The sequence below is a fragment of the Apus apus genome, chromosome 5 (genome assembly GCF_020740795.1).
Source record: "Apus apus isolate bApuApu2 chromosome 5, bApuApu2.pri.cur, whole genome shotgun sequence".
Classification (NCBI taxonomy): Eukaryota; Metazoa; Chordata; class Aves; order Apodiformes; family Apodidae; genus Apus; species Apus apus.
This window is the reverse complement of record NC_067286.1, coordinates 12,786,109-12,930,287: the sequence shown is the minus strand read 5'-3', so window position 1 is coordinate 12,930,287 and position 144,179 is coordinate 12,786,109. Positions and strand designations below refer to the sequence as shown.

Sequence of the window (144,179 nt, the reverse complement as noted above, 5' to 3'; positions counted from 1 at the left end):
CAATAGCACTTAGTCCCTATGGGGTAGGTCTTCAGCTATCATAAATGTTATCACTCCACTGAAATCAGCAGAGGAATAGCAATTGGCATCAACTGAGCATTTGTCCCACTGACTTGAAAGGTGCACAATTTTAAAGCAAATGTATAAACCTTTGCAACACTGGGGACTTTAATGGAAGCACACCAAATCCTGAAGTCCTTACTTAATATTTTGCATTACTCTTATTCAGAAATCTCTCATTGGAATCAATCAGGATAAGTAACAAACAGAATACTAAAAGGAGTTCCCTGACCAAGATGTTACATATGACAGTCTTCCATGTTGGGAAATGCTCTTTAGCAAAACAAAGTGTTGAGTTTCATGTAGATTTGTATCCTGGAACGGAAATATTTTTTATTTCTTGGGATTAGTAAAGAAGGGGCTCCTTTTTTTATTTTTATTTTTTTAGAACTTTCCCAATGTAGATAAAGCAGAAGAGAGTGAAAGAGGAGGAAAGTTGGAAATAAGGATGTATAGATATTATGGACTTTAAATGTTCAATACCAAAAGGGAAAAAAAGGAGAGAGAAGGAAAAACCTTGATTTCTAAAATAGTGAATGTGTCTTGCAAAAATTGCTTGTGTTTCAACTCCATAGAACAGAAAATATGTCAAATATTTTCAAGTATGTCAGAAACTGTTTTTCCATTTTTCAGCCAGTTCTTATACATATAACCTCTTACATCTTATATATATTTTTTACTAAAGTCTTAGGAAAACATAAGATAATGTTAAATGTGTTTCATATGGGCCCATCTTTCCTGAGCACTCATGAACCCGAATAAGGGGAATAGGAGTTTTAAATGTAAAAGCATATTCCCTTCAATTTCTTCCTCATTTGGTTTCATCTACACTTCTGTTTTATATATTTGTACAAATTTTGCAGTTACTGGAAAATTCCAATAATGGGCACACAGCAAAACAGATTAACTGTCATTTGCCAGCTAGAAGGGAGGAAAAGGTGCAACTTTGTCATATGCTGACAGGGCTAAAGATGCCTCTCGTATATGTAAAGGACCCTTTTCAAAATGGTCACTATAGCAAAGGCATCTTTAAGAGATACTTGATCATAGCTGCCTTGTGGGGTTTAAGAGGTAGCCTGATGATTGCCACTTGTTTCTTTTGTTTCATTTTACCTTGCACTGCAATTAATTTTTTGGGTCACTTCTTCTTCTCCCTCTGTAATGTCTCTAGTTTTGTTTACTTCTTAGTGCTGCTTGACAAGTGGCTTCCTTCGTGCCATTGGCTCTTTCCTACTTTGTCCTCCTTAGCTTCCTAACCTCCTTTTTTAACACTTGCTCACATGTGATCTTTGTCTATCAAACATAATGTGCCTCCTCAGCTAACCCAGTGTCCAACAGCACCCTCACCCAAAAGGTAACAGAACACATCCTCAGTATTTAGCCAGGAAACCAGCAGGCCCCCTGGCAATCCTCCTTAACTGGCATCAAGCCACTGACTCAGCATACATGGCATGGGCTTTTCTTACCCATGGAATACAGGATACATTTGGAGTATAAATGGCCTGACTGGACAATCTCAGTGTACTATTAGCTCCTGGATCAACTTTGCAGGCAGTCAACAAGCCATGAGTTAGCAGAGTCCTGACATTAACCTAAATTATATTGGCCACCAGGAAATGGCTATGGGATTTGGAATGGGTAAGCATGCATAAAGCTGCTGCTGCTTCAGCAATTTAAGTTTCAAAAAGCATTTCCTTCTGCCTCCCTACATACAGCCATCACCAATGTGTTCTTTGGTCAGATACATTGCTCCACTCACTAGAAAAATTCTATTCCTCTTTCCATGGCACAAACTGCCATGTCTTTCTGTTATCAAGCACAATTTCCATGAAATCACCTATTAGGTTTCTTTCAAGGTCTCCTGACCCTGCTGAGTGCCAGCTAGCTTGTCTAGACAAAAGAGGTTAACACTACAATATCCCTGGCAGGGCAGAGAAGCACATGTTGATAGGCAGAAGTAAACAAAGTCAGAGTGAGCTGGACAAGGTCTAATACTCAGCCACAAAACAAGCTCCCCTGTACACAGATTAGGCCTACTGTAGTGCCAAATCTGTATGTAATGAGTCCTGAAGTGACAAATGCCTTTGTGAGGGAGAGCAACAACACATTTCTGAAACTTCTATTTATACTTTTCTACAGCACTCACTAATCCCACCTGGGACTATGCTGAATCGAATCAGCTTGCTATATTGCTTCAGTCTCAGTTACTTTTCCTCCTTTTTTTGATCTCTCAGGCATAAATATGGAGCATCCCTAATGCTACTGGTAAAAAAAAAAAAAAACAAAAACAAAAAAACACCATCAACAAACATAAATCAAAACAAAACAAAAAAACCCAGAAACACAAGTTCACACTGAGATAATTATATTCCAGCTGAAGAAACAGGACTCTTAATCATGTGGTGTACACCTGTAGCTCTCTCTCCTTCCTGACTTTCCCAGGTATTAGTCTTCAGTAGTAAACACTCCCCACAATTTCTCGGAGTGGTACAGTGGGTGAGAAGGTATGTGGGTATTGAAAGCAGCCAGGCAAGGGTTATGCATGTCAGCACCAGCTGTTCTCTGCAAAGAATGCATGCTATCACGCTAAACAGGATGCATCTTCTCTGCATGAGGCTGGAAAAGCTTTGCAACTTTGTCAACCTTTTTAGCATTCAATAAATTCTTTTAAACATACGACTTTTAGTAAGTTAATCCATTCATTGTCTGGAACTGTGCAAAGTGACATAAAAGCACAATGAAGCCTAATTAAACTTGTTCTGTGAAAGCTAATTTGTCAAACCCAGAAGCATAGTTCATAGATAAATGCTAATATTTGAAAGTCAAATTAAAGTTGAAAAGGTTTGTAATAACAGTTAATTAACTCTTGTTTTGTTTTCCTCTCACAAACTTGAACCAGCTGAAATATTGCTCAGTTCATCTTTAACATTTTGGACCACAAAGATAAAATTCAAAGCTTTGAGATAAGCCTTTGATGTTGGTATTCTCTACAGATTATATATTATTTTAAGATCTCTTTGTTTAAAAATTCATTTTTATTATCCCTGCATGAAATGCATGGCAATTCCCCAAATAACTAACCATCAGGGCAATTAACATCTTCGATCGACACCATATTCCTGATAATTAATACAGACTTTGTACCTCCCCTGTGATAGCTGCAAGGGTTTGATTTTTCAGAGCAACTGTTCATTTACAGAATCAGTTTCATCCTAATGAAAATGGATTGTGAAACTTTAATGAACAAGACTTTGCTGTCATAATAATAAAGACTTTGAAACAACACGAAGACCTACATAACAAGCATCTCACTACATTCGTGCTGCTACGCTGTATCAAACCAATTAAGCCACACAATGAATATGAGCACCTCTGTCTTTCCAAACTACATGACATCAGGTAAACTCACAAAAGTAAGCATAATTTTGCTTCCACAACTTCTGGCATTACAGCTTAATAAACTAGCATCTGCAGAGCAAGATGGCTCAATCTGCCTTCCTCCCTTTGGTTTAACAAAGGTAAGCAAAGGTCTGAAAATGTAATTTACAGATAGTGCTAGTGTGTTTGCTAGAAAAGGCAACAGATCACCTTTCCCCTGTGCTTCCACCACATTAGAAAGTATATATAAAAGCAAGCAAGTACAAAAGAGAGCTACCAAACAGTGCTTTCTCTGGCATGCATGTACCTTGCAGGATGACCTATAAACATGGATGCTATCCTGAGGAAGGATTTTCTGTTTCAACATTAATCTTGGGAGGCCTGGCCAAGAATTCTCTGTCAGCAAAAGGTTAAGGGTAACTACCGTCGAGGAGGCCCCTGCGGGCACAGCCTGATGCGGGAGATGCCTTTGCCTGGGCTGCGCGGGGCCCTCGCTGAAGCGTCTGCACTTCCCGCCAGCCTCATCCGCACGGCCCGGCCTGGCCCGGGGGGTCAGTGCTGGGCTTGGTTGGCACCGTGCGCCCTGAGTGGCCTCCTGGCCTGGGCTGCGGGGCTGCCCGTGTCGGTGAGGAGCTCCCGGGGTCCCCGCTCGCCCCTGGGCTGTGGCAGCAGCCGGGGAGAAGTGCTGCCTCCCCTTCGGGCCTGTCACGGAGGGGACCTGTCAGGCTGTCGTCCAGCTCAAAACCCAACCCGCCAGCTGTTCAGCCAACCGACAGCCTGATGAAACAAGAAAATATTGAGGCAGAGGGGGGTAAAAATTTTCATCTGCTATACCAAGATGTCAGTGGTTTTGTACAGCCCAACTCAACCCTATGCAGGGCTCCCTGGAAAGCTCAGAAAGGAATTTTGCTCTACCCCTAATACTCTGATGAGAAGTCTTTCAAAGTTGTAATCTAAACTAATCTAAATATGCTCTTAGTTGTCGTTTGGCTAAATCCCCTCAAACATGGAAATTGGCTGATCGTTCCCATTTTTAAAAACGGTATACGGGAGAGAGGGAATTTAATTACTAGTAAATAAATGAATGGGATGATTCTAAAAAAGAATAATTTGCTCAATCAAGAATAATTTGAACAGCATCTAAGTAGTCATGGAAAATCATAAACTATTACCCTATATAGTGCTCTGTTGACTATTAAATGTCTCCTTTTTCACACCACTGGCCTGAATGAACAACTTGGCAGCACAAAATTAGCCAGGTGGCAAAATGTGCTTGTGTCAGCTATTGGCCAAACAAAACAGCAAATAGCAAAGCTCATTTTGCAATGTCACATTAACTCCTTCAACACTAAGGGCACGCATTTTTAAATATGCTGTGCAGAAGTAGCCGGGAGCAGGCCGAGAGAGACCCGCTCGCTCTCTGCAGCACAGGTGGCCCTGCTCTACCTCCGCTTGTCGCAGTCGCAGGTTAAGGTGATGTTTGTGGTTGCTGCCATCTGTGGGCATCTGATATAGCACTGAAGGGGCTGCTCTGTAACCTCTGTGTCAGCTTAATATCCCAGTTTAGAAAAACTCTATTCTCAGATGCTCTTTACCAGAGGAGATTTTATGCACAACTTCTTTTACCTTTATTACAGCTGTCTCTTCACTTTATCAGAATACTTACCAATTTTTCTGTTTTCATACTGTCATTACATTTATCTTCATTTTCCAAAGACGTTCTGAAAACAGATATAAAGAGCATGAAGCAGTAAGCCAAGTGTTAGAGGACTAACTTAAATTTATTATGTTCCTAGTAGCTTCAATGGAATTACCTCAGTGATAAATATGGAGTTTTACTTACATGGTATTACTAAAATACTATATATGACAAAAGGACACTTAGCTCGTTGATGTCAGTGGAATTCTTTTGATGGATTTCACAGAACTTAAGAGCAAACAATGACCTTTTTCATTCTAGAGGTTAATACAGGGGAACAAAATACAGGCTTTTATATTTAGCAGCCTTTCCCAGCTACAGAAACCCACCTTCCCATTGCACAGCTAACAGTAGATCGCTAAAGTTAAGACCTGGCCTGTTTTTTGTTAACGGAGAATTTATTTAACCTTGTATGTAATATTTCCCTGAAGTACTATGGAATTTCATTAAGAAAATAAAGGCAGTATTTAATAATTAACTTACCAGTTTAATATTTTTTTTTATATGAGACATGCTTTACTGATAAAACTGACTGTGTCATTCACTGTAAACCCAAAGCAGAAAAGGCTAGGATATTGACAGCTGTATTTTATACAAAGAACATTTGTAGTTTCTTGGTCCACAATACATATATCTTGTATGTCAGATGCACTCACTTCTGAAAATGAGAAATGCACAGTACCTAGCCAAGGATCGTGTCTTGTACTTGTCCAGGCAGTCTCTTTTCCACTGAGTTGTTTCACATGCCCTAGGCAAAAGACCTGGGTGAATATTTTCCATTAAAAACAGCAGTGGTGGGAGGAGGGAATCACCAGTACTGTAAGTTAATGAGATGGGGGCCTTTAAATACACTTAATAAACAGTCACTTAGACTGAGCATAATAAGTCATGGAAATTTATAAACTATTACCCACTATAGTACTTCATTGACTATTAAACATCTATTTTTCACACCACAAGCCTCTGTGAATAGCTTGGCAGGGAAAAAAATTGGCCAGGTGGCAAAACGTGCTCAGTACAACCCGTGTCATATATTGGCCAAACAAAATAGTCCAATAGAAGCTAATTTTGAAATGCCTTTTTAACCCTTGATAGCCTATGGTGACTCTTTCTAGGACCAAACACACATTCCTGGAAAGAATAATATGCATTAGCACTATACATGCATTTTTTCTTAAGCACAGTGCTTTTGTCTATCCTGGATACCTGTCCTCCCTATATTGCACACCTGTGATCTACACTTCTGCTGATGGTCAAGCCCTAGGGACAGAGGCAGTGTCTGTCATCTGAGGTGTGAGAGTGCAATTGACAGTGTTTACATTTGCAGACTTTTAAGCCTGGATTTTGGACCATGCTCTGATTTGGAAGCCTTTCTTACTCTCATTTCAAAGTAAATTCCAAGGAGCACTGGGGAAATTTCCAGTCTAGTTAAACATATGGTGATCCCTAATCACTCTTCCATGAGTGAAAGGACTTTTTTATCCTTTTTCTGTTGTAGAGGTAAGGGTTTACCTGTGGATTTACTCCCATGTGGAGTTACACAGGACAAGGAATATCTGAGGGGAAAGCTCTGAGCTGGGCTGCTTGGGCCCCTATTAGCTCTGCCTATCTCTGTGGAGAGACAAAAAAATATAGGTTTCTAGTAGTTCATCAAACCTCAGGCATCCCCAGGCTGTTTAAACGTCCTCGGGTGTCTCATGCCTGGCTGAGGAGCACATTGGAAACTACTGAAAAGTCTAGATGAAAAATGAGAGGTTTCAAGTGCTTATCTGACATTTCATCATCCTCTGTGACTTCAGTTAGGCACAGCAGCAGAAAGACAGCAACCTTGTTTTCCATTACATCCTCATATCTGTCAGAGCAAAGTATGTATTATTTTGATTCAGTTTCTTGTCCAAGTCTCATGTGTTTCTTCCTTTCTCCCATCTAATATTTTACTTCAGTGTACTCATCCTCTCTCTGACAAATTTTAGAAGCGTTTCATCAAGTTACACAGAGAGACAGAATTATCTTTATCTCTGACCAATACAATCCATCACTACAAATCCAGCTGTGGAGCACACAGGGGGTTACACCTCCTGCCACAAGCTGACTTGTCAGTGTTGCTGTGTACCACTACAGGGCTCAAAGTCATCATGTTAGAATTACTCAGTCTCCAACGTACAGTCTCTAGCTAACAGCTGATCCATTCACCTTTTGGGTCCCTAATGAATACTACCATCTAGTAATGCCCCCCTGCCATCCGCTGCTGGAGAGATGGTAGAGATATACCACTGCAAACACATCTTGTGAAGCTGTATCAAGCATTATATTCTTGGGACAAAGGGCTGTATGGGAGGGAAAGGAGAACAAACAGTTGTCTTCACGTCTGTTTGCATCAGCTTAGCTGACAGAAGGGGGCCTATGGGGCAATGCTGAATTGAGCCCAACATACATAGCCAAATGAAACTCCTGAAGGAATGTAAGTAAAAAAAAAAAATAAAATAATAAAAAAATCCAATTACTGGAGCTGGAATTAGGCCAGAACACCTTCACTAACACCTCTATTCATGAAAAAAGGGGGAAAAAAAGTGATCCTTAATGACCACAAATGATCACAGACTCTGTTTTACATCTCTTACAAAAGCCAGCATATTCAGCAGTGTTACATTCCCCAGAGCTAGATGGATAAAGGGGGAAATATGTCATTGATTTTTTTCCCCCCAAGAAATTAATTATAATGTTTGCACTAATTTTAACAGTACAGAGATTTTCAAAAAGAGAATCAGTCCTGTTAAACCTGGAAGCTAACAGTATTATAAAAACCTGAGTTGTCTCACTCACTGCTTTCTTTTGCAGAGGTAATCAGAATCTGCTTCTTTTCAACTAGTACATGTAAAAAGCCTCAACCATTAGACTATAATGCTGTTACCTTCAGCAGAATGGAAACAATCAGCCTCTCTGAAGGTACCTTGTAATGTCATTCTAGTGGGGCAATTACTGGTCTGTCCCAAAGCTCACTGAAGTCGAAGGAACAGCTTCTGTGGGTCTTGCTATGTTTTATAGCCAGCTATGGACACAAATAGAAAAGACTTTGTGATTTTAATTCCCACTAATGAAGAACTATTGATTTATATGAACACTAGCTGCTTTTAAGGGTCATGCCTTCATATGCATTTTCTGATAGATAGCATTCCATCTCAAAAGTGTCCTGTTTTATACTCAAACCATGTAACATATTCATTCTTTGGTTATTCTGTACCAAAACTTTGCTCTCTGTTACCAGTTTGTACCTCTCAGTATTTTGTCCTGTATTCAACTTCCTCCTTTGCTGTGCAAGAGAAACACTCAGTCAAGCTAAATTCAGATTAATTGGACTTGAACAAAAACTCAGTGGTTACAAAATTAGCCATGTCTCATATGTACAATGGTATATCTTGATGTTGGATACTTTGTGTTATCCCATATACATGTATAAGCCACCAGAAGTATTCCAAGTTCTCTTCATTATCCATGGGTGCATTTTACTTACTGTATGGCACCATTCACCACAGTACCTTTAATCTTTTGAGCCACCAAACTGTGTAAACAGAATGGCATGATTAATGGCAGCAGGTGGCAAAATTAAATAAGCTTTTTTAAAAAAAATGTGATATTTAGTGATCCTTGGGCATGACTGAGGCGGAGTTCACCAAGAATGAGCTTATCAAGCTCTTATATTAAATATTTTCTGAGAGAGGAAAAAAAAGGATGTCTTTTTCCAGTGAGCAACAAAATCTACATGGAGTTCTGTAAAGTAGATGCCTACATCACATTTTAAATATCACCCTCAAGATACAGCTCATTATTTCAATTAACAGGATCATGGAGATCTGTCCCTTGAAGTCAGATTTTCTATTCATAGGTTAGGAAAACAGACAGACTTTCCTCTCTTTGCAAGAAAAAAATATTTTTTGTGAGGAAGAGGAAACATCAGATTTACTAGCAGGTAGCATGTGCTGCACTTCCATTAATCTATTTTCAACTTTAAGATTTATTTTTTAAGCAGCATAAACCTGAAGCTTAAAATACATATACATGTATCTAGAGTCAGAATGTGGCTTGGCTTTGATAAGTCTGTACCTTGTCTTATTCACATCCAGACACAGAGACATACCCTCCCCTTCTCAATATTCCTATTTATTCAGTTCCTTGCCCCCTCAAGTTTGGATACACAGGAGTAAGAAGGACTAACTTGCCTTTACTTACCCATCCTCCCCTCATCTGGAAAAGAAAGAGGAATGAAGAATTAGGAGATCATCTTTTCCCCTCACATACTTGCTTGTCATCAGTTCCCACTGGGATTCAATGTCTTGTGGGACAATTCCTGGCATGGTGGATTCTTTTTCCCAATAGTTTTCTCACGCTATTGCCTACTAAAATCTCACCTTTACCTCTCATGAAAATTACTGAATCAAAACTTAAGAGAACAGCTCACATGGATCTACATATATTCCTCAGATTATTTGTTCAAAGAGACTGATGTATTTCTGCTGTCAAACTTACAGTTGGCTTAACACAACTTGGAGCCTGTAGTGTTGCTTCAACATGTGCTACTGGTAAAGTTTGCTCTTTCCAAAATGTTATTTTTCACTGCCAAAGCACACATCAATCCTGTGTTCAGCTCTGGAAACTTAATGAATGAAAAGGGGCAGTTTCTGAACTCTGAAGAATTTATTTTTATTTCATTTTTTTCTTTTTTTTTCTTTTTCTCTTTTTTTTTTTTTTTTTGTGCTGGCAAAGGAAGAGTGTTGTCATACCATCATCATAAGCTTTGGCGTTAGGGTTATTTCTCATTTCTAGACTTTGCATTGTTGGGAAAAAATCCTACATTTAACACCCTGGGATGACAGAAGTAAGAAGCATGAGGGCTTGTTGTTAAACGGCTGATGGAGTGGCATCTTGCTGCTTGTCTACCAGGGCCCCTGTGATGGATCTGAACAGAATACTGGTGAATTTTTTAAGTGAAGCCCCACTCAGTCCCTTTTAGGCAAGAAAGGGTGCTCTCAAATAGAGGTTTTGCTTCATCTTTATCTACTTTTCTTTCATTTTTTGTTAAAGGAAATAACTATTAGCACACACCAGATATTCTTGGCTCTGGTAACATCATCTCTTCCTTACCCATTATATACTGTCATCTCACAACCCTCTGAATTCTGAATTTCATCTAGCAATAATTCAGAGGATTTATGCTTCTCTAAGATGCTTGTGGTGTCGCTTCCCGCCCCCCCCCCCCCCTTATTATATGCCATTTGTGGCATCTATGCAAACTTGCTGTTTCAGCTGTGGAACAAATCCATAAGACACTACTGTAGATGCAAACCATGTACCCAAATGAGTTGATTTTGGCACCCAGACTGCTGATGAAATTTATGCTTCATTAACAGATGCCTAATGTATATAATACACGTATTTTAGAATTGACCTCAAACTGGCCAGGGAGGCTGGCTGACCCCATGAATGTACAATTACTAAATTAGAGATTAGAGAGTTTTGCTTATTGTATTACTATTTCTAGGAAATTACTTTGTGTTTCTGTAGCTGCGTCAGACTTCTTGCCTAAAGTATGTTTTAATGTTATTAGAGCTTGCAAGCTAAACTAGTGGAAAGACAGGGAAAGGCAGCACAATTTCCTTTTAGATCAGAGCCAATGTTTCTTCAAAACCGTAGCAGGCTGGGTTTGCCATAAGATCAATGCAGCTGAACACTCCACCTGCAGAATGAGCTCACTGTCTGTGCATTACGCTAGCCCTTTGCCAGTCCAAGTAGTAAGACTCCTGGGGTTGGTCTTGAACCTGCTACTCCCCACACTGCAGTGCTAAGCTTTGCTGCCAAGACACCAGGCCAGGTATTAAATGCATTATTGTTTCTCTTACTTTCCAGCACTCAGAGGACCATATTAGAAAGGCCAGAAAACTTAATTGGAAAGCAAGGAGAATGCAGAATGCTTACAGACCTTTTACAAATAGGAATACATTCTCAAAAAAAATCCCAATCAAACAAACCCCAAAACAAAACAGAAAAACAAAACCCACAGATTTAAATATTCAGCTCACCTTTTCCTTACAGAGGCATCAAAATGATCAATTGGAACAATCAAACAAACAAATCAGGACCAAGTAAACTCACCTTCATTGCTGTGTTAAATTTTATGTGTCCTGCTCATTTCGGCACTGTAAGGCTTCCATCTCTTGGAGAAGGGGATTTTATAGATGCGGTATCTCAAATCCCCAAGTGTAGGAGCCTTGGATTATGAACCCATCAAGGACCTCCATTTCAGTCTCACTCAGGACTTTAGACGGGGCTTGTGCACGTTCCATTAATACCTCAGAAACCACAGTGAAGGGCAGGAGTGTTGCTGCTAACTAATAGGAGTAAAACTAGTGAACAGGAAAGTGAGGTTCCCAAAAAAGTGATTTGGCAGGAGGGAAACCTCCTTTACCTTAGGGAAAAATGAAAAGTCCATTTGCGGTTTTCTAGTTGTGATTATTTGAGGTAAAATCTCAAGAAACTCAGATTTATCATTGTATGCATGGGCAATAATGCACAGTAGAATTTAACCACTATGCTAAGTCTAGCTTCTCACTTACAGGTTTTCCTAAGATCAAGATAGCAACAAGAAGCAATTCTGAGATGCAGAGAGGCACTCAAAAGCACACAGGCACTAGGATACATTTTTCCAATATAGCTGATTTTTTAAAAACATGAGTAATTTACTACTTTCTGAGTCAGAGGTAAATTTCAGGTTTTCATTGTTTCACAAGACTGCTACTTTTAACTGTTTATTTATTCCACTACAAGGAGCTTCCCTATTAACTGTGCTTCTTACTGCATACATTTAGCTAACCTAACTCTGACAAAAAAGAAAAGTCTTCCATTTTTAGTTAGATGTCTTAAGGGAAATATTTCAATGCTATTTTAAACTACTCTAAACATGACACTACCTTCAAGCTAATCATGTAAGTCAGGGGGAGAAAAGAGGAAGCAGTCGTATAAATTTGTACAGCTCCCTATTTACAATGGAACTGGATTGTTTTATCTCTTCTGAGATTTTTAATAACTGTGTCGTTGAGTATGGAGAAAGAAACCTCCAGTAAAAAATATTTCATGTAAATAATAAACATTTGAGAAATCCATAAACCCTCATCAAAAGACACATATACTGCTGTAAACAGCAGTTCCAAGTTTTCTGTGCCTTAATTGGAAGGGATCTCCATCTTGAACAAGAAATTATTAATGAACAGCAATTAATCTGATGGCTTAACAGCTGCTATTTGAGTTGAACTTTGATACACAGCCCAGTCACAGCTTTTTTGGTGGCTTCACAATAAGGCAATTGATCTCCATGCAGACTGAAAGGCAACTACATCTTGTTACAGTCCTACATATCAGTTCTCAGTGCGAAGGGGAGTAGTAACTTAAAGAGGCTGTAAATATTTTCAAAAAACTTACTTGAAAAGAAAAGGCATGTCAATACAGTGTTGCTATATCCCTAACATATTCATCAGTTTTCGTCTGTACAAGAGTAACAAATCTGCTCTCTCTCCAGTTTGGCTAGGAGCAATGCCAAAGCTAGGAGTGTTTGCACATTAGTGCAAGTAGGAGTTACAGGGTAGTAATGGAGTCACTATACACATTTGAAGAAACTATATAATGTAAAGGAATAGCTCTCAACAGGACTGATGACCCTGACTCCCTGTGCAAGTGGGGAAATAACAAGCAAAAGCACTAAGGTGGTTTTGTCTACGTACATGCCATTAGTGAGGTCTTTAGGTCTAAAAAAGAGAACATCAAAAAACAAAAATGGTCAGAAAGTTATAAAAACGTGAGATCAAAAGCAACAGCCATACAATGACAAGAATCTGAAGCTTTTTCTGTGTAATTAAAATGTCTTAATTACATCCCAGTCATACTTTGGTAGAGGGAGGAAAGTTCTCCCTTAGTGCAAGGTTCTTTGACGAAGCCTGACAAGATCCCATAGCTGGAGATTACCTTCAGCTGAAAGAAACTCACATTAGAAATAGACTGGTTTCCTTTTATTTTTTAAGGATAGCTCATCATTAATCACTGGAGTAATTTAAGAAGGTACTCAATTTACTGTTAACTCCATACTAGTTCTGTCAAACCAGATGAATCTCTCGCTTAGCTATAGGATAGATTCAAGGTCACTTATTGCCTTCAAGTAGCAAGCCAGACCAGATAAACCAAAAATATCCTTCCAAAATTCATGACACAAACCAAGAGAAATTTAGTTTAAATCAGTGGAGCTATGTAGATGCTGCTCCTTAATAAATGAGGAGAATTGAAAAAAAAACTCCACAATAATCAGAGTCAATGGTTTTGTGTATTTGTGAAAAAAGACACGGATAAATATTCGTAAGGCTATATGCTAAGCAAGGGACCTCCCATCTCATTCTGACTATTACAGTGTTTGGATGCTGGCAAATAAATTACATTAATTGCATTAATTCTAACAACCGCTTAAACACCATTAGGGCTTATGCATACAATAACTGTGCCATTAGTCAAATCTGGATACCTCGTTACGGTAATCAACATTCTGGCTTATTCTAGTGTAACTATCTTCATTTCTGTCTGCAAGCTTCCTTCAGCACCATTCAGCTTTTGAACATGAAATTAAGGACATTATACTTTTGACTAATAACAGTACATGGTGTTCTCTCAGAGTTATAGTCTTCTGGGCTACTTGCAATTGCTTGCTGAGAAAAGCTGAAACAGTTTGGTACTATTTTTTGCCATACTGCAACCACCTGCTGCAATACCATCCTCATGTTACTGTTGTAATTGTTGCTTTGCTTCTTTCTTGGTCTGGGGGGAAATAAAACTTATTTTCCTTCCTATCCCTCTCCCAAGAGACAGATGACCTTGGCTAGGAGAGACATGGAACATGAGACACAGGACTAAAAGTTGGGAAAGTTGCCTGCCCCTTTTTACCACTTTGAATTAAGAGAAAGTGGAGGGTGTTGTGAGTGGCTTCTCAAACTCTGTTTACCTTCCTTGCCCTCCAGCTGGCTGTAGGGACTGCCATCAAACCAACAGAGTCCTGGGGTTAGGAAGCTGATTGTTTACCAGAGCTGCCTTTGCATGCTCTCCTGACAATTGATTGATCCAGCTGTAGTGGCATGTGCACTCAGCAGCCCCAGAGTACTATCTCTTGCAGTCTCCAGCTTTGTCATCACTGTAGCTGTTTCTGCACGTGAGGAGCAGGGGACTATGAGCCTTCTTTAGAAAGTAGTTTAAAAACACTCTTGGAATTTCACCAGTCCTGTGTCAGTCCACATACACAACAGTGAGATTATTTAGTTTTCATATTGACACCAAAAACTCATGTATGGACCAGGGAGAAATTCCTCGATGATTTGAATTAGAGAACTCCTTTATATAATTTGGGGAAAAAAACCTGAAAGGCAGGGTAGGAGGCTTTAAAACTGATTATTCAGATCACAGTGATCACTGGTTTTATCATTTCATCAGCATTTGATTCCATTTGATCAAGGCAATAAAGAAAGGGAAGAGTACATCCAGCATAGTATTGTACAATTTTAGAAGTGTGGTTTGTCTGCAGCATTAAATGAAGCTCAGTAATAAATCAGCAGACCTGAAAAGATTAGTATTAGGAACAGCATATCACCATTAGTTCAAACTCTTCATTCCACAGACAACACCTGGCCAAGATTCTTAAATTCAGCGTTGGTATGACATTGTCCTAAATGTAACAGTTGTTCATTAAAATCAAGTCCTTTCATTTATGTTCATTCTCCCCCCTCTTGTGGCTCATTATAAAATCACAATTGTTGCTTTCAGAAATGTTCCATAGTTGGGCTTTCATGCAGAAAGGATAGAAAAGAATCAACAAATTCTAACCAGGCAGTGCTACCAGTAAGCTCAACAAAATGCAAATATAATAAATAATGAGCTTGTTATTCAGGGTAACTCTCATTGCTAATTTAAATGTTCTCTGTAATCTCTGACTGAAAGCAAATCTTACCACAAATTATATGGAATACATTTCAGACAGATTTACCCTAACTATTAATTGGATATCACGTGCTATTGTCTGGGGAAGATTTTAGTACTTGCACCCTCAATCATTTATTGTCTTACTAGCTTAACATAGAGTATTGTATCTATAATGTTTTCAGCCAGATCTTCAGCTAAAGTTGTGACAGAGTTTTTGCCAGCTCACTTGGACAGGCCACTGTTTGCATTTCTCATGTGCAGGTATGTTTCTCCACATGAGTGAGCACCCTGACCTGATTCAGCAAAGCATAATTATGAAAAATACTAAGTGAAAATATACAAAGACTTTGTGTGCAGATCTTGGATATTCAAAGGTCTGCAGTAAGAGTAGGTTTTAGCCATAAAAATGGTCAAAAATTGGTATGTGTATGCATACAGGCTCAGGGAATCTCTGTTCAATTAAAAACGTGTTATTTCTGTCATGATAAGAGACATAAGTTTCTAGAGAAACTTGTGAACAGCAGGCCAGCTAAACAAGATTGATGGATTGATAGAAACTTGTCAGTCTAGATAGGCAGAGACACAATGCAGGAAAGTCAACATTTACTAACCAAATTTGTTTGGAGGATTACATCTTATTAATAAAGTCAGAAATCTGTCATGTTGGAGTTTCTCAGCATAATGCTAAATGACAGCCAAACACTCCAGTTCTGTAGTAGCTACATTAGACTGACACACTTAAAATCTCTTTAGCCAAGCAGTCTTATAACCAGAGCACACTGCTGAAGTGAAGTAACTGCCATTACAAGAAAAGCTGCTGTGACTGGGGATCTACTTTGAGTCACAGGACTCAAGTAAAAGCTGCAGGAATAGGATATTAAGACAGGTTGTATGCTCACAGGTGCAAAAATCTACATAAACTCTCCACACATCTGGAACTTTCTGAATTAGAGGCAAGACTATTGGTAGACTTGCATTTTGATGAATGGCAACAGATGGTCTCTTTTTGTCATACCATAATAATAAATCTCCTTAACAGTAGAAATTCCTTAAGGACAGCTTGGTGAAAGCCTTACAGAAAGTTTCTCACAGATTAGACAATTTTTTACTAAAAAGATGTAATGGGAAGAAAAAAAATAAAATAGGCACAATATGCTGGCACAACCAGCCACATGTAATATATGAAACAGTTCTTTGTAAGAATGAAAAAAGGTGATGGTCCCTCAAGGAGCATCATTCTTCATTTTCTCCTGGCTGGTTTTGTTTGCCTGTTACTCTGCATATTGCAGAAAAATCTAAGTGCTGCTGGGTCTACAAATGGTTAGCTTTTCTACTAGGAAGATGAGTTTGACTCTACTTGATAATTTTGAATCAAACGCTGAACAGTCATTTAACATTACTCACCCACAATTTAATCCAGTGTATGCAAAGGCTGAAAAAGCAAAGTGCCAGGTATAAGAGCTGCTGAGACCCTACTCAGGGTCTACTACTGCAGACATTGGTAAACTTGGCTTCTAGTTTAAGGTGAGCAGGAAAACTCCTACTCCTCACTTTCCACTGTTTTTAATTGTGTGCCATAACTACATCATAAAATCAGGTAATTAAGTTTGTAAAGTCATAAACTCTTTGGATTTAAAGGATTAAAGTTTAGACAGACTGAAGGGGATGGGATAGGTAAGTTGCAATAGCACACAAATAATGTTGGAAAATACATCTCAAGGGTACATTTCAAAGGCCAGTTTATTGTCTACATCTTCATGTCCCAGAGGGAAATATTTATCACTGGTTCATAGTAGTAAAATTTTGGGAAACCTTGACCCTCAGCCAATTCCAGAAACCCAGTCAGAGGGGGTTTTGTGCCAAGAGGGATTGCTTCATATTCTGCAGTCCCATCCTGCTTTCTCCCCTCCTCACACTCCCTATGAGGGGAGAGAGGAAGCAGATATGTAACCCTCCTGCTCCTGCAGGCCCAGTCCCAAGGTCCAAGTAACTTATATTAAGATGCAAAAAAAGTCTTCACACTCTTATCGGTCATGCAGTGCACATCACAGTCTACCCCCAATCAGGAGATTAAAGTTGGAACATGGTTTAAATGGATCAGAGTGAATACTTTTTAATTAAGGTATTTAATGAGGGAAGTTTCCTTCTTTTCATGAAATGTGGGGAATGCATCACAATTTCCTTCACATATTCCTACCTCATTGAATTTTTAAAAAATTTCTTTTAAAATTGAAATAAGGAGTTGATACTCCAAGCACAAACTCACTGTTTTGTTTCAGTTTGTCCCATAAATCACTTAGTATTTTTCCCATCCTCCAGTCTAATGAAGATAACTCATTGGATCAGCTTTGTGGTGCACAGGCTCACAGAAAGCACATTAGAAATTCACTTTTCATAGTATTCCTGTGTGAGCGTAACATTTATTTTCTGCCAACAGTTATACAATTAAAGTTTAATAACTCTATGAGTATGTTCAGGAAATGACACCAAAAGCAACCCCAGGATGGCTAAGATTTGCTTCAAAATTTGCACAAATGTAAGTAGAAAATGTTTCTGCATTATTCATCCAACTTTAGACCTAAAGCAAATATGTCTTGCTAGCAGCCTTGGAAACATGATGAAGTGTTTTAAAATTCCAGTAGATGTCACCACTTCTCCCCCAGCAAGACCTTAAGTACATCTAAAAGAAGCTTTTGAAAACTGAGTTTGCACTACATCATGAGTTGAGAAAGCAGAGACACTCATTTTGCTTTAGGTTACATCTATGTGTTTTGACAGAAAAAGAATACAACTATTTTTCTAGTCTATGTCAATGAATTAATGATTTTATAGAACTCGTCCCACTAACTGTAAACTTAACCAGATGCAGATTAGCTGTTAACTGTGAAGTCACGTTATTGCTAATACAAAATGGTATCTAGTGTTGTATTCATTTTTCCCATCTCATTTGATGCTTCATAAATATCAAAGTCTTCAATGACAATTCAAGTATAATTATAGCCTGATTGTTAGTACAGTTGGCTTTCCAGCTATGGTATTCATATACAGTCCCTGCACCATCTCTTGGCTTTAGTTTCCTAAGTTTAAACAAACCTCAGTAGTGTCTCCTTCCTAAACACTTGGGTTCAGTTCTTTTCAACATCCACTTGCCCTTAGCCACCCTCTCATGAAAAATGAGACCTCATGCTTCAGTTCACCTGGTTTTCGTTGCTACATTTTTCTCCACTCCCACTGGGAAAAAAAAAGACCCACAAAGCCTGGAGTTCCCACACTATGGAAGAGGGCTTATACCTCTTCTGGCCAGCTTCATCCAGACAGAGATTCCTGGTACTTTCCCTTTCCATTTGCACACTGAGTCTCCATGGGAGCATAAATTTTAAATATCTGACTGAACTCAAGGCCAGCTAAAATCTGGATCTTAGATTAAGGAGACAAAACATCACTGGATATTCATTTGCTTTTACTGACCTTGGCTCCTTGCATCTGACAGCTGTAGCATCTTTCATTGTTCTCTATAACATTAATAATTTTAATCACTTTATATTTATCTACATCATGGAATAAAACCAAAAATTACTTACTCTGCTCTTTTAAAAGAAACTCAAATCAAAAGAACATGATAATATGTTAAAAATAAATAAGAAAAACTTACTCTGCTACAGAAATATTCTGTAGTCTAAACTTCATTTTCTGAAGAATGTAATATTCATTTTCATTAGAGACAAATTTTGTATTTTTTGTAAGAATATTGTACGATAAAATTAATCCTCAAAAAATCCTGGGGCAAGAAAATGTTTTACATTTTTTTTTTCTTTCTTTTTTTTTTTTTTTAATGTGACCAGGTGGCCCCAAGAATAGCTGGCTTTCTGGCTATATTAATCCATTAAGACTTGCAAGAGAACTGGATTCATAGCAGTGCATAATGATCATATGTTTCTAATGAGTTCAAGAGTGTTTGAAAGACTTCAGAAATGTTTATTTGCAGGTCTGTAAATGACTTAATCTTATTCAAATTTCCCCCACATTGAAACAACCAAACTGAATAGAGACATGACACATGGAAGTAAAATTAGCTTTTAAATATTTTAGGAAGTGAGATAAGATTAAAATGCATCACTAACACTTTAAAAAGTGTCCTTATTCGTGTGACTGGGTCATTTGAACAAGTTACAAAATTATCAAGCACTTCTTAAGAATATTTAAAATATTGTTTCCATTCCTTTCCCACCCAGCTGTAAAGGGGCCTCTAGATTACTGTATTGTCAGTGGGATTTGTAGAACAGCAGCCAGAACTAACATGAAACTGAACAATAGCAGCATTGTACTCCTGAAGAAAAAAATAGGAATGCAGCCTATGGTAAAAACTTGGGCTGCTACATGAGGATTGACTCCTTTTACAAGATTCTTCTGATTGCTTGCTATTTTTTAAAACTCAGACCTTTCTGTTAAGCTTTTAAAAATGCTCCCTTGTTTAAAAATAAGTTAAATTGAAAAATGTTTTTTACTCAAACTGTTAAAAGCATTTTATTGACTTGAGAGAAGTATGTGACTGAAGGAGAATAAAATGAGCAATCATCCCTGACAAAATTGGCTAATTATTAAGTATTCCAGAAAATGCTTCCAGAAAATAATATAGTCTGTACCAGAAGAAATATATTAGCTACATGGTGAGTTTGATTGGAGTTTTCCAGATTTCAGAAAAGCCTGTCGTGAGCAAACAAATAGTAAGGAAGATGGTCCTTCAGCAGGCAAGAGTTACAAATAAAGTGGGGGAAAAAGAGGCATGCAGAGAAAATCAGAATTATCCACAGGGCTGCAGCTCAGCTGTCCTCATGTGAACAGAAGTTACTGCTCAAGAGGTTTTTTACAAAGTAAACAAGTCCACAGTATTCTGAATGAAGGTAGTAGACATCTGAACTCATTACAAGCCATGTAGGGTTCTCCAAATCAAGGAGATTTGCTTGAATTTCAACAGGAGAAAACCTGTTCAGCAAGACCTTCACTCTTGCTTGTACTTCATACATTTCCTGGCATTCACCTTCCGTTTGCAGGGTGGGACTACAAAAGTGCCAGAAGTAGTTTGTTCAATTGCCTGTAACTGGAAAAGTAGCCTCAGGGTGAAACCAGATTTTCTTTTGCCTGTTGACACTGGAGTGTCTGGACTCAAGGTAAAAAGGGACATAAAACCTCTGTGAAATGTTCTGAAAGAAAACAAAAATAGAGAACTTGTTTGTTAAAATTTTATGCAAAGGCAGAGTGAGTAGAACTGCTGAGAGTCACTAGACAGTGAAGAGTTGTTCCAGGATCATAGAGCAGCAAGTGAGATGCTTATTCCAATAGTGCAGTCACTGGGCCTTAGAAGAACTGCTAAACTGAAATTTATCAAAAGGAATACTTCTAAAATTTTTACATACCAGCAGCCATTCTCTTGATTACAACTAAGACCTGGAAACAGTTTTATATTAGAAAAGGTAGCCTCAGAATCTTAACAAAGATATAGTTTTTCTATTGACACTCATCAGAGAATGGCCTGATGCATTTACTCATATGCAGCAAGACCGTAGAAAACAAAGCCATGGTCAAAGAATTTTTAACTTATTTGTATTGTGGCTCATCTCTAAACTAAATAGTTTTTACTTTCTAGTTAGCTTTTTAAAGTAGCAGTGAGGGTCCAGTTGTGTTTATTTTAATAAAAACATTTTTGATTGAAATTCTAACCTATTCAGGAAATTTTTTTAAGAAAAAAAATCTGTACTTCATTAACAAAAGATGCTCTACCTCAAAAGTATCTGAGAACTAATTCAAAATACTTAAAGTCTGAGATCCTGATGTCAGCAACACCTCTGTACTAAACCATGTTTTAATGATTTAATTTTCAGCAGCCTATTCAATTCCTACCCCCACTCCTACCAACTTACAACTTTTAAATCAGAATCAATCAGAATTAAAACAGCTACAGCATTTTACCACACACACACTCTTTTTTTTTTTCTTTTTTTTTTTGTGAAACTAGGTACAGGGAAATTTAATTAATAGGTGCCATTCTCCAAATAAAATTAGAGGTTTTATTGATTTAGGCAATTCCACACACAGTATTTCATTTAAGTAAATTTCTTCTTACTTCTCTGCCTTACCTCAAGATCCCAATAAAGAAACTTACTCTTGTTCCACCAGAAATATTTTGCCTGCCTAAGTAACTCTCCTCTCTGCTATTAATAAATTCATGGTGCATTAATGTGTTTTCTTCTGCTTACCATTACTACCTGTATTCTGGTTTCATAGCTAATGTATCATTAACATACAGTCCATTTAATGCTTCACAGGTCATTCACAATAAAGCATTGAAAACTGCAAGAAAAAAGAGGTGAGCTGAAGTTCTAAACTAACAAAGGGTTAAATAAGAGTTCAATGTGTTTTTTACCCTGTTCTACTAAAACCAGATTAATTCATCTATGGTAGGTAGCAGTGTGATGAAGTAAAACAGAACTAATCCATTTAGAAAGACATTAGACATCTAAAGAACACTACAGAAAAAAACCCTACATTTCTCATTCACAAGGCAACAACAACAGCAGTGGCATGTGAGCTTTCTTCTGAAGGCTTTAGTGGCACTTGCGTTGAAGCTGGGCTTGAAATTGGTAGGTGGAGTTCAGCATAGAAAAAAAGATCTTTTACATGATTAGCAACAAATAGATCCTGGAACATATCCTTTTCCATGAATAAAAATCAAAACTGTGTCATCAGAAAAATATCTCTGATCCTGGACATTTGACAAGCATAATGAGAAAAGTGAACAAATTATAAAGGTGATCAGTTGATTATGAGAAGCAGCGAAAGTTGCCACATGAAAAGGGCACTCAGATGAGCTTACAAACAATGGATGTACCAATGGAATAACTGTTTGGATTCAGCTATTCTTTTTGAATTAATGCTGCAGATGAAAATGTGCTCATACACAAAAGGTGACTGTCTTAGTAAAAGCCATGTTGGATTATTAACTGCAAAACAAGCTACAAAGACATTTCCACACAAGGAATATCATAGGGTCGCAAATGCCAAGAACACATTTGTATCACCAAAGGAGCTGGTCTTTGTCTTAATATTTATTTTTAATATATTATCTTTAAGTGGCCTCAATTAAATTAATATAATACAAATAATATAATACAAAAAGATGGAAAGGAACACTCCACCCTAGTAGTTTTTAGACCACATAGCAAAGAGAGACAGAAAATGAGAGTAGAAACTACTCATGCACATTAATATGATCTTTGCAGCAAAATTCAGAAACTCCATCTGATTGCAGTGCCCAGCGTTTTGGTAACTATTCTAAGTAAAATGCTTTCCAAAGGAAAAAATAAGTAAAATTTTAGTATTTGAGGAAATGTTATCAGATGGTGATAACTGTGCAAATCAGAAAACAAACAAACTTTTAGCTACTGTGGCAGATGAAGAGATTGCCTTGATGCAGGTGTAACAGAGCAATGAGAAAGCACCAAAACCACCAGCAAACACGTTGTAAAACATGTCACTGTCTTGGGCTTCACAGGTGTTGGGTTTGATCTTTCGGTTGCTTTCCTTTATATTGGGCCATGCAAATCCTTCAACTGTGATTCGCTCTAGAGGCAAGTATTAATCAGTTGACATCAAGTGGAAAAGCACAGACAATATCAGGAAGAAACACAGTTGTGAACCACTGCAGTTATATCAACATCTGCAGCATTGATGGAAAGCATATTCTTGATTCAAGAAAGGGATGCTAAGGTTTGCCAGCTCACTGCTTAGGCCAGAGTAAGCAGAACAGCCAAGGCTTCCATGCAAGGATTTAGCAAGAGCCTTGATAGTAAGTAATATGCTTATAACATGCCAGCTTGCTTTCCAATTGGATGGCCTGAACCACCTGGAAATAGTCCTCATTAATCAGTGTGCTACCCAGGATGCTGCTAGGACCCAGATTCTGCCTTGTAACAGAGTGTCCTTGTTTATTGTTATCCTGTGGTCCAAGCCTAGTAGCTGTCTGGCTGAGTGCAAAAATTCAGAATACAAATGTTGACAAAGTCCTCCATAGCTGTTGAAATGCTGTTGCCTCTGTTCCTTCCCCTAATCATGGGGGGAAAAAGGGGTTAACAAATTTCATGCAGTCTGGCAAAGGTATATCCAAGAGCTTCTGTATCTCTGGCCTACTGTAAAGTGATGGTGTCTGTGAAATGGCATATTAATGGATACTGGTTTTAAGATGCAGTTATATTTATCTTGTGGTATTAATTTATAAAAGCCTCACCTCATCATCTCAAACAGCTAAGTGAAAAACTCCCAAACACTCAATTTCTCTGAAGTCTTTAAGAGCTGGAAATACCAGATTTGTCTATAACCGTAACACAATTCTTCATGATTTCAAAGAGGAACATATCCACACTGTCTTTCAGTTTTCTGCTTCATTAAGAGTCTGTTTAATCAAACCCATAATTTGTTTTCATACAGGAATGCATTTCTAAAGAGCAATCTCCAAGTTTTTAAAGTTTTGGCTTTGTATCTCTTTAGTATCCATTTTCCATTTTTTCATCTCTTCTTTATCTAATCCTACATTTAGAGCTAAATATTTTGAGTTCAAGGAAGTAAATTTATTCATGGAACACTAATTATCATGAGATCTTTAACACAAGTGAAGCCAAATAAGACAACTTGACAGGTAAAGACAAGATAATAACTGTACAAGACCATTCTAAAGCAAATTTGGAAATGTAAGAGGAATTTTTTCTCCTTAGAGGCCAGCTTATTACTTTTGAGAAATAAGGAATGCTGAATTTGAGAGGGGTTTTGTTTGTTTTCTGCCAGGAAGCAGGTTTCCTGATATGTGTAATGCTATTTATGAGCTCAATGGTATTTTACATATTGTCCAGGATCATGAACTTTAGAGACCATTTTGAGTTAGTGTCCTGTGACCTGTTTTCTTTTTCCCATGCTTAAATGCAAGAGATTTTTCTCTAATAAGAAATGTATAATCTGATATAATATACTGAGCTTGGTGAGCTGGCCCAGCTATTACTTCTTTTGCAATTCTGGCAAACAGGAGTCAGTATCTAGTGCAAGCCAAACAGGAAAATAGTGTCTCAGTATTTTCAAATGCAGAGTCTGATGTTGCAAAAATGTTCTGGTTTGACGGGAATACTGTTTGATATGTAAAAAGTGCATGAAACACCAGGTGAAAAAGTGCCTTCCTTTTGTCTCCAGACTGGGTCTGGAACTCATCTCTCATGATCTGAACTAGTAGTTAGATGTTGAGGTGTTTAGACATCTACTCCAAACAAATCTTCAGCACATTTTTCCATCACCATCAGAAAAAGAAAAAAAAGAAAAAAAAAGAAAAAAAAGAAAGAAATAATAAAAAAAAGGCAGCTCTGTGGCACTATGTACAGTCTGTCTTGGGCAGTCATGCTTACAGAGAAAGAATTGGCCACTTCTTTCTGTGATCTACAGAAAGAACCTAAATTAGTGGTCTAGACTACACTTACAGAATTGAACTTCAAAACAGATGAGAATTCCCCTTGGGGTACAGCAAATGACAGATTTCTTCTACTCTGTATATTCTAAACCAGTAACTAGTCTATCTCATTCCACAAACATTGTGTCCTTTTAAGGGTGAGGCACAAAATGATTGGCTGTGCTTCACAGCACTTAGCCACTTCCCTGTTTATCCATACCTAAAGATGGGCTAAACTTTTAAAGTCACTAATTTGTCATAACTGCTGCTCTGAAAAAATTTTAATAATTAAGCAGTACAAAAGTAAAGAGCTATGTCAAAGGGCATTTTATCTCACTTTGGCCGTGGAAGCAAGTGTGTGCAAACAAGTCTGTTGCCTAACGTGCAAAGTGTGCTCATTAAATCATTCATCACAACATTTTACAGGTCGCTTGTCCTTAAGCTTCATCTTGTGAGATTTTATTTATGGTTATTTTATTTTCTGTTTTAGATCTCTCCAGCTCTAATTCTAACATGAGTCTTGAAACCTGGGGTTTAGCTCTGACTCTTCTTTTTTCACTGTAGTGCAGGCACAGACTTACCATAGATTCCAAGAAAGCTTCCTAGATGATCCAGGCTCATTCCATGGCTGTTTCAGGAATCTTTTTTAGAAGTATCTTCTTGATTTATCATAAACTTTGCCTTACCTGATGTGTATACACAGTGGACACATCTTGCTAGGTATATAGTCCCAGAACTACTCAAAAAGAAGTTGTTTACATTAGGCGGTATATTAAAAAAACAAAACAGACTAAATGTTTATATACAGAAAAATTCATGTTACCTTGAAGACATGTGCATTGTTAGGTCACATTCTAAAGGTTGTGGAGGACTTGGACAAAAGCTAGTTAAAAGACAGTGGTAATATCCAGAAAACTTGAAGAAAAGGGTAAAAGCAGTGTACCTTTCAGCTCGACATTCGTGACACAGGTGATCAAAACAGTGACAGAAAAGGCACCATGTTAAACACACCACCTTCTTCATGCCATTTAAGCCTTTTGATCCCTTTTAATGGCTCTCTAAAGCAACTTAACAGTATTATCTAACACACTTTTTATGCACTGGTTTTCCATAGGTTCCATTGGGTTCTAGGCACACTTGAATTAATTTTAAAAAAGTTACTGATTTGCTGTTGAAAAGGAAAGAGAAAAATCTTCAATTTCCTCATGTTTTGTCTGTCAGTCTAGTGGTTTTCCTTTATTACTTTGATTCAGTGATTATTTGGCAAAGGACTGATCCCTTCACTAACTCTTATTTAGCAACTCTGCTCATGAAGGTACCAATACCCGGAAGGAGATTATAATATCGAAGTTTTTTCTCAAGTATCTTGAGAACATGCTGACTCTTCCCCCTGTTGTGGAACAATAAACATTTATGTTTGTTCTAGGTGAAGTACAGTACATTTCTTTAAAAAATATTTTTGTTAGTTAATTTCTCAGCAAAAACTTTATCATTATAACAATTAGCAGGACCAGACCTTGGAATTTACTTTTCTTTTCAGGTAACTAGCAATTATACAAATAACTCTCCCAAGAGGCAGAAATTTGTCACAGCTAGAGAAAGAGAAACTCAGACCCAAGAGCAAACTAGAAAGTGGAGATAAGGATTTCTGCACAGTATTTATGTATCTAAAATAGATGACTCTGTGTTTTCTGAATTCCTGTTTCTTTAGCTTGTCCAGGGCTGAAACAATTCACCAACTTCCCCACAAGCTAAGCACATCCAATTCAAATGAACAAATTCACTCTAGACCTATCTTTCTCCCTCTCCTTAAAAATGAGAATGCTCATGAACAATTTACAGTGTCACTTAAAAGACATTAAATTTAATATAAATTTAAACTGAAAATCAAAGCAGATTTCTCACAATTCAAAAGCCAATGTTATTTTGACTGTCAATTGCTGTTATTTAGAAGGCAGTCAACACAGATATTTGGAACAAGCCATACGAGATACCAGGATTAGTCTTGTACTAATGCAACATGAAACCTTATAGACCAAGTCCCATCTTTTGGATATTAACAGGCAATCAGTTTCCCAAGACTTTGTCTTGTCCCTTGTAGATACAAATATTATTTTAAACAGACCGGGTCAGACAAGTAACTTCCTGCATAAATGATTCATGTACCAAACACACAATAAACCAGAAAAAAAAATTTCTATGCATGAAACATCAGGGCCCCAAGTATCTGTAAACTGTTGAAAGTAAAACTGAAATCTGATAATGTTGTTCAAAGTCACTAGAATGTAAATCAAAGTTATAAAGAATCCTGCAGTGCACTGCATGTTTGCATAAAATTTCTAATCTCATACAAAATCTAAAATGTTGAGAAAAATTTAAATGAAACTACATTTCTGACAAGCATAACATTCAGTTTGCAGAATAATGAAGCTAATATCTAACCTACATGCAGTCGCTATAGGATGAGTCCACATATATGAATTGGTAACAGTTGATACTCTCTACCTCACTCTACTAACTCTATGTGTATATATACAGGGACTCCAAAGATAGATCCACCAAAAGACATGTTTTAGGGAAAATATTTTGATATTATTTATTTTGTTTCATACTACATTGAAACTAAACATTTTATTCTGGCTTAAACTGTTGCACTTTTGTTTGTTTGTTTGGGGTTTTGTTTTGTTTTAAACTGATAAGTCACTTTCAAATCAAACATTTTTAACCCAGAATTCATTCAGAATTAATGAAAAAAGAATATTACAGTATTTTAATGACTTTATTTCTAAGCTAATTAAGAGGAAAGGAATAAGTATGATTATTTTCTCATAATCTTTAGCATAAACAAAAATAAAGTGCACCACTTTAGGTGAAAAATTCAGACCTAGCAAAAATGGTTTTGATGACACTTAGGTGATAACAGGTCTGAATTGGCTCTTTCAAGATACATTTTTCTACTACAAATATGTGATCCACCTAAATGCATTTTGCTTCTGCAATATAAACAGCCACATTCATAATATTAACACATTCAAATGGAAAATACGGACCTAGAATTATAGCCACATATTTACAGATCAAGAGGATCTTTAGTAAAATCAGTTGATGTGGATTCACATTATTGTATGAGAGCAAATTAAGACTCATTCATTGGTACTGGCCTGCTCACTGAATATTTGATTGACCTGTTAGAAATGGCTTGAAAACATTATGGTCATAATGGCATTTTCTTAAAAACTACTTTACATGTGTGGACATTTTTTTTAAATGAGATTTTAACTTTACCTTTTATGGGATAAACCCTATCCCATCTACATATCTAATACCTCTGGTGTTAGTTGCAGCTGAAAGAATGAGGTTCAGCACAGCACATTCCTGGTTTATACCAAGAATGTACATTTGACCACTTGAAGCATCCACGGTTCATACACGTCTTTCTGCTTAGTGAATATAGTGTTAAAGCCCATCACTTGTACAATATTTTTAAAGCTGTACAGTACATGCATTTTATCAATCTCAGCTTAAGGAGCTGTCTCAAAGTAAGCAAACGAAGCAGAATTCATCTCTGTTCTTAGTAGAAAATTACATCTGTGAAACATCTGATTCAATGCTTATCTTTGAGTAGTTGCTTATGAGAGAGGTCATTGTATGTTTTTTAATGTTCTAGAACTACAGTCAAGATTGAGTTCATAGTTAAATGAAGAGATCACAAGGAGGAAATGTTAAAGCAGTCTTCTTAACCCATACACTCAAGGGGAGAAAAAAGTAGCCACCGTTTATCACTGCTTGAAGCAGGACAGATTTTGCAGACACAGAAAATGCAGAAGGCAATCACAGCTTAGCAATTTCCTGGTGCCTTTCATCTAAACACCACCTAAAACTAAATAAACATTAAGGAATTAAGCCACTTAACATATCTACAAAGTAAGTACAGTAAAGAAGAAATGTTCTTGCTTTTTGGCAGATGTCCTGGTACCCTAAGGTTGATGGTAAAATGATCCATAGCAATAAAAAGATCAAGAGCAATAGTTTCAAAGACATCAAGAAAAAAATGAATATGCTTTCATAATCTACAGAGTGCTTTTTGAGAGGTTGTGGGAAAAACACACTAAATATATTGCTGATCAAGTAATTTTAAATTTATATGGTTTCTCGAGGAAAAGAAAAAGGCAATTTTTAAGAAAACTCAGGGAAAAGTTCAGGAAAATTTTCAGGGGAAAAAAAAATCTATTTTAAAATCAACTCTATTCTTTTTCTTGTTGTCCACTGGTAAAAATCTCTTTTTGTTAGCTCCAAGAGCTTCTGAAAGTCCTATTTCACAGTTGTAGAAATACAGGACTAGTTAGGAAAACAGAAAAATTAAAATGCAAGTTACAATTAATTTATCTGTTCTATGTGTATGCAGGCAAAACTTTTCACAAAAGTAGTTGCTTGAATGTTAAAGACATGTCTGGACATGCTTACTTCCAGTTCTTGTAAGGCTTGGAAAGGAGGGAAAATTATCAGAGTGTAATAATTTGAAGTCTCATGTGGATACCTTCACACTGATATGAGTTTGCTTTAATATTTTCCCAAAATTCTCTCCATTATTTTTTTTTTTTTTTGTAGATTTCAGCACATGTAAATAACAGTTGTCTCCAAGTGTGTATCCTCTCGCAGAGCACACCTTTATACAGTGTAAATATGTCCTCTAACAAGCCAGTATCTGGAAATGTTCATAAAAGTTTTCTTAGCTAATCACAGTTCTGTATTTTCATAATTCTATTTAAAAATAAACACAGTTAAGAATTTAACTCAGACTTCCCTTTCATTTCAAAGTTTATACTTGCAGCTTTAAGGATTAATTTTCTTCTAATGCAGCAAATGAGACTAAAGCATTTCTTAAAAAGCATGCAGAATGTTCTAAATGTAGAAAAATATCAGTGATAAAACATTATTAGAAGCAGTTGACATCAGAGCACCAAATTCTTGGCTTCATTAACTTGATTCAACTATATTGAACAAGACAACATTGTGTTAGATCGCAGTGATAATGTCTGTTGAAGTCTCTTGGCAGGAAAATAAAATTTAAAAACTAGCCATGCAGACCACTGAAACAAGTTTGCTCTTTCTGTTTCTGTATACAACTGTTTATAAATAAGTCATAAATAACAATAAAATTATATCTGTATTATCATCTTATTGTATACCTATCATCTTGATCATTTTTCAAAGGTTTTTGGCTGACATTTATACAAAGCTCTCTTCCATATTTGTGCATAGCAGAAAAGAATCCACAAGTCTGGGCTTTACTAGCTGCTGAAAATCTGAATCTTCAAGTCCATCAGGATTCATAACCGCTAGTCTCCTTAAGGCTGCCTAGGAAGACAAAACAACACAATTGTAATACTCTTAAGTTTTGACAAAGTCCTCATTACAAGAATCCATTATAACTTCCTCCAATAACAGCCAAGACTCAAAACTGAACTGTGGAGGTCTATGGACTCTTCTACCTGGCTAATTCCTCATCACTGTCTTCATCTGTCAGATGAATCTCCCCTCCAAGTAGATATTAAATGACAATTCTTTCGAGGCACATTACTCTAAAACCTAAGCAGCAGGGATAGTGTATTGTTAAAGAACACAGAGGTGAGAGTATACCCTGACTGTAGACCTCTCTCTGATCTGCTGCTTGTATCACACTGCCTCTTTGCATCTCAACTCTCCTGTCAGCTTTTGTCTAATGTAAGAGATGAGTTCTCTATATAAGTTCTCTATATAAAGAACTATAAGCCATCTGATTCATGAAACGTCTGCTACTGAAGTTGTACGTAATGCCCATAACAGAAATCTATTAGATACTAGTGTAGTAGAAAGAAGCTGTCCATTTCAAACCATGTAGGACCAAATAAAACTGCCAAAATTCTGAGGCTGAGCAATAATCTGTTCCATTTATGAGGCTGAACAATGGAAATTGCATTGAGATTACTATTATCTTCATAAATTGTTCTTTTCTAAGAAGTTACATGTTTTTCTCACTGAAGAAAAATACACAACAATTACATACCTTCTAGCAACCTGACACAACAGATGCAACTGGAAAGCAAGCTGGCTTTCCTCAAGAGCAGAAAATGTCTTCTATCAATAAGGTCTGAGAGTTTTAATCTGCTTTTATCTGTGCTGTTTGTCAATGCAGCACTAACACAAGAGTTAATCACCTGCTTCAAAATATACAAAAAAGCAAGCAACCAAGCTAAAATGCCAAATGGTACAAGCCCTAAGACTTTAGGGAAAATACCTATCAGAGCCTGAAGCAGCTTATGTCTTTTTGCCACTTGTTTAACAGAAAGTGTTGTCAGGCAGTTACTAAAATATCAGGAGGAGCAGAACTGCTTGGGCAGACAGGCAGGTAATGTCTCAAGCAGTACCCATGAATTCAAAGAATGTGCAACAATAACTTCAGCGAGACAGAAAAATCACTGTCCGATTTGCTGCCATCACTCTGGCCTCTGCTCTAGCCATACAAGATTAACAAGCCTTCTTGGCACGCATGAAAAATAACCACAGCATTTCTTATGCTCACATTCATGCTTTCCTCATCCTGAATAAATGAACATCCTGCTTAAATGAACAAAACTCGTGCAGGTACAAAGCTAGCTGTTGATGCAGTAACAAAGTTCTACTTTCACATGAAAATAATATTAATCCTAAAAAGCACTGACAAAAAATATTCTTCAGTTTTCGTTCATCAAAACCTATAACTTAACCCTAGCTCACCCATGTTCCCAGAGCAGTTTTCTCTCACAGAATGCTAGGTGAAATTCCTCAACTCCAACAGTCAGGTGGGGCTCAGTCCACGAAAGGCAGGGCCAGCAGCTGGGATCTTTCTCCTAAGCACAGAAAGTGTTAACCTTCTGTTGGCCACTCCTTGGCTGGACATTATATTGTCTTGGAGACTTAAATAAAAAGAGTGGATTGTAGTGAAAGCAAGAAATGTCCATACTTCTCTTTAGCCACTTTACATAAATATTTCCACACACACCTGTGAAGATAAAGGGCTGCTACCTTGTGATTCAAGGCTCATTTCAGCAAACATAGCATCATCAGAGAACGGAATTTAAGAATTACTGAAGCCTTAAATTCTGAAGTGTTCCAGTTAAATTTTTCAGTGCTCAATAATGATTTCCTTATGTGTCAAAATCTTCAGAGGATAAATAATTGACACTGTACAGTGTTATGCTTAAGGGGAAAAGCAGGAGACCCTGGCATGAATTTAAAATATTCCTGCAATACTTAGGCATTTTGAAATCTAAAGGGCTGTTTTTTCTCTGTTTTTTCAGGGTAAGCATGAAAGAAAGATTAATATTTACCTACCAGACATGCTACTAAAACAGAATCACTGTTATTTCTTTCAGTTGGTGATCTGCAGAGTTTAATTAGACGAGGAATACCTGAGTGCACAAAAGAGTACCAGGAAAAATAATTAGGAAAAAACACACTCCTTATTTTGTTATGAGGTCTTTTTTTTAGATGCTTCCTATTTATCTTCCTTTAGTAGATATGATCTCAAATGCAAAGATTGCAAGCAAATACTTAAGGGACTGTCCATGGACCTATGCTGTTCAGAGTAATCATAATTAATAGTTGTAAAGCATAAACAAATACATACAACGTTTTTTACCCACTACTGCTATTTCTGAGTGGAAATCGTGAGCTCCATTTCTTCCCTACCAAGCCTCCCACATGGTCTTGAAAAAATCAAGCCAAAAGAACGTTTTGCTTCCCGTTAGATACATTGCATCTGAACCTGTAGAGGGCCAAGTTTTCTGTCCACTGACAAATCCTGCACAAGGATTTAAGTAAGGGGATAGAGCAGGCAGCACTGTCAGTTGGCACAGTCTACCACAGATATCACAGAATCACAGAATATTAGGGGCTGGAAGGGACCTCCGAAGATCATCAAGTCCAACCCCCCTGCCAGGGCAGGACCAAAAAAAAAACCAGGGCAGATCACTCAGAAAGGCATCCAGACAGGTCTTGAGAGTCTCCAGAGCAGGAGACTCCACAGCCTCTCCTGGGAGCCTGTTTCAGTGCTCTGTAACCCTCACAGTAAAGAATGTGTCAAGTGGATACTGCACCTCAGGTTCCTCTGGGAAATAACCTAGAGGTTGATTTAGCTCAACCTCCTCAGTCACCCTCTGGACTCACTGTATGTGTAGGGAGCCTATTCCATAAAGTGTATCAAGTGAGGCTAAAAATTAAAAAGAGCTTCTCCATGACTGGCAGTTCCTCCCTCTTCTTCAGCCTGCCATTAAGCTAGTGATACATCCTTACAGCTGAGTTTCACGGCTGCATCTGCCACTTGAGGATCTCGGCTGAGTCGTGCCAGCGTAACAGCAGATTTCTGTTGGACTCGCTCACAAGCAGCAACTTCTGCTGAATTTCCTGAAGATGATCTTTCAAACAGCATTTCCATTAAAAGTTGAACACCTACAAGGATGTAAGAGCCATTATTATCCTCCCTCCAACAAAAAACTCAGTTCAAAAAAGGAAAGGGAAAACGCAAGCTAGGTAAATACAGACAAATCCCTGCCCAAATAGGGTATGAAGGATGCATAAATGTGGAATGTGATTTGGCAGCAGCATCCAGGCACTTCTGAGCTGTGCAAAAGTTTGTCCTCACTAGGAAGCTACAGAACGTCTTGAACTAGAAAATGCACTAACCCTTCCCTCCTCCAGCTTCTTGACTCTGCACAAATTGATACTTTATATTTCACAAATTTATTTCAGTTAAACTGAATACAATTTTTATTTGCTTCTAAACTAACCTGAAGGTAATCACTAACCAGAAAACCTCTAAGTACGTATTTCAGGTCTCTACATGAAGGGGTTTTTTTTCAAATTAAAGGCAAGTAAAGCAGTTTATGTCTTTTTAAGCAAGTCATTAGAAGTTCCTATCTCAAACTGTTTAAGGCTATTTTAAAATGGGGAATCCTTCAATGGGAGAAATTATTACTTTCTGCCTCTTGAAGTTTACTGTGTGACTACATGGTTTCATTAATTGATTGTTGCCTGTAGAATACTCTTATTGTAGGAGCACAAAACTAGCTAAGACTGTACTCATTTCTATGTTCTAGATTATTTTAAATATAAGGACAATTATGTGCTGTTAGACTCCATATGCTATTAGGCATTCAGATTACTTCAGGTGGAATGAGAGGATTTTAACTTTAGAACATTTGTATAAATAATTAAGAGAATTAGCATCAGGGTCATGCAGCCAGATAAAAATCAACATACAAAAAAGTCAAAGTTGACAAAAAAACATATCTATATTCTCCAGGATTCACAGACTCTTCTCAGTTTGTGAATCTGGCTTCTGACCAGCAAGCATCTAATCATATAATAGGTGGAGAAAACGACCTTTACACACAAGATGAGTGTCAACCCTTCTCAAAAGTCTGGGGGAAAATGCTTCTTTGTGAACTTCCATTATGAAATGCTTACATGAACTTCATCACATTGTGTTGGACAATCCATGTACCTCTCCACCTACTGGTATCTAGCATGCCTAGATACTCATGCAAGTTAGGCCTCGTTGGCATAGTTGTTAGTACAATTTCATTAACTTAATCAAGTTTCTGCTATAGTAGAAGCAGGTGAAATACGATCAAACACCTGTCCCAAACAACAAAACTCATTTTGGTGTGCTCAAGGAAATAGACAGCCAAACTATATAACCAATCTGTTAATCACAGAGTGCAAGAGCGTCAAGGGTATATCTGGACGCTTAGTGCTAGCAACAGCAAATCAGAAAACATCAGCGCAAGTCAAACGACAAATCACCAACAGGGTATTCTCTAACCAATCCTTATAATTACAGGCACCTAGGATCCTGGGAGATGTGAGGATCATACCAAGTATTTCTAGAAGAAGACTCTGGGTAGATAAGCCCCATGTGCCTGCACCAAGAGGTCCAGGACCACCTTTCCAATCTCCAGGAACCTTGCTCGTCCCCCTTACCTGCACTGTCTTCATACAGTCAGGTAATTTGTAAAATTGCATTTATCTATGATTAAATTGCTTCAGTATCCAGATTCATACAACCTCCACATCATCATTTTGTCTCAAAGTGCAACACCTATCCATCTTAGTAAGGACCTCAAGTGCACACTACACACACACAGATCACATCAAGCAAATTAGTTATGCCTGATACATGTCAGTCATATTTGTGTGCACAGAGCTCAAATTTTCCACTGAAATGCAATAAACTTTGACATCAAATATTGCTAATCAACTATCAAACTTATAAAAAAATTACTAAATAAAAAAGGAATAGGCCAATTGAATTTCAAGATCCACTTCTGTGTAGATGCTTTCTGAAACCCCTTCTCCCAACTACAATCAGCCATGTCTGTGTTTCAAATGGAGTCAAACTCAAACCATTCCTATCCAAACCTTAATTTTAAAAGTGTGTAAAGGATATTCTTAGGAGAGAAAAAGCAATCTATGTGAAGCTCTACTGCAATTTAATATTCCTTGCCCCCTCAAAAAATAAATTTAAAAAAAAGAGAGAGAGAAAAGCCATTTGACTATATTGTTTTACTATATTTGCTGGTAGGTGTGTTAATAAGGCTGTTAAATCTTCCTGTATCCTTATCCACAGAATTATTCACCTAATTTCTCAGACTTCTGGTGGACCTGTAATACCTAGGGTTTTTTCAACTTAATGTGTTTCTTATAATATGGTATTTAAAGAAGTGTGGAAAGTGTGGAAAAAAATGTGGTGACTGCTGTATAGTAACAAAAACATAATGCTTACAAATTTGTAGTACTTCTGAATACCTGTGAAAAAAGTGGGACAAAATGCAGGTATGCATGGCTCAGTGTGAGATGATGTCTTTCATTGTGTAAGAATTGCCACCTTATACAATGTACTTACCAGAATAAAGGTTGTTGAAACCCTTTGTGCTACTTTACTTTGTATCTCTGAAGAAGTCACTTACACACAAAACATCAGCAATATTGTCATACATGCAAAGTGTTCTAAAGCAGTGTTAATTTCTTTCAGTTACACAGAACCATCCTAAGGACTTATTTTGCACCCTGCAGCAATGTGCAATATCCAGCAGAAGCAGGATATGAAGTATTATTAGTGGAGCCTTTCTCCCTTACCTTGTAAACACTCCTTTCCTATCTACCCCCATTCTCCACAAATACAGAATATCATTCCAATAAAATACATACCATTTTCTTGTATGATTTCTGAGGCACACTGGTCCAAGACAGACATGTTTGCCAATATTGTTACCACCTGTTATTAAAAAGAGAATGAAATACTAAGTATAGCCCTACAACTCAGTAATATTAAATAGTGGTTTATAATATTAAATTACAATATTACATTACAGCAATAGTAAAGTAATTTATATTACTATATTAATGTTACTTAATAATTAAGCAATATTAAGTTGTGGTTTAGAAAATTATAATGGCAGAAATATGGCAAACCAAATAAAATTAAAAAGCATATATTCTTGCAGTTGAACAGTCTATTCCCACCTTTGTGATTTCTCAGGGGCCTTTATCTCACACATGGTTTGTAACTGAAATCCAGACAACAAGAAAAGCAAAACCTCTTTTTCCTCACACTCACATTCATGCATAAAACTGTCATATAGGGCTCTATGCAGCAGATTTGTTCAGTGGTCAAATCAGTAGAAAGAGGAAAATAAAAATTTATAAAAATTCACCAAGTAGAAAATGCCTGGAGTCCTACAAAGAATTCAGGCAGGAGCTGCCCACCCTGGGAAATGGAGCCAGTAGTTACGTTCCAGCTCAGGCAGAGCTCACAGCAAAGGATAAGTTATTTCTACCTTTCTGCTTCAGGGTTCAGCTGAACTGTTGAGAAAACCTCACAAGAGATTACGAGTTTTGAGCCTTTATTCAACGGAGTATTTAAGGAATACTTGTCAGTTTTATTGAAGCCATACATTGTGTGCATGTCAAAGTACTTTCCCTAAAATAAGCTGGACTTAAAAATCTGTTCATACCTTTCCTGAGCTAAGGCCAAGATTAGGTTTCGTACCAAGAGAAGCACATTTTCAGATCCTGATTTTAGCACTGTTTTCAAGATCAGGTGTAACTCAACTTGTTGAAATGATGCATCAAGCCATTGACAGAGACAGGATCATGTGTAGAGACTGTATTTCAATCATCCAATCCCATCATTGATACCATATATTTCCTCTCATACATCCTGCAAGATATTCTTTTTTATTTTAGCCCTCAAATAACTTGCTTTCTGCATGCCAACACATCTTAATATTAACAACTTATGTGAGTGACATGTAATAAATTTATAATAAATGGTACAGATAATTAAAATACATATATTATATAATAAATAGAATAAAAACCAGAAATTATATTTTTCTTAAGAAGTTTTTATTTTCTCTATTATAGTTGAGAAAAACTGATCAGCCTCAAAAATGATCAGTTTTAGAAATGGTTATCAGCTCTTTAACACTACAGTGTCAGTTTACAAACAAGCAAACTTTTTAGATGTAAGCAGGCATGAGATCAAATCACCATTCTGATCTCACTTTGTCATTTTGATAACAAGGATGACTCATTTTTGATGCTGTGACATAAAGGTCTTCCACTTTTGAAGGCAGTGTTATAGTGTCATCTCTCTGAATAAATATACTTACTTAGGATGCAAATGAGTTGCTGAAGCTCTAAAGAGTGGCAGGTAGAAATATGGTAACTCAGTATACGTCTATGTATTTATTCCATATTAATTATTAACTGTGTTTCAGGCAGAGTGTGTATGTTTTCTCATTCTAAATTATATCCTGTTAATGAAAATTGCTTCCTCTGTGCAGAATCTGCACCTCATGTGGCTCCCAAAGCCACAGATGAACAATGCAATTAACCATAATTTGAATATGTGCCATTTATTCCCGTGCTTCAAGTTATTTTGTCTAATAAGTATTTTCATACATAAAAATATTTTGTGGGCATCTTTTGACACCAAAAATCATTTGAGGTTATATCTATATTTCCTTTGTGTTGCTTATGAGGCCCCTATATTTCGCAATGTATTTATGAACTAGCCTAATGGGTTTTTATGTAACCTTCTCCAGAGGGGCTTATAAAAGACCCTTATCATCAACAGCCATCAAGTTCTACCTGAATTATCTTTTTAAATCTTAGTAGCACTTGAAAGGCAGTTAAAATATAGATTAGCTCACTCCATATGGATAGATTTTTCTCTCCCAAAAAAAAAACATATTTTCCTGTGATGTAAAGAATGTAACATGAAATAGCATAATGTAAACACACTATAGGCAAGCTGAATAAAGAGCTGACTTTAAATGCTGTATTTCCCCTTTACTTGCCAATTTTAAAATGTAGTATATATGCAGCTGACACAAAAATTTCCTCTGTAATACATAGCAAAGTTCAAGGAAGTTTCATACTAAAGATGAACTCTCTAGAGGAAAATACAAACTTAAATGTAGAGTCTATTTGCTTGACAAGCAACACTTCCTTCCATGAGCACTGGTAGTAACGAAGACTCATTTCTTTTGGATTTAGAGTTGATCACAAACCATAAACAGAACTTTCCCAGTGGCATCTCTCTTACTGTAGATTCTTCTTGTCTAATGAAACATAGGCTCATGCTGCAGTCTTTATCTCAGCCTCTCTATTCCCATTATCTCCTTCCAAATTCCAGTAAGCCACAGATAATTTCTCAAAATTAGCTGTGAAGTTGTGTTGAATCCACAAACCAGTTCAGATGTAATTGTGAGACATGGATCACACACAGCTACAGATAAAAGTGACTGTCTAAGCCTCGTTTCCACCAAGAAAACAGATTAATATTACTGGAAAAAATAGTCACCAAGCCTTGTCTCAGAACTGAAATAGTTTTGAAAGAATTTAAATACTTGAAAATATTTAAAATGGAACGTCTGCCATTCAACTGTCATATTTAGTACCCATTTCATTAATCATTCAAGCCATTTCTTGTAAAAGATTACACTTTAAGATTACAAAGGACTGGCACCTGAGACAATTTCTGATTCTTGCAAATGTTATGGATTCCTAAGCCAGGCAATGAAGATATAGTCAGCTCGAAGTATTAAAAAGAGGATAATCTGAAGACAGGACACATGAGCTCTGATCATTTGCCAGTGCTATCGCACCATGCAGAAAGTCTGTGCTGAAGCCACCCACAAATTCCAGTACCCTAGTGATATCTTGATATGTGGAATCTGCAGATGTGCTATTAAGCAAATATTATCAGAGATTCTCCAGAAGGGAAAAAAAGAAAAAAAGAAAAAAAGGAAAAAAAAAAAAAAAGCTTCATCATATGTGGAATTTTTAAATGAAACGTGTGATCTCAAATTCTATTGCCAAATTTAATGTAGGATTGTAGTGGACTGCCTTAGAAATCATGTGTTGCAAGAACTGATCCCATCCAGCTTCCTGCCTCACTGCCTATGTGTCCAAGGTAGCTCTGTTTTGAAGCTAGATCTTGATCCATGTATCTCCGGTATCTGCATTTTAGCAGATCCCTTCAGTAAATTAACTCAGGCTAGTCCAAACTCTGATTTCTGTTATCCAGGTCCATCCAAAATTGCAGGTGCTTCTCTACAGCAAGCCCCTGGTAAACCTGGTGACTGCAGCTTTCTCTGCAAGAACTGGAAGCCCTAAAACACCTGTAGTAATGAACACCACAGAAAAACAGATTGATCAACAAATAATGAACTAATACTTTTTTTTTTTTGCCACCAGATGAAGTCTAAATTATTCAAGACAGTGTCACATGAGTAACACTACTAAAAAAAACAGTGGAACAGTCTCTGGGGTTTATCTCTGCATTCACCACCTACCTGCTAATATGTGCTATGCACCTTCACACGTAAACCACACAGAAGTGAGACACAGTGAAACACAAAATGCCATTCACAGACCAGCTCACATTTTAGCACCTTTTGAAGAGGTACCAACTTATCAAAACAGTAACATGCAGATAGTCACACTGGGACTAGTAACATTTTTCACAAGGTTAAACTGAGACAAGGAAGTTATCTTTCAGAGCTTAAAAAAAACATACCTAAAATCAAGAAGCTTTGAAACTTCATATTTCTGGTTAACTATGGATGGGTGGACATGGGAGGTGGGATGCTTTGGGGTGGGTCTCCCATTTAGGTTAATGGAAAATTTCCCTATTTAATAAATAAACTTTAAGGTTATACAGATACTTAATACCTTTCAAGTGTCTGTACAACATCATGTTGCTACTCTTGCAGTTGCCCTGGGAATTGATCTAAAAACCTCTGTTTTTTAATTTAAAGAAGCACATAGGGAATTAATTCTGCATAGGTCACATGGTGAATGGACATGTCCCATAAACCTGGTCATATGACTTTAGAATCATGATAGAGCCAGAGTGCTCTCTCACTTCTGAGGGCACAGTTTTCCATTTTTCAGATTAAAATCTAGGGGAAGAAAATATTATCATCCCTCAGCCTTCCGTCATGGTAGGTTCTTAGCCAGCAGTGTGCCCTGGCAGCCAGGAGGGCCACCCATGTCCTGAGGTGCATCAAGCACAGCACTGCCAGCCAGTTGAGGGAGGTGATTGTCCTGCTCTGCCCTGGTGTGGTCTCACCTCGGGTACTGCATGCAGCTTTGGGCACCACAATACAAACAAGACATCAAGCTATTGGAGAGCATCCAAAGGAAAGCCACAAGGATTGTGAAGGGTCTGGAAGGGATGACTAATGAGGAGCTGCTGAGGTCACATGGATTATTCATCTTGAAGAGGAGGCTGAGGGGTGACCTCATTGCAGTCTATGGCTTCCTCAGGAGGGGAAGAGATGGGGCAGGTTCTGATCCCCTCACTTCTGTGATCAACGACAGGACTTGGGGAAATGGCAGGAAGCTGAATCAGGGGAGGTTTAGGGTAGATATCAGGAAAAGGTTTTTCACCCAGAGGGCAGCCAAGCACTGGAACAAGCTCCCCTGGGAAGTGGTCACAGCACCAAGCCTGCCTGAGTTCAAGAAGCATTTGGATGATGCTCTCAGGCACATGGTGTGATTCTTGGGGTGCCCTACACAGGGGCAGGAGTTGGACTCAATTATCTTGATAGGTCCCTTCCAACTCAGCTGATTCTATGATAAGACACCTAAGACATCTGGTCTCTATAGAGCAGAGCACAATTTGGCCTAAGCCAATGCACAGTTGTAGGAAACAATTTTGCTTGTCTAGCTAGTCTAATTGGAATCAGGGCTTGAGTATGTGGGAGGAAACTTAATTACTCCCATTTTAGAGGAGACAAAAAGTGCACAGAACTAGTTCAACTTCCAGAAACTCAAGCAGAGTGGTCAGGAAGCAATTTCTAGGGCCTATCCCGGAAGGTAGTAGTTTTCTACTTGAGAAGGAAAAATAAACAAGAGACTGTAATATGTAGGAACACTGTTTATGAACTCAGCTGCTCAGAACTAAGACTGAAATCACAGCCTCCACCTAGGCAGTGATTCTGTTTTGGAAAAAAGATCAGTGGCAAAACTCAGGGGTTGTTTGAAATCTGCTTATCTCATTTCCTGAAGTGCTGAAGACAAAAATACGACAAATGCAGTAAAATGCATACATAAGCACCTCTGACTTACTACTTTATGATTGGTACAGCCTGCAGCAAAATCTCTTGTTTATAGTTTCTGCAGCAAATAGCCCAGCACCAGACTGATTGTACTGTGAACCTGGCAGGCAACGGCAGAAAATAAAAACAGCAATGAATTGTGCTGACATAGCATGTTTCCTCTAGAGGGACTTTACACTGAGTAAGTGCAATGTCTGCCCAACTTTTTACAGATAATTAAACAAAAATGCAGAGAAGTTAAATTGCTTCTTCAAAATCAAAGCAGCAGCAATATTAGGAACTGATCCCTGGAATAAAAACCTCACCACACTAATCTAGCAAAAATAGCAAAGTTCTTCAATGGAGCTGAGATTTTGCTCTTGCTTTGAAAGTTGGAGCACGTTGTCTAATATTGTTCAACTGTATATGCAAAGACAGAGATAACCAGTTAAAACAAAAGGACAGACACCAGAGAACTGATTATAGTCTTACACAGAAAGCTGATCAGGATACAGATGATACAAAAATTAAAGTTCACATACCATCATTTGGCTTTTGGCCTAATTTTATTTTTGCATCTGTCACTAGTACTCTTGTTTCCTGTTTAATTTCTTAAGGTTTTTTAAATAATTAATTATATAATTTATCATCTCTCTTTCAACTATATTAGTTGAAAACATGTTTTCTTAGTGTGATCTAGTCAATATTGAAAAGGACCACACAGTTTTAGTGTATAGTTTCTCTATCATATTTCACAGCCAGCACACTGAGAGGAAGGCAATTCTAGCCACACCTCTAGTCATCATTATTCTAATGTCAAAGCTGGATATTAATGGAGATCTGTGCAAGAAAACTGTGCAGATACCCTTTTATGATGTAGTTGGCCTGTGTTGCATTTTTACCTGCAAATCTACAGAAGTGTGTTGCGCTGCAGAAAGAATGTGACCATGCAGTTGAACCACTTGAGACTGTTAAAAACTACTTGCAGCTGGCCTTGAAAATAATTTTCAAAGACTAGACAGAAAGCTGAAGTCTACTGAAGTCAGACCTGCCAGAGGCAGACCACCAAGTTTTGCTCCTAACCCTGTTACTGCTGCTTGTGTAGCATGCCATAGGTGACCGAGTTCCAGGTACCTATATGCAGTTCTTGTCTGGGAAAGACCAGCTGACAGCTCAGCAGCAGAAGGGGTGTTCCTCTTCTCATCCCACTGGGAGAGGGAGCTCCCCCTTCCATATGTCTTTTGGTTAAGGAGCTTTAAAAAGCATGAATAATGACTCATCAACTGCCTTCCCCTGACCATCAATGATTTTTTCTGTTCTTGTCAAACGTAGGCAAGACAAGCACCTAACATGGGGTGCACTGCTCAAATTCTACTTCAAGCTCCCTGTTCTTGTTAGCTCACATTGGCTTCCATACATATGGAAAAATTTGCACAATTTCAATAGAGTCAGGAATCCCACAGTCTTCATGACAACAAGCAGTTGGCAAGAAACAATGAATTCCCCAAGAAACTCAGACTGAGTACTACTATTGCAAGTTCCTTTCATACAGGCAAGGATTTTCAAAAGAATTCTAAAAGACATGTTAATATCTTTTTCATTAAAAACATTGCTCTCAAAATCTTTTCCTGGGTGTTAGGCAACACTTAAAAATCAAAACTTGTTCATGCTAACGTAATAGCTGTGTCTGCTCTCCTTTTGACCCTACAAACTCTCATGTAAGAGAACAAAGGGAAGGAAAGACAACAAAAAGAAAATGGAAGAGCAGACAAAAGGGCCTGGAACCCAGAGGAAGCATAGTATTAATGGTTTCAACTATTAAATGAGACAAAATATCTCAGCTTCAGAGCCTGCAACATCTCCCAAATACCACGAAAACAGGAAAGAATTTAGCAGGAAAAAACAGCAATCATTTCCATTTTCTCCTTCCAACTTAGAATCATAGAATTTGATTAAAAGCCTTTCTCAAACTCAAACTTTTTTTGAAACATAATTCACTGATTTTAGACTAGAAATAATCACTTTAAAACTGATGTGTTCACTACACATTAGTTCTTTGTCTGCCTGAAAAAGAGGCCAGAAGCTGTTAGACTGCACCTCCACAAATTCACGGGTAAGGTGAGAATACTAGCAAAACTGAACAGACAAGTGGGAATGCAGAGAGAAACATTTCATTATACATAAAGATACTATGCACAAGCATACACATTTCATATTTTTCTATGTAGAGCCTAAGATGATGGTTAAAGTCAAGAAGGGCCTGAATGCCAACAGTTTTGGTTAAACCCTTCTGACAGTGCTTAAACTCCATTAAGACACCTGACTGTGTACATTAGACTGCCAAATTTAAGCATGAACACTTCTGAAAAAGATATTTTTATGCTCCTTTGAAGTATAAAACCTGCTATCCAGAAAATGAAAAATAACAGCAAGGAAAATAACACGACACATTCATATAAATTGTGACCCAAAACTAGATGCTAAGGTATCTGGAAATTATTGCTTCATCTGATGACTCTTATACAAAGTGTTTTTTTAATAAAACTAAGCAATCTCAATCTGATACTGCTGGCTACAGAAGCAATACATTATTCTGTGAAATGGACAATTATTATCTTGTTTATCATTAAGTTTAGCACTCGGTTCTCCATTTCTCAGCTGACCTAATCTAATGCTGCCTGGGAAATAAAAGAGGAAGGGGCTTGGTTTTCATACTGTGAAGGCAGGAAAAGTTTTTCATTTGCATAGAAAAGGTTTTCAGAAGTTAAAAGACAGAATATTTGAGAAGGAAAACACTTTCTGCAGGCAATGTATCTGACATCCAATTCTTGGGCAAAATGCTGTTTATCTATTTATACCATCATGAAGGGTGATAACTAATCAGAGCTAGCTGTCCTAGCTAAAACTCACTGTTCCTTTCCTGCATTTCAGCCATCTTCCTCCCATTTTTGGCTTTCAGAGATGATGCCTCAATCTATTCTAGCAAATTACAGTTTTCTTAACTTAGCATTAGAGCTGAAGTAATGTATTAAGAAATACTGGGTAGTTTTTAATAGGATAATTGTATTGATTAAATTAAAGGTCTATGTGAAAAACAGGGAGTTTAAGTTTGAGGGACAATTTTATAACATTTTATGGTAATTACACCATATTTTGTTGTATTTGGTATGAATCTTATTCTTTGTTTCTTTGTTTCATCATTTAGTATAGCTTAATTCTAATTCATCTGTTTTACTGGCCTGGATGACTTGATCATTTAGAGTGGACATTAGTCCATAAAAATGTATTCCATAGTGGTTGCATATTCAAAAATAAATCCCTGAATAAAAAAAATTCCAGACCTACTCAACTTTAGTCTACATGTCCTTAGGCAAATGTCTACTGGCTGGGACATAGTAACATACGTAATGGGAAAAGTGAGTAACTGTATTATGTACCTAAAAAGAGTTAAAATATATATATCAAAAGCCAAAATAGGAATGTAAAATACTCTTATTAAATATAGTATTGTAATGTTGCTTTTCTCTCTAGCTGAGTGTATTACCCTCACTTAATTTGCAGATCAAATTAAAAAGCAAAATATTCCATAAAACTGTCATAATTGACGGATATCCTCTGCACCCCTCCCAGATATAACACTGAAACTATCCTTTTGAAATGAGAGCAATCTACACAAGCACATACTTGGTCAAGAATTCAAAGAAAGACTTCTCTTAATGCATGACCAAAACTGCTTGTCTAGCAACACTGACAGCTCTTAAAGACAAGTTGAGCAGCACACAGATTCCAACTGAGCATCAGGTGCTCCATAACAGAACAACATAAGGTAGGACTTTATAGTCCCCAATGCTGCAGAAACATCAGTCAGCTCAGAAACTTACTGCAGCACACCACAGGAAACATCACACCTTTCTGATCTAGTTTTTCATTCCAACGAATGTAAGGGCTTATTTGGGATGAAATCTCCTTGATTCTTGGAAGGAAGCCATTCAGTTCTCTGTCCCTCTAGCTAATGAGATGTCCTGCAAGCTGCAAAAGGCCTGGAACTGGTCTGTTACCTAATAAAGTCATACATATTCCTTTGAACGTCTGCCTTCCTCATACAAAGAAGGGACTTGCTATGCTACCCACAGAGCAAACTGCAAACAGCTGACAGCAGAACTAAGATGAGGGCAGAAATAAATAAGGAAGCCAAAACTATGAGAGTGCACAGGAGGAAGAAAAAAAGAACATGAAGAATTGTGCATATGTAATAATAGTACACACCCATGTCACACACAACACCTGATGTTCTTGATTTTGCCCAAAGAGCAATTTAATAATTATGCCTTAACTCCATCTTTTCATAAACAATCCTGAGCTGGAAAACTACTGTTATTAATACAAGCTAAAGCAGCTCTAGCAACCCCTCTAGAACATCAATGACCAGTTTCTAAGCTCCCTTTTACCTTGTTTTCCATGGCCTGGCTCCTGTTGAAGGGTACACGGAGTTTTCTGTGGCAGTGCAGATCCCAAGTCTACCATAAATCATCTTTTGGCTTATTTAGAGGTGGGAGGGGAATGGGCTTGTGAGGCCTGAATTACGGACTTTTAGTTATATTCACAATATCTCATAAACAGAAGTAACTTAACAGAGCTGACTAGCAGCCATCACCCCTTAGTGATAGCTAATGAAACCCTCAAGCTTGTTACTCTGCTGAGGTGAAAATCATCACTGAGAGGCCACATAAGGAGTGTCTCTGCAGCACCCCATTGCATGGCAGTACCTGAGCGAAATGAAAGAATTCCCTCTGACTTCATCTGTGTATTAGCACGGACCTTTAATTTACTAAAAATCTGGTGAAAAAGAAAGGGAAATGCAAAAGGACATCAACAGTACTTGCCAGTAAAACTTGCAAACCACCTACCATGCAGTTAGGACTCAGTCCAAAGCACATCGACGTCAATGGGCTGAGGATCAGATCCTTATTCAGCTTTTGGAGCTAATTCATCTTTGAACTGAGAATTGTATATTTAGGCTGCAGTGTCCATATATATCTTAGTTGCCTAAAAGCTCTATCCAGTTAAGTTTTGAATACCTCCAAAAATGAAGATTCCACAGCCTCTCTGGGCCTCTGTGTCACTGTCTGGCCATCTTCATGATGAAAAAAACATTATAGTATCTAAGAAATATGGAACTTCACTTTTGTTTTAATCACGTTAAAAGCTGTCGTATTTCATAATACTCATAATAAAAGGAACAGAAGCAGGTAAAGAAAGAGCTATATATTGAAAAGAACCGAGAATGTAAGACATGACAGCACTTAGGTTTGATTGTCAGACAGAGAAAGCTGAAACCTGTTGATATTTACACAAATGGAAATTCCTACAATACACAAATTCCTACAATACACAAACTCCTGCAAGACACAAACTCCTGAGACGCTGCTCACCTGATCTCGGGAATATGGAGTATCCACTATGTGTTTGTCTGAACATGCTGCTAGAAGAATCTTCATTGCATTTAGCTGGAGCAATATTTCACAAGCCATGGTATCAAAGAAAGTAATATTGGCAAGAGCTGCTGAAGCCAGCAGGAAAACTTCACCAGATGAGGCATCTTGGCACAGTTCTAGGAATGAAGAAAATAAAAGTCATTCTTTCATTGCAAAAAACATGGTTAGGTGTTTCAAAGCAATATTTAACTATCTGCAACTTCCATTAGTAAACAGTATCTAAGACCAAGTTCATAGCCATCAAGATGAAAAGCAAAACCAAGAAAAAGAAAAGTCTTCATTTTGTCAGAAGACAGAAGGCTAAGAATATCTGTTTCATAAGAGAATAATTCTGCTGTGTATCCTATTCTTTAGAGCAAGATATGTATACACATTGCCTATCTCTAACCATATTCTTCTACAGTCAAAGATCACCTTGCATGTTTTCCAGCTTTAGTAAGAAGTGCTGTAGACACAGCTTCTCCTGTTTAATTCCTTGGACACATATATTGCAACCAGGCTCTGCATCACCTGGCAACTGGATTTCAGTATGGTTTAAAAAGTAAGCATATTACAGTAATTCAATTACTGAGTTATAAATATTATACGGAAACTGGTGTGTAATTACTGAAATGGCTCTTGCAAAGTTACACGTCTTCACAGAATCACATTCTATTTTGAATGCTCACATTTCTTGGGAGATTATATACTACTAAAATTCCTGCAATTTTCTACTACAATCAGGGCAATGCTCCATCTGCTAAAATCTTCTGGGTAGGCTGTTCAGATTGTCCCTTGACTGTGGTACACTGTAATAACCTGGAAAATCATCTTAAGTAAGTCAGGTCAGATGCCTCTAGCAGTCTAGTTACAGCAGAACCAAGCTCAGCACAGGTTAATTCCACTGACTAGATTCAGGGCAGGTGCAGGGCACAACCTTCCATATTTGTTGCTGGACAGTCTGGTCATCCAGAACAAATTGTTTCCTTGATTTCAGTGCACAAGCTCTGTTTGGGCATATCCAAGCCACTGTACATTCCTCAACAAGCCCTACCATGCTCTTTCCTAGTTCTATTTACAAAACAAACAAACTACAAACAACAACAACAACAAAACAACAACCAAAATGAACAAACAAAAAACACTACTACCAAAACCCAAATAAAACAAAGAACAAACAGAAACAGAAAAAAAAACCCAAATAAACCAAATTAAACAGAACAAAAACCCACAAAACAAACAAACAAACAAAACCAGGAACCAAATAAAAACATGCTAGAAAATTAAAGTGCTGTAGTTTAATTGTAACCATTGGGCTCAGTAGAGAAATATCTAGATGTATTGATGTGTTATACATGAGAAATCAAATTAGATGACCCAAATTATACCTGAAATAGTATATATAGTAGAAATAGTTGAAAGCTTCTGTTATTTGAGAAGGATAGAGGACAGTGCCAAAATAAAATATGCCACTCTTTAGAAAGTAATGAGAAATATCAACTTATTTTGCTGAAGGGTCCTCACTGACCTAGGTTAAGGACAAGTTTGCTGTTATCTTTGCTTCATTTTACCATGTATCAGAGGCCTAGATAAGACAGACAGAACCTCTACTTTCCTGTAACAATGCCCATAGGTTATACTATATTGTACTTTTCCTCTGGAGTACCAAATGCAAATGTAGATGCAGTGGTGATCTTGAGTTCTAGCAAGTTTAGAAAATGCAGCAGGCATAAATTTTAGTAACTATTAGAAACTGCTCTTCTACAGAAAAACATGGGACAAGAGGATACTTTGCTGTGCAGTGTCCTGGTTTGAGCCAGGATGAAGCCAATTTTCCTTTTACTGATTCCTTTTTTCCTTCAGTAAGCTTTTTTTTTAACTAGTAGCAGCATGTTCCAATTAAGACAGATAACAGTGAAATGTTTTTCTAACTGCTGGGGCTTCAAGGTCACACCTTTACTCCGGTAGCTCAGACACTACAGGGAGATCTATGACCCCCCCGTAGGAGGCTTCTGAGTTAGACAGACAGCAAAACTGGCCAGAGATATTCTATTCCATAGAGCTACGTAAGCACAGAGGAAGGTCAGAGATCACAGAAGACAACTTCCTTCCTTCTTCTTCTTCCCTTCTCTTCCATCCTTGGCCGGCGTCCGGGGAGGACTCTGTCCATCCAGCACCGTCACCCCAAGGCTTGAGCTCCCCTGACCCTCATCACTCTCCACTTTCTCCAGCAGCAGCTCCGGGATTTCTTGGGACTGTTCCAGCTCAGGAGATGCTGTGGGAGTTGCTGGGCGTGAGGGGAGGCGAGAGGCTCTTGCACATACCTGAACACATTTGTATATAATTGTATATATTTTCTTTTATCATTAGTGTTTAATTAAAGCTGTGCAGTTTAGTTTTCAATCCAGCCAGGTCTCTCTCTTTTTCTCTCCCTGGGTGGGAGGGGGAGGGATTGAGTCAAACAGTGACACTGAGTCTTTTTTGTGGCTCTAATGGCAGAATTTCACTCAGATATTATTCTGACAAAAATACATAAATTCTATTCTGGAGTAAAAAATACCGTGTCATTGCAGAATGTTCTGATTCAGAATTAAAAATGATTGAGTTATTTTATCTGTTACGGAAAGAATGACAAACATTATTTAGGCAATATTTCTAATTAAAGAGAATCCTACTCCAACCTGTTCTTTGCACTGGAACTCCTCAGAAGTCCCATAAAGAACTTACTGACAAGTGCTGTTACAATTTCTTCCATATTTTCCAGAAAGCTGCTGAGATGCTGAGTGAACGTGAGATGTGGAGATGTGATCTGTGCAATTACTGCTGCTGCTTCTGCATGAGTAGCTTCAGAATGGGTGTTATCAGTAAGAATGTCAGCCAGGCACAATATCCCATCAACCTGTGAAAAAACAATAGGTGTAAGTTAGAAACACTCCAGGAGATACTTTTGCAACCCGAGATGGGTTTGCAGTTCTCTTTTGCTTGGTTGTGGTTAAACTACTCAGTTAATTTTCCGAAAATTACTTAAACCTGGTTGCATTTATGACATAGGAGGTTTCAATTTAGCAAATAAATATGAGTGCAGCATAAAGTTTATTCATCAGCAAAAAGTCTTGCATTTCATTCTCCCTTAATGTTTCTGCTGAGTTTATTTAGGTCAAATGAACAAGTTTTTTTCTGACAGACACCTCTAATTAAACATTAATCAAAAAATAAGCTCTGATAAGCAAATGCTAACTGCTACTATGCCATAGAATAATTTAAGCTTTTATCTGAGTGTGTCCTGCTGTGTGACTCAAGCCTGAGTGTGCAGTAAATTCTTGCACAGACTATTTTTTTGCCCCTTTTTCTCCAAATTTATCACAAAGCCAATGCAGGATCAAAAAGCACTATTAAGTACCAAACTGCACCTGATGAGCTTGCACAGCAGTCACATCAAAGCTAGGTCCATATAGCCCTGGTTTATGTGGAAGAGAAAGAAAGGCTTGTGCTTTTAGACTGTCTGAAGTGTTGTAAGCTCATTCCTTACACAGTTTAGGCATGTACATCACACACACACACCATGCTCTGGTGATAGGAGGCTCACTGACACAATGAAAGACTGACACAATGAAAGACTGACACAATGAAAGACTGACACAGAGCACAGCCAAGGGGATGGCTTGAGCTGCAGAAATGCATCATCTTTTAACAACCAAAGCCAGCAAAGAAGATTCTCTTCACAGACATAATCTGTGAACTTTCAAATCAACAGGACTATGTTTCTCCCCCTGTTTAACATACTCTGAATAATTCATCACATTGTCAAGCAGGTAGGTAGAAGCGACAGAGCATGAAGATTTATGGAATTATGGACATCTTTATGTCAAATCCACGTGAATTCACAAATTAAAATATTTATATAAATTAAATTAATGTAATTGTAGGGACACTTGACAAATTATCAGAGTTTTTGCAAGCTCCACAGAGCAACTGTTTTAAAAACTGGGTTTATTTATTTATTTATTTGAAGTTCTGAAAATGTGTGGTGTCAATTGCCTTATACATGGCTTGGACACTTGAGGAGTTATGAAAAGCTTAGTACTGAAATAGACTTTGACAGTCAAACAGAACCAAACCCACAGTTGTGTTGTACACTCATCAGCTCTTTCCTTAGGCCTGTTATTCAGACTGCACTTTCTGTCTATTCAAATCTTCCTTAGAACATGCAGATGAAGTCCTATCCATTATCTGCATAAAGGGTTTTTAGCAAATTTATTGTATGCATTATTATTATTTTTTTAATTAATACAGAATGCTGAGTTATCTTAATTACTTATCCTGCAATGGGCATAAATTAAGTTATTTGATAAGCACTGACAGTTACTGTATTTTACAAGAAAAGCTCTCAGATTGATGGGAGCAAAAATTACCCTCTGGAAGATCATTCATTGGATGCACTTTTTAATAGGCAATAGACTACAACATTGCAACTCTAATAACATAGATAAATACAAAAGAAATTATATCTCTATTTTTCCTCAGATTACAAATGGGATTTAGTATAGAACTCAAGTACTGGCAAGAACAGGAAGAATAAATTTTCAACATTAAACTTTTTCTTGACAAGCTTTCAGCATTAATCTACCTACAGCAAAATATTTCCTCCTAGTTATGGCAGAGTTCTACAGCTTGAAACAGCAGATTCACATAATTCACTTGACTTCAAGGTATATTCATAGATCTCAGTGTCAAGAATATGAATATGTCCTCACAAAATGATTTAGTAGCCAAAGTGTGCTAGACAATATCATATGCAAAAACCCCCAACTTTGTCACCTTGAAACCTCCCCAGATCACACCTTGTCTGGGGTCCAAAGGATGCTAATAACAACAGTCAGTATAAAAAGTTAAATATATTCCAAGGCCTTAAAAAAAATACTTCACAAGAAACTTCTAAGATCTGGTAACAGGATGCAGCACTCTTCAGCTCAAAATTTACTAGTTATAATTCCCTTGGCCAACTCTTAATTCAATGACCTCGACAAAATTACTTTACAGTAGTTTTATGCTATTTGAGAACAAGTAATGGCTAATGAAAGACAGGTACAAGCACACGGCTAGATTTTTTATATCTATAACTTGAAATACAAGCTTCTAACAATAGAAAGGCCATAACTCCAGTTTTAAATTACATATTTGATTTTTTTTATTTACTAAGTATTTACTTTTGGAAATTGGAAGTTACCAAATTGTAAATGGAAGTGGATTTTAGTCAGCATAAAGATAATATACATATGTTGGATCCATGAAAGCCAGCACTAGTTAGTTTTTCTCCTTTCTATTCAGAATCATGTAAAATGCTACAAACAGCCTAATATTTACTCTACACACTTTTGTCTCCTATCTTAGATATAGAAAAGAAAACCATTCTACTACAGCAGGCAACCCCATTTATAAGTGTCTGGCTATAAATTTTAAAATGACAGGGGAACAATCTAATAAAAGCACTTTAACATCCAAAAAGAAATTGCTCTCAAAGCATTTTTATAATTAGCTTTCACACTGAAAGGAACTTTGGATGGCTGCCCTGTTTTCTGTTTAATTTTGGTGAAGTAATCAGCTAAATGTCAGATCTGTTCACCACCTTGGCAATACAAAAGAACCAGTTAGCCAGATGATGCAAACAAATGAATTCCATGAATGCAACAAGATGCTGTGGAGACCCTGCATTTGAGGAATGGTGTTCAGTAAATGCTTGATCACTAATATTTCAATATTGATAAATGGAAAAATGCCAGGAACTTACATCCTTATGAGCATAGCCCTGCTACAGAAACCTAATACAAGTGACAAAATAAATATGTGACTGCTTTACTGCCTAGATCAAGTCTTCTGAAAGGAAAAAAAATTGTTTTCTCTGCAACAGGAAAGAATTAGTGCTGGAGCAGCCCTCTTCTTTCTTCAGTATACCTGTTCTTCCTCCTAAAAACATTAAATCAAACTAGGAATCTATTGAATATAGCAATACAGGGCTTGGGATGAATTGTATTAATGACTTCATTATCTGAAATATTACATGCAGCAACAGTCAACTCTCTGCTTTCCACAGGGACATTCAAGGCAGACTTTCCACGCCAGTCTGGAAACCAAGACCCATTGTCTTCTTTTTAATAACATGTCTTCATTTGTATAAAATGCTGCTGAAGGCCTTTTCTCATACTATGACTTTCTCTAACATTTCTGTTTCCCCACTTTCAACAGTCAGATGACCTCTACATATTGGTAAACTTTCTTTAAGTTTCTTCACAACTGGGTGCTTCTGATAAGCAGCACAAGTAGGTTCCAAAGCAGTTTTAAAGGAAGAATGGAAGGGGGATGTTGAGAGACAGATATAAGACAGAAAATGTGGAAAAAAATTCAGAAAGGGAATTGCCTGTTAAACATGTCTCAACCTTCCCAAGAGTGCAGAGGAGAATTTCAAAAGCAAAAGCTGCATCAAACAGTCAAGAACTGACAGATCAGAGTTGTGTTTGGTTTATGCTTTCACACATGCTGCGTATTAGCACCTCAAAATTGAAGCTAGGACAGGTTAACTATATAGGTGAAGACATGAACATTAGCAGACTAAAGAGAAACTGCATAGCTGGATAAAAACACAAACATTAAAATCTATAGGATAAGGAAGAGGAAGACAGAGAAGGAAGGAAAGAAAAATTACCATATTTAGAAAATATTTGAATCCCCTGCTCAACATTCTTTGAATACAGTCTACTTCACTCCCCAGACCATCGCATGAACCATGAAGTCTCTTCACTATTCTCAAACTCTGTTGAAAATGTCACCCAGCAGAATTCATATACCATTTTTTTGATGACTTGTTACTTATGGAATTATTTCCTAGTCATCAAGGCTGAGATATATCCTGTGTGAACTTCCATAATTATTCAGCACCTGTAGAAGGCCTACAAGTCTTCTTGAATTTCTACATTGAAAGAAAGGAAAGGAGAAGGACAAAGGTATTCTACCTTGCACACAATGGTATTTTATATCTGAACAGTTGCCCTGCCAAGTGACTGCCTCTGCAGTCAAAAACTGCCTTAGCTCCACTAACTGTGAACGGTTCTGATTTATACCAGATGAAGAGTTGGTCAGCTGTTTTTAAAATGAGATGCTATATAGAGTGATGTCATTAAAATGCCCACAAATACTATTCCAAGCAATCAAAGCTACTGCAACAATTCTGTGGCAGCAGCAGTGACCAACAAACAAAACTGCAATAATGTTTATAACTACTGCTCTAGAACAGTGGCCATGGAACCTGATTTATAAGCCATATTGTATACTCCACAGAATAGTGTTGGGCTGAATAAAGGTTTAATAGTTTCCACCTCAGGAGCTCTAAAACTGCTGGGAAGAACCTTAGCTTAGTATCTAAACTGTAAGTGGGTACTTTGGTTCATGGTAAGTTATACTAAAACTTACTGTTTGAACTTCCCTCCTTCAAAATGTGGCCAAAGGATAAATAGAATGTAAACCTTTTCTCCCTATGAGACCTAGGGAAAGCATTCAAGCAGTCACCTTGCAGCAGATGTTCTTTGGCACTCAGATGCTCTAAGCTTGTTGCAGATAAAAAGTACATTTGTTTGTCAAAGAAGTAATAGAGAATAAGTAATGTTATAGAAAAGATGGACAAAATCAGTAAGATCGACATCCAGACTTCTTTCTTGGCTGTGGTTAAAGGATAATGGAGTAGCTGACTTTGAACTCCCTCAGTTTTGAGGACTGACATGAAGGGTAAGCCTGTCATTTTAAAGTATCACTTCTGCAGCTGATAAAAGAAACCAGGAGCTGCACTGCTATTAGACTAGCAGCTCCCATATTCCCAGTCCCATAAATCACAACTTCAAACTATCCTCTACAAACACAGGTAAACCACCCAAAGGATACATTTAACTTCCTGATCTTCTCCTCACATGCCTCCACTTCTACAGGATAGCTGCTGAGGGGGCACAAAGGGTAAAAGAGACTGCAAAGGAATTCACTTGCAGTTATGTAGAAGTCTTCAGCAGTACAGATCCTTCTACTCAACCACTGTTGATGTTTATAGAATTGAGACACATTGATAAAACAGAAGGAAAAGTACTGAGCATGAATTAGTACAGAGGTATGGGGGGAAAAAAAAAAAAGGCATTTGCAATGGCCTTTGTACTCAGCATTTGTTAGATTCTCTTTCTCCTATTCTGTCCCAGCTAAAAGACCATCACAGTCATGACTGTATTACCTCTCAGGAGCATAAAAAATTAGGGGAGAACTATTTGTTGAAGCTATATGATGAAGTTAGAGATTAAATTCTTCAAGTATGTGACATATAGCAGAAGCCAATGATTTTTCAGATTCTTTTGCCCTACATTTTGAAGGGCTGGGTATCCTGGCTTGTTTTTAAGTTCCAGAAATCTATTCCTATTTGTAGCATCTTCTTGATATCTAACTTACAAATTCCAGAAAGTATATGGTTGTTTCCTTTAAATAATGGATATGGCATTATATATTATATTTTGAGGTCTGAATTCCATTAAAATAAAGCCACACAGACACAAAAAGGACTCAGCAAGAAGATGAGAGGAACTGTCATGTGTTATATAAGAATGCTGAATAAAACACTGGAAGCTGAAGTCTGAATTAGGGAAAGACCATACATTAGTACTTTTCACACAGCCCTCATTTCTATTTACCCTGGGGGTCATAGTCTGAGAAAAATAAAAAATCACCTCAACTATTCCTATAAACAAACAGGGGCTCCAGGGTTATGTATAGCAGGGCACTCCAGAAAATGAGATGTTCTCACTGAAAAAAACATGCTCCGATCATCTAGTTTTAAATAAATAATGTCAGACACTTCATTGCATGAGGGCATATTCTCAAACACCTGGTGTCTGGCATTTAAAAACAAGAACACTCTTTCAACATGTTTGAGTACTTTGTATCATTTAGTTTTTGGTGTGACACCATGGATTTTATTTTTAAGAAGTGATTGTTAGTGTACTGCTTCATGAGAAAAAAAAAAATCCCAGGCATGGTACATATTTAGAGGACCCTCTTCATCTATTACAGTAATGAGAAAGTGCCTCTATCCAAAAAGAGCAGCATGGAGGTCACAGCCAGAGAAGCAGTCATTATCAGCTAATCTAACTCTTCATAGCGTCTTTCCTCTCTCAGTAAAGTATCTGATAATCTTCCTGCTAGAATTCTGGATGTGTTTACATGATTATGCTAAAGAGTTAATAAAAAGGGCTTATTATTATTACTATTACTGTAATTTCACATACAGCTTCTCTGACCAGATTAAAATTCTTAAACAGGTTGTTATAGCATGAAGTTAGAAAGAAATATAACCCTACCCTATGCTCAAAGTATGACAGTGAAAACAGCACAGCAGAAAGGAGAGTTACATTACAAAGGCAGAGTGAATGAGCAATGGAGAGAAAACAGGATGTTGCTTTTTTTAATTGTTACTTTAAATATTAGGTTCTGCAAATGCATTCAGAAACAGATCCTTATGCAAAACACTTTCCTCCAAATATTTCTCATTTCAACAGTGTCAGTTGGTCTAGCCTAAAAAATATCTAGTCTCTGAAATGCAAGGCCTGTGCAGTACTTGAATCCCATGTACATTAATGAAACACATAGTAACAGTAAGACATTTATCTAATAGAATGTATTTAACATATACAGCAACTTGTTCACAAAAATGCTTTTCATCTAAATTCACATAATTGTCAAAACTTACTCAGTGCTTCACCCATGTTCTTTCTGAAGCTTCTAAGAAAAGCACGATGAGGCACAAAGCGTTAATATCATTGTTTGCTACACTCGTTACTTCAACATGGCGGTTCAATTATTTTCATAAATTAATTTAAATAAATTAGCTCCAGAACCGACCTTGTATGTGCCAGATTTTTATTGGCAGAAAATTTTTACAAGCAAGTTATAGAGCTTTATGGTAGCCATTTATAATAAAAACACTCACAGCACTTTAGCTATAAAACTTTTAGTGAGCAACTCAATAAGAGTCCATTCATGTTGTAATAACAACAGAGGAAATTGCTACCCTTATTCAAACAAGAATTTCAAAAAAGTAAAAAAGTAGCAGTTTTCATCTGTTAAAAATTGATGGAGCTTTACTGGTTGCAGCAGACTCAAGCTATTTGGTCCTAAGATTCCTCTCCTGACAGTTAGAAAAATCTCCTTGCATCTCCTACAAACACTGATTTATTTCTATTACTGCAGTGGCAATAAAATAATTTCAGAATTGCTTTAAGCATAAGAAATTCAAGTTTAAGATTAGCTCTTTGCATGGAATCTTTATGAGCAGTCAGAGGCATACTATGAGCCATCAGGTAAAATGATCTAAGAGGTTTTTCTGTCCATTAACACCTCCCAGAACTGCTCTTTGGTCAAATACAGTTACTATATTGATTCTATAGTAGAAAAAATAAGGACAATGTTATAGGCTGAGAAAATGGAATATTTTTACAAGCTGAAATTTCATTTTTCTTCTACTCAATATTGTTTGCAGCCTTACCAGATCTCAACATAAATAAGCATCCTTCTTGAGGATAATAAACATATTTAAAGTTGAGTTAGTGTTTGAATGCTGCACTGAAGGAAGAACACAACCACAAATTTGGTTACAATTTCAACAGAGATTATTTTTTTTAGCAAGCAAAGGTAGCTACAAATGGCACTTTGATACAGAAGTAGTTCCAGTCTGCATTCAAAATCATATTTGCAAGTCAGCCTTATTTTCGTAAATTGATCTCACACCAGAAAACCATGTCAGAACTCACTGAAATTGAATTTACCTCATGAGCAGATTCCAGTTTCAATAGCCCAGGATCTTCTCCAGTTATTTTAGCTGGAAAAATGTGTAAGCATTTTGTTATGGCAACAATAAAACCTCAACTTGCTGTATTTTACCTAAGAAGCTGCATAGATCTAGGAAAATGAGTATGTTGATGAGGAAAGTCCTAAATACTTTTCTGATTCTGTCATCCAGTCACTACCTGTTTTTCTAATAGTGACCTAATCTATGAGCCAGGTTTTTCATTTGGAATAATACTCACAAGAGATGTTATGACAGAAGAAACCTAATAACTAGCAAGTACTAAATATTAGAATTCCACAATAACACTCAAGGTTCACACCACATAAGCAGTAAAAACTCATGTTCCATATTCCAAACCAACCTAATCCTCCAGATCTATAAAGCCCAAGTCTGAGCTAGAAATTTCACATTATTAGTCTTCATTCGGACATCTGCAAGTCCATAAGTAAGAGCCACTGTATCTCTCCACAGAATTGTACAGGGCTTCCCCCAGCTTCCAACAGCACTAACAAGCAGAATAAATGTAATTTGTTTGGGAATCTATTTTAGAAGAATTCAGATTGTAAGTAAAATATCAAATTGGAAATATTTTTACAGTATATCAGCCCTACAGCTGAGAGAAAAACATAAGGAAGAAATAATTGTGATCATGTTTCTATATTAGGATTGGAAGCTCTTTCAGCCTCCTCTCACAGTACAGCTGTGTCCAGCTTTATGGGGCAGCAGTTAGAGCTCTGGTCACATTCTCCTTACCCTTGGGAATGTTTTGCAGCAAGACTGAGCTAGCACTGTAAGCCATGACAGAAACTCTAGGGGAAAGACAGCACCAAGTCTGTTCTGTATGTCTCCCTTTTTTTTTTACCAGAGATGAATTCAGTTTACTTTTGAAATTTACTTTGACTGATGGCTGATGAAGAAGGTAAGCTATAAAAAACAAGACTCAATAGAAACAAATTATGCCAAATTCAAAGCCAATAAGCATGCTGGGGCGGGGAATAATCAGTGCAAATAATTTTTTAAAATAACCCACACATTTTATTCTTGCTTATCACTAGATTAGTAGACTCCAAACAAAAGGTTCAGGCCAATATCTCTTATACATTTTCTTTTGCTCTCTGCATACAACTTACTTAGAAAAAGACATGTTCTGGTAAAAAAAAAACAACAAAACTTTATCTTGGATTGAAGCACTGCTGTGTTAAGAACCACTGCCTCTCCCACTATTCTTGAACAAAGTCTTAGTTTCAAGCAAAATGTGCAATTTAGGCACATTAATCATATGACAAACACAAGTCTTATCGTTCCCCAGTTCTTTCCACAGAATCAAGACCTAGTTGAGCTAAGAACTCTTCCCCATCTCATATTGTCCCAAATTTCACTCTAGGTCTTTAAAGTTATCAATACTCTTAGACTGTCTAGACACCTAGATGCTTTGTTCACAGTGTCTGCTCTAAGTTTCTGCTTAATTATCTACATAACAATTGTTCCATTGAACAAGTGGGCTTTTGTTTTCAAAACATTTATAGGACTGTCAGTTCTTGAAGAGACTGTGTGTGTCTGTACATAGAATAGTTAACATCATAGGCTTTGGTCTGTGAGTATGCTCTTTCCTAATACACAAATCAAATGTCAACAGCATTTATTTCCATATTGTTCCACATCAAAATAATCTCCATATTGCCAATAGCAAAGGTAGAAGCAACAGTGTTGAAGTATTCTTAATTAAGTGATTTAACTCAGCATCTTCTAGCTGTTCTTCCTGAAACCCTAGGGAAAAAAAGTTTGTCACAGCACTGTGAAATGTTGTTAATTGTAAGAGCTATTAAATAGCAGTACATGTACTAGGTGTGTCTTCACAGTCCCAAAACAGCTAGGTTACCATTCATATCTACATGATATTGCCCTCGCATATTTGCACATTTTAAATGAGTTTCCACCTTGCTTTTCTTTCCTGATGCTGTTATATCATCCTTAGAAGTTGCAATGACTTGTTGACAATTTTAGAGTATAACTTCCATGTTTAACATTCAAACCCCATAGAGAACGTGTGTTTATAACAGCACTCAGACTTCAGCAGAACAATGTAGAGCAATTTTTCTGTGTATTTTTCTGAAATACTTTTTAAACTGTTTTGTAAACTATCTTTAGCTTTCATCCAGAGAATTTTAGAAACAACACAATTAACTGTTGATTTCCACTCAGATCTTCTCAGGTCCAAAAACCCATTCACTGTGAACTCGCTATAGAGACTCATTAGTCACATCACTGAGCAAAGAAACCTTTATAGCAAAGTAGGTCCAAACTAACTTCTAGGTGTTCCTTACCATGGCAGAAAGCTAGGGCTTCCCACACCTTATGCACAAAGCCTGCAGGATGGGCTTTTATTGACACACATGGCTTAGATCCTTGGTTGTCTTACTGAAAAGTACCATTAACCAGAGGTAAGACACAAAAGTCCTTGCAAACAAACATGAATGGCCAAGGTAAATGCAAGACAGCACCTACTCCAAAGCCTGAAGGATTTGAATGGAAAGTACAATCATGTTTATTTTCAGAAGAGCTGGCCACAAACTGTTCTGCTTAAAAAATAAATAAATAAAAAGTCTTTGATCATTATATCCTCTCCTACATCTCCCTCTCTGTGTTTTCTCTATCCTACAACTCTGAAATACCATTCATTACTATAGGCTTACCCTGACCTGCCTCTTTTTAGGATTAGAAATGAGCATGCACAGATTTCTTTAAAAACTAAGAGAAAAAAAGGAAGACAAAAGGCAGTGTCAACTCTACTGACAATTATTTCCTTTTCCATTACCACTTTGAGCAATTGCCATACTTTGTGTCTTTTTTTTTTCTGAGAAAAATCAATTGTAATTGCCTGAGTATGTCTCAATTACCTGTCCTTTTTCAGCAAGAAAGTCTTTATCTGATTACTTAGACTTTTGTCCTAATTCCCTCTCCAATCCCCTAGATCCTAGGTGCCTTACCTTCCTCATGCAACATTTTGTGGCAAATCCTTCATTTTTACTAGTTTGTACAAAACAGAAATCAGAGAAGTGAAGTGGTAAAACTGTGCCAAAAATTAGATGCAAGTGTGTTATTTCATGCTTAAAAGAGTTTGAGGGGAAGATGAACCAAAGGGGAACAGCAGACAGAATTTTTTCTTGGACTAACATCAATGTAAATGTAACTTAGATGGCAAAGCCAGTCCACTAATGTGTAGGGTGTGCTTCTTAATATAATCTGACACAGCAGCCCAGGCCATGGGCTAGGGAATGCAAATACTGCCACTTCCCTGAGGCACAATTCCTCAAAAATCCTCTTCTGAGTAAGGGGAAATTCAATTTGTTACAGCCTTTAAACACATAGATAAGCAAGATGTCAGGTGATGGCTTCATCCATGAGTATAAAAAGGTGTCTTACACATTTTAATAATTTTGCTCAGAATAAATTGAGTATCTAGGTAAAAAACAAATTGCAGCCCTATTCTAACAGCTCTGATGTGCCTTCTCTTCCTTCCTGAACCTAGACAGTAGTACTACATGTTTGGATCAGCCTTCAAGTTCATGTCACACACTTGAGGCAGCTTCTTACTCCTGAGTGATTTAGTTTTGCTCCCACACCCTGTACTATAAAATGAAGATAAAAATCTACTTACCTACTGCCACATGATGCTTGGATAAATGCCACAATAATTATGCTATGTATTATCATTAAAATAAGCAGTCAGTTCTCCAGAAATTATGTCTATACCTCTTGCACTGAGTAGTGACCTAATCAACAGAAAGTCCTGGTGACTTAATGGGTTCACTTGGAAAATAAAGTACTGCAACCGTGGCAGAGCACGCATTTAATAAGCAGCCCTCTCTGTATAATGACTTTTGTACCTATGAAAACAATTCCAAAATGTGTAAATAAATTGATCCAACTTGTCATTCCCCCTTTCTTAAACTGTTTCCTGACTACAAAACAACAGTTACTTAAACATATTTTCCTGTATTCAGCCTTTCCTTGCAGATCTAAATAATGGCCATATGCCAAAGCATCCAGTGCTTAAATGTTAAAAAAAAAACAAACAACACAAACTTTCTAGGAACTCAGATGATCATCCTCATCAATCACATTTTTCTGATAATATCAGACACTGGGTAGGCATGCAACCTAGAACTGAAAGCTGAGCTCAATAACACAAGGTACACAGGAAGATTACTCTGTTTGGCACTACAAGTCAGTTACTTTAAAATCCCTGTTCACCACAACTATTTGCAATACATGCAATACTCCTGAAAAAACAATAAACAGAAGATCACACATAAAGCCTCATTCCCTGTGGAGCACCATATTGACCAGCCTCACAGTAAGTAATGCATTCTGTAGAGAAATCTGAAATTCCATGTGCATTGTAACATATTGAGGATTCCTAGTTACAGGGAGTTTAATCTGATGACAACTTAATATTAATGGCCATTTATTTTTTGCAATACTAGTGTTCAAATTGCCTGAATCTAACATTACAATATGCTTAAAAGCCCCCAAACACTTCCTGGGGATTTTTTTATAAGCAACAGGACAAGGGTTAATGGCTTTAAGCTGGAAGAGGGTAGATTTAGGTTACACATTAGCCAGAAATTCTTTTCTCCAAGGGTGGTGAGACACTGGAAGAGGTTGCCCAAGGAAGTCATGGAAGCCCCATCCCTGGAAGTTGGCCAGGTTGGATAGGGCTCTGAGTGACCTAATCTAGTGGGAGGTGTCCCTGCCAATGCAGGGGGGCTGGATCTAGATGATCTTTAAGGTCCCTTCCAATGCAAACCATTCCATGACTCTTTTCTTCACCTTCTTTCTCCTCCCTCATGCACACCACCGCCTATGCAGAGCTTTGCAGCTGCACCCAGACTCTGATTGAATCAGGAGCCATGCTTTCCTTATATTTTCCCTTGCCCCCTTGTACAGATGCTGCTCTTTGCTTTCTCTCCAAGCTTTTAAAGCCAATACTGTTGTTATTGAAGCAGTACTTTCAGGGCAGTAGGAGTAGAGGGCATTTTTCCTCCACTCCCCAGGACTGCTTGTGGATTAGACGTTGCTTAAGGTTTTTGAACTAATGCAGCTAAAGCAAAGGGTCTGTCCTGTAGGAAAGGACACTATCTAGAGTTTGTTGTAAACACATGGATAAACAGATAGCCTAAACTTTTCAAATTAAGAGCCTGGTTGGCAGGTAACAGCTCTTGATTTAGGAGAACACTTAAACTTTGCAGAGCTTTATTCATCATAGGCCTACAGTCCCGAACCAGCCCTAAATCACTCCTAAACCCGGGGTAGGTTAGGGCAAGCCTTACCCAGCCAGCAGCAAGCGAAACTTTGCTGTAATTCCAGCCTCCACTGGGTGCCACTATTGCATAACAGATTGTGTGGATTACACTTGCTGAGCCAACAAATTGGCAAAAACGACTTTCAGCTTGCGCTTCACTCCCGTGAAGTTTTCAATCCATATTCAGGGCGCTAGCACTCATTAAAATACCATATGATGATCCTTTTTGAGAAGGAAATACAAGAAGGATTTAATTCCTCCTAGATCACTACGGCTAAAAGGCTCAAAAGCAGAAGTGTTCGGATTCTCAACTGATTTTGTACTTGCATAAGTCTTTTAGCACTGTGAGTGGATCTGCTCCTCCATGCTGACTGATAGTCAACTTAGCACCTTATTTTGACCTATCTTTTTTAACCTTTGTAGGGATAATAACCACATCTCTGCCTAAAGTGCTTTGATGACAGCTTACCTACCAACAAGGGCTAAACCTTACCAAAAACCCATGGGTGACCTTAACAACACACTTTTAGTGAGTGTTCTTAAACTATGTGCACATCAGAAATATTGCAGTAATGCTGAAAATACATTATCAGCCTACCTTTGAATTTAATGGAAATTTAGTATTAGTTTTATGGAGTGAATGCAATTTCCATTTGATGGCTGGTGGATACCCATCATTTGCTAGATAACAAATTTTGTTCAAGCAACTTAAGCCAGAACCTAAAAATACTAAATTTTAATGTTACGAATCACTTTCAAAAGTTCTGACAACGTAGTCATCTTCAGTCTGTCTGTTTCACATTATCCCTGCTTTTGGATTTTGCTTTATCTCCTTTTCCCAAACCTCCAAGAAGTAAGTAAATAAATAAAATCAAGATTTAATTTGAGTCTTAAACAAAGGAAGATTTTGAGAGCTTACACTAAACATGAACAATTCTTACAGGTGAAAGACTTTTTCATATTATTGATTTGACAGACCTGACATAACCACAATTGTTTCAAGTTGCTGAAGACATGGGAAGCAATGTCTCAATGTTTATGAAGCCTACCTTTGTAACTTCTGGTCTTTCCTCTCACTCCTCTCAACACTCTTGTCTTGCAGACAGTGGTACTGATGAGTACAGAAATTTCTATAGCCATTGATCTTGGAAAGTATCTTAGTCTTTTTCTAGCAAAAATCCAAAGCACTTCCTGGAAATTCTGCCATATTCTGACACACATTTTCCTGCAAACAGAGGTTAACATGACTCTGCCAACATCAGCCCTATTATCATAGAGATGTGTAAAAAAGGAGAATGTGTAGGCAGTTGTCTGGCAGTACAGAAACCCCTTGAGCAAAGATGATGTAGCAGGAAGAAAGAGACTATGTGACAAACCAGGGAAATCAACAGGAAAAAAAAGCTAGTAGACTGAATCTAATCTGACCCACAGTTTTTTCACAGCCAGCTAAATTAGTAGTGCCATCCACCAAAACAGTTCTGTGGTACGGATTTGAAGGCAACAGACAAGCCCAGTGCCCTGAAGTCTGGCCATTCCTGCATCCCTGATAAACTCACAAGCAGCTGTATGTGGCTAAGGAGAAACAGTAGTTCATTTGGTAAGGTAAAGTGCTAAGTTAAAGAAATTACCAAGGACAGGAAATAGAAGTACTTACAAAATACGACTGGGACAGAGGCAGCATTTCACCTTATTACAACAGCCCTGCTAGCGCTCTTTTCAGCATGCAGTCTGCTGTTCATCAGACATGGCAAACCACAGGAATTATTATCACCCATGTAGTTGCTCCCATTTATGCCCTCATTGAATCATATTAAAAATAACAACAAGATAAAACAAATTATCTACCTACTCTTTAAATTGATAGGTAGCTATTAGACATGCATGGACGTAAAGGAAACATCACAGATGGGAGTAAGATGAGGTTTATAAATCAATTTGTACTGTCACAAAACTGGAAAATCCCTGTCTTTCCATTAACCACTGAACTGAAAATTTCTCAGTAGGAGAAAGGCCCAGCCCTACTTCCAGGAATCCAGAACATGTGTATTCTTCCCTTCTGCACCAAAGGCTAAGGAAACTGCCTGTTCACTGCCACCACAAACACTTTCCAAAGGGGTCTTGTTCAGCATTCAGAGTTCTTCAGAGTAACAGCCAGGCTACTAGAAAATGTCAACCTCAGCACTGATATCTCATTTTACTTATTTGTCAGAGGTTGCATTTTTTCTTTTAGTTTTCACTTCTTTCCCTTACTTCATAAATATTTGGGACTCTGGTCAGAAATGAAAGGAAACTAAATGAATTTTATCTCAGCTAGACATGGCAGACTGCAGCATTACTCAGGCTAGATGAAAATTTGTAGACAATAGGCTGACCAAGGAATTATTTCATCACATTCATGTGGGTAGGGGGGCCCCTCCAGGTGGGGTCTCACCAGAGAAGAACAGAGGGGCAGAATCACCTCAACCTGCTGGCCACACTGCTTTTGATGCAGCCCAGGACATGGTTGGCTTTCTGGGCTGCAAGCACACCTTACCAGTAAATGTCCAGTTTTTCACCCTCCAGTCTCACCTAGTCCTTTTCCACGGGGCTGCTCTCAATCCCTTCATTCCCTTGTATTGACACCAGGGGTTGCCCCAACCCAGGTGCAAGACCTTGCACTTGCCTTTGTTGAACCTCACAAGGTTCACATGTGCCCACTTCTTGAGCCTGTCCAGGTCCTTCTGGGTGGCATCCCATTCCTTTAGGTGTGTCAACTGCACCCCTCAGCTTGGTGTTGTCTGCAAATTTGCTGAGAGTGCACTTGATCCCACTGTCTATGTCATCGATTAAGACATTAAACAGTACTAGTCTCATTACAGACCCCTAAGGGACACCACTTGTCACTGATCTCCATCTGAACACCAAGCCATTTACTACTACTTTCTGAATGTCACCATCCAAACAATTCCTCATCCAGTGAGCAGTCCATCAATCAAATTCATATGTCTCCAATTTGGAGAGAAGGATGTTGTGGGAGACCATGTCAAAGGCCTTACAGAAGTCCAGACAGATGTCAGCCATAGCTCTTCCTTTGTCCACTGATGTAGTCACTCCACCATAGAAGGCCACAAAGCTGGTCAGGCAAGACTTGCTGACTGTCTCAAATCACCTCCCTATCTTCAATGTGCCACAGCTTCTCAGAGAATTTCTTCCATGATCTTCCCAGGCACAAAGGGGAGGCTGACAAGAAGGTGAAGGCCTCATTTCCTTTGAGCTGCTGTGCCAGCACCACACAAGGAGTCTGTCGGAGACCACTAAGGGAGGTCCTTGAGGCCTGGGGGTGGTGTGTTTCTTTTCATTCTGATGTTCACTCTCACTCTCTTCTCTACTTTGAAGGACAAACCTTCTCAATGTTTTGGTTTTGTTTTGTGGTTTTTTTGATCCGCAGGGATATTTTAGTGATCTTCTCCAACACAAAGTATGGTGCAACTCCTGCACACCCTTGGGACTTTCACCAGGACATTTCACCACAGCGAATGGCAAAGACAAAGAACAACTCCTAACACTTAAGTTTTGCTCACACTCTTCCTGGAATACAACATAGATTAGGCAACTGGTCCCACAGCATGGAAAAACCTGGGAAATGGGCTGTGGGTTGGGGCAGCATATGCATTTTGTGGAATGTAGTGACAACAGTTTCTCAGGCTTACAGCAGCAATGACACAAGTGAAAGAGTCACATGTGTGACTATGGTCTGTTCTGCTGTCCAGTTACCATTCAGGTAAGGGAAAGAAGGCTTCCTTGCTCCTCCAGCTTCCTGGTCATCTCATAAATACATACGGATTTGAATAACTCTCATAACTTGCAGCACACAAACACATGGTTGAGAAAGTCAGAAGAGACGTTTGGTTAACTATGGGATGACAAAGGACAAAACTTCAGAATCAGAAAGAATCCCAAATACCTGAACTGAATAATCTGCTCCAAGACACCAGTCCAAAAAGCAAGGACAAAGCACTGTTGGCAATGTAAGCTATGACAAGACTGCATGAAAGAGGACATTCACCTCCAGTTCAAGAAGATGATGTGACTGGTTGTTACCACAGGGATGAAATTGGTACAAGTTGATGAACACAGAGAAGTCTTCATCAGGAACAAAACCCACATAAATGACAGTTTATGACCTCTACATCCACCATCTAGGTAACATCCACTTTTATCTCTATTACTCAAGTCCTTTTGTGTTGTGCTTTCTCAGAGTGCCTGTTTCATCTGAATTACCAGCTTTTTGCTTTTTGAGTGGTATATTTTCATTTTCTGACTTCACAGACAGGTCCTCTTGTGTTGACATTTCTGCTTGCTGCAGCTCTCAGAGCAGAACCCAGCATTCTCTGCTACGACAGCAGGATCATCATCCTTGTAACAACAACAGCACTCCTCAAAGTGTTGGCTGGGATGAAGTTCCCTCTCCTCTTCTCTGATGGCAGTTACCCTCATCCTTTTTCTATATAAAATCACAACCAACCCTTTTCACAGTGAAATCAGCTAGCAGGGTTTCCTTGCACAGGTGCTCCTCATCTTCTTCTGGGAAAGAGGGAGGGATGGGGGTAACACATGTAAGCACTGTTCTTTGTGTTGTCTGTGCCCTGTGTTTGATTAGTGTGAAATTACTATCTTTCCCCAAGTTAAATCTGTTTTACTCATGACCTTCATCAATGAAGAACCCTCCTTGCCCTCTGACTCGTTCCATAAGCTTCTAGTTGGCCTTGTCCTCCCCATCCCAGTGCGGGGGGGGAGTTGACTGACTAGCCACAGGGCTGGTTCTTTGTTGCCATGTAAGACCCAAACCATGACAGGACACTGCTGCAAAGACATGCATGGAAGGTTGGCAAAGGAACTGCAGAAGCAAAGCCATTAAGATACAGCTCTCCCACTACTGAAAAAAGAGCTCCTTCTGAAGGCAAAACCTGGGACCTGTGCCCTTCTAGGTTATTTGAATTTTTCATGTGTTTACATTGCATATAAAAAGATAACACTTTTTTATTGTATTAAGCCCAGAAAAAGGAATAGAGAGTCCAAGCAGTGCAGTCACAGAGAAGCAAACAAAAGTGCAGCCAAGCTCCGTTTACAGATGTGGAGGAACTCCAGGGTGCAGGCAAGGCAGTTGCATGTGCTGGGCAATGACAGCAGAGGGATTTCTTGCCAGGGAGCTGGCACACTGCTTGGCACTGCTTAGAGCGAGTAATGGATTTCAGTATTCATTGCTAGACTGTCATGGTCACTGCTGATGTGAAGTTCTATTGGCAGGAACTCTGCCCATACCATTTGTTTCTCTCCTAAACAGCTTGAATTATGGACAGATTTCTTCATTATGACATTTTCAGCCATTTATTTCCTCTTAGGGACTAATCCAAAGCCTGCTGGTGTAACTGAAAGTCGCTTTCTGACTTTTGCTGGGTCTCCATAATGCCACACTTGTGTGTCTCTACAAGAGTCCCTGTGTTATAGAATCTTTTTGGTTGGAAAAGACCTTTTTAAGGGATAATACTAGGTAACTGACCCTGCACAAGAATTAGCAAATCACACAGGGAGTTTTCCCTAAGAAACAAACCTCTTACAGTGGGTTACTGTAAAGCAGGTATGAAAAAAGGCAAATATTGGAGCTTTTTAAATTTTGTTAGTATCTTAAGAGTGTAAAATTATTTTCTTGTTATTTAAACATTTATTTCAAATTAAAAAATCTTGTATTCCATGACAGGAAAATAAGGTCATCTGGCAGTTATATACAAAGTATAAAGGGGGCAGATATACATGCCCAGTATGGCAGGATTCTCAGTAGTAAGAGATCATGTCAAAAGCCTTAGAGAATTCCAGACAGAGAACATCTGTAGTGTGTCCCTTGACCACTAATGTAGTCACTCCATCACAGAAGGCTACTACGTTGGTCAGGCAAGACTTGCCCTTGGTGAAATCAAGTTATTGGGGAACCTTTCCTACACTTTATGAGAACTAAGTGACAAAGATGAGCTCTTATAAAAAATGGAAGGACTTCAGCTTTCCTAATTCCACCTGCTGATTCTTCCACAGGACTTGTCAGATCAAACTTGCACTTGAAGTCTGAGAGCTAGTGGAGTTAAACAAAACAATCTATGCACAACAACACTTAAGAGATACTCTTCAGGACTCCAGACTACTTCCAAGTTAAGGAGTAATACTAAACACCTAGCTCAAGTTTTCAGCTCAGATTTATGTCAGCCCTGATTATTCTGTGAATTTTACCTACCTACTAAACCACAAGCTGGAGGGGAAAGCCTGCCAGTTTATGACATGCATTGTTGTCAGACCTGAGTCAAACGGTGACAATGTATGATAGGTATGAGTCTCCCTGTATTTCTTAAAAAGTGGAGGTTAAATAATAATTAATGGCAGATGATGTAGAAGCATGTTTGTGCATCAGTATAACGGATTGTTTTTTTTTTCTCTGACTTGTTTGCAGGAAACCACTTAGATCTGGCACTCTGCCTGATTTATACAAAAACTTTCATGTATCATAAAGCAGATTCAAAAACATTTAAAGACCTGTTGGATAAACATATGAGTATATATGTATGTCCTGGTTTTAACTCATACTCATACATACTCAGGGAGATTCATACCATACATATCAGCTTCAGATAAGCCACATGGCAACTTTCAGCTCCTTACAAACATGAGGTAAGAAAAAACTTCCTTTAGTTTTGTGAGAAACACATGCAGGTTATTTTAACTGAGTAGTTCAATACTGACAGCACTGACTTAAAATGCATATTACAAGGAAAGGATACTGAATTTCAGGTAATTAGTCAGCTTACACTGGGTTTGATTTCCTCTATTGTAGTTTTACGACTAGTTCTGGGGGAAAAAAACGCTCCGGTAAAATTTAGCATTTGCCTTATGCAATAGTCAGGATATAACAATAATGTCAGGAAAACCCTGACATAGTTTTGTGTTTATACAATGCTGTCTGGATGAAAAAATTAAACTACTAAGTACTAATTTAAACCAAGAAAGCTACTAGTAGAAAGCTGAAGTAGTAATGTCCAGTGCTAGAACTGGTTGAAGCTATTATTTTAAAAGTTTCCTGTGTGTTCTTTTTCCCTGTTTTGTCAAGGGTTTTCTTGCTTTGTTGCAGTGATGGGTACTGGAAAGTAGGAAAGAGAAAAGAGGTTTGAAACATAATTTGAGCAAACATTGGGTGAAAACAAACAAAAACCTCAAGCAACTGAATATGTATAAAATGAGATTTTGCAAAATACAAATTTGTGAATTTCCCTCTCAGTAACAATATCCAGAGCTTGTGCATTTTGGGAGCACTGCTGGGAGTTGGTTTGCAAATGTTCCTTAGTACCTTCAGCTAGAAAAAGATTCCTAGTGTTAAACCCAATGTCACAGCAGGACTCCTACAGCTTCACTCTCTGAGCAAGTGTGAACACTAGTAACTGCTGTGATGCAAGAGGCCTGTTAACCCCACGCTGAACCTAAGGAAGGGCAGTCATGCTCATGGGAGTACAAGAATTACAAAAGTGGTTTTGAAAAAGAGCCAAGGTCTAAGTTGAGCGTAAGCTGAGGTTTATGAATTTTGTTAGTTTGAACTACTAGTAAAGAATAAGCCCCAGGAAGCGGTCGAGCTGAGAAGCTTGAATACAGGTGCTTGTCTGAGGAAAAACAATTTTCTGCAGCACTCTCAAGTCCTGGCTCTCACTCCAATAGATGACCAATATTAATTAACTGATCAAAAGTAAGCCTTTCACTTTGTTTAGCAGCCTCCATCATGTTATCCTCAGGAATGACTGAGATCTGCTCATTCATGAATGAGTTAAAAACCCTAGCAGATGAAACATACAGAGATATCTGTTTTCATCTGACATGCCCCAAAGAAAAGAAATAAATCACCTGGAACCTGCAGAGGTCTCTGAAATCAGTGGGGCTTTAGGCAAGCTCGAAGGTCAGCCAAACAAGAAATGGAAGCTCTGAGCAGCAAACTATTTTGACTTTTCTAATGAGTCACAAAAATCATCCACAATACTGAGTCATGAAGTCCTCAGCAGGATGGGTCAGTTAGACTAGTGTAGCTAATTTCAGCAAAAAACGTTGAGAGGGGGGAGCTAGCTAATGTGCCTGTCTCATTGAATAAGTACTTTCACCCCTGTCTCTCCTCCCACTTTATTGTGGCTACAGCTCAGCTATTTAATGCGTACTACAGAAGCACATTCAGTGTGTTTGCATATGGATACAAATGCAGATACCTGATGCAACAGTTTCTTGCTGAGTGAGAAGAAAAGAAGAATTATGAAAGCTACTTATCTGATAGGTCTTTCTGTAAGGCCATGTCTTTCCAGTTTCTTTTCTGCCTCTATCAGGGACAGGAGGAATATCTGAAGTCCAAAATAGCTCTCTCCCTGCAGCCTTTTTAAATGCTTCAATTGATTCTCATTAATCTCTGCCTTCAGTTTAGGAGCTGAGCAAGCTTCTTCTTTCATCTTAAAATTAAATTTGCCTGATAGATTATTATTATTATTGTTAGAGAGGGAAAACCCACCTGTCATTTGATGTGTTGGCTTCTGTTCCTCTAGATGTCATTCACAGATCATTTGCTGCCCTGATAATTGTCACTGCTTTGAGCTATATTTTACATCATTACAGAAAAATCATCATCTGGTGAATTTCAAATTATTTTTCATTTATAAAAATCTCTTAACACCTTGACTTTTGAAACATAAATCTAGATCTATTTGAAGTGCTTTACATAAAAAACTTAGTGAAATATAAAATCAATAGATAGCATAAAATACCAGCAAAACTGACTAAAAAAAAAATGTGTAAATTATATGGGAGCCAAACAAGTGCAGAGTGGTAACCTGGCACCAGCTCAAATTTTCAAAATGAATTTGGAGGGAATGGCAATCTACAGGCACTGCTCCAATTCAATCTTGCACCTCAGAAACCTGGCATCATCTGAGGACTTTCCTTTTCAGCTTTCAAAATCTATTTCAATGAAACTTACCTTATTAAAACAAGAAAAAAAAAATCTCAAGACACTCTCCCTTCTGCATCTAAGCTTAAAAAAAAAAAAAAAAAAAAAAAAAAAAGGGTGTATAAAACAACAGAACTGAAGGGGTAAATGAGAAGAGAGGTTGTTCCTCCTACAGTGACTGCATCGTACAGGGGAACCAAATGCCCAAGTAATTCTATCAGCTGTCACTCTGCATCAACACTGCTCTGGAGCCATGAAAAAATGCCAGCAGTGGCAAGATTTACTCTCAGCACATCATTGATAATACCTGAATGCCACTGCAATGCCTTCTTCTAATCAGGTCTTACTGAAACATGACAAAACTGGAATAAAACAGGGCTGCTTTCACTATTATGAAATTTTTACATGTGGACAAATCTGTGCTTAAGCAATATATAACTTTAAGTACATGACAAAGGAAAACAAAGCCTAAATTTGTGGATTACACAGGAAGATTAAAGGCAAAGAGTTAGAAGATAGCTCATGCTTTTTTAATCAATTTAGAGATAGATTTAGATATCAAGTCATAGACTGCCTTCTGGGCCTCTTATTGAAAAGACAAAGTTTGTCAGAAAAGTTTTGTATCTATTTGAGCTGACTCTGAAAGTTGTGCTTTGTTCCACAGAATTGTGTTCAGTGATCAACACATGCATATTTAGCCTGAAATTTTTTGCAGTCTGAAACCTCAATAATGAAAAGACCAACAGATGTGATTCTGTGTTGACATTTTTAACAGGTTCTCTTGTTTTTTAATGACATTACTCAAACACTAAAGCGCATGTGTACATGTTTGCTGTCTGGGCCAGCCCTGATATCTAACTAAGGACCTACTGGTAAATGACAGAATCTGTGTCCTCCAAATGGCAGCTATTCACTAATTCCTTAGCTAGACCTCACATTGTCCTGCTTCACCAGTGTTATCATATGTTTGCCTCTAGTGCTACGATTGCTGGCTCCTTTCTCCCTCTTCTAAAATCTGTAATATGATTAAAGTGAAGCAAGGTTTGTAAGGAGAGGTAATATCTTTTATTAGAGCAACTGATACATATCTCCTTATACCATCAGGGCTACAACAAAACAACCACTATAATTTAATTAGTCATTTAAACAGAATTGAAATAATGGCAGTGACTTCAGCCAAAGCATTCTGTGTATACATTTTTCCTACAGAGATCTGGTAATGCACCATAATCCTGCACTAACATGTCTGTCTTTATTCAATTCCATGCCTCTTGAATAATATGTCCATCAAAAAACTCCTGCTTTTTTCTTTGCATGATAAAATGGGTACTACCATAACATGAACAAGTTTTATATCTGCTGTGTAACTGGCAGAAGGTTTTCAGCAGACCAAATAGTACTGCAGAGATTAACTGCCAGCTGGTTTTTGGATTTTCTTGTTGTTGGGGTCTTTATGGGGAGGAGCGAGGGCTTAGGGGTGTTTTTTTTTAAAAACAAACAAACAAACAAACAAAACAAAAAAACATGTTTTCACACTGGTTTTCAGTATTCAGAATCATGACTTCTCAAGCATTTTGCCCTAGAACTGCAGCCTGTGGCATCTGAAGATGGTCAGATTCTGCAACAACCTAGTAAGTCTTGCTACACTTGCCTGGGATTGTGTTGAAAGGAGCTGCATTTACTAATTATGTATACATAGCTGTGTAATCAGGAGGTAAAACTTGAAACATCACCTAATATATACAGAGCCAGCAGTTGAGGAAGGGCAGTTTCTGCACTCTCAGATATGATTTAATGAATTTTGCAAGGGCTTTGACAGAAATGTAATTTGCCAAACCCAGCACATTTTTCACTGCCAATTAATTAAGGCTGTTTAAAGAGCCTTACTGAGAAAAAGTGTCCAGTAAATTAAAGAACTGCAAGCCTAGATCTTTACATTATCTAATTGTACCACAAACTCAGCTACTGAAATGGATTTGCCAGGTTACCAAAAAGGCTATGAGAAAAGCAACTTTTGAAAATGTTGTTCCCCACACATTCCTTAAATTTGGCTTATATTTCTATCTCATTGTAGTTCTTCATGCTCCTGTGACCTAAATAATTACCCAGTGACAGCAGTGAGACACAGTTCCCAGCTCCAGCTGTCAATGACACCAAGTTTAAGTGTGTTCTGCACTACTCGTCAAAAGTTGTCTGAATTAGTCTTTAAAAGGTTATCCTCCTCTCTCAAAATGCAGAACAACAGAAATCTCTGTATCCATTCCTGCTTACTGTTTGTGACTTCACAGGCCTGATTTCAGAGCTTGGCTACAAGCAACCATACAAGATGAGCCAAAACGATGTTATCAGATGGAAAGAAATGCATTATGCAAACCAGAAGAGTTGACTTTTCAGTCAAAGGGTTATAAAAGGAATGGATCACTTGAACCCTCCATATAAATCATCTCACATGCTTTTAGCACACAAGCCAGTACTCCATGGGTTTAAGCATGCAGAAAGAAAGTTTCCAGCCTCTTCCCATCCATGAAGCTTCACAAGCACTATTTTGGGGAACATAAAACAGTGTAGAGAATGTGTTTGTCAACATGACCCATGAAACATTTATAAAGAATTATAACTTTGCAAGTTACCTGCTTTTGTGGGAAAAAGACAAGAGAAGGATCCCTCTACAACTTATCCCCTTCTAATGACTTCCACGAGTCCTTTATTTTGTTGTTAATACACAGCCTTGTCCTGTCTTACTTAGCAGACAGAATAACATAAAATTTTACTTTCTTTGAATTAAACTAAATTTTGAAAACTATGGTTTTCTTGAAAATGCATTTCTTAAAAAAAGAAATAGTTAATATTTAAACTATTGAATTCAACTCATTTTAGAATACATATCTATTTTATCATCAGAGGCCCATCTAATCCCTTGTTCTGAAACTAACTGGGTTCAAAACCACTGAAATAAGCCACAAGAATTTTTCATATATTAACGCCTCCAAAAAAGGAATTTTAACACAAAGCTCTTCTCTAAGGCATGAGAGAGCCTAACAGGCTGAGGCAGACCTCTGCAACTCCTGAGATCTCCTCATAGCTGGAAGTTCTGTGAATAAGTTCTACTTGCCATAATGAAAAAAATCAACATTTCACTGCTTCTGAGAAAGCTGCACACTACTCTGCATTTAAAGAAGCAAGCAGGGACACCATCTATGGGTCTCTCTCTCAAAGAGCTTTTTTCCCCTAGTATTTTGCATTTGGAAATTTCAGATACGAAAACAGCTACATAGTTCATACAGATCAGGCAAATATGCAATCATTTTGTATAATACAAAGTTATTTTCATTATATACCAGATACTACAAAAATAAAAATGTTCATGACTGTGGAGCACTCTCATCTTGTGACAATAAAATACGTGGGCTACCAGCTAACTTCTGTGTTCCTCTTCTAGAAGTGGTGACTGCATCCTCATACCAGGTCATCCAGACCTTCATAATCAAAGCCTTCTCTACAGTTCCCATTTGTCTCACCCTGCAGATGCATAAATGGTTCTCATAGCTGAGATTTAAGCAAAACATATACTTTATCTGAAACAAGTTACTCCCTGGATTTGACTGAGGTTAGTTTGAAACTGAAAGTTCAAAGTGGTTAAAGCTCAATGGAATAATCAACTTACATTCACCCAAAAGCTATGAATAAATTATAGTTGCAGGTTCTGTAGTAAACATTCTATTAATTCCCACCAAAGCTTGTTTCTCATTGTGGGACAATAGGACAGACCTTTTTGTTAAATCTAACAAAAGGAATGCAGTCCTGCCAGTCTGTCTGCCTGCTGACCCCCCACCCCGAGCGACTGTTTTGCAAAAGACAACAGGCTAAATCATAATCTTACATCAAATAAGGAGTAGGGGCAGAAGGAATAGACCACTGTGTCAGCCAAGGTATTGGCCAACATTAAACTCTGGTGCCTGGCTTGTGCATCTTGATTGCAGACTTGATGACTGGCAATTAGCACAATGGAAATTATGACACCTGAGAAAACTGCATCAAGAGCAACATGGGTCCTTTTCCCCTCCCCTCCCTTAATTAATAAGTAATAAGAACCTGCAAAGGTACCTATCAGAAAATTACTTATGACCTGGTCCCATCTCATCAATTTGTCTAAATTAGTGTTAGAATCCTCTCTTTCTTCAGAGGAAGAGATCAACAGCTATATGCATGGGTCAATGGGCCTGAATCCTCTTTTCTCGCCCAAAATGGCACACCTTTTGGTAAGATTTGCACCTCTGACTCTATTAGATGTTTTTATTTTGCCTTTACTACCTTCACCTCAAATCGATGCAGCTAGGGAATTCATCAACAGCTATCCAGAATTTGTTAAAACTGTCGCATCAATAAATCATCTGTACTTTGCTTTAAAACTGCCTCAGTGAAAGTCCTTGTTAGGGCTCTGAGGTAGGTAAAGTGCTTCAGGGAAGGTCCTTATGGTGGGACTTGGAAGCGGCAACTTTGTGAAGCTGTCTCAGTGAAAGTCTTCTTTGGGACTCTGAGACAGGCAAAGGTCTTTTTTATATGACACTCATATGTGTCATTGACAGACTATAACCCCATCATGCAGAAATTATTACTGTGTATATGACCGTGGTTGTTCTTAAAAATCAGATGGGGTTCACAATGAACACTAGATTTTAAGTCTTTCATGTTTAAGAAGTCTTCATGAAGTTCATACAGATGCCCAACCACAAAAATTGTACACTTGTACTTGCTTCCCCCTTTAGAGATTATTTTTCTAGAGGGGAGTAATTGGATGTGATGTGCTTTAAATAAAGGGTTGAAAGCAATTTACAATCTATACCTAGGCAATTTTGCTTAAATTGATAAAAGCTGTGCCACTTGTTAAAAAGAAGGTTTTATTCATGAAAGTAGCAATTGTTGTCACCAGTCTTTCTGGAATATCTTCTCTTAATGAGTTGATTCCAGGTGTCTTGCTTTCTGGAGTAGTTTAAATAGTGTAAGTAAACAAGCACTGCACCATGTTAATATTTAGGCAGCTGCTTGAACGACTATTTGTATAAATTATTGGTTTTGTGGCAGCTGAGCATTGATCTAGGCCCCAGCTGAGCTGCAGCTTTTTAATGTAATAATGTGTCACATACGCAGTAAAAATTGCAGTAGATTGCACAGTTTGCTATTTATTTCTGAAATAACTCTGCACTTCCCTTATTGTAGCAGGAAGTTTGCCTCAATTAAAATCACACAACTGAGCTTCCTAGAGCAAAAACTAGAAATCCATGCATTCTAGCACCAGTAACAACAAGCATTGTATGGACAGACCTGAAGCAGAGAAACTGCCAGTCATTAAGCTTTACCTAGGCTGCATGTCAGCATATGTATAGGAGACACTTTATTCGAAGTACAAAACAAGGACCTAAAGCAGCCTCAGGAAGAGAAAGGGCTGAAGAATGGTTTTAGGCAAACAATGTGCTAAAGCTGTATGACTTTAGTCAAATACAAACCCTTTATCCAGGCAAGTTTGCTTCATGTTGGAATGTGAGATTTTATCTGTATCTTACCTATGAAAATGGTATTTGAAGAACAGTTATTCCTAATGTAATTTGCAGGATGTACATTATCAGACAATCAAGATCACTATTTTTTTTAACCTTAAGATTAACAAAATGCACATGTTAATTTATCCCAACTCTGCCTTCAACAGTCCTTTGTAAATGTGAACCTTGAGGTTAGTTAAGTTTTCAAAGCACACTTTGTGAATGTTCAGGTATTATATCCTTTAGAACATTCAACAAATGCCTATGTTGAGAACCAATCTCCCACTACATCATTGTATTTCTGTCCTAAACCTCAGGGCTAGAGACACAAACAGGTTGGCATGTGCAGCACTAACACTGTTCTTCAGTTTCTGGTCATGCTCAGCTCCCCCAAACTCATTTCAGTTCTTCTGGTTTTAGCAATTTTAGCTATTTTCTGTTTTATTACCTGTATATTGTCTCTGCATAAACTCTGGAGTGCCTAAACCAGAAATAACCATCCTTTCTAATGCAGTAAGATTTCTCCTAAAAAATTTGCATGCTCAAGTGCCACAAAGACACAGATGACAAAGCCCTCTTTTGTACAGGGACATGTAGCTACAGAAAAAATGCAAAGGAGGAAAATCATGATTGCTTTTCCAGGGCCTCTTAACTTCAATCTGAAGAGGGACTGGTTGGGCAGCTGAGACTAAAGATTTATCTCAATCCTGCTGGTGTCACAGTGGATTATGAAGTTAAAGGGTACCAAACAACCAGATATCCATAAGGAGCTTGGAGCACCAAAATTAGCACTTGTGGACTACAGTTTGCATAGAACAACATTTGTTTACACACAGTCCTCAGTCACAAAATGACACTATTTCTTGACTACCTTTCTACTTTAAATGCCTCACTAATTTGTTTGTTCTGTAGTTCAGTGTACAACAAAGTAACAGTACCTTTTCAAAAGTCAGTGAAGTACTTGAAAGTAAAATAACTATTCTCAGCTGGCATTTTAACCAACTGATTTTGCATTGTTGTACATACAGCTGACTAGATGTACCTAAAAGAGTAAAAACTAGTCATTGCAACAACTACTTGGTCACTGTAATTATAGCACAGATCACCTTGTTTATCAATATGATGAAAAAGTAGCAACAGCTTTTTCAACCATGCTGGTAAGAGAATAGTGCAGATATGTGTTTAAAGATGCATGACCAGGAAGAACAAAATTTAAAAAAAAATATAATAACAACAAAGAAAACTGAGGCAAATATTTTTCTTTAAAATAGGCCATTTTCTATATCTTTAGAAATGAGCACTCAGTTGTTGCTTTCCTGCATTAGTAAATGAGGACAGTATTTCCATATTGCAAACAAAAATCTTAAGACAAATGGTAAACCCAGTATAGTAACATTCACCTTAAATTTGCGCTAATTATAAAGACAGCCTAATATTCATGTAACTTAAAACCCAAGAAAAATGTAAAAATATGGTCTAACCTGGATTGCCTCCTGTGAATGACTGACTTCCTTGCTTGTTTTCTAAATAACCATAAACATAAACACACGTTCTTGTTATCTCCTTGTGTTGTTACTGAATCGGCAAGATCAAAGCGCATTGGAAAATAAACCATGTTCCTGATGTATTTGGTAATTAAGCACTGCAATTAGTGCAGAAACTATACTGCCCCCTTTTAGTTCACCTCCCAGACAAATGCACTGTTAGAAATCATAGCTCGTGCTGCTTTCTTTTAAGTGGTCTTTTAAACACTTTAATAGCTGTGAAATCTAATTGAAAAACAGAAAGGGTGAGGTTTGCTTGGTGTTTGTGTTTATCTTTTTTAAACTTTAAATTACCTAATCTGAATTGCTTGGAAGCCAAAGTTGATTTCTTTGAATGAAGTTTCTGTCATTAAAAATCAAATTCAAATTGCACTGATGTTTTAATGCACTAGGTGGCATAATGATATTCACATTAGAGCAAATTAAGTGCTCCACCACCACCCACATACTTAGTTGGATAATAGAAGCTGCCCTGTCTTCCAGATAGAAAGTCCTTTAGTAATTACTGTAATGATAGGAATGCTAATATTGTTAACCCTCTTTTTAGTTCTTTGCAAGAAAATTTCATATTTTAAAAGAAAGCATAAAAAACTGGAGTGCTGTTCACATCAATATACTATTCCTCTGATCAATGAACTTTCCATTGACTTTGTATGGTCAGAATATTTTGTTGCTGCTAAATAGGTGTCCAAGAAGGGTGGAGAGAGAGTACAAAGAGTATCAAAACTTTCTTGTTTACTGTCCTTCCTCAGGTCTATAAACTACAGAAACTGGGCTGTCATGAGCTGATAGATTACTTACAGATAACACAGCATTGTACTGGCCTGTGCTCTTTAACTTCCTTGCAGACAAGGTGCCACCGTTTCTTTTGATATATGAAATAGCCCATTCTCCCCCTCCAGAAACCCAGGTATATACTAGATTCACATAACTTATGAATCCTTAGCAACACAATTTTAGGCAAAGTTGACCAAGTGATAACCAAATACTCATGTCATAAAATTTTCTTCCAGTCAGGTCAGTAGGATTAATGTCCAGCCCCTAATGTTGCAGACTTAGTTTTTGCCAAAGTTTGATTTAAGAATTGAAAGCCCATGTACTGAAAGCAGTTTTAAGGATTTCATTTAAAAATTCCTTTAAACCCTACTCCAACACTGATTGTGACAAAATTTAAGCTGACCAATTTAACTTGTGACCAACATTAAAGCAGATCAAACACATAAGAGCTTGAGTCATCACTTTTTCTAGGACTCTTGTTTTGTCAGCTTTGATATGGGCCACATTAAATACACGTTGACTCTGCCAGGAACTGGACCAGGTGAGTTGAATAATTTTTTTCCATTTCTAGCTCTCTTAATTCTACTGTTATAGTGGACATAATGAAAGATCCTTTTAGACTGATTCTGGTGTCAGTCTGAACCAGCATTATGTCCAAAAAAATGTAAGTCATCTTCACTTACTGTAGGCTCAGAGACTTGCCTTTTGCTGCAGATGTTCCGTCACGGTTTGCTTGAATTTGGGGCAGTAAATTATAATTTATGTCAGTGTAAAATGGCAGTGAAATCATTTATCATTAACTTGAAGAGGCAATTATTCAGCTGTGGAAAATGACTGGTTTATGAAATACAAAGGATGAGATCATGATTTATTGACCAGAAGTGTTCGTTTTCCAAAATACAGCAGTATGTAGGGTGAGTGAGAAAAGAATGGAGCCTAAGCAGGTGATACAATTTTAATTGGATACTGTTTTAATATTTGCCATCCCAGTTAAAATTGGCTTTTAGGAGATGTGTTGCTGATTAGCAGAGATATTTTTCTATAGGCTACCTGCTATTTCTGTCCCAATTCTCTCTCTGCATTTACAGCTCTCAAGTTACTGTGGTACCACAAGCAGGTGCCCTACCTAAGCATCTGGAAAGGTACAAAGCTTTCTGTGTTTTAAGGGTTATTTGAAATATTGGACTTTCTAAACAAACACTTCAGAGAGTCTAGAAATTATAGACTCTTTTTTTATTATTTTTTTTTACGTCATCACTAATGTATTTAGCTGCTCTCTGAAAATTATCCCCACTTAGAAAGCTTATTTGTGCAAGGAACCATAAAGAATAATCAAATTATTCTATCAAGGGCTAATTTTATAAAGACTGAAGATTTGTTCAGCACAGAAAAAGTGAGGCTAGTATGGAACACAACAGCAAACACCACCAAGTTATCAATTCCTAGAAGAGACTGAAGAGAACTTCTCTATTTCATTATGCAGTTGGTGAAGAACACTGAAGTGCCTACCTTCTCCAGCTGATGCATCCCTTCCTCTACACAGCAAATGGATGCCAAAGTTCTCAGTGTCTGGGGATAAAGGCACCTGAAACAATCCTGGCGACATATCTTAAAGAGAGCAACTACACCTCCTTCCTGCAGGGGAAAAGCAAAAATCAGGAAAGCAGCACTGAATGTTTCCCTGGTATTTAACAGAGATTGGGATGGGGGGTGGATTCTTTTAGTAATTTATCTGAATTATCTATCATCAAAACACCAACAAAGAGGATGTTAAACTCACACAGAGAATTCAAGTTGATTAATGCTTATACACTAAGTGGTGAAAAAGTAATATAGCCTCAGTGGGAGGTGTGCTTAAGTGATTGACTTTTACCAATTACAAGCACAATTTACATTAAACTTGACATTCATGTGAAAATTACAAAGAATTATCAATCGGTGGCAATTAAAGTGTCATTTAAGTGACAGCTCAACCTTACGCTATTAATTTTTAAAAAGTTTTTGTTAGCATGCATTTCTCATTCCTCTGCATTTCAGAGCTCCATACAACATTTATCTCATGCCAAAGTAAGAAAGAGAAGGTCATATTGTTAAAGAGCTACTGAAAATAATGTGAAAACAGGTGTAAAGTTCTATACTGATATAGTCCATGTCTTCACCATATAATAAATAAAAGTTACATTCCTACACATTTTTTCTTTAAATGTGGCAATAATGACAAAGATTTGAGCACATATACACCCTTACAGTAGCTATCCTTAATAATTTCCAACACAATTTGTAAACACGTAAGTGTTGCCAAGTTCATATAAAAAATAGAAAGATACAAATAAATACAGACAACCTATGCACCTCATGGGGTGGTTGTTTTTTTTTTTTTTGGATTGTCCTACATTTCAAAATGTTAAGCTATCAGGTAGACTACAGATACTTTTATTTTATGGAAAAGCAGCCATATAATGAGTAAGAAAGCATTTAAAATATTAAACTCAGACTAAAGTATTCCAATTACATTAGTAAAGTGAAAATAGTTGGAATCATGGACCAAGTGTAATATATACCCTGTAATATATTCACAGAAATAATTTTTTTCTCCTTAAGCATTTGTTATTTGAAAGTTCAACAGATTGTACTGACATAAACCCTCAGAATTCACTTTTAAAGAATTCTACATTATTTGTACTAGTTCCGTTGGGAGTAGAGAATAATAGATCTAGCAAAGCTCTCTATTCAGTCTAAAAAAATATATATACCAATTTGTAAGAAAATTAGAGTAAGACAATTAACACCTCAATATGTTTGAGATAATTTTTTTCTGTCTTTGCAGATGTATATGTAATTTCTGTTAGATCAATGAAAACACTAGGCTTACAGAAGTTTGCTAAGAGTAAAATTAATTTCTGAGATTGTAACAAGTGCACACGTATCTCTGTAAGTTTTTGTATCTAGTACTGCTATATATAGCCTACTGCAGAAAGATATTTCTGAGCCTTTAAACGAAAAAAAAGCAGTACACTAACAAAAAAAGTTTGTCTTATTTTCCTTCCACAAAAGGATATTGATATTTTACCCAAGCAATAATTAAATTATCTATGAAAAATACGGAAAAAAACTATTACAGAGTTTTCCCCAAATCTAACATAACTGGGATTTATTTTTTAAATTTCATTCTCAGTTTGAAAGTGGAATCAGACATGATCCGATTCTCTGCTCTAGTCTTAATGAGCAGAAGTTAGTGAAGAACACTAGTAAAGCTCAAGTGATGTTGACACATTCGCTTCAGGCTTTCTGTGTGACAGATGGATGCCCTGCTTTTGCCTCTGATGAACAGAAAGAGATTTATCACTGCATTTGTCAGGAAGAGATCTAAACCGTTTATTTTGTACCCTGTGGGCCATTACCAAGCTGTAAAATACTGATCTCTAGTAATGAATCTAGAGAGCTGTAAATGAAATATGGAACAGAGTCTGACTCTATGGCTTGTCAAAAACACTCCTCTCAACTATTCCATCCAATAAGGATGCATAGAAATTGGTCAAATGGACAAACTACAGTTCAAAGAAACATCACAGCACTGAGCTTTTGATTGCTGTGGAGATTAACTTGCATCTTTCCAAAAGCTCTTGATATGTCTAAGCACGCTTTTATTTATCTTTCGCAGACTTTTTGGCATTTCCGGTTTTTGACCAAATAACACATCAAATGCTGCTCTTGACATCAACCTCGCTCTCCGCATTCTTCTGGGATGGGTTTCACATGCTCTATATAAAGCAGACTCTGAAAGAGAGAACTTGCTTTATTGCTTTATGACCTACTTCTCTCCTATATTGGATTAGCAGGAATTCAATTTTGTGGAAACATTCCTGAGATGCTGTTCAGAAGAGCTAGCAGTAGATAACAAAATCACCTGCAATATAATCACAACAAGTATGCTAAGAAGGTCATGAGTATAGAAAGCCCCACTGTGCATAGTGAGTTGAGTGAATAAGGAGGAGAGAAAGGACATTGAACTCTATGGTATAACATTTTGTAGTTTCAGCCTGAATTTACTCAAAGTGTAGTGAATTCTCATCAAGTCTTTCCTCATGATGGAGGACAACATTTGAGTAGCTTGAAAGATGATCTCCAAAAAAATCTTCATAGTAAATACTTGCTAGAAAGGAAATGATGTACTAAGTAGGTAAGGCCAAGATGTATTAAAAGCTTCTCAGAGCAAGTAATCTGTTGCACATCCATATGGGAATCAAGCAGTCAAGCATTCTACAAAGAAGGATGTTACAGCTGTTCCTGCTTATCTTCATAATCTTTGGTTTTGCCTTTTTTTTAGTAGACTATTAATATAGTAACCAGTTCAACACAGTTGGCATCTAATTATCATCAGTGAAATGGATTAATTTGCAAAGATTTTTTTTTTATCACTCTATGTCCCAGTATTTATTTATTGAAACTGTGAAACTGATTTTTACTGATTCTTCTGGTTGTTATGAAGCCAAATCAATTTAGAACCAGTCTACTTCAAGTAATGCTAATTTCTGACAATTAAGTACATTCAAAATTTATAAATTTGGGTTTTAATGTCTCATTATGCTCTCAGCATGTGAAGGAAGAGTTTTAACAATCAAGACTAATTTATAATTTTTAATATGAAAGATCCCAGGATCAAAATCTAGTAGATATAATACAATAAAAAAAACTTGCAATGCAAGCCCAGACAATGACACAAGTTAGTCACACTGTTTGATGCTTAAGTATGTGTCATAAGACTTGACAGAGGAGTATTTTAGCAACATTTGGTTCCAAAGGTAAGAAACAGATCTGTAGATAGAAACCTAACCAAAAGTTTTCCCTGATAGTTACAACAAATGCTCTACTTGGCTTTTCCTTTTCTCATTTTCTCTTTTTGTTTTTAAAATTATCTGAACTGGTGGAGTTTCCATTATGCTGACACCAGCATAGTTGCCTGAAGGTGAACACTGCGTATTATGGTTCAAATCTCACAGTTCAACATTGGTTCTTCTATTAGCTCAGAATTCAAGGATTTTAATTATTATTATTTAGGTTTCATTTCTCACCCTTACTACTACTCATTTGTGTCAGAAATCTTAGTCTTTATATTTCTGACAGCTAGAGAGTGAGAACCACTAGCTGGCTGCCAGGATGACTCAGCAACAGGATCCTTTCACAGCAGATTACAAGTTACATGCCTAAAAAAAAAAAAAAAAAAAAAAAGAATGCCTCCTGGTGGAATAAAATTCTAGGTGACACTTCAGCATGGGGGGGTTAGCACTTCAAAGCCTTTTTAAATCTTGGTAAAATATTAGTGGGGAGAGGAGGAGGAGGGAGAGAAAGGACCAGAAACCAGTTCCTATGATATTGTTCTGAAAGATCACACATTGTTGTGGAAGATAAGAATTCAAGGTTACATGAACAAATTTCATAGAATCATAGAATCTTTTTGGTTGGAAAAGACCTTTAAGATCACAAAGTCCAACCATCAACTCAGCACTGCCAAGTCCACCACTAAGCACCACATCTACATGTATTTTAAATACCTCCACCACTGGTGGTGACTCCACCACTTCCCTGAGCAGCCAGTTCCAGCACCTGACAAACCTTTCAGTAAAGAATTTTTTTCCTAATATCCAATCTAAACCTCCTCTGGCACAACTTGAGGCCATTTCTTCTTGTCCTATCGCTTGTAACTTAAGAGACCAATGCCCGCTTTGCTGCAGCCCCCTTTCAGGCACTTATAGAGAGCTATAAGGTCTCCTCTCAGCCACCTTTTCTCCAGACTAGAAGATTCCAGTTACCTCAGATGCAACTCATAAAACCCTTCACCAACTTCGCTGCACTCCTTTGGACAAGGTCCAGCACCTCAGTGTCCCAATAATGTGTGACAATCATTTCCCTAGTCCTGCTGGCCACACCATTTCTGATACAAGCCAGGATGCTATTGGCCTTGGCCACCAGGGCACACTGCTGGCTCATATTCAGCTGCTGTCAACCAACATCTTTTCTGCCAGACAGCTTTCCAGCTGCTCTTCCATAAGCCTGTAGCATTGCATGGGGTTGTTCCGACCCAAGTGCAGGACCCAGCACTAACCCATGATGAGTGTCACCCAGTTGGCCTTGGTCCATTGATTCAGCCTGTCCAGATCCTTCTGGAGAACCTTCCTACCCTCAAGCACATCAACACTCCCACCCAACTTGGTGTTATCTGCAAGCTTACTGAGGGTATACTCAATCCTCTCATTCAGATCTTTGATAGACATTAAACAGAACTGGCCCCAATACTGAGCCCCAGGAAGCATCAGTTGTGACTGGCCACCAGCTGGATTTAGCTCCATTCACCACAGTTTTTTGGTCCCAGCCATTCAGCCAGTCCCTCACCCAGTGAACTGTATGTCTGTCCATCCCATGGCCAGCCAGTTTCTCCAAAAGAATACTCTAGGAAACAATGCTCTAGACAAATCTCGCAGCCTTTTCCTCATCCACTAAACAGGTCACCTTGTCATAGAAGGAGATTGGTTTAGTCAAGCAGGACCTGCATTTCATAAACACGTGTTGACTTGGCCTGATCACCTTGTTGTCCTGCATGTGCTGTGTGATGGCACTCAAGATGACCTGTTCCATACCCTTCCCTGGTACCGAGGCCAGCCTGACAGACCTATAGTTCCCTGGATTCTCCTTCCAGCCCTTCCTGTAGTTGGGCATCATATTTGCTAGCTGTCAGTCAACTGGGACCTCCCCTGTCAGGCAAGATTGCTGACGGATGATGGAAGTGGCTTGGTGAGCACTTCCACTAGCTCCCTCAGTACCCTTGCATCCCATCCAGCCCCATAGACCTGTGTGTGTCTAAGTGGTGTAGCAGGTCTCTAGCCATTTCATCTTGGATTATGGGAGCTTCATTCTGCTCTCCATCTTTGTCTTCCAGTTCAGGGGGCTGGGTAGCCAGAAAACAACGGGTCTTACTATTAAAGGCTGATACAAAGAAGGCCTGAAGTACCTCAGCCTTTTTCTCATCCTTTGTTCCCTGTATGCAATAAGGGATGGAGATTCTCCTTAGCCCTTCTTTTGCAGCTCATTTATAGAAATGTTTTTTATTGTACTTTATGGCAGGAGCCAGATCATATTTGGCCCTTCTGATTTTCTCCCTGCATAGCCTAACAACACTTTGTAGTCCTCCTGAGTGGCCTGTCCTTCCAAAGACCATAAATTCTCATTTTTTTCCCGAGTTCCACCCCAACCTCTCTGTTAAGCCAGACTGGTCTTCTTCCCCCTGACTCATCTTTTGGCACACAGGGACGACCTGCTCCTGCACCTCTAAATTTCCTTCTTAAAGAGTGTCCAGCCTTCCTGGACCCTTTGCCCTCCAGGACTGCCTCCCAAGGGACTCTGTCAACCAGGCTCCTCAACAGGCCACAGTGTTTCCTCTGGAAGTCCAAGGTAGCAGTGCTGATGACCCCTCCTCCCTACTTCTCGAGAGTAGAAAACTAATGTTTTGTGATCACTTTGTCCAAGAGGGCCTCCAACTGTCACATCACCTACAATTCTTTCTCTGTTGCAAGCAGCAGATCAGCAGGGTGCCTTCCCTTGTTGGCTCACTCAGCAGCTGTGTCAGGGAGCTATCTTCCACACACTCCAGGGACCTCCTAGACCGTTTCCTCTCTGCTGTATTGTATTTCCAGCAGACATCTGGCAAGTTGTAGTTTTGTTGAGTTGTACTTTCACTGTAACCAAATATTCCACTTCTCTGGCTAGTTTTTAGCAAAGATAATATGACAAATCTCAGAGGAATATCTGTTTCTGTGGGAGGTTGTGAGGTTTCTTCAGAAATTGAATCCATTCTCACCCTCTTAATGATTAGGCACAGTTCCAGATTATTTATTTTTTCCAAATCACCCTGCACTTTCACTTTCATAGCTCATTTTCAATAAACAGCAAATTATATTTACTCAAGCAAATGAATTCAAAATTCTGGTCTGTTACGATTCCTCTGCCACCTTGCTCACTGATGTGGATAACTGAGGCAATGCAGAGGGTGAAGGATGATGGTGAGTCAGGACAAACAAAATTCACAGTACACAGAGGAACAGACACACAGGACAGGTGATGCAATACACCACTGTAATTCAGCAAACAAATTCCACTTAGGGTTCTTTGTGTAAGAGGATGCATTTTTTTGCTTGTAAACCTGTGACACATTCAGGTTTTAGCAAATGCATTTAGTGATTTATGGAAGATCAAACTTCAATTCTGCTAATTAAACTTCTGGAATTCACACAATGATAAAAAGCACAGGACCAGTTATCTTCAATCTGTTAGTTCTGCACTTCCTAAATACTCAACATTTTAACAGTGTTTTTGGATTCCACTGAGTGGAGCTCAAATACCAATTTAGAAAAAAATTAAACCTCTCAGGCAGTTGCCAGGATCCACTACACATTTCTGATTCTACCTCATTCACAGCCTTCAAACCGAAAAGTACTTTTTATGGTGCCAAACATCCATCCCAAGTCCTGTCAGAAGTAAAATGAATGCTCCTGTTTAACCTCATCTGTGAGCAGGACAACAGATTAGCACAACATTCCACAAGGAAAAGCTTGGGAAAGGAGCTTTTCTTTATATACAGGCTATGGTTGTGTTTATCCTGTTCTCAACCTCACACAATGCCCTGCCTTTCTCACTTTTTCAAAATCAAAATGTCCTCAAAGGTGTAAACTCTACAGGGATTGTCAGTATCATTGATCTTGGCAGAATGAATAATTTATACCAAAAGGTAGCATCAACTACTCAGTAAATGAGAACACACAATGCCAGAAGTAACTGTAATATTTCTCTCTAAAAGGAAAATAATGGATGCAAAGTGTCTCTAAAATTACTTCTTTAATAATCATAGAATCATATTAATAATATCTCTAAGCTCCTCTGTATACAACACCTGAAGAGGTCTTGCTGTTTCTCTGTGTAGTCATCCATTTGCATGGCCAATTTTTAAGTTCCTCTCCACTTATGTAGTTGGTACTTATAAAGTACCGTGAAGAGACATACTAAAAAGATGCCCAAGATGCTGAAGGAAGGAGTAGTATGTCAGGTGGTACAAAGACAACTGTAGTGAAATCCATGACCAGAAGCCTGTTGGAGCTTACCATCCTACTGCAGTTGCTTGCACAGGCATTGAGATTTACTAATAAACAGGTCAAGGTTTTTTTGTGTGTGTGTTTTGGTTTTTTTAATCTAGTAGGATAATTGTTGCTTGAAAAAGAAAATAAAAATAAAGGAAAAGGAAAATAAATAGCTTCTCAGAGTAAGGTTTGTGTCCTCTAACCTAAGATTGTCTCCTGAAATACAAAATTCCATCTTGTACATTTCAAAACTCGCAACCACTACTATTTTATGAAGTAAAATAACTCATTTGTGTTACTAGTTTACTTTGGATGACTCCAAATATTCCCTTACCTTGGCTATGATACGGCACAGATGGGCACCTTCCTGGGTAAGGCTGAACAAGCTACTCAGCGCTGACTCAGTGATGTACACACTGTCCGACAATTCTATTTGTCTCAGCAGGTTCTGTGTGACATAAGATAATGAATATAATTTACTTCCAATGAAAAATATTAGAGTTCTATTTAGAGATGAGATGGAGTAGAAAGTTGAGTTCATTTAATCCATGTCATCCTGCTTCTCACCCAGAGGAAAGGAAAAAAATAATTATCATTGCATTTGAATAGACCTAAGCAAGAATAGTGATATTTAAAAATAAATATTAATAAAGAGAACAGACATGTGTGAGAACATTCAGTAAAGACCCTCTTCAGATCTGTCATAAATTATTAATTGGTTTGGTACGGGATTGAACTGAATTTCAGAAGGCAACTAATTGTCTTAGTGTAGTAGCTGTAGCACAAGACGATACAAGATTTCCAACTTATTTGTAAGAAATATTGCTACATCCTTTCCAACATTACTTTTAAGCTTCTAGATTTATCACTATTCTCAGTCTACATAGAACATTGATCAATATGATAATTCAATTACCTTCCCTTTAAGAGGCTGTTTTCTCCCACCTCTAGCATTTAAAAAATGTTCCATAAAAGATATAACTTAAGAGTTAACATTTTGTTATGAACCTATCCTGAATAAAATCCTGATACACAGATTAGACACTTAGGCTCCTGAGAACACAAATTAAGCCAACTTCTGGCCTCTCACACAGACACTTAGTCTGTTCCAGAGCAGCAAGCTACACACAATGTAGTTATATGGCAGAAGTGACTGAATGCAGCCTGCCTGAATGGCTCAGAAAACTTCTTTAAAATATTTTTCTAAAGGACCTTCTAATCCAAGTCTTAAGCCACAAAAACACACATGAGATTATGCAGAGTAATTAATTCTGCCCCCTTAAAAGAAAAAAAAAAAAAAAAAGGATAGGACTGCAGATGTATCAGTAAGTATCAAAGTGTCCAAAGACACGTATATTAGTGAAGAACTGCTCTTCAGTTTAAAAAGAATAAGCACCAAAACAACCACAACCTACTCAGTGAATCTGCAACATGCAAAAATATTTACACATTTCAACTCATGTGTGTCATTTCATGTAGCTCTTATAAATCCTAACCAAAGTGCATTAGCAAGTAGGCTGTTGGTTTGACTTTAACTCTGCAAATGCATGCTGTGTAAAATACACAATACTGTGTTTTCTCACTACTTATGAGAGTTTAAGACATGCACTGGTTAACATCTGTGTTGTAATAATACATTTGCTATATGTACATCTTCTAAAAAGTTTAGCCTTTACTGAGGATCATTGAGAGCAGGAGAGACTTTTTCAAGGCTTCTAAAGAAAAGTAGTGTCTGCATAAAAGGAAGAACACATGTCCAAAGGTGTTATTAACAAGAAATTATCCAGAAGTTAGATGCCTTGCAATGAAGGAAGTCTATGAGGAAAAGTAACAGTGAGCCACAAGATTGGTTTTTTTGGGATTTGAGGTTATTGGAGAATTTGAGAATACAAACACCTCAATCTCTTTGCAAGATATTTGAATTACTAATCATAAGTTTGCTGAAAATTGAGAGCTGTAATTCTAATCCTCCTCTTAATAGATGCTCTCCCTCAAGATCCAAGAATTTCAAAATGAGTTTTTTTACCTATAAACTAACCTGTGCCTCATGTGTTAAAACCAGCTCTATCAACTGGCCAAAATACTGAGCGATGGTTGTGAGAGTCTCATTAATACAAGACTTCATGGACTTCAGTAGCTGTTCATCTTCAGTTTGTATGCACCTGAAAAGAAAGAGAAAGGAAAGAGATGAAGGGGAAAAAGATGCAGACAACTACTGCTTGATAAACTGATTCTCACAGGTGAGCGTCAGTGTTAATAATGGGGATATAACAGGAATTCAGCTGCTCATGAGGACACCGTCTTTGTGGCATTAGCATCATACCAGACTTCAATCAAAGCTTTGTCTACACGTAGTAAGTATACCAAAAAAGTACAACACTGGACACTAGTGAATCATTTTGGGATCACAATTTACTTCACAGGCTGCAGGCCAAATTTTGGTGCTGATGCTGTGTGTTTATATCAGTGCAACGCTGCTATTTACCACTTATGCTAATAGTCACTCTAGGATGCTTTAGTTTCAACTGCAGCTGTGACTATCCAGCCATCTTTTATGACCAAAGGAGTGCTTTCAATCATTTTTATTCCTTTACCTTCTTTGCCATATTTTCATGATCACAGGATAAGGAACCAAAATTATGTGTGCCCAGATGAGTACAGTTAACTTAAATTTAAAAATCACACTCAAAAGTAAAATTTGGCCTTTTATGCAGAAAGATTGCATACAGCAGCTTTACAGAGTTAGTATAACTATCCTGTAACCAGTGACATTTGGCTTTAACTGAAAAAATGAGATAAATATGGAAAACTTTATACAATTCATATGAAATAACTAATACTTCCTCAGAGAAAGCATTCATTTGAATTGTAAAAATATATTTAACCCAGGCAGGCCACTGTAAAATGGAAGATGGAGTTTGGTTGATCAGTGTGTCCACCTACATGGTAGGTGTCCTTTCCAGCTTTATCTGTCTTTCACCCATATACCAACCATTTGTCATCAAACAAGGAGGGAGTGGGCTGATATGAAGCAGACACTATGAGATCAGAGCTCTCATTAAATCAGTGTGTCTCATAGTAGAACACAAAAGTAAATTCTGAGCTCCACGGATTTGGCAAAAAAACAATAGTTCTCAAGAAATGTTCTTTCCTGATAATTAGATGGTGTCTTTTTCCCTGGTGATCCCTCAAGCAGAATGACTTGCACCGTGTTGAAAGTAAATAAAAAAAAAAAAAAAAAGACTGATCAAACTGTGCTGGTGGAAACAGGATAACTTAGGTTAGGCAGGAGAAATATAATGAGAAGAATGACAAAGATTCTTACTTTCCAGTCTCAACATTCTGGAATGCGTGGAGCTAAGTAAACCTACAACTGCAATTTAAATGAATGTGTATTTATTTTGGTTTGATTTAGAAATGCATGGATATGTGCATACAGGAACATGCAGCACAACAGTCTCGCAACGTAAGTTTTCACATCAGCTGAACTCTTGGCTCCACTGAACTCAAAGGGAACTTTATCACTGATGTCATTAGAGCCAGACTTTCTCCCTTGATATCTGAAAGCCCTGAAAAACCCTCTTGCACACAGCTTCCTGTCTATGCCAAGCTCTCTGTGCAACAGCAAATCCCATCTTTCATTAGGACGTACTTTAGATAAAAGTAACTCACTTCACTGAGCAGGGGCTAACATTTAAAGAGCCTGTCAGAGCTGCAGGGGCATAGTTCAAACATCTGAGGGTGTCCATGGGTTTGTACTTCTTATTAGAAATTCTATGATACAGTAAAACAGCAAAAAATAATATTTCAAGTAGAAAATTTAAATTACCTTTCTGTGAAAGCTGTAAATTCTGAACACTTGTCGATTAAAAGCTTCTCATACTGCAGAGACAGAAAGACAAAGTGGCTTTAAAGCAATATCCATACACACAATCACTTTTTAAAAATACATGTTTATGATAACGAGGTGAAAACCCTCCAGAAACATTATATTTCACATTGACACTCTTTTTATACTTTCCTGAATAAAATTAGTACAGATAAAACTGAAGTTAATGAAAACAGTATTTTCTATATCGTAAACGCAAAGGAACTCACAGGTGTGGCATCTAATTACTTTAGTTCAGTAGTCCTTAAAACCAAAACATTTGTCAACGTAATTTCTCAGTATTATTAACAATCAGAATCATGTTTATAATAAAATAGGATCCAAAATGAGTCAAGAATATTTCTGTTGCTGAAAAGGGATTAGAAATTCTTAAACAAGGGACCATTATTGGTATGTAAGGAATTCCTTACAATTCAGTATGCTTTAATTATTAAAATTAAAACATAAACAAGACAAACATGAAACCAGGTAAGGCACCCTACCTGTTGCATTTCTTTTGAAGAATTCCTGGTGATTGTATTGTATTCATTTATCATTGAACGCACATGGCAGTTGACTCTTACTGTCATGCTGTGGACTCTCTGCCATCTATTTTTCTCCAGCTTTTGAGCAATCCTGGTCAACTCTGTGCTTATGATCCATGCTCTTTTTAACAGCAGCTGCAAGTTATCACATGTGTTATACTGTGAGGAAAGGATAAGTTCGTTTTGTTCATCCTTCTCAATGCTGATTGGCTTGGACTGGAGAATACACATACATTCACAGTCTGTCATTAACTTCAAATCTTCCATCCATCGCTGAACAGAGTCCACCTGAATTAAGTGCATGCTAGAAGGCAGAACAAGAGAAGGAATAATTGGATAAAGGAAAACAACTTTAGAATAACCACCAACAAGGTTGATACTCCTTGATGAGTACATCCTTAAACAAGGACAACGGACCTGCCTTTTGTGCCCTTGCACCCTCAGCCAGTAAAATGTGGCACCCAAGACAGCAGCGGTACTGAGCTGTTCTGAGTGCATCTGTTCTCATCCTATCCGAGGGATTTCAAGGTCCTCAGAGCCTTGGGGCAGAGTTGCATAGAATTTCTCTTGTAGAGAGGTGACCAGACCTTAGTCCTCACCCCAGCCACACACACAGAGAGCCAGGTTTTATAAGACATGACTAGTGTTACTAAAGTTGTACCTGACAGCATACAAAGGTCAGATATAGGACCCCACATCAGAGAGAGCAAAGTCTGTACAACAGCATTTGTCCTTACCTGCTCTATCTTTGCAGCAGACAGGCTATGGGTTCTGCTTTTGTTCCATTCAGCGCAGGGAATCTCTTAGTGGCAGCACTGATCCCTTTGACTCCCTGGAAATTTGGTCCCTTTCTCTAAGGCTTACCAGGTCCACTGCTGCCTTCTGCAGTCTCTCAGGCCATCTATACAAATGCAGGCTCCCAGCTTTGTACTTTGACTCTCATCTAGCACACCTAATGCTGGACCACTGCTTCCCTTTGCAGGAGGGACCTGTCCAAGGAGGGGACATCCCCTCTCCCAAAATGTCCCGTCTGAACTTTGCTTTCAAACCAGCAACAGACACTGCCCATCTCCAGAAATATTCCTTCTAAAACTTTTTTTTTTACATTTAACTGTAGGTCCAGATTATTTCAGTTTTCATATCCCCATTCCAGTCCTGACAAGAGACCAGATTCTCTGGTAAATATATACAAATATGTATATAAAAAAAAACATTTTTAATATCAATAGTAGATATATAACAAGCATATGAAGCAACACATATGAGTCTAAGAGACAATTACATAGAGCTAAGGAAAAAAGACAAGAGTTATTGTTAAAAAGAAAGTGGTAGTGTGTTTTCAGATTACTTATTTTCCTTATGTTTATGCAAAAGCTTAAAAGATTCTCAGTTATGGTTGCTGAAATTAATCATGGTTGCAATCGTAAAGACTGACTTTATTAATGTCTGTCCCCCACTAGGCCCATTACATCCTCACTCAACACAACATCATTAACTGTTAATAAAGCAAAGCAGGAGGCCAAGAGTTCAAAGAATCACTGCAGTCTCCATTGTATAACAGATTTTTATTTTTGTACATCTAAACCAGTTTCTTATAAACATAAGAGCAATCAATGAATATAATAGTCACATACAGAACATTTGCTCAGCAAGAATTTCAGATTTCTGATCTACAACAAGGAAAATAGTTTTTCTGACCATTTTCATCAGCTGAACACTCAGCCTTGATTTTTTTTGCAAGTTTTATTAACAAAGTATTTCAAAATTTTAGTACATCTTCTAGTGAAAGATGGATTGATACTAAAGGATTCTGAAGATGAAAGGTAAAGATGAAATTAATTTAAATCAAGTGAAAGCAAGAGAGACTGGGCTTAATTATTTTTTTCCAAACATCTATGGTTATCCTACAGCTAGTCTGACAGTGTATCTGCAGTTGCATTAGCCAAGCTGAGGATGACCAGGAAGAAGCCTTTTTCTTGTACTTCCATTTATACACTGAGCACCAGCTGAACTCAAGGAATGTCCTTCCAGATCACTGAAGTAAAATTCCACAAATGAGCAAAATTTTCTAACATACATATGAAAAGGAAGCTCATATCAATATAATTTCATGTAAATCAACAGCAAATGAGATACAAGAGATCAGTTTCATTGATCCAATCTCTCTTTTGCCCATACATGATGAAACTACTTTTAATTTTAAATTTTACAGTCGACTGCTATTTAAAGGTCATTAGTTCATTCAGCTTTGAATACTGTGTAATTGCATTTCATGATCAATTGTGGCTTGCTTTCTTCTTGCTATGTGTAGTCTCCTTATTGCCTTTTTGGACCTGAAGCAAGGTTTCCTAATAAACAAAAATAACAACTTTAGAAGTTTGAGACTGTGATTTATAATGACATGCATAGATTGCATGCAGTACAGGATAAACTCATTTGACAGAGAGTAATGTCTTTTTCATTTCTAAAGTGCACTGTGATAATTGATGAAATCTCTGTTTAGTAAGTACAAATAAACTCCTAAATTATACATTCACACAGAGAAAATCTAGAGTAAGAGGTTACTCGGGAAAAAAGTTCATCTTTCCTTAAACCCCAAAAGCCAGTCTTCCCTCTGAGGAGAAAATAGGATGATAGAGTTGTACAAAAGAGGTGCAGACGTTTAAAAAAACCTCTCCTTGTTTGCCTCCGTTCCTATTGTCAGAAGTACAACTGTAGATTTTAGGATGTTCTGTAATTGAAACTTAGTATTCCTTAACTCACAACAATGGCAACAATAATACCATTCACCACCTTTCAGAAAGAACCACAGAAAACTCCCTCTGTTCACTAAGTCATCTTTTCTGACACATTACTCTTTAAAAGACACACTTATGATGGTAAATCAAATTAAGTACAAAAATCACTCATTTTCATCCACATCTCCCTGTATTTAGAGATCTTCCTAACCATTCAGCAGATGAATTTGTAGACTATTTTTTTAAATTTTAAAATGAGGAAAGCAGAAAGTGTGATCATTCCTAACAAGTTGAACATTTTTGTCTACCCATTACTGAAAAAAAACACCCCTACACCTACAAAATAAAAGCAGCCATAATGGGTCTGACCAAAAAAATCTGTCTAGCCCATTATCTTGCTCCCAGCATGGCCATTAGGAGATGCATAAGGAAAGATTATAAGAGGCATAGCAGGAGCTGAGCAACCCCCTCCTTCCCATCTTCTGGCAATTAGTGGTTTAGGAACTTCCTAAGCCAGAAGTTGTGTCTGAGCAGGATGTTTTTACAATTCATGAAACACAAGTAGCCATTAATGCCTTTTTGAACTCAGTTAAACTTTTGGCCTTCACAACATCTAGTGGCAGCGTCTGAGACATTTTTTGATCATTTTTTGTATGAAAAAGTGCTTATTTTTTGTTTCAACCTTGCTGCCTAGAGATATTAAAACAAGCTCTTCCATTCTTGTATGCTGAGATACTGAAATGATAGTTCCACATCGATCCTCTTTGTGCAATTTGTTATTTTATTTGCCCGATGCTATCTTATCCTAGTTATTTCCAAGGCAGAGAAACTCTAGTCTGTCACCATACAGAAGTGATTTTACTCCTCTGATCACCAACTTACTTTCCCCACATTTTCCAAAAGCTCTCTTCAGTTTTTCTATGTCCTAAGATGTGATAGTAAGAACTGCCCACAATATCCAAGATTCAGATAATTTATGGATTTATACATTTGAATTATATTTTCTGCACAATACATATTATCCAAGAATTCACAAAATTAAATTTCTCCTAAGTGTTTTCCAGGGAGCTGTTTCACACCTTCCAGAAAATCTACATATTTCATTTCAGAATCTTTTTCATTAATTAAACTGCACAATTTAGAGTTTGCTATTCTGTATCTAGGATGAAAGTGATAGTTCTTCATTTCTCTTCCCCTCCTCACATATACTACTTTATGTTCATTAACATATCATTTATTCTGGCATTTTATAGTTCAGTGACTCAGTATTTTGAGACTTTTTGTGTCTGTGTATTATTTTAAATGAACCTGAACTGTTTTGCATTAGCAGGAAGTGGTGTTGTCCTGCTATTATAACTATTTTAAGGTCATTAAATACATAAGCAGGATTGGTTGGAGTGTATGCGATCTTACTGGTGTGACTTTCCCCAGTTCTGTTTAACTGAGCAACAGTAGCTGGGTAACTGGCAGAGATCCTCATGCACACAGATACTAGTTCCCCACCAGTTAGAATTTTTTAATTTAGTATGTCATGGTATATTGTCAAAAAAGCAATTTATCTAGACTCTACGCTATAAAAGCAGCACTTAACGTAAAAATAGAAAAAAAAAAAAAAATCTATCTCCAGCATTTCTTCAAAGTCATTCTATTTTAACTGAGATTGTAAAATATTTAGTGAAGTTTTCAAGAGCACTCAACTGAACTTGAGTAACAGGCAATTTGAATACTCTGAATTTTAGTGAGCTTGCCAAAAAAGAGTCTTTTAAAAAGTGTGTTATTTTGACAAAATAATTTGGTGTCACTGGCTGAGACCAATCTAGAGTAACAGCATGTTAAAAGTATATTGCTTCACAAGATGGTCAAACCTTGTTTCATATAGACGTTTCTGCACTTTATAACAAAATGCAGGCAAATTTAATCCTGTAGAAAGAGACACGTTACAAAAATCTCTTCTCTTTTTTTCTTTTCTATCATCAGCTTGTTAGTTAATGAATCACAGGATATTTTGTATAGACAAGATGGATTGACATGTAAAGTAGTGCCCTATCTCCTGTTGGTGCCACATGGATACAAAAGTGAAAAATTACTAGATAATTTCTTTAAAACTTTCAGCTAATGCTTTTCACTACAACTTCACTGGCAGCACATGCACTTAAGTTGCAAGTGCAATAATGAAAAAGAGTTGCACCTCCATTTTAGCACACTAAGTTTCACTAAGTGCAAAAGTTCCATGTTTTATAACTATGTGTTGAATCCCAAGCTGATCAATTCATATTAACTTTTCAAGTAGTCATATTTATAAAGTCTAAAGTCTTCTGCTCAAATTATGGTTTTTAGGCTTCTTAGCCTTTTTATCCATTTTCACCTATTATGACAGATTTATTACCAGTCTTAATGATAGCATTTAGGACAGCTTCCAGATAAGCCAAGTCTTACAACTGTGCTTAAATTTATTATTCTAATTAGTAGTAGGTAATTAATCGGCAACAAACAACTTCTTGAATTGATTTAGCACCCTCTTTCAACATAAATAATCTCTAATTTTTTTCTAATTTGTCTTTTCAAAGTTATTCATAGGTACCAAATACACCCAAGGCCAGTTTCTACATCAGTACAATGGACAGCAGAACTCAACTCTCAGTGAAAGAATTTACTGAGGAGACATAGATACAGCTCTTGTTTATTCTCAACTTGTTTTACAGAATACTATTTGCACAAATGAGCCTCGTAGATCTATGATATTGTATGTGCACTTATGGTAGTGAAATTTTGTACAGCTACCTGGAGAGCTAGCTTAGAAGATACAGAAAAGCTTTAAGGTAGCCGAGAATCAGATTCCTGATTTTTAAGTGAACACATTGCTTCATGGATCATTGCTAAGGCAACAGACATCTATGAATAATTGGTATTTGTAATGGATGTGGCAAGCTAAAAGATTAGCCAGATGATTTGCACTATGTTCTTTTCCAGTAGAACATCAGCAATCCAACTTTGCTAAGTCAAAAGATGAGTTTACTATGAATTATTTAAACCTTTAGAAAACACTGATAAAAGCAAATTAGTTCCTGGTTTTCTAAAAGGTTAACAGGCTACATTAAAATGGTATTTCAATTTACTTCAATGATTACCCTGTCTTTAAAGTTACTTAACTATTTCCGCAAAGTCAGTAACAGATGAAGAAAAATACAACCCTGAAACATTTCTCAAAATGAAACAACTTAAGGAAAGGTGCACTGTAGTCAGTCAGATATCCTGAAGTGCTTTGTGGAAGGCAGAATTGTCAGCCAGCATTGATCACCCTTCCACACTTTAACATTTCCCTTTAATTTAGGAGTAGGTTTAAACCACAAAGAAATACAGCAGAACTAATAAAGGCATTAACACCACTTTCAGGAAGCAGAATGCCAATAGGCACAATGAATATTGGTAACAAAACCAGAATTAATCAAAGATTACAAGTAAAATACAAGTATATTACCATAGTGGTAAATGTTAAATTTTTTTGGCCAGGAACCCTTCAATATTGTTGCTGTTTTTCTCATAACTGATATATTTGAGTCTCTTCACCTGACCTGAAACCAAAAATGGTCCTTCCTTGCCATTTACTGAGAATTCAATTTGGCACCTGCACTCTGGGATGATGGAGTTACTCAAACCACCAGCCTCCTCAACGTCAGTGCTACTACAGAGAAAATTTGTTAAAATCAAAACCAGCTGATGCCTTGTTAAGCATCCATCCAACTTCCATGGGGAGAAGAAATTAAGATAGCTGGTGAAACATTTGAGGTCAAGCTACTGCATTTTTTGAAACCTTACGGAATTACAGAATATAGAAATATCTGCAAGTAAAAGCATTATAAACACTTTTAAAATTTAAGATATTATTTGTAAATTAACTGTAGCTTCATCAAACCTATTTATAAGGCCCTTAAATCATCTCATATTAAGTGCTGCACAAGTGTGGTTCTCTGATTTTTATGTTTTTCTAAGAAATCCTTACTGTAAGCTGTCCTCTAAAAATGTCTGGAAATATTATACCATCCTAGAATTACTGGCACACCACAGAACACAGGGAAGACACAATATAAAATCACAGACCAATTCAGCTTGCTGAGTAGCTTATATGAAATCTAGAAAAAAACATCATATTTATTTTCTTTACAAATTCAGACTAGGATCCTGTATTTTATCCTTGTTCCTGGTGCATTAAATTACTAAAACAGTAGCTGTCTCAACGAGCATATAAGCCACCAAGTTCGCAGAAAGTAAAGACAGCAAGAAAAGACAATATAATTTCCCAACAGAAAGAAGGAAAATACTAAATAAGCTCAGCTATTAGCAAGTTAATGACAGTTTAATATAAATCACACTAGCAATGAATACTATTGCATTTGTAGTGACCTTATAAAATAGTAACCTGACTAAAATTTCCCAGATCAATTAGCCTGGTGAACCCTGTGATAATGGCATATTCAGACTTAGTAAACTCTTACGGACTTAGAACAAACTTGATGGACTTTGACCTAACTTGATGAATTCACCAGTTAGAAGCAGACAGTTTTAGCCACTACAGTTTGGACAATATGATAGATAGGGGGAAAAAAAATGCTTTCCCACTGTCCCTGCTGCTTGAGAGTCCATTGATGTTAAAGTGAGGGTGGGGGACTGACAAGATAAATCTACTGTTCATAGTTCCCTTCACCCAAATGCCTTGGTATGATCTACTGACATAATTACATTTTTTTAATCTCCAGTTGACCAGTGGTAAAACTGGAAATGAAGATGAACTTTTCAAACTCTGCAAGAGGAACTCTGTGACAGAGCACTTCTTAATGTCTTTTACCATTGGCCTTTTTTATTCTGTGTGTAAGAGTCTGTTATTCATTGAAGGTCAGAGATAAGCCATGTGCAACAGGACATAGATCATCTTTTAAATTCTGCTTTCTTCTGCAAGTTCTTTTCAGCAGTATTATGCACTCCAACAGCTACACAGGCCTTGATGTTCTCTAGGCTGAGATTTCTCACTTAGCCAAACCTGTCAAACCACATGGCAGTTTTGTGCTCTGCACAGAAAAAAAAAAATAATAGGATAAGATCTTTCAATGAATTCTCTCTTGGATCAGGAAAAAATTAACAGGATCATAGATCCTTTTAATTTCAAATGATATTTACAAAATATCCGTGTGAGATAAACAGAAGAGTTATGCATTAATTTAATAAATAAATAAATAATCCTGAGTTATACATTAAGTAAAAAAATCTGCTGACCAAGCTTTATAAAGGATGTTGGTTCATTTGTTCAATGTGTTACTTGCTCATTTGTTCTGCAGTGGGTAAGCAGATTCCCTTCAGCTCCTCAGGCAAATTGCTCATTGATGAGCTGGATCAAGTAGCCATTCCCAGCATCTGAGGTTAGGTCCCAAAATGAGCAACTGTTCTCCAATGCACAGACAAAATCAGTGCTGAAGAGGCAAGACCCCACCACTCTTACGCTGTTTGTAAATGACAGACTGGGTCTTGAAAAACGTTAAACAGTTACAGTTTTTCTGAAAAATGAAGTACTAGACCGGGGGGGGGGGGAGGGTGGTCTTAGCTTTGTGCACAGTGGCAGAATCCAAGACTTTGAACTGTATTTAGCCTAATGTAAGCAAAACGTAGCATAGAGCAGGTAAACATAGCCTGAGGGATCAGCACAGGGCAGATGTACTCCGAACATTTTTAGAGCTTCCTTCAGGATTGTAAGTCTGACTTGGTGACTGAAGTATGTTGATAATTTTGAAGGCTTGTTGTCATCAGCATGCATTTAAATTGCTAATTACTGAGTACACGCAAAGTTCTCACTCCCACAAATAGCTGGGCATGTTTCCTGCACTGTGTGACAGAGAAGTCAACAAGGCCCTCAGAAGGAGAGAATGTGCTCAAGAAATTAACCAGAGTTCATCCCAGTTCTCTGCTTCCTGATGTTGACGGTACACTAGTAATTACAGAGGTCAAAATTCCTCATAGTCTTATAAGGACAATATGCTGTAAGACAGAAGTCCTTGCAAACACCTGGCAGGGAGGGAGAAATACAAGTGAAAGAGGAGAAAAACAACACTGAAAATAATTTGGGGCCACAGACCTTGGAAATGCTCAGACAGAATCACAAGGACTCATCTGGAGCTTAACATGAGCATCCATGAAAACAGTAGTAGTGCCTCATTGAACTTTTTTTCCCCTTCCTCCAAATCTGCCTTAATTTGTAGTTTAATACAAACAGTACAGCTCTCCATGCCTTTTTCAAAGGAGTTACGACATGCATTATGAGCAGCGCCATTAGCCTTTCACCTTTTACTATTTACTCATTTAAGGTCCTAACCCTACTGGTTAAATAAAGCCTGGATTACTTAATGAAGGAACCAACAACCATTTTACAGGGAGTTATGAGATCAGCATCACTCAGAAGACAACAGAAAATTGGGGACCCTTAGTCACACCTGTGGCACAACTGTAGCTAAAATTGTCAAAAAAGGGGTAAGAAAAGGATGGCCTGGTGTTGGCTTTTCTAAGATTCACATTAGAACATTAACTGTTCAACAGACCAGTCAAAAGGACAAAAACTAGCAACAGAGTGTCCCAAATAACATGTCTGTAAAAAAACCTTAAATAATCTCATTAAAATAAGAAAGCAATTTCTAATAAAAACATTCAACTTTTAAGCACATGCTTAAATACTTCTGTAGAAGGCAGAGGACTAAAAATGAAATCTTACATCATATATACATACAAATCTTACATCAATATCCACTCTTCTGATGCAAGAAGCAACCAGATGAGATAATTTGTTCATAAATCGTTTAAAAACCAAATCTAAAAATAATTTATTGTGAGCTCAAAGGTCTTCTAAGAAGTGACTATTCTAGAATTGCACTGCTCCAATGGTTAAAAAATTGTTATTTCTGATCTAAATTTCTTAAGTGCCACTTCATTCCCATTTTGTTTTATCTTTCCTTTTAAATAAGAATTTATCTTCCAATGCATTTCTAGAAAGCAAAGAGATGCTCTCAGCTTCTGTTTTTGCAGATAAAATTTAGGTTCCTTTTATGAAACTACGTTGCTTTCCACTCTCCCTGTCCTAAGCAGCCCAGTAGATCTGTGGCTGCTGCAAAATTCGTTTTTTACTGAAAGATTTGATATGCTTGATATGAAACGAAGTCTCCCAATAACTTGCAGAGTGACATTACAATCTAATCTCCACCAGAATATCTCACCTCATACAGTCTAGGACTCATCTTGCTGCCTTCATCACCACATTTCACTGGGAAAGGCAGTCACAGTCCTCTCATTATCAACCAGTATACATAGGTCCTTCTAATTCTTTTTTTTTCCATCAAATGAGCTGCAGATTATTGCAGGCTTTGTTGCTCTCAGCCTCTAAATGCATAACCTTTAGATTTCAGTTACTCATCCATTTTCTTCAATACTTGAAGTCTACTTCTAATTCTCTGCTTTCAAAAATAACCTTTGGCATTACCCTTTCACATTTTAACTTTTGTCTAATAGCTACTGTTCTCTGTATTTACTAGTAAATTACGACATATATAATCTCCACTGAGTATCCCTTGTTAAAAGGGAAAACAGGGAAAATAAAGCTGCTTATCAGAGAACAACAGCAAATTATTCAGTATACTGCACCTTTGGCAGGTTTATGTTTTGGCAACCCCTTTCACATTTAATCCCAAACTTCTAGCTACTCTTTACTGGAATTTTTCCTAAATTTCTCCTCTCTGCCTTTTCCTTTCCACTTAGCTCTTCATCCACCCTTTCTCACTCCTTAGGTATGAGCATTATGTTCTGCTACTTTCCACTTGAAGTTGCTAAAAAATGTTGCTAATGAGATCAACAGCCTAAATAGTCATTTTCCTGCATTTTGTAGATTGAGTTGTGTTTTACTTCTCCCTCAGATTTGTTTATCTTTCTATGCACTTGATAGAGTCAAAACTAGATAGTTTATGTTCCTGTCTGCACTGAAAATTCTGTCTCTGTTCAGTCACAGCACCATGACTGGGCTTAATATCAACTAATCACATAAAGTATTTCTTACCTTCTTCTCTGTGGTTATTGAATTCAGATAGCATTCATACATACTAAATTGCCTTCCAGAACAAAAGTCTCATGGGAAAAAGACAGAATATGGAAGAGTCCTAGATAGTTAAATCAGCTCTTAAAAGGCTATTTAATAAACACAGACCTGCTGTGTTAGTCTCCACTCCTGGACCTTTCCTTATGCTCCATGTTAGGGTACAATAACACCAATTACTGTATGTGTGTGCACATGCACAGATATGCACATGACACTTCCCTTCTCTACACACTACATCCCTCCCAAACAACAGATTATGTCTAAGGCTCTGATCTAATTCTAAAAAGACTCCTGCCTTTTGAATATACTTCAGGATTCCAATTTCTCTTCCCTTTCCCTCCTGCTGATACTATCGTATTCTTTCTGCTTACACAACCACTCCTCTGTTGCCAGAGAGAGACCCCTGAGCCAAGCACAAGCAGGAGTTATTTGCACTCTATTTTCTGCACACAGCCAGACTTGTATTTTCTGAATTACTTAAAGCTTGGGTGGCCCTCCAGCTACAATAACTTTACTCACAGCAGCAGTTATCTACTAGACAGACTCCTTGAATAGAAATTCAAAAAGATGGTCTCCACTCTTTGCTTTCTTACTAATATTCTGACAAGTTTTGTCACCTCCTGCCATCCTTCTCTCCTGCTAGACTTTGTCTCTCTCCTCTGCTTAGCATATGAAGTGAAACTTCCTTGCATTTGCACTGAGGATTGTGCACAGTATTCTAATCTTGACTGGAGCTTCCAGATGCTTCCATAACACATGTAGTTGAGAATGACAGAAACCTAAGTTTTTCAAAGCAATGCTGGGAGGAGTTCTGGAGGCTAAACAGCAAAAGGAAAAAGGAAATGAGTGGTTATTTTTACTATCATAATGTTGCTTTTAGATGAGGGACAGCAGCTGAAGTACGAGGAATGCCTCAGTTAGAACAGTCTAATTAAAATATAAAATCCAAAGCAACTGGATTCCAGGACCTGAAAAGACAAGAGTCCAGGAGCATTCTTCAAAATGCTGAATGAGGTCAGAAAACAACCACTGCCTGGTTTCCTTGTGAAAGTAAAGATTAGTGGGTTAGGAGTCCCACAGATTGCTCATTCCTTGGAAATCATTCATTAGCCAGGACCTTTCACCTTACTGCTCCTTCACAGCAACTCTGGTAATCTCAGATGGAAATGAGGGACAAGGGAGAGAGCAAATCTTGCTGACAAGAGCTCCTTTGCACAGGTGTCAATCGCCATCTTCAAAAGGGAGCAGCTGAAAAGAATTATGTACCTTGGAGGACAGAAATGGGTGGCTTTTATGGGGACTGAGAATATTACAAATGATGACAAGAAGACAGTAAAAGGATCTCTTCTTTTCCCTGCTTCTTAGTGAGCAGGTTGAAACAGCATAACTATTTATTCCTCTTCATTTAGTGAGAGCAGGGTTTGGGTCACTGTCAGTGAACCTCTGGCACAAATGAGCTATCCATGATTCATAGGAGAATGCAGGCTTACCATTCTGCAGTGCATTACAAACAGAACAATGATGTTTTCCAGAAAAAGAAAAAAAAATATGCATCATTCTGGTATCACAACACAAAAATAAGTCAATTATCCCTTCTTAATTATTTATTTAGCACTAATAAACTCTCAGTGGCCGTGAGAGGAACCCAGGAAACAGCTAACAGGAGAAAAAAGTGTAGTGAATACCACTGTTTTGCAATAATACATCCTAGGTTCAATGAATTAGCCTCTGGCACCAAATATAAATAAATGAGTATTTTATGTGAGTACAATATTTTGCAAAAAACAATTAAAGGATAAGTGGAACTATTTTTTTGTCCTGCTATAACACTTTATGATACCTCACAGTACAGCAAGCAGTACAGTACAGCAATTGGATGTGAAAATGTATCAGAAATGGAAGCAAGGAAATATTCCATAATATTAAGTCTGTTACAGTCACTAAGCATAGATAAAGAAATTTGCTTCATGTAAGTTACTATGGGACAACAGAACTTTTTCACAAATGGGATAAGCACGTCTGATACTCAAAAAATGAAGTGGCTTATTCATTGAATATTCTCTTCTACTTTCCCTTTGTCAGTCTGTATTATGGGAGTAAAGTCTTCAGAGGAAAGAAAAAGCTCTGTATATTTGTTGTGTGTCTAATTAACAATCCTTTCTTGTTGCCATCATATAACTTCACTGTATAGAGAGGCAAATGCAAGTAGATGCAGTTTTCTAGAAGATTTTTATGTTCTACTATTTTTCAGAGTGCAAAAATATGTCAATATAGCTTTATTAGAGGATTTTCATCACTTCATAAAATTTCCCAGAGCACATGCTCAGTAGTTTCTCAGTCTATCAGTTCTCAAGCAGAATGTACTTTTCTATAACTGTCATCGATACAACAACAATGAAATAGGCAGAATCTCAACACTAACTTGGCACATGGATTGCAAGAAAAAGGCTGTGTAACTTGGATTCCACCACTCACCTGGCACCTGTGTCTGGAAGGACTCAAACAATGCCCTCAAATCCAGATAGTCAATCTGAAAACATTTGAAACAAGATCAAAAATGTGCATTTGAGGCAATCTCTAACTTGAACGGAGATGGAACTTCTCTCTCCAGTATGCTTCTCACCAACAAGTTTTAACTAAATTTATTATTAGACTAGAGATTTTCCATGAAAAGCAAAGCAAATTACCCTTCCTTGTGAAACAAGAATCAAATACACAATTCTCATTTTAGGAAAGATGTAGCATTTTTCTCCAATATATTATAGAAATTAATAAATGGAATGGATGTGCTCCTCAAATGGCACTGATAGGTACCTCTGTTCTCTGTTACCAATAGAAAGATGCATTAAAAACTCCACACACACAATAAACTAAACAAGACAGTGCCCCTGCTTTCCTGCTTCTCATTACTGCTATGCACAAAAGCTGAAGACAAGGCATTTCCAGCAGACAGGGGAAAAGAAATGCCAATGAACATATATAGCATTGGTCAAAAAACAGACATTAGAAACAGTGTGATGGAAGGTATGAGAGAAACAATCCCTCACCACAATTTTCCACCTTTAAATTAAATTCCATTCTCTATGTAGAAGTAGTACCAATAACAACAACCAAAAATATCTGTGCTACATGGTGCAAATTTACTCCTATAATGGAATCTGAGAAAACAACACTGTCTTTTGTCTGTTATTTTTCCAGATATGTAATGACAAGCGTGCCTATGTCCCCGCTTTTCTCTTCCTTCCCCACCTTCTCCTGTCACTTCAACCCTCCAGACAGCTGACCTGAACTCAAAAGTTTTGAAGACTTGAGATATTCCAGACTGTACTATTCAGGTAAAAGTGTGAGACTGAGGCTTTGAAAAGCAATACTGGGAGAAGTGTCATTAGTCCCACTGAGACTCGTGGAAGTATCTTCCAGTAACTTCTTCCTGTATCAAGGGTATATCACCATTTTCTCACTGTACCCTTGATCTATTAAACATATGGTTTGATTTTCCATCAAGAATAATGTTATTGGAACTAGTCTTTCCTGTTTTAGCTGCCAGGAAAGATGGCTGGTGATAACAAGAGTGAAACTCTGACAGTGCATATGCCACTTAAGACATTAACTTACCCCTGTCCATATTGTACAAATAAGCTCCTTGTAAGAAATACAGAGTTTAAATAAAATACCATGCTACTTCATATGAGAAAGAAAAGAAAGAAAGAAAGAAAGAAAGAAAGAAAGAAAGAAAGAAAGAAAGAAAGAAAGAAAGAAAGAAAGAAAGAAAGAAAGAAAGAAAGAAAGAAAGAAAGAAAGAAAGAAAGAAAGAAAGAAAGAAAGAAAGAAAGAAAGAAAGAAAGAAAGAAAGAAAGAAAGAAAGAAAGAAAGAAAGAAAGAAAGAAGAAAATAAATAAATAAATAAATAAATAAATAGCTAGATCCATGAGACTACAGACCAAAAAAATCAAAATGTTGTTTAACACATTAGACCTAGTAGTGGTTGGCCACTTTCTGAACAATCTTCCTTTCCCCTTTCCTTCATCCATTTCTTTCCTTCCCCATCTTCTATTTTGTCAGATCAGTTTTTATGTACCAGACTCGAGTTGCAGTCAATATGAAGAGTGCACATTCGTACAATTGAAACTAGTTAAAACCCCAGCAGCTATGGGTTCATAACAGGCCAAGCATCTCCTGTCTCAGACCACAAAGTGGTTCTTTTAACACATTTTAACTTCCTATGCCATCCACTACCTATTTGCTGTTCTAACGTTAGTCTCTTGCAATAGATTCTGCTGGAACCATTGGCCTATCAAAACACATATACATGTTTATCCATAAAGATATTAGGGCATTTATACTGAACCTAGGATCAAGTCCCCACTTCAAGGGATATTTTTAGGAAATAGAACCTATCTGGGAGAAGTGATCTTTCTCTGCTGATTTCAAATACTTGAGTGTAAGACACAAGAAAGATTATATTTATGCAGAGGTAAACCAAATACATTTGAGATCTCCTATGTTCAAACAGTAAAAACATTTCTCAGCCAACTGTTCTCAGAATTCCTGGTAATTTGATGTACAGCTTCAGCTTTGAGAAAAAACGCAAAGCCTTGATAAACACTCCAGCAACACCTTCCCATTTCCCTTCATTTTATTTGCAGACCAAAGCTGTTGTGAAACAATCATATTACACCTTGATACAACATTAATTAACTTTCCACCTTTGTATTTCTTGAGACCAGTACAGAAAAAAGGTTCCCAGAGGAATTCTCTAGGCCATGCTAAATAATCTCTGCGTCACACTGCTATCAGCTAGGATACCCTTTGACTGCATCTTCAGCAGTATGCAGCTCAGTATATCACTTGCCTAACCCTTGAGCAGCTGCCTAATAATGACATTATCCTGGGCACCAGGCCTTCATAGGCACCCACAAAAAAAAAGTTTGGAGGATAGCATCAAGACAAATAGCAGCAGCATTTTGCTGCCTATTAGCAAAAAGTTTGACTGTTTCTGACATAAAAGAACGCCTGAAATCCTAACATGTCTTCTCTTATGTAACCATAAGAAATTAGCTAATATGTACCACATTTATCTGCTTGAAGTAGGAAAACTTGTCCTAACAAGCTGCAGGGATGTATACAGACCTCTGATTATAATGGGCTGTTATCACTACCAAAGCTCTTTGTGATAAAAAATACAACTAAGCTCACTTCTGGCTATAGATGATTTAAGGAGCTAATTTGAGAAACAGTGTTGCTGTACTCCAGTACAAGAATGACTAGAGGACATATATAGGTTCAAATAAACCTAAGGCTAATATACCTGAAGAATGTATGATTCCTGTATTATATTTGAGAAGTATTATGCATGTTCCAGTTTATCAGTTTTATCTTTCCTGATTTATTTCATGCCTATATGATTTTTATTTTTTTTTTGCTAAAGGCATTTAGGAGTATGAAACAGGTCATCAGTGTAGAAGCATATGAAAAGCATTAAGGGTGGTTTCACCTGTCCTTCATATGGGCCTCCCTGTAAGCATACTTTTGCAACATCACGGGCATGTGTTCATGTACAAAAACACTTTGAGGGGGGGTCCAGATGAAATGCTGAGTAGTGGGAGGAAGAGATTGACATGACACCAAGTATGCACAAAGTTAATATAAACGGAGGGATGATCTCCCTGCATAGTTGGTTTTCTTTGGCATTTTTGTAATTAATATTGAGAAAATCTCAGCTCAAGTGTCATTGTCAAAAGCATCATGTATAACAAAGTGGAAAGAGCAGTGATGCAAAACATTCCTTGAGACATACTGGGGGGAATAGTAAGAGAGATAGTTATTCCTAAAAAATAAATTATAACCGTCAAAGAGAATGGATCACTCAAAAACGCTCACAAAATATAGAAGCAGAGAGGCAATAAAACAGTTTTGCTCTGTAGCACTTCCCAAAAGTCTGCTTTCAACTATCTTGTCATCTATTTAATCACTTCGCTCTACTTTGATAGCATTTTCTGGGTCTCTCTTTTTCTCTGTTTTGTTTCAGTTTTCCTCTCTTTTGCTCCTGTCTAATGTTCATTCTGAGCTCAGTCCTGCTGCCAGGTAAGATAGTGGAAAAATATTTGCATTAACTTGAGTTGGACAGAACAGTATGTTCCTGATGTAGATGTTTTCTATATTCCCATTGTACCTCTGGAATAACTTCAACAATAAAGTACCCACAAAAGGCAAGATACAAAATTCCAATACCTGAAGCACAGTCTACACATGCAACATAAAAGTTTTTTTCTTTAAAAACAAGTCAATTATTGCATACCTATAGCCCTTTAGGCATTTTGCCCTAAATAACATACATATACACAAACACTTCATCACATTCTCTAAAATACTGTAAGGAGCAAAAAGAATCAACTGGCACTGCTAGTAGATACACATTTCAGCCTAATATTAAACTCCTGTATGCATTTCACTCCATCACTCCAAATCCCACAGGGTTAATATGAGCTCAGAAACCTGACTGCTAACAGACACTAGCAGATTTAATGAGACTAGAAATGGGGTCAGACCAGCACATTTCTTAAGATCACTATACTATTTGTCAAACAGGAAAAAAAAGCAGAAAACCATTTACAAAGTTTACATTGTTCTGCTAGCTTTATTAAATGTGCTCATTACAGGTTACTGAACAACTCATCCCCACGATCCCCAGGCACCAGTGAACCAGATTAAGAGAAACCAGGCAATTAAGGAAGAAATTCCCAGGAAATGTGAACTGAATTGACAAATACTGTATTTAACACAATATGGTACTAGTATTTCTAATAAATGGCTGAGAAGACAAGTCACAGTAAGATCATTAAAATATCCCTAATTAATTTATTTGTTCAACTCAAATTTTGGGAAAATACCTCACAAATAATAAGGTATGGGTAATTAATCATCCTCAGTTACAGCCACAATTGTAAAGAGAGTTTAGTGAACTCACCTGCCAGGCAACACCACTGGGAAAAGGATGGTGAAATACAACACATAGAAAAGGAACAAGTCAGGTTTTTTGAACAGAAAGAGTCTTTGCAGCTGCCCAGTATTATTCAACGTTACCAACCTGCAACAGTGCAATGGGATGATGCACACATAGTATCAGGCATAACAAAGCCTATGATGCTATAACATACCAAGTCCTAATTAAGTATCATTCAAAGAGCAACTGCTGGAGATCAGCCAATAAGGACTTTGACTGTGTTTCCCCAGTTGAGGTGAAGGAAGGAAAGACACATGAAGGTAAGGTGGTTTGTCTAAGGCAAGAAGATTAATCAGCAGAATAACCAGGGTACAATCAAAAGGAGCATCTAATGCCCATATCAAAAAGAGAGCTCTAACAAACCTTACTGCCCTTTTGAAAGCAGATGGCAACACTGCCTTTTCTCACAAAAACAACTTCAATTAATCTTCTTTATTCAGCAGTAGGATTACTTCATTAGTTTGATCTCTGTTTTCAAGTTGCATGAAGCTGTATTCCCATTAAGGGGGATCACTTTGTTCTTTTCCCTCTTGGTTAGCACAGTGAAGGTTGAATGCCCCTAGAATTCTTCAAATCAGCTTGTATTTTATACAGGAAATATATTTTGGATATACTGAAGTCAACAAACAATTTCATCCTTATTTGCCTCCCAGGGCTAAAAAAAACAATGTCAGCTACATTACTCACATGGTAACAACAATAATATGGCCTAGCTGCTCAAATGACAGACGAAAGCATGGATCTTCATTCTTGTCAGCAGAATACTAAATTCAGCTTGCTTGAAATGCCTAAAATTGCATAGAAAGTCAAGGTCTTACAATAGTTTTGCAAAACAGATAACTACTAACTCTATATTGTAAGAGGAAAATCAAAGACACCGTTTTTACTGTAATTTGTTAAAGTTCAGAAAAACCTTGAAAGTAATTAAGTCAAAGAGTAGCCACTGCATGCAGTATGCTTTCCTCTAAGCTGTACTGTTTACAGCTAATACTAAACTTTGCCTTCTTGAAGACTCCTTACAACTTGCAAACACTTTCATGCATGTCCAAACTTGCTAATAAATCCAAAATAGAATTTTCTAAGATGCACAACAAAAACAGCAGCTAGTGCAGAAGGAATTTCCCTGTACAGTTCACAGGCAAGATTTGAGGCATTCCTGTGCTCTTGTGAAGCCACATAGGAACAAGGATGCAGTTAGTTTCAGGATGACCTGCCAATACCAGCTTTACCATTTCTGGCTCACTGCTCCTTCTGCCCAGGGAACAGTGTGTGAGAGCAGCCTCAAACCCTGGAGCACAGCATCACTGCCAGGCACACAGCATTGCTCTCTGACCACATGAGATATGATTGCAAGATACAGCCCTGAGTTCTGTGAGAGATAGCCCTCTGGCTGCCTCCATTCTTAAGTGCAAGTTTGTCTCCTTATCTTGCATGTCACAAGTCATACCAAGTTATCATGATGTTCTGATCCTGTCATGCTCTACTCTTTTTTACTCTGTTTTCTTTTTTCCTTCTATGCCAAAGAGAGTTCCTTCTGCATGTTCCTTTCCCACAGGCAATTCACTGAATTCAGAAAGAGTATTCTTGCAGTTCAGGCTCAGTATTCTTTAGGGCCAGGAAGCTGACACAGACAATACAGAACTGAAGAATGTGGCTCCTGCCAGCCACACACAGCTGAAACTTTATTACATAGCATACCATTATTGCACAGCTCCATCAAAGAAGCTATTTAGCAAGATATCAAGATACTTTACTTAAGACTATACCAAAACCAACAGTTTCAGGTTTTGATTTTTTTAGTTGAAGCAAAAAACTAAGGTGACAATCATAAAAATTACAAATACAAAATTCCATTAGCTTCTCATGGTATAGCTAATATTTCCCAAACTTTCAAGAATTCATCTATATTACTTAAACACTTCACAAAGCAGACAAGTATCAAACTGCAGTAGAAACATTTGGAAGACTAAAAGAAATTGAAGCATTTGTGTTGATTAAGACATCATTCACAATGTTTGATTTACAAAGGAGAAAGAAGACTCCTCCATGCAAGACAGAACCTTAAACACAGAAATAACCAGCAAGACTGTCTTCTGAAAACAGAGCACAAACATCCAACCCGAGTGGTAGAACACATGTAAACCCAATCAGCATCTCTTCTGAACTGTGCTACAGAAAAACAGTATGATGAAATTTCAAGGAAAGTGAACATAACCAACCACCAACAACAGATGAAATCTTTGAGAAGGTCCTGCTAGTACCAGGGAAAATCTGCAGAGAAGTACAAACCGTGGAGTTAAAGACATAAAACAATGTCTAGAAGATCTAGCTACAGGTCTTCTTGCATGTAATTTGACAGGATTACTAATTTGATGCCCTGATAAAAATTTCTTGCAATACTCATGAAGTCAGAAAGCATCATCTATGTCTGGAAGATAAGGTAACCTAACATGCAGGCAAATTCTGACTCTTATTTCAAAGATATTAGTCTGAGAGTCCTCCATGATAAGGATACCAAGTGCCAAACACGAGATATTCACTGGGCAGACAGGAACTGCTGTTTCTCTAATACACACACACACACCAAAAAAAAAGTCTTTTCTATAACTCTCCCATTTCAAAAATATGCATTCTGAAAATAATCAGCCAAACTTCTATGATAAAGGCTATGCCAGCACTAGCTTGACCTCTTTACAGTGCTTGTGTGCCACAAGCATGAAACATGCTACTCACCATGACGAGGGATTCAGATGAAAGATGATCATTTAAAAAAGATCCCAACAGCAAGCCACAAATATGAAATACTAAGTTTAATAGGAAGAGGTCAAGTGAGGCCAGTTTTACAGTTTATATTAATAATTTTGTTCACATTTAAAGTCACCATAATTTCATATTAATTATAATGGAAAAACTTCAGTATAAAAGCAAAAATTTGTTTGTGATGACTACAGTTCAACAAAGTATTTTACAGCATGGCTCTGGGAAGTAATATAATATGTATCTCTAGTACATTATATAGCTGAATGTAAAGATACAGTGATAAACTAACAGAATTAAAAGGTTAGGAAAAAAAATCTTACATTCTGGCAGACTTATGCACCCCAAAAGTACATACAGTACAAGCGAAGTACAATTATTTTTACTGCCTGTGAACTAAGCTGCTGACCCGCATTTTGACATCCTGAATATAGACACAGAAATATTTTATCCAAGGATTCAAAAAAAAAAATTTTAAAAAAAATTCAATTGAATTCATGTTCCTCATGAATGCCATCAAATGATGGCAAATCAATAGTTGCTACTTTACTAATACCATCCCTTGGATCCAGTCAGCTAGCATATATGAAAATCTTTCCCAGAAGGCCCATGTGGATACACAAATCTGTTTTAACTACCATCATCAAAACTCCCACAAACAACCCAGCTTTCAGGGTGGCTACAGGTGCAATAAAAATCACTAAAATAAGAAATACTTAGTAGGGTAAGCTCCCTTTCTGAAGCAATAAAATTATTTGCTGAATTGTTACAGGGTAACTGAGTAAAATGAAAATAATACAGGGTCATTAAATGAGGCATCTGTAGCGCCTTGAGCTATGCAATAACTAAATTTATTCCTTGTCACCAGAAGGTAACTTTATTGCATTATTGGCAGAGCACCATCCCTTTCTTCTACAGTACTCTATTGCTACAGTGTCCTGCAAAAAACCCCCTCACCTTTTTCAAAAACTATTTTCAGTTCCCCAACAAGTATTCTATTCTTTAATAGTTTTTAAAAATTCATAGTGGCTATTCATGGAGCAGTGTAAGCACACTGAACTTTGAACTCTGAAAACCTTCAGCTCTAGCCCTGGTATTACAAATAACAAGTATTTTTAGTCTACAGTTTCTTAGTCCTTATCTGGACGCCTTAAAGACCCACAACATAAAAGTTCCTGACACCCTCCAATTAAAACTAATTATAGGGAAAGTAGGATTCAAATTAGCAGGGCAAGATCTATGGACAATAAGTAGCCTGTAAATTACAACAGAAAATAAAAATGTTGTTTTCTACTACAGAACAGGCCCTTGATTATCATCAGCAGACACTGTAGGAAACCATGAAATAGAAAGAATTGGCCACTTATAAAAGATGTCTAAAGAGTGTAAGGACACATACAATCACTGACAGTGCATTAAAGCACTGGTTCTTAAACATGATTTTATGATTACTTATTAACTTAAGTACAGTCCTAGAGTTGTGTACCCTTATTGTTGATTGCTGATTCTTGAAGAGTCAAGGTGCCACAAAGAACAAAAAGGTGAGACAAATCTTGTGAGGACAGGCATGAATAACAGAACTAGTAACAAAATGAAGAAGCCATGCAGATATGAAGCAGAAAGGTAACAAGAAACACGATGGTTAAATAAAAGAATAAACCAAAATAAGACAAAACCTAATAATCTTTATTCAGGTAAATTCACGGAATTCACATCCCTAGGAATCATTCACTTGAGGGATTCATATCTAAGCAAATAGGTAGATAACCAAACAGGAAATGTCTCAGTGAACTGACATACAACCAAATCACTTGCTGCTCAAAATTCAGTCAAAACCAGAACTGAACTTAAGGCCAGATGAAGAGATGGCATCAAAATCTACAGCTTCCCATCACCCACAGAATACAAGGGGCAAGAGATCACTAGCTAGCTGAATAGAAAGGAACATACCTGTGCAATTTTGGTCAAGACTGATTTTTTCTGACTGGATAACGCAGCTTCCCTGCCTTCAACTCGGAGGACTAAATCACCCAGTATGTGTGAAATTTTAGACACTCTGGGGATAGAAGCCCAACAGGCGGATCCATTCTCTTCCTGACAGCCCTATTTGGGGTCCTATTATCTTAATAAAGAATATCTGAACACAATATTAAACATGTTGAAATGTTCTTTGCGTGTTCTATGCCTTGGACTCACTGTTCTGAATACATCTCTTCTCAGCTGTACGAAGAGGAAAGTTATGCTGGAGCACCACTCCTATGAAGATAGGTTGAGACAGCTGGGGTTGTTCAGCTTGGAAAAGGCAAGGCTTTGGGGAGACCTCATAGTGGCCTTCCAGTATCTGAAGGGGGCCTACAAGAGAGCTGGCAAGGGACTTTTTACAAGGGTGGGTAGCAATAAGGACAAGGGGTAATGGCTTTAAACTGGAAGAGGGTAGATTTCAATTAAACATTATGAAGAAGTTCTTTAGGGTGCAGGTGAGGAGACACTGAAAAAAGTTGCCCAGGGAAGCCGTGTATGTCCCCTCCCTGGAAGTGTTCAAGGCCAGGTTGGACAAACCTTGGAGCAGTCTGGTCCAGTGGGAGGTGTCCCTGCCCTTGGGGGAGTTGAAACTAGATGATCTTTAAGGTTCCCTCCAACCCAAACCATTCTGTTTCTATGAAATCCAAACTGGAAGCACATAGTGATTTTTGTGTATGATACCAGCAAATACCAGATCCTGGGTTTTCATTGTTGTTTTTTAACTAATCATTTATTTCAGTAAACTCAAGTTTGAGACAAGATGATTAAAATCTACTTGGGTTTCATAAGCATACATTTCTCACATTAGCCATGTTCTTGCTTCCCTTGTTAAGTTGTGCTTATTATAGGATTTTTTCTTAAGTCCTTTTACAAATCTCCTTCCTTCAGTAATTTCCATCATATCTTACTCAGTGTGTAGATCAGATGTAGTCACTATAGCTTTAATAGTTCCTTTCACCAGAGACAGTGTGCACACACAGGGAACAGATCTCCAGCTACCACGTTACTCACCATGCAGAAATACAACACCAGCACTACAAGAAGTAAAAGACTTTAGACAAACAAAAAGAAAAAAATAATTTTTAAAAAAATCCCCAAAATGCATACTGGAAGAAATTCAGGATTCTTAAGAACTGAATGATAACTCTAAAACTAATATTCTTAATAACAAAGGACATGTTAATTTATATGACAACACACCTAAGCAGATCCTCAAGAGAAGTTAACAGAACACCCACAGGTACGTTGCACATTTTCAAGAGTAATGCCAGGCTATAAATATGACCTCATTCATAAGGTTCTTTCATAGGCCTCATACTGTGTTCAACAAAAAAAGGAAGAAAGTAACAAAAGAAGGAAGTACTGTCTTCTGGTTAAGAACTGCAAGACCTGGATTCTATTTTTGGCTCTTCCACAGAAGTCCCTTATGGCAAACTTTTCCAGCTTTAGGGTGTCAAATAAAGGAAGTGATTCTGAGATTAACTGCTATGAAGGACTTAACCATAAGTACCTAGATTTGAAAGGCTTGTCTACTTTCTCTGCTTCATCTCTATCTGAAGCAGCGACAAAATTCCTCATCTATATCCCAATTATAATGTAAACTTTCACCAGAATACAACATAATAATAGTATTAAAACTAGGAAAAAGAAACTAAACATAGACCCCTCTTCAGTTCACCTTCCTGACCTTAATATTCAAAGTATTCAAATTTTATAAAGAAACAAACCCTTTAAATAATCAGTATTGCCCTTTGTTGTATGCAAGTTGAAATTATAAAGTCCAGTAAGGATATTTAGACATTAAACAGTCCAGAAGTACTGCATTTCTAAAGACCAGGAAGACAAACTATCTCTGCCCCCACCACCACTTCACTGTCAAAAGTACCTCCAAGGTGTCTTGAGACCAAATCTCAACATCTTTCAGCAAGATGAAGGGGGGATTTGTTTTCTTTATTTTTGCTTGATTTTGGTTTTCTTTGGGTGTTTTGTGGGGTTTTTTGTGGTGGTAGTGGTGATCATTTTTACCCAATTTCCATAGATGACCTTCCATTATTCCTTCCTAAAAAATAAGTCTAGTCATACTGTATTTCTCACAATTGCAACAGTGAACTGAACATATAATCTGAGAAGAAAACCAGTGTCCTATTTCACTTTTTATTACAAGTACTCATTCTTTAGCTGAAAAACCTAAGATTCAGTACTCCAAATGTTTGGATTACTATCCAATATGGGAAAGTACAAGAAACCATTACTATCATGAAAAAAAACTAGGTAAATTAAAATTTTAAGTGAAAGACCCTACTGCTTTGGGTCTGTTTGCACCTAGTTTTCTACTAAAATAAGAGATTTAACTGGCCCATTTTACAGCATAAGTTCTTGACACAGCAGTTGGCTTTAAGAACTTATTTGACTTTTCATCCAGGATTCAGCTTCCAGACCCATTAATTATCACCAAGTAATTAACATGGATGTCTGGCACCTTATCTGACTATTGTGCTAGCCTGAGCATTTCCACAGAAAAGTCATTAGTCTGTTTTCACTACTGTGTGCATCTGGAGTGATATTCCATGGCTCCATCTTATGAAAGAAAATTAAATTAATAAGTAAGATAGGATACCTCATTGCTGTTTATACTAGTACATATGCTTGGCTCACCAAGCCTTCTAGGACTCACTGATTTCCAAAGCAATTTTTGGCTAGAATCTAATGTGCAGTACCAGTTACCTCGGCACCTGGGATCCTCGGACTATATTCTCCCACAAAACATGTCTTCCGGAAGACAATATACTCATATGGTCTTAATGTGACTGGGAGCTTAATGGCACTATCAGAGTATTTGCTCGAAGACTCATAAAGGGAAAGACAGGGAAAAATCAAATTCTCAATGAAGGAAACTATCACATTTTGAGACTGCATGTCAGCAGCCAGTTGATTACAATCTAACCTGAAGAAAGACAACTAGGAGAGAGACAAAGTTTTTTATTTATTCTATTCCTGTACTCAGCAGCCCCCTCCCCAACAATATCAGTTGTGTCACATATCAAGACTATAGTTTGATAAGAATGCAGAAGGTTATTGTATTAATTACCCATTTTTTTTATTTTCATGGAACATCCGTTATGGCAGAAGTGAAACTGCTATGCAGATGCAGCTAGTAGATGCCAGCCAACAGTCAGATTTTAAAACCCTGTTGATTAGTAGAGTCACCAATGTCTCCAGTCCCAGCAGGGCACTACGGGCTAGAGAAGGACTTATTTTATTCCAAATAGATGGTACAAACACCCACATTTAATATTTGGAGAAGACTGTGTTGTTGTTTTTTTTCCTTTCTTGCACATGGAACTCCCATTAAAATTAACATGATTATCCTATCAACTTGATGTCATTACCATAGCTACATATGAAGAAAGTCAACCACGTTAAAAAAAATGTATATTGCTAGTTTTCAGCAGACTTCACAAAGTACAGTTCCAAACATCTCCTTCATGACAAAGAACTGATCCAGTAAATATAGTCATATCTCTGCAGCAAATACATTTATCCATTTAACTGCACAACTGCATATTCACTGTAATGATTTACCAGATTGCAGGCATATAAATTTGCAAATGCCTGGAGAAATGCATCCCAGATTTCCACATAAACTCTCAACATTTTGTATTAATTTTACCTAAAACTGAGCTTAAATATGAGTTTTTAAGCATCTTTTGTTCCTCAAAGAAAAGTGCAGCAGTAGCCTTAGAGACATTTAATCATTCAAGTCAGGATGACAGAGTGCTCCACTCACCGCTGAACAGGTAATGGAAGGGAATCTAAGTGGTCCTCACTCTTGCAAGCCATATTTATCCTATTCTTGTGTGCACTTCTCCATAGGCTGGAACCTAGAAAGAAAACAAACAGTTATTGAGTAAACCTGGGTAAACTCAAGCCTCTTCCTAGTCCAGGATGGCATGGCAAGCTCCTACTGATCTGTGGAGCTAACTCTTTAAAAACAATTCAAAAAAGCTTCCTTTCCTCAGGCTACCACACAACTCCAGCAGATAACCAAGGGCATTAAGTACATTCCATAAGCAACATAGGTTTACAAACCCAACAAGTTTGCACACATCTGAACTTCCTGGACTACCGCACAGGTCAGACCCATCTGGGTAGAATATTTCTGAGCTAATATCGAGTCACTATTCAGCCACATTTATTTTGAATGAACTTGAACTCCAGAGTAAATGGATTTAGTATGATAGTAATTCTTCAAGTTATTGTGAGAAAGATTACAAGAGAAAGCAAGTGTATGCTCATATGTTTTCAGGATCATTTAGTGCTACATTTACAGAAAGGCCCTTGATGTCTGAGTTACTGAAGTATTGAATCCTTCCCAGTTAAACAGTTTCATTTTTCTATCAGTTTGAAACGCTGTACACATCTTTGCCCTCCATGGTTTTCCTTTATACCTGGTGACCAAGAGACACATCCAAACACTACACTGCTATAATAAAGAGGAAAGAGAGAAAGCCTAATCATTTTCACAAAAAGGAGTGGTGCCATCTCCCCCCCCACCCCCCCTCTTCTTTTAATTAGCCTCACCTTACATTAGGGTACTACCTACTATAGATCAGTGAATATTCTCAACAAAAGCCAGAGAAGATTTATTCTACAAAAAAAAAAGCTGAAGCCATTCTCACTCACTCACATGGTTTGAGGAAAACTAAAGCAAAAAAATACTTGAAGGAAAAGGTGAATGTGTGACTCAAGAAAAACAAGAAGGAGATGAATGAATTTGGAGGAGTAAACAGGAACAATGGGAAAATTATGCTTTCTTAGATGAGAGGAAAAACCTAGGATCAATGGATCTCAATCTTGGAGAAAATACTTTACACAGGAAATGAATGCTGTTTGTGTCACCAACTGAGGCAGAATGTGTTTGATGTAACCACTTGTGAAATTCTGCCATTTGGTTATTGGCCATATTCCGCAAGCTGAATCAGCCAGCATTTAAGATATTTCCACTCTAAATTGCTCTTAATTGACACAGAGTGGTCTTCAACATCTTTTCTAGCAAACTGATCTCATTGCTAATGCATGTCCTTGTTTTTTTTTCCCCAAGATCCCACAAACCCTGCCCTGAGTACATAAAAGTCTTACAAGCAGAGTAATGCATTCACACGCTCTATCCACTATTAGCACCAGATTGTTTTGGTAATGGTGTCATCCTGTGTTTTTCTCTACCCCCAAAATTTTCCTGGAAATAACAAACTTAATCTTCTTAGTCCATGCATCTAATGAAGGAGTATATTAAAATATGGGAGAATGATCTGTTTAAAAAATAGTTTTTAAAAATGAAGTCATTTCAGTGTTACTGAATTCTTATTTTAAAAGATGGCAGGTATTTGATAGATTGTGCCTGAAAATTCATGTGCCCAAGCATGAAAACATTAGTATGTATCTTTCTGCTTCCATGACACACCAAGACTTGAGAAACAAGCTTACTGTTAGGTTTTTTTAAAACCATTTAGCATATCATGCACAGACTTCACTAACAACTAGAATAATTGTCTATCTTCCTTTCTTTTTACTAGTAGAAATTTTTTGTCTCTGTCAAAAGACATTCAAGATTACCATAGACAAATAATTTTATAATCAGGTTTACTGGAAATAGCCATTTATCACTAACTTCATTTGGAAAAGATACCTTTAATCAAAGATGAACACATGTGCATAAAATCTTCATCACCAAGATGAAGTTTTCTCTGCAAAATCCTATCATGAAAAGGACCAAGAAAATAGTCTTTCAGCCTGCAGAAGTACAGACTTAAAAGTATGCCAGTTATCTCCTGCTCAATGTCAGGCACAGGATTTACCTTCTTTTGTTACAAACACAAAATCAACCAACAGCTTCCCTCTGGCAAGCTAAAGCTACTTCACCAGTAGCTCAGCTCACTAAAAATTTCTACACATACAAATCAAAGCATCTGTTGTACTCCATTACTTGTGATTGGTAACATAATATACACGGACATAAACTAGATTATTGCATGTCGTTGTTCCCTATAAATTAGAAACCTAACAAAAAAAGCAGCTTTTTATACGCTGTCTTCCCACAAAACATACATTTAGACTATGGCTGAGAGCCTTTACAAACATGATCAGCTCCTACTTAGAGGTCATTTATTCTCCAGGGACAATAACAAAATGTCACACCCATACTTTAACCAAACAGTCTGTCTCAAGACTACAGTCATACATTAGATCAAATCTTGAATCCCAAGTTAATGTTGACAACATGAGGAAATGTCCTCCTCAAGCTCCTGGCAGTCAGCCAGAGGACCAACTGTTCTCCCAGGACAACCCACAGCTGGTCAGAGATGCAGACCAGGCAAACTTGTACCAGAAAATAACACTGCATGTAGTTCACAATACTGGACATTTTGGTACAAGCCCAAGTGATGCTTATGCTGAAATAATAAAATTGTCATTTTTATCCTTTTAGAAGGCCAATCGGTTTATACCTTATGTAGGATTTCACATAATTTTCTGTACATAGGCTTGCAGCACAAATATAAACATTTATAATCAGTTTCTCTCTTCTCGTAGATAGCAGCGTGTGCACATGGAATTAGATGTGTTCAAGGAAGCAGTCCTTCCTTGTGTCCTTCATCTTTCTCATGTCAGCACTGAATTAGATTTTAATGTTATTTCCTCACGTTTTCTAGACAGATGTAGATAAGCAGACCACAAGCCACATTCCATTCCCATGGAAGACAGTCAGCCAAAAGCTTCTTTCATTGAACAACTACACAAGAAGAAAACAAAGCATCACACCTGAAACAACATGTAAGCATGGCTCACAGAAAAAGTAATGTCAACAGAGGATGTGACCTTCAAGTCAAAAAAACCCACACCATCAGGAAGAGGTAACATATATAAGCACCAGGCCCTGATGGTGGCAAGTGACACACAGAACTAAAGACAACTTCAAAAACAGTCAAACTAGCCCACTCAAGTTAAAGGAGGAGGAATCTCATCCTAATTTACACAGGGCTTGGCAGCACCGGTGAAAGTTTTGCAAGCAATGCCTGGTCAACACAAAGGTGCAGCTGGGAACTCCCAAACCACTCCTTCACAACTGCAGACAACTCCTGCCTTAAAGGAGCTCCCTGCTGGGAGCTTCCTCTTGCTCAGTCTGTTTCGCCCTGGAGAGCAGCTTTTACAGTGAGACATGGCTCTTTAGCATCCTACAAAATACATTATTTCTGTTGAGAAAACAAATCACATCTTATAAAATCTTCCAATTTTAATTTATTCTACATCATTCAACATGTTAGCTTGTATTTAACAAGCTAGAAATTAGGAGGGTTTTAGCAGTCAGTTATTCTGTCAGAAACACCTCCATGTACAAAAGTAGTACAGAAACAGCACGTACTTAAGGTAAAATAAGTGTAACTCATTTACTCCTACTACTGATTGCCTTGAGGAAGTTTGCCATCATAAAATGAGGTCCCAAATAATTAAGCCCTGGAACTCACACAATTAAATTCACATTTTTTAGCTCATTAACTGCATGCATGTCCACCTTTGTAAAGACTTAAATCAAAGAGCAAATCCATGAACTTTAACCACTCCATCTCTAAACTTTAACATCTTAAAATAAGGCCAATAAGAGCACAATTTCTCTTTCTGAAAGACATAAATCCATGTGTCTGCCATTTGATTATTAACAATCATAAGAATTAGAAGTGTGTCACCAATAAGTTGTACAGTTTGCCTAATAATAAGAAGTCATTAGCTAAAAGTCATATCAGATTGGACATCATTTGATTAATATGAACAGTTCCTGTCTATAGTAAAGTACAATCTCTGTTCTGCCAAACAGTGCTTGTCCTTATTTTGCAGTTCCGGGAGTCTGGGAATCATTAGTTATTATTCTCCTGGTACAAAGAATAACTGTTAATGGAATGCCACAAATCACATTAAGGCAAAATTCTGACAACATGTGTGTGATAGGTCAGGAAGTAAATACATATGCTGTCCTTCAGCAATACGCCCGGTCCATCACAAGCTCTTCACACCAACCATTTGAGGTCTCAGGATCCCATTGTCAAATCTAGGTAGTGACTGGTCACCAGTGGTGTTCCACAGAGCTCAATTTTGGGGTCAGTCTTGTTTAATATCTTTATTCATTATCTGGACGAGGGGATTGAGTGCACCCTCAGTAAGTTTGCAGACTATACCAAACTGGGTGGGAGTGTCGACCTGCTTGAGGGTAGGAACGTTCTGCAGAGGGACCTGGGCAGGCTGGATCAATGGACCAAGGCCAATTGTATGAGATTCAATAAGGCCAAGTGCCCAATACTGCATTTTGGTCACAACAACCTCATGCAATGCTACAGGGGAAGATTGACTGGAAAGCTGACCAGCAGAAAAGGACCTGGAGGTGCAGGTTGACAGCTGGCTAAACCTGAGCCAGCAGTGTGCCCAGGTGGCCAAGAAGGCCAACAGCATCCTGGCCTGCATTAGAAGTAGTGTGGCCAGGAAGAGTAGGGAAGCAATTCTCCCCCTGTACTCAGCACTGGTGAGGCTGCACCTCAAATACTGTGTTCAGTTCTGGGCCACTCACTATCAGAAGGACATCGAGGTGCTGGAGTGTGTCCAGAGGAGAGCAACCAAGCTGGTGAAGGGTCTAGAGAATGTGTCATATGAGGAGTGGTGAGAAAACTGGGATTGTTTAGTCTGAAGAAAAGGAGGGTGAAGGGGGACTGCATTGCCCTCCACGACTACATGAAAGGAGGCTGTAGGGAGCTGGGTTTGGGCCTCTTCTCCCAAGTGAATAATTATAGGACTAGAGGAAATGGTCTGAAGTCACAGCAGGGAAGGTTTAGATTGGATATGAGGAAGAATTTCTATACTGAAAGAGTGATCAGGCACTGGAACAGCCTGCCCAGGGAGGTGGTAGAGTCACCATCCCTGGAGGTATTCAAGAAAAGTGTAGATGTGGCACTTCAGGGCAAACTCTAGTAGCCAAGGCTGTGGCTGGGGTTTTTTCATTGGTTGGTGTTGGGTTTGTTTTTTTTTGTTTTGTGGGGGTTTTTTGTTGTTATTGTTTTGTTGGGCTTTGTTGGTTTCTTTTTTGGGGTTTTTTGTTTGCATTTTTTTGTGTATTGATAGTTGGACTCCATGATCTCAGAGGTCCTTTCCAACCATGATGATTCTGTGATGGTCATTTTGCATTATAATGGGTTTATATAGACATTAACTGATAACAATAGTAAGAGCCAACTCAGAATTAAACTGGGTATCAGAAATCTAAGGAGCTATAAAACAAGGCGCAAGAAAGAATGAAAAGTCCTTCAAATTACGCATTAAAATGGGTTGTATTTGCATAGGATCCTAGAAGCAGCTGTATGTACCACACGCCTGGAATGCAAAATCAAAACTGGAAGAGGGAGAGGTGGGAACAGGTGCTAGCTACAGCAGTCATTCATGGTAGCTACACTTGCAGAACCCATAATCAAAATACACTGCTGAGTAGTTTATGCCTTACACTTCATGTACAACCCAAAGCTTTATTTTTAATGCCTATTTCTTCCCATCTTTTCTGTAGAGAGAGAATCTAAATTTAAACAAGTCTATATCTTTGTCAATACTGCTTTATATATAAGATATATATTTATAATACACGTTATGCATTTAATATATTTATTTAAATATACTATTATTATCAAATATATTTACATTTTAGTCAATAGTTTTATAATAATTGTATATTAATGATAAGTATGTCTTAGATATTTAAAATCTATGTATTTTAATATACAGGCATACATTAAAAAGGAGTGTGTATATATATCTTTTTATCTCTAATGAAAACAGAAGTCTGTGCTACTTTTCAGTTCTGGATTTTTCTCATCTCAGCCTTACTGTACTTTTTTCTCCATGACAAAATATATATAAAACCGTAGAGATTAGGAATGGAAGAGATGTGTTACGGCATGCACTATAGTCAGTCCTTTTACTAAGGCATGAATTTACTTACAATGGTTCTTTAGCCAACTTTCTCATTTAAATATAAAATCTCTAAAAATATGGAATTTACATAAATGTGGACTACATTAAAATATCTAAAATAAGGACACAGAGAAGGGCAAAACAGACTAAGATTTCTTTTCCCACACCTCAAAATATTTTTTGGCAAAAAGCCACTGGGCTAATCACTTAGTTGACATCCTGGTTTTTTTAATCTTATCACTGCAAGTCTTTAAAATCCCCCCTTCTAGAAGGGGCACACCAATTTATATAGATAGCAGTATTATGGGAACAAACTGATTAGTGATCACATTTCTAGCAATTAGCATTTTAGAGGCAGTTCCTCTGGAAAAGAATTTGCTTTTGAGGTTCAGGAACTGAATAACAGGTGGCAAGTTAGTGCACTCCAGACTATAATTTATCTTTTATGTGAGGCAGAATTATCCCTGTATAAAAATGTTTATTGGTTCTCAGAGCAGTATTAATGCAACTTGCTACCATAAAACGCTGAGACGCACAACTCCTCTGTATTTACACTTCCCTTGCTTTCAGACAAACTGCAGAGGGCTTTCCCTCTCCCTTCTTAAACCAAAAAGCCAGCTGGACATCATGTTTGCCAGCACAGGTCTCAATTCAGAAACGTCGCAGCAGGGCCATCCCAGTGCCTGCCCACAGACACTGGCTTTCAAAAGCATTTCTGACCAGAAACAGATACACAGGCTTTAACTACACCGTTTGCAGACCAGCTCTCTTCACTGTGGATCTTGCTCAACCATGGCTGCACTGGCCTGGGTGAAGCCTACATGGTACAAGGGCTTTCTTCTCTTCAGAGGTGCCCAGCTGCCATCAGACCAGTGAGCAACTCCCACCATCTGACCAGTTTTGCTTCTTCTTTTCTTCCCCCACCCTTTAGACTAGATATAAAGCAACAATGTGCAACATACCAGCTGTAAAACCAGTACTTAATGGGTGCGGGTATGAGAGCTGCACCCCCCCACCACCACCTGTGAGGTGAGCCCGAGCTGCCACACACCAGTTGGAAATGGTTCCAGTCAGTCCCATAATCCCAGCAGCCCGAGCCAGTGCCAGCCCAGCTCCACCAGGGCAGTGGCCACAGGGCCCAGCTGGAGAGGGGTCTGCAGCCACCACAAGGGGGATCGCAAGGATCCTGCAGCCACCACGATGGACCATGAGGAAACCACTGCCAGCACCACCTCAACCTCCCAGGTCGCCCTGAAAATAAGGGCAGTTGAGGCCAGGTTGTGAGCTCCTCCACACTTCCCCCAACATCTGTATTAGAGGTCAGAGGTCTGTGTTGTTTGGCGCTAAATGTACTGAAGTGAAAATTCCCCTGCTTTGGTCTGATTTACCCTCAACACCATAGCCACACGCAAACAACATCCAGACTGAAGAATCTAATCTCATCTCCTTAACAGGAGATGGGACCTTGTATCTTCCCTGTCTCCTTGTGGAGAGATCACAAATAAAAGTGCTGTTATTTCAACTAGCGATTGTGTAGGGCATAAAGAAAATTAGAAGGAGAAAATTCTTATACCTTATCTTATACAAGCCTGTACAAGTGTAGAGTATGCTACTCACAAGAAATGCCTACAAACTACCACTGGTTTATTGCTATTTGTTAATGTGAGGTGTAATGAAATTACAGCTAAGGTTCATTATTCCCCCCTAAAAATAACAACAGAAAGAAAAAAGAAAAAAAAAATCCAGAACACACCTGAAATGAAAAGAGATTAAAGAAAATCATCTCCCCATCCAGGCAGGAAATAGAGAAGCAGCAATTAAGTGATTTACCCAAAGTTAAACATGACAAGTACAAATTTAAACCAAATATTCCAATATTTATACTGCAAATAAGTACATTGAGAGGATATCCTTACATTTAATAACTTCAATGCAGAGAAAAGAACCTACACAAGTTACTCACTTGCTGCAAAGAGAGATGACAATAATATCTTTGCACATCTCTGTATACAATTCAATTTCTATAATGAAAGGATTTAATCTTACTTCAAATCCATTCCAGTTAGCCAGACATGCAGTCTGAAAGAGATCTTTACTTACTTTGATAGTACTCTAAACAACAACAGAAAAAAACAGAGATGAGCAAAACAATATTATTAATTCAGGTTACAACCCACACTAGAGTCTTTATTGGAAGTTTTACCAGGCATGAAATGGTAAATAGTGGTAGTATTTTCATCATGTTTGCCAGCAGCCATCAGTTTTTTAATTTTACAGAGTTAATATCGAGTTGCTCTTTTTTGTCATAACTGCAAAAACCTTAAAACCAGCTCTAGGCTAATAGAGATAAATACACATTTACCTAAAAGTTAACACAAACACAAACGGCCAAGAATAGCTCTCTAGTCACTGAGCAACTTCTCTATTTCAATTAACAACAAATGTGTTGCTTCTATCACAATTTTATCATAATTTCCCCCCATTCCCTCTATGTACTGGGGAAAAGAAAGAAAAGTTTATCAAAGAGCTGTAGAAAGTTAAAACGGAAGATGATAAAGAGATGTCATATTATTGCCTGCAAATAAGGTATCTCAACAGAATACAAGAACAATCAAATTTAGTGACACGCATGTGAGGTGAGCTAGCACACACCAAGGAACATGTCAAGCAAGTGTGGTTGAGCTGTGTACTTTTGAGGATCCCAGCTCTGAACAGTGATTCTCTTCCACTAGACCATCTCAATTCAACTTGCAGTCTCAACCTCTAAGTATGTCTGTTCCAGATAGAGAAAACAAATCCAGTAGATAAACACAAGCTTCTTCCTACCAACTGAAAAAAAATAAATCAGAGTATGCTTGTGAAATTACTTACACAAAAATAATACGGACATTCAGGCTACAGCAACATTTGATTGTTGTTCCTATTTCTTACTTCTTTTCCTTTAATAACTCCAATTAACACCTCCAAACAGCCTGTCATCAAAACTATGTTGCCTAGTCATTATAATTCTGCATAAAGGTCACGTAATAAAGCAGCAGTGGGTTTTTTCTCTTTTTAAGGAGAATATAGTGGATTTCTATTTTTGTGCCACTGCCAAGAGTATCCAATCCTCAGACATTTTCTTCCCCCTCTGTCCTTCACACAAAACAATGTGAAAGAGCCAAAAAGCTATGATAGCTATTCAGTTAGTGAATCCCCAGCAGGACTACAGGCAGAGCTGCTGTGTAGGATCATTCCCATCTTCGGTGTCTCAGGGGCAGGTGTAACATGACCAGAGCACATATGGAGATCCTTAGTGAACCTAGAGGCTCAGGGGGACTTTGCAGCCTGTACATGAGATTAGATTTACACCAGAGATCACATTGTGTCCTGGGAGCAGTTTGGAGCAGAAAGTGCAAAGCCTTCTTCAATCATTGTGCTGCTCTCAGTCTTTGTGTCAAGAGCACTCCAGAGCTTCAGGCTGTGGAGCTCCAGAAGGCCAAGAGAAAAAAATTCAAATGGTAATATCTCTTGTAATGGCTGAGTTTTCATCAGGTTTTGTAGTTTGTCTGGTTGGTTTTGTAAAATGGTTTTTTCCCCTGCCTTCCCCCAATTCATAGGCTGAAGCTTTAGTATGTAAAGCCCAAGGAGGAGAGCACAGGTAACAAAATAAGAGACACAAGGAGAGGAGCGTTGTTTGTTATCAAGTGAAGTTGGATGTGGATGGATGTACATATGAAGAACTATGTTGCACCTGAGAGTTTATAACATTACTGATTCAGACACACAAAAATTGGATGCCCTTTGCCAGAAATGTGTCCACCAATGAAAGATCTGCATCATTAAGGATTGAGCAAAAATGAGAAAGGAGCATCAGGGTTTGCCACTTAAATTCAGTACAAGGACAAAAACATTAGTGTAGAGCAAAGAGGGATTTGTGCTAGGCCTTTTAGGTTTTTTCTTTTGTTAAAAAAACAGCTCTGCTTTAAAGTCAATACAGCATCCTTCTCCATCAGCTTATATTGAGTAATATACATCCTAACTCTGTGTTACACGTTACCATTCCCACAAATACTGTAGTTAAGTAGGGGCCAGAATTGGGAATGTATTCAGGTCATGGCCTATGTCTTCCTTCTCATTGACAACTCCCAGATGCATAACAAGTTACTGGAGTCCAGAAACTTCACATCTATCAGCTGAACTACAGTAACTGATTGTGCTCCTCAGCTGATGTTCAGTAACCTGTTATGCAAAGGAACTGGCACACAGGTTTTGAGTACACACTGATCTGCCTCACAGTTTGTTCCAGCACAACTGAATTATTTGTTCTCACGATTTCCCAAAGAAGTGATATTGAAAGAAGAGAAAATTTATCCTTTAAACAGTACAAGTCTCATAGCAGAAGAGGGCAAATATTTTAATAACTATTCCTTATTATTATGATGTGGTTTTAATAGTTTGTGATGGCACAAGTAGAAACACATACACCAGAATTAGTTGGAAGTAAAAGTCTTCGAGCCAAGCTTTCCTACTAGCAGACAAATGCAATTAATTCCTAATCATTAGGCTTAGGCATGCTCAGATTCCAGACTTTATCTTTCCTCCTTATAGAAAAACAGAACTGTGACGCTGTTGTGTTTTTTGTGGGTTTTTTTCTTAACTATTTTGGCTTGAGCCTTGCAGTTATTTATGTCTGTGCCACAGAACTTGCTTTTTAATACTTCACTGAAAGTTAAACAGAAAAATACACAGGTTTGTGAGTAGAAAGCAGTCTGTTCACTCCCTTCCAATGCTAGCCCATGCACTACCAACCCTTCAGGCACATGAAATTAAGACCAGTACATTTTTAAGTGTGAAAATTCTCCATGAACTTCCATTGCCAGAAATCTGGCATTGACCGTTTCAGGTATAAACACACCAAAACATAGCAGAGGTCACAGAGTGATCCATTGTCCTGAAACTTCAGTCTTGTTTCTATTTTACCTGTCATACATGGGCTGCAGAACAGACTCTCCCCCATATGCAAGAACAGGACAAGAGTAAGCAAGTAAACTCCAAAGCTCTCCACAAAGCTCATTTCACTATTAAAATACCAGCATTTTCCCATCTACTACCTCTCCAGAGAGCATTTCATGTTAAGGGTTGCATACATCTCCATTTTTCATGACCAGCCTCCAAAAAGTCTGCTCATCTCCAAATACCCATCATCTCCCAATATTGCCAATGCAACCAAAACAAATAATTGGCCTCTACAAGAAAGCAGACATGTCCCTAACCCCTCGTGGGGACAGTGTATATTCCGCTTGCAAACACGGGTTTCATTATTTTCTAGGTGCCTAAGGTTAGAGATACCATTAAAAATCCAAGATTTATATCGGCCAGATCCAAAGAACTGCCTGTGCCAATTACACTTATACCAGCAAATACTTCAGGGCCAGCCACATCAAGTAACTTCCCAGGTATTGCCAGTGCCTGTCTTCTGATGTTCCAATGCCTTGGCATCCAAGAGGAGGAAGGCTCTGCCATTGGAGCAATCAGGGAGACAGCCTCCCCCACCAGCAGTAGAGACTGCACATATACATTTTCCTTTAAATACATCTTATGTGGACAAGAGGTTTCAGGGGAATGGCCCGTGACCCCTCTCAGTCAGTGCTCAGGTGAAACAATAGCATTCCGAAAAGCCAAATACCATCTACATTCATTACTATGACATTCATGTCACATAGGTAATCTGAAACTTGTGTAAATGAGGGCAGCTTTGGTAACTACTGTCAATATAGACCTCAGTGAAAAACTGTCCCCAAACACAGAACCAATATTTGTCCCAAACACAGAAATTATTTTATTTATTGAAAGATGGAGACCTATGACCAGCAACATCTACACGCAAGGAAAAAAGGTGACATCCTTAAACTGGAGGAAAAAATTTAAATTCCTGCAGTGATAAATGTAAATCAGTTCTGAGATCCAGCTACCTAATTGTCCATTAAGATATCAAAAACCAGATTCTTCTTTTAATTTAATAGTCTTCTAAAAGAGAACCCAAGAAAATGCTAAGCATTACTCACGGTGGAACTACAGGACAGAGCTTTTGACTCATGACTCATCCAATAAAAGTGAAAGCAGTTCATAAGCAGATTCTGAAAAGTTTCAAAGCACAAGATGAATCTACCTTTTTAGAAAAAAAGCAACAACCCACACATTTCAGTAAGAAGGAAAAAAAAAAACCTCAGTTACAGGAAACGCAGAACAGTGGCTACAGCTAGGGAATGAAAATAAGGAAGTCGTCCTGCTTTCCACAACAAGGTTTGGCACCAATTTCCACCCAGCTACACAGCAAGTTATTTAATCTCTCCATATTCTGAAGTAACTGTATCAAATTCTTCTACTCTCTTTAGTGCAGTGATTGATTGCATTTCCAATAATGTTACTAGTGGGGAGGCTTTTTTTGTTTATTTACAGCCTTTGAACTTCAAGTTGATTTTAAAATATCTGCCCAAATCTAATTCCAGGAATTGAAGAGTTCATACATGGGAATGTGGAATGTCTGGTGCATAAGAAAATGTTGAGTGGTTGACCACTGACAGGAGATGACAAAAAGGAGAATTCAGTAGGGAACAGACATGGGAAAATAGGTTGGAACCTTAACATCCTAGAATCCCTAAAAGACTAGAATGAAACAGAGCAAAGTCAATACCCAGAATGAAAATTCTTTTTAATAAAACATGTGCCATTTGTTCCCACCAGGTCAGTGTGACTCAGAAGCTGGCACCACAGAATCATAGAATGGTTGAGTTTGAAAGGAACCTCAGTAAACTCCAAAAAGGAACATTCTTATGAGTAATACAAACCACCAGAGCGACAATTAATGAAAATTAATCAAATCACACACCAAGACAGTTACTACCTGTCTTGTGTCCCCCTCTTAGGTAGTAATTGAAAGTAATTGGCTTCTGATTTTAACTGAAGATCAAGCTTTTCCAGGCTAACAGGGAACTGAATGAACGAACTAGATGGAGCCAGGAGAAGTCAATGAGAAGGACAGACTTAAAGCATCCCAACAGCCCTGCCACTGACTTCAGTGGTGAAATAAGCCAAAAATCCATTGTATATTTAGGAGTTAAGATTGACTGGGACCTTTCTAAAATTACATCCACAAAATACCAACTTCTGCAAATAATTATCAGGTCATATACCCATAAAAGTCAAGAAAAGATATTTATTACCTGCTCATCTTACGTATTTACGGAATAGAGCCAGTATTATTCAGCACAAATAGCTGCTTGCTAGCAAGAAGGCTTCAATCAGTAAGAAATGGAGGTAATTAAAATGAGGGAAATCCAAAACACAATTATACCTTCCAATCCTGTCATCTAAATGATACTATTTTATTCATTAAAAATAAAGCTTTGAAACAAAGATGCCATATTTTATGCAAGTTCTTGATTACCTTTCTGCCGAGGGAGCATGTAATTTACAAGAAAGAGGACTTAAAGCTTTAAGTGCCTCTGACTTAATTCAGCATGCTGTATTGATGGTCCCATTTAGATGATTCCATTTTAGGTCCCTCTAACGCATTAAAGGCATGACTTACTCACATCCATTTGGCTAATGATCCCCTACTGCTCTAAAGTAAATGACAGCTATTTACAGTAAATTATTCAATTAGATAGAGGGAAGTGCAGTATTCATTTTATATTGTTTGACACGGCAAAACAGAAGTGTGCAAGAAGGCAGGTGGGGCATTTTAATCTTTCAGAATCAATTGTTTAATCCACAGCTAGAGAATAAATATACTCCACAATACTTGTCAGCATCAGATTTTTATTGTAAACATTCTAAGAGAAAGACTGAAGTGTTGCAGCTCCAGATAACGTAATTCTGCCCACTTCAGAAGTAAGTCATCATAAAATGCAAGGGATACTAGTAACCAGGATCTTATAGAACTGCTTTATTTTAAGTACAATTTCAAGTAACACAGAGACATTTTTATTTTTGACCACATGCTAGCATGAGAGCAAATTTCCATTAAAAAAAAAAAATTAGGCATGAGAAATTCTGAATCCCATTTATTCGTAATGGGATTCATACTAAGTGCCTACCTCACTTTCAGAAACAGGACTGAATCTCCCAAGACATTTGAATAGTGAAGTATTTTTAATTCATTAAATCCCAGGAAAGGACAGCTCAGCTGCTCTCACAAATTAAGAGGGGGATTGAGAAAAATAATAAAAATAATAAAAAAGGACAAGCTAGAGAAGTGCAGGCTGGGGCTCAAACACAGCCTAGAAGCAGCAACAACAATCACACTGCAATAACTCAAAAAAAGCCTTAAATTCAAAGACTTTTTAATACATTCTTCTCTTCCAGGCACTGAAGGATGTGCTTTCATGCATGAGTACATACACATTGCAGCCCCTACTGTAGACATGCTGCTGTGGCCACCACACCTGGAAAAAGGCTGAAGGCATAGCTTTGATGTCCCCTGTCAAACTCCTGCCTCATAAAAGGGAAAATAAAGGAGAAATTCTCCTTATTGTGGGTATGAGCACAAAGTCCAAGGTGAAGGGAAGGCTACTATTGCATCAGGAGCCTGCCAGGAACCATGCTTTACACAGTTCTGAGGCCTCCTAGCATTTAATATAGGGAAAGAAGGAAGAGGCAATTTGTCTGAGCCCTCCTGGCTAGCCCTGATTTTGGAGAATTTCTCTCTTCCTCAAGCCCAAAGCAGCTCAGAAAAAGTGCCAAGCACCCCAAATAGAACAGCACTTTCCATTGGCTAACCTGCCAATGCATTTAATTTTCTGTGGGCAGAGGGCCAAGTTCAGCAAGCACAGCTTCCAGGGAAGTTTAATGGGAGTTGCACTTTCCTATGCCAGCAAATGAAGTCTGCTGGGGGGACTGCAAGCAACACACTATAGAAAATACAACTGTGGCCAGCATCTGTATTCAAAGGATCCATTTGAAAGGCTGCACAACAGACAGCTCATTTGTTTTCTTACTGTTTCAGTTCTTCTAAAGCTGTTGGCACAAGGAAATTCTGCCTACTCGTAGTACATGTTCACTCACTTTCATGAGCAAAGATTTCAGGCTGGCTCTTTGTAATGATGAACTTAGTCAAAAGGCCAGTTTACCCCAACTAAACTATTACGAATTTAACTGTAATTTGGTACCTATATACCCAAAGGTGCTGGCCAGGTTGTTCAGAACACCTCCCACACACATGGTTCCTTAATTCCTAAGGATCATCTGCTTCTCAATGACTCCAGAGCCTATTTTCTGCAATTGAATATTTATTGCTCATTTTTTTAGCTACCTTCCCCCCATTATGAAAGATTTACCTTATTTCAATTTCTAGCTCTACCACAACCAAATTTATTAAGCAAATTTTAGTCCAGATTCTTGGTGGCATTAAGCTATGCCAATTTTTACTAGGCAAAGATTACTCCATTATTACTTGCAGAAACTCAAAAATCCCCTCCCTTCCATTTGAAATACCTTTGAGAGGCTAGAGTAACACAGTACTAAGAACAATTCTAGACCTTGGGAAGCAATACTGTGGTCTTCCAGTCTCTAGTGGCTGTCTCTGCTTGGCCTACACCTCCTCAGACACTGTCTTCCTTGTCCACTCTCCTGCTCTCAGACTAAACACACTTATATCTGCTGACATTCCCTCTGGTGCACAGCAACACATCTCAGACTCGCATTCTTTAACCATGCAAGGATCCTATGAAATGTTCCACAGCTAATTTCCACTGAAAAATTACCTTCATGAAAGGCACTGAGTTAAACCAGATTGCAAGTCACTAAGAAGAATAGGGAAAACACTTAACAGCACTTGAAATCACCTCGAAAACTCAAGCTATATATAAAAAAACCTTTTGCAGATGGAAAAAAAAAAACAGGGATAATGGGAATTTTGATCCACATTTTTAATAACTTAGTTCACTAAAACAGACTTCTCTACACTAAATAATTAACATTTCTATTTTTCTAGTTCTGAAATCCCTGAGACAGACAAACAGGAATGTTTAGAGCAACTGAGACATTCAAGGTACACTACCAGTAAAGCTGCTACCCATCATAGCTACACTGAGCTGTATTAAAAATTAAATACTGAGTGTACAAAATAGTATGCATATTTTTTAACAGTTGTTCAGAATAGACTGCTTGGGGTGGCAGAACTTAGAAGACACTGAAGTGGAGGAGGCTGGAGGAGTCAGTGTTGCATTTCAGTTTTTCCCTAAGCTCTACGCAGGGAAGTCCTTCCTTCCCCAGGACCAGGCTGCAGGGGATGCATTCCCTGTCCGTGCAGCTGTTGGGAGAACAGCTCAATGGGCCACTCACACCAGCAGTGACAGCATGGCCAAGTTGGCTAAAGAAGGGGGTTAATTCTGTTGCCAAGAAAATGTAAGAGCAACTATTGGAAGGAATGACTTGGCCTAGGATGAGTCACTTGACGTCATCTCCTTCAGATGGTACAGCCAGGAATGCTGAGGCCCAGGAAATCATAGCTCCCTTGTCCTCATCCCCATTCACTGATGTCTCAACCAAGACTACTGCTATTGTGCACAGATTTCTCCAAAACAAGGACATGAACTGCTCCAAATGGACTCAGTTTACAAGTAGTACTTACAAAGCACCCAAACATCCCTCACGAAGAAGCAGATCACAGTAAAATTGCACCAAAATACAGTAATTTTCCTACACCTTATGCAGGTGTGCTGCATTTTCATTCATATTACAATTAATGGACAAGTCAGGCACACACATCAGCTAGAAAATGGCATAATGATTACTTGGCCCAGTCCTGCTCACATACATCAGGCTTTCTTTAGTTTTATTTTTAGGCTTTTTTTTTTTTCCTTGACATTTTCTGGCTATGGTAATACTTAGATAAATAAAAGAACAGGCTATATTTCCATATGAGATATTGAGTATGCCACCCTATAATGGTCCATCTCCCTAATTTCATAATTCATAAGTGTTTAGATTTTTTAAAAGTATGCACAAGGTATTTTTAGTAGAACCAAGCACAAGGCAGAATGATTCCCTGAGGCTTTTCAGGTCTCCCACAATGTCAGCAGCTGTTTTACATATCTCTGTAGAAGAGGAAGTCCAGCAATTATTTTTTTTACATTTTCTTTCTCAGCAGCTAGAGGTCATCTTCTTCTCACAAGTCCTATAAACTCTCTCCTAAGCCATATACTTAGGAGTTAGAAATGGGAGGAGAGAAACAAGAGCACTCAAACACACAAAGGATGTAACAAAATAGATATGAAAGAAAAATCTGCTCTACAGAGGCACTTGCATTGAAGAGAATGATTGCCTGGCCTGAAAAATGTGCAAAGCAGCAGCAGAGCCATGAAAAATCTCATTTGCATCCTGTGCTTAGCACATCAGTCTGTGTTGGAGAGAGTAAGTTGCTGGCATGGGGCAACACTTCAGCAGGGATGAGAACAAGTTTCAGGCACAGTATACTGTGTTATATTTTACTCATGCATCCTTCAACCAGAAAATCCATGCTGGCTACATTTTTCTTTTGTAAATCAACATGATAATTTGGCTTTCTTTAAATGCTTCTTACTTTTCCTTCATTTAATGATTTTTCCAGAAGTGCTTAAAATCAAGGACATTTTGAGAACTAAAATACAGAGTCTGGCATATGAAGACTCAAATTCCTATATATAGATGAATATCCCATTTTCTGGAATTCTAATTAGCTTCTGCTTTTTAGTTCATCCTTATTAGATGGCACTCTCCAGCACTTTTATGACTGCTGAATATTCATTCCTGCTCTTTCCTTTAAAGGAAACCTATTGATTGACTGACTTTGTAACTTGCATCAAAGTGCAAGTCCCAGGAGACAAAAAATAAAATGGATATAGAGGTACCAAAGTTATATGTTATAAGGTAGAAGGATATCAGAATTTCAGTGGCAAATCTCTTCCCACTTGAGACAGGAGTGTAAAGCTCTGCACCTCACTGCCTGTTCAGGCCTCTAACAGTGCCTCACAGCATGGCCATATTCTAACTTTTCTAGCAAAAACCAGCTCCAACTTTTTATCCACCTCATGCTTATGGATGATCTACCTTTTCTTAGGATGGGAACCAATACCATGTTTATATTAAATTGCTACTGTAGCTTTGGGCTAACAGGAAGGTCTTTTTGCTGCTTAGCATGGGCACTTTGACAAAGCAGGAAGGATGGAGCTCTTCATAACAACACTCCTTGGTCTCCTGGTTTTTGTCTCCCACTTGGCTACCAGCATTTGCTGCTCTGACCTCCTCCAGCTGTCAGACCCCCTCACCAGCATGGCAATGGGACCAGCAAGAGCAGCATCCAGCTTGTGTCTGCCCAGACATCACAGCAGCTGTGTCAGGGAGCTGAGCTGGTCACAGCTGAAGGCAGCACTGGGAGCCCTGTCCCATTTGGGGTGGACAACTATTGTCAAAGCATTCATCCACCTTTTCAGTTAGGAGTCCATGAAAATATGAAATCAAACCAGACTTTATTTTGTTCATAGCCAAGTTCCAACAAGCATCTTATATAAAAAGCAAGAAGGGAAATGCTGCTACACAACACACACCTAAAGTAATCTTACTTCAGCTGTGCTTTGGCAAAAAGCCTAAGCAGCAAAAATATTTTTCCCTTTAGCTAGCAAAAAGATCCCATTTCCCTTTTTCCTGGGCCCACATCCATATATTCAATTATAGTTTTGATATCAGCATTTATAGCCTTCATATGGTTACAATTTCTAAGAAAACCACTTCCTCAGTATAGACATAGTGTATTTTCTTATTTTCATGTTATTGTGGATTTGGCAGAATACTTGTAGAGTGTGGGAAAGGATGAAGGAGAGACCACAAGGAATAGAAATCAGACCTAGAAAAATCAAAGGTAAGTATGGTTCTTAATATACAACAGATCAAATATGCAAAAATTCTAGAAATTAATCTTTGGGGCTCACTTTCCACCATTTATTTCTCAGTACAGCTATTGCAGCTGTTCAGATCTTTTCTGGTGGGATTTCACGTATATGTGTAAGCATTGTCTGTAGACAGACTAAAGCAGCCAGATCACCATCTTCAATACTACTATTTGCCTAGGTGCATCTAGCTCTGCTTTCCTGAAGAGCACAGTTCACTGAAGAGCAACTTTGGTCACCTGCAAGGTCTTGGGTAGGGCACAACTACCACAGCATCAATAGAAAATGCCAGGCACTTACAGAAGAGCCATCTCTAGCACATCTACACCTTGATGTATTACATGATGGTGCCCAGCTAACAGAAGCGGCAAAGAAAACCAAAGCCTTCAGTACAGGTTGGGTACTCCTCTATCTGCATTTCCTATCTGCTCTAAACAGCTTAGAAACAAAACAAAACTAAAGCCTGGTCAAGCAGGCAAGGAGTAAATCTACCATTTCAGTACTGAATTCTGAAATGGCAGTTCCAGAGCCCAATATATGTAAACACTTCAGGCTCCCAGCAAAGACTGGCATTAAATACCACAGCTTTTAAAATACCTCCAGTCCTCAGCTTGCCCTGGTATTAGTGGCTACAGTCTCCCAGGAGTTTGGGAGATGAAACAAAGCAGAAAAACATTTAGCTTCTCTTCTGAAAGTTTTGCAAATTTATCCACAGTTTTTAGGAAATATTTACTGTGAGCTGTGTGCTACAAAGAACTTTGATTACACAAAACATCTCATTAATAAATCAGTTAACATTCAATGATTAGTAAAACACCACATTAACTACCAGAATTAGAATAGTCTGACTTAAAGAAAACTAAAACTAAATATCCTTATCGTTATGAAGGCAATGTTCATTTCCAGTCAAAACCTGAGATTTTGGTTCCAATGTTCATCTCATCTTGTAACAGTTACAAGGATGTTCAGATAACCCAGAGTTTGTGAAAAGAAATCCTTATATTTAAAAGCATAATTGTGTCTTTGGATTATGTGACACAAAAATACTCACATTAAGGCTTACAAGTAGTTTTCAAAACTATAAATCAAGAATAACAAAGAAGCCTTCATACTAATGCAATACAGATGTAAAGTTCAATTTGTTTTTCACGGCTTAGTAGCACAGTTTAGTACACAGATGTGGCATTTACTTTTCTGACTTTTAATCCACCCTAATAAACAAGCAGACATTTATCCTACAGGCCACTTCTCCAAACTAACTCTAGGGCTGTTGAATGCATTTCTGACTGCTGCAGGCTTGCAGAACAGAGAGGAGAGCAGTAAATGCTTTAGCCTTTCACATTGCATCCCTATACCTCATTGAGCACAGACATGATTCTCTTCCTAAAGGAAAACAAATCTACAAATTAGCCAAGAGACGGCTACATTTCCACCACTTGGTTCCTCTTCAGTAACCCATATAAAGGCAAACTAGCAGAGCTAAGGTCAAAGAATTGTTCCTAGGCACGTTAACCACCATTGAATTAATAAGTTTACCAGGAAGGAGATGAATGGTGCTTGGCTCTATTTATTTTACAGTTCTTGTGAACACTAGCCTACCTACTAGTTTGGATACCACTGGTATATATTTTGGTACAACCAAAGCCTTGGCCAGCAGTTGACATAATACTGAAACTAGACTCAGTTTCTTTTGCTTCCTCTGGAGCAAGGAACAAAAGCTGAGATCATACTTCATCACCAAAATGGAATTTTTAGAAGAGAAATTAAGGGGCCAATTCAGCCCTTTCGAAAATCTCTGCGGCCTCAGAATAATAGTCAGGTCTGTGATGTGACTAAGGCAACCAGGATCACATATTGGGGGCTGACTTATTTGGCATGATTTCAGAATTACAAGTTTATATCCATTCAGCTGGAGGAGCAGCAGTAAAGATGCTAATTTCTAATAGATCAGTATTTAATTGTTGAAAACAATTTTTTTTTTCATTAAGTAAAATTCTTTCTGAAGTCATATCCTTTTTGATTTCTTCCTTGGCCCTGTTTGCAGTACTGGAAACTGCTTAAGCTCATCTGTCTCAGACTCATTAGCAGGGAAGACCAGTCTGTAAAGCTGGAAAAAGACCCTTCTGCCTGAATGGTTTCCCTCTGCATTGAAAAACTGCTGCATTCTCCCTCCCTTCAGGCCAAAGGAGACCCTCAACCAACGTGTAAAATTCTGTTTTAGAAGAACAGCAGGAAGCCTTCAAGCTACAACAGTGCAAACTAGGCAAGTACAGTCCAGCCCCTGCTGTCTGAATCGTGACAGCTCTCCCAGCCTTGGCTCAGCTTTCTTCTCATCAGCCAGACATAACATATGCTGAAAAGTAATTTGATGGTAATTCATCTAGTTTATGCTAATTAACACCTTCTGTAAAATTCATTGCATACAGTGTTTGCCATCCAGCCTCCCAAACCCTTCTTCAATAATATACAAAAACAGCGTGAAGAAACTTTACAAAAGCGAAAGGTATCCTCACTGAAAAGACACAGAGGGGCATGTAATGCAATCATGAAACATAAGCAGAATTAATCTCAACAGCACTCATTTTCTTGTGTAACTAAGACATCATTTATGATTGATTGCTTTTACCTCAGTTGTGAGTTCTTAACTGAACACATTTTGTTTCAAAGAAAGTGTGAACTCTGCTGTTGCTAGATGTGCTTTAGCTTCATGCTAAGTGCAAATACAGCTCTCAAACTTGCATCTCTTTTGCAGGGTGGAATACAAGTAATTCCTTCTGTGCAAGGACTTATTTGACAAGACTGCAAGTCTCTCTAGGGACAGTCACAAAGCTCTGGAAGGGGAGCTCTTTTGGTTGGTTTTAGTTTTGTGTTTCGTATCTAATAGCGAGATAACATAGAATCTTAAATACTATAAAATCAGCAAACTTTTTCAAGCAAAAAAGAAGCAAGAGCAACCAAAAGTAAAGTAGCATAACTATGTCATATATTTTAAGAAAAATCTGTAAATCCAAATAAATTCTTGCCTTAACTTACACTGCTTAATGTGCGAAGATATCCAGGGTTTCAGTCCTGCCAGGATCCCAGTCCAGCAAAGTACTTAAGGGTGTTCATAGGAACCAAAATGAAAAACATCACGTTTAAAACCTGACACCTGCTTAAGTGCTTTGCTACATTAGGACCAGCAACCTCAGCACTTCTCAGCTAAGCTGCTTGTGAATCTTCACTGAAATCAGTTGCAGTGTCCTTCAGTGCTTGCCTTTAACCTCTGCAAACAGCCCATGGTTTGGAGCATGGGCCACCCAAGGCTCGCCTCAGCACAGCTGCTGTTTCTCCATTAAAATGCAGGGAGTGAAAGTGGTTTCTAAGCCTTTGACATAGCTCTTTATAAGCTTCACAATTAAGAAATTAAAGAGTAATCTGGTACAGAAATTTTCAATAAGAATGACACAAAAGAACATGCCCCTCATGCAATTGCTTAGATGCAAAACATTTTTCTTCATGCCTGATAGGAAACAGCTGCACAGCACACCTACTTTAAGGGCTATTTGGAAGCAGCTGCCCCTGGTAGCTCATTTGGAAGTGGCACACTTTTCTGGACAGACATAGTTTTCCTGCTTGGAGTACCATTCCAATTCTGTCCTTGGTTCTCATGTAGCCCAATTGGTCACTTACACCCTGATTCAACAAAATGCATGTATAGCCAAGAAGATACGTTTAAGGCAAATATATTTCATTCACTGTCAAATAAAGCAAGTTTCTGATTTCTTGAACTAAAGTCTTATGTTACTTTCTACAAAATAAAAAAAAAAAAAAGAAAAGAAAAAAGAACCAGCAGAGAGCTATTCTTTCTCTCACTTGCCTTTCTGCCCTATTTAGTTGATAACCTGTACAGGAATGAAACTTCCCTGGGTTGCCTCTTCATATTTAGCACAGTAGAATGGTTTTCAATACAGATTTCTCAGTGTTGTTATGTGGTCCACCTTCCCACTGAGTGTATGCATTAGGCTCCTTAGTACTGCTTAGTCATGAAGTATGTCCTTAAATAAGTTAGGGCTTGGGTTTGGTTGCTTTTTGGTGTTTTGTTTTGTTTTTATGGGTGGGTTGGTTGGTTGGTTCTTGGGAGAGAGGGAGCACATTTAAAGAAGCTGGGAACAACGATACATCATCGTAATGTTTTGGGCTCCCCTCAAGTTACAAGAAGGAAATAACTGCAGTGTATTATCTAGCAAAGTAATACTGCTTCTCCTGAGTTGCCTCAGCACAGTTATGCTTTTAACATGATGTCATGCGGACACAAGATGGTAGTCCAGCACTCCAATCACTCTACATTAGAAATACTCACATTGCTTTCATTATTTCTTGTTTTATACTCTTTCTTCATCTTTCAGAAGCCTCAAAAACTCTAGCTCCTGGTTGCCAGATTTGACAGGTATGCAGGACACACTCCGAAACCTGTATTTTCTGGACAGGATAGAAACCCATCAAGTTCAAAAATTTAATAGCTCTGAGATAAATTTTCAGTCTATTTTATTCTCCATTGTGAGAACATAACTCTCAGTTAAAGACCATTAGGATAAATTGAATAACTCCAAGATGTGAAAATTTGGCCAACACGTTTTTCTAGACAAATTAAATACACACAGATTGCAGTGGGTAATCAGTTTCAAATGATAAAATATGAGACAGGGCAACATGCTGTACAGAATTCCTCAGCTTTCATACCAGAAACACAATGCATTGCAAACAAGTCTTTAGATGTATTGCAATGAAGAAATAGTATCAAAAATATGTAATTGTAGACAACTTATAGTCTTTCAAATGACAGTATACATTCATACAGAAAAAAACCCCAGCACATGAGTAGAGAAGATTTTGTGAATACTAATTTGAATATGGGACAGTGAAATCGCAACTCACAGACTCAGATAAAAATTGGTTTATCATTTAGGAAAAAAAAAAAAACAAGGGATGGTAAACTGAGGCTATCTTTGCTTATATGCAAGCTTGTCTCATTCTTTACAAATGCCTCAATGAGTTCCTCCACCTAGTTTTTGGTAACAAGGGACAACACAAGAGCAGGAGCCAGCACACCCTGGGGATGCTGCAGGTGGCTGACAAGCATCTGCCTTTTCATCATTCTACCTCTAATGCCTGAATTATTATCCTGTACAGAAATTATTTGCACAGTGTTATTTTGAACATCAGAAATGCAACCTCACACTATCAGCAGAAATCCAGGTGACTAGGAAACAAACAATAAACATATGGAAGTGTATAAGATAGTCTGCCTCCTTTTAAATAAATAATACAAAGAAAAAATAAATCAAGTTAGCATAAGCCTTGCC

General features: G+C 37.8%; 1 protein-coding gene across 1 annotated transcript; it reads right to left on the bottom strand.

Moving 5' to 3' along the window:
- Positions 1-29,590: 29,590 nt before the first annotated feature.
- Positions 29,591-120,890, bottom strand: INSC (INSC spindle orientation adaptor protein). The gene is made up of 13 exons (XM_051621038.1): positions 120,800-120,890; positions 119,715-119,808; positions 93,244-93,589; positions 92,702-92,754; positions 90,911-91,034; positions 89,207-89,320; positions 81,257-81,382; positions 49,453-49,624; positions 46,684-46,862; positions 35,847-35,913; positions 32,931-33,086; positions 31,971-32,047; positions 29,591-29,975 (listed from the first exon to the last, which is right to left on the bottom strand). The coding sequence occupies exons 1-13, from the start codon at positions 120,888-120,890 to the stop codon at positions 29,847-29,849; spliced, it is 1,728 nt and encodes a 575-aa protein (XP_051476998.1). The 3' UTR covers positions 29,591-29,846.
- Between the last annotated feature and the right edge of the window lie 23,289 nt (positions 120,891-144,179).

Excerpts from the sequence above, each read along its gene's own strand:
- INSC (XM_051621038.1), bottom strand. The coding sequence starts at position 120,890 with ATGGCCAATAACCAAATGGCAGAATTTCACAAGTGGTTACATCAAACA. Across the intron at positions 89,321-90,910 it reads TTTTAACACATGAGGCACAG|AACCTGCTGAGACAAATAGA; the intron begins GTTAGTTTATAG and ends TATGTCACACAG. Across the intron at positions 35,914-46,683 it reads CTCCATATTCCCGAGATCAG|GTGGTAACAATATTGGCAAA; the intron begins GTGAGCAGCGTC and ends TTTTAATAACAG.